At 47.2% G+C, this 144,179-nt stretch overlaps 1 protein-coding gene across 1 annotated transcript; it reads left to right on the forward strand.

Annotated features, from left to right (window-relative positions):
- The first annotated feature begins 38,916 nt into the window (after positions 1–38,916).
- On the forward strand, positions 38,917–101,537 carry NGFR (nerve growth factor receptor). The gene is made up of 7 exons (XM_082194460.1): positions 38,917–39,153; positions 62,600–62,738; positions 80,713–81,072; positions 84,493–84,570; positions 86,519–86,735; positions 91,702–91,862; positions 95,827–101,537. Exons 1-7 carry the CDS (start codon positions 39,094–39,096, stop codon positions 96,126–96,128), a joined length of 1,317 nt encoding a protein of 438 aa, XP_082050586.1. The 5' UTR covers positions 38,917–39,093; the 3' UTR covers positions 96,129–101,537.
- Positions 101,538–144,179: the final 42,642 nt, after the last annotated feature.

Below are 144,179 nucleotides of genomic sequence, written 5' to 3' on the forward strand. Positions count from 1 at the left end.
GAGCATCCTGCAAGAGCATCCTTTTTTCTTCTTCATCTTTCTCTAATTCAGGGCTTTCTGCTCTCCCCCCCCCACCCCCGTTAACGGATCACGTTTCACGGACATTGTTGTGTTTGGTTGCGCCGGTTCCTTGTAAGAAATCAAAGCCGCATTACGTCGCTTTGCCCCCTTTGGCCTGTCATTCTTCAGAGCGAGACGTCCCGTTGAAAGGACACTTTGTACGGAGAGAAAGGAAGATGGGAAACCTTTAACCAAAAGAAGATTAACAAGTGAAATGGGAGGTGGCGGGACGACATTAGGAGAAATTATAGGGTTGAGAATCAAGGGGTGTAATGGAAACCAGAGCAGGGTTCTTTGACAGTAATGGAAATCAGACATAGCGTAGGGCTTGGGCTGTGGGGGGAGGATGGGAAAGTGTTCTACTCCATTTACCCTGTACAAAGTGAAGGGGATCGGGATGCCAACTGCTGGCACATATTAAAAATAATAACAATAACAATCTTGCAATCCACACCACATTGAAAGGTTCTAACGTTGCTAGACGTGGGTGCAAGACAGCATCGCTCGCTCCCTGAAATACTGAATCTAAAAGAATTAATGTTGTTTTTAAAAGTCATCCCACATGGGTGGCCAGGGCCGTCTTTACCTGGGGGTGCAAGGGGTGCGGGGCACCCGGGCGCCGAATTCTGAGGGGCGCTGGGTGCCCATCGCTGAAGCCACCTAAGCTCTTAACTATCTACCTGAAGCGTCTGTAACCCAAGGTACCACTGTAATGTTAAAGGGTAGTAATAGAATGCCCTGATGGTGATGATGATTAGCAGCCTGGATAGCTCAGTTGGTTAGAGCATGGTGCTGATAATGCCAAGGTTGCAGGTTTGATCCCCATGTTATTGTTATTATTATTATTAACATTTATTATTAACATTTAACCTTTATCTTCCAAGGATCTCCAGGTGGTGTACATGGTTCCTCCCCCCCATTTAATCTTCACAACAACCCTGTGAGGTACGTTGGGCCAAGAAATGGTGACTGGCCCAAGGTCACGCAGTGACCTTCATGGCTGAGTGGGGACCAAGGGGATATGGAAGACGAGAGAGGCGTGGGGTGGAGTGCTGTGTTAATTTTCTGCATTCGAGGCCTTATGCTGTTCCTCGATAAATATAAATAAAATGAAAGAGGATCAGAGATAAGAAAGCACATTTCATTTGAACATCTTTGTTTATGCCACAATACAGATAAGGAGAAAAAATTCACACTGGAACATTATTTTATATAGCAATGCCGATCAGATCATCAGAAGACCTTAGTATGGGGGGGGGGCTTTTTATTTTTAAAGAGGTTTTCTGGCCTTTTAGGTGTAAAATTTTGAATCACAGCATGGAAATTAATTGTTCTGGCAATGTTTGATTCAATACTTAGCCTGACCAAATCCACAAAACGTTTCTGAGACATTGTAGACTTTAAATAATACTTAATTAGCTAACTTTTGCTAAATGACCTCTCTCCAGAAGCTATTGTTTCTGGAATTGTTAATAGCATTCTTAAACTAACACAAACATTTGGAAACAAGTCACCAAATCTCTATTAACAAGTTCAATAGATTAATTGCTTTAACTATGCATTTACAAAATTTGTTTTAGGTACTGAGGGTAAATGTCGCATTTCTTTTCCCAAACCAGCAGATACTAGTGTCTTCAGCAGATATCAGTGCAGACTAATAATAATAATAATAATAATAATAATAATAATAATAATAATAATATACCACCCATCTCACTGGGTTGCCCAAGCCACTCTGGGCGGCTCCTAACACAATATTAAAAACACAAAAACATCAAACATTAAAAACTTCCCTATACAGGGCTGCCTCTTCTAAAAGTCAAATGGTTGTTTAATTCCTCAACATCTGATGGGAGGACATTCCACAGGGTGGGTGCCACTACTGAGAAGGCCTCGATAGAAGTGCTAGTCTTGACTGTCTTGTGCCAAAACAATGGGTGTAGGAAGCAACAGAAAACTCTCACACATGGTTCTCCATTAATGCTTTGAAATTTCAATATGCTTTGGGGCAAAACTTGATGGCAGGTTCCTTTGGGGAATGTTTTAGGCAGAGGGATGTGACCTTTTCAATTTCTTTCAAGATGGAACCTCGGTTGTGCTACATCAAGGACTACGTTATGATGACTCCTCTCATCTTACAAGTTCACTTCCACACGCATCTGTATCCCTGTTTCTTTCTGTTTTCCAAGCAAGCTTGTCATCTCACCTTGTGCTATCTTTTGCCAGAACTTCAGCACCGCCTCTCTGGATTGCCTGGGAGAATGTGGGTGGCAGAGGAGGGAAAGAAGGGTTTTATGTAGGCTTACAAGAAATATAAAATGCTAGTCTTCACACAATACAAGCTCCCCTGCTTAGACCCCCAGGTGCCCCCTTTTTGACCCCGGGCAAGAGTATGATGGACCTCCCTCACCCCTTCTGCTGGGCCCTGTCTAGAGTCTAAGCTTAGCTAAGTTTACTTCTGCATTTATCTCCAATCAATGGGATGGTTTGTGGTTCTCAAAGGTTACTCTGGCAACAGTCCTTGGAGAATGGGTAGGGGTAGGGGGTGGCAATCAGGAATGAGGTTTGCAAAAGGTATTTTGTGGGAAATCCAAACGTCAGTTCAAGGCCCATAGAAATGAATGGCTGTTGCACAAGAATGAGGGTCCCGCCATGCAATGAAGTGTTGGTGCTGACCTTTAAAGCCCTAAAAGGCCTCGGCCCAGTATACCCAAAGGAGCGTCTCCACCCCCATCGTTCGGCCCAAACACTGAGGTCCAGCTCTGAGGGCCTGCTAACGGTTCCCTCACTGTGAGAAGAGAAGTTACAAGGAACCAGGCAGAGGGCCTTCTCAGTAGTGGCGCGGCCCTGTGGAACGCCCTCCCACCAGATGTCAAGGAAATAAACAGCTATCTGACTTTTAGAAGGCATCCCTGGTTAAGGAAGTTTTTAATGTTTGAAGTTTTATTCTGTTTGATATAGTGGTACCTCGGGTTAAGTACGTACTTGATTCGTTCTGGAGGTCCTTTCTTAACCTGAAACTGTTCTTAACCTGAAGCACCCACTTTAGCTAATGGGGCCTCCCACTGCCACCCCGCCGCCGGAGCACGATTTCTGTTCTCATCCTGAAGCAAATTCTTAACCCGAGGTACTATTTCTGGGTTAGCGGAGTCTGTAACCTGAAGCGTCTGTAACCTGAAGCGTATGTAACCTGAGGTACCACTGTATTGTGTTGGGAGCCACCCAGGGTGGCTGTGAAACCCCAGCCAGATGGGCGGGGTATAAATAATAAATTATTATTACATTATTATTCTCATCGAGGAGAACTTCCTAGGAGATCGTATTAAATAGGCAAGTTGGTGGTGGTCTTGGTGCAGCAAAAGGTTTCAGCAATCTGTCAGCCCCATTGAAATAAGGAATGGAAGAGCAAGTCATTGATTTGATAGCTTGGGGCTCATCCAATTTGGTGAATTCACTTCCCAGTACCCACACACAGGAGTAGGCTCTATGAGTACTAAAACAGAGAAGTAGCAGGCCCATAAAGATAATTTAATGTGGCTTTTCGGAAATGAACAGGAACTTTATCCAAATGCATTAAAGTTCAAATATGTATTGCACAGGGTGTAAATCATATTGGAATTGGGACTGCTGAACAATTACATTTTTAGTGGATTAAGTGGGCTGCTTTTAACTCATTAACCAGGAAATTAATCAACCAAGTACTAAATTGCTGCAGATAGTCAATGCATCTCTCTCTTTCTCTTTCACTCCCTCTCTTTCATATATATAATAAAATCCACCGACATGTCCTTTCCTGCTTGTGACTAATCTCCACCTCCAATCCATTTACTTTATAATGTTAAACTTTGTTTTACTGGCAAATGAAGCCCAGGGCTCCAATCCTGGGTACACTTAGGAGGCAGAAAGCTTCACTTGAACTGAGTGGGCCTTATGTCCGAGAGAACATGCAGAGGCTCACACAATTGCAGTGTGATCCTAGGTGGGATTAGTTCCCCCTGTGTTCAAAAGGGCTTACTCTATATGATTGTCTAGTGGGAGAGAGGAGGGAGGAGAGGAGGCTGATGGGAAGCTGAGGCAGGGATGGCTGGAGACTCAGAAGGGAAACCAGGGCGGGCTCCTCCCTACCTAACTGAGCTGCCAACTTTCTGCTCTTGACAGGGTGAGCTCCCGTTGCTCGGTCCCTGCTCCTGCCAACCTAGCAGTCTGAAAGCATGTCAAAGTACAAGTAGATAAATACAGTAGGTACCACTCCGGCAGGAAGGTAAACGGCGTTTCCATGTGCTGCTCTGGTTCGCCAGAAGCGGCTTAGTCACGCTGGCCACATGACCCGGAAGCTGTCCGCCGGCTCCCTCGGCCAGTAAAGCGAGATGAGCGCCGCAACCCCAGAGTTGGTCATGGCTGGACCTAATGGTCAGGGGTCCCTTTATCCTTTACTATGCCTGCTACACCTCCATAGCTGTGTGTGTATATATATATATATATATATATATATATATATATATATATTTGCTTTCGTAGATTTTCACGGGTACAGGAGAGGCTTTTATTTTGGATTTGGTGGTTTTTTCCAGATAGGTGGTGGGATCTGTTTTTATAGGTTGGTAGGTAGGGTCTTGGAGTAGATTTGATAGTTTTGCTTGGTAGTCCGATGTGTTCATCACAACAGTGGCGTTGCCTTTGTCTGCTGGGAGAATGATTATGTTGTTGTCTTTCCTCAGGTTGGTGAGTGCTCCTATCAGTGAAGAAATCCAGCTAAGAATCATCCCCAGAGAAAAATCATCCAGATGCCCCAAACTCTACGGTCTCCCCAAGATACACAAAGAAGGAACACCACTCAGACCAATAGTCAGCTCCATAGGCTCACCTCTACAAAATCTCGCTAAATTTCTCGCTAAGCAACTTCAGCCCTATGCAGAATCCATCGCTTCACACGTTACTAACTCCTTCCAGTTCATAGAAACAATAAAGAAACAATACCTACATCCCGATGACCTACTTGTGAGCTTCGATGTTGTATCTCTCTTCACTCAAGTGCCCATTAATGAAGCCTTGACAGCCATTCAAAACAAATACAACCCCCCCAAATACATCCTGGACCTGACCAACCACTGCCTAACCAACACGTACTTCATCCACAATGGACAAAGATACAAACAGATAGAAGGAGCACCTATGGGATCACCCCTCTCACCGGTCATCGCAAATTTATACATGGAACACTTTGAAACCAATGCTTTAGACAAGTCAGAACACAAACCCAAACTTTGGCTCAGATATGTTGACGACACCTTTGTAATTTGGCCACACGGGAAAGAAAAACTAGATAGCTTCCTCACACATCTCAACAGCCTACACCCCAAAATACAATTCACTATGGAAATAGAAGACAACAACCAACTCCCCTTTCTTGACGTCCTAATCTACAAAAAACCTGATGGCTCCCTAGGACACACTATCTACCGGAAAAAAACACACACCAACCGCTACTTACATGCACAATCACACCACCACCCTGCACAAATAAACTCCGTAGCCAAGACTCTCATCTCCAGAACCAAACGCCTGGCTGACAAAGACCACTTGACAACTGAGTTACAGAATCTCTCAAATGTGTTAATCGCCAATGGATACCAGAAAAACAGGGTTACGAAGCTAATCCAAAAAGAAACACCCCCCAAAAACCAAGACACAGAAGAAAACAATGGCATGGCCCTCCTTCCTTATATCAAGGGCACTACAGACAAAATCAGCAAAATCCTCCATAAACACAATATCAAAACAGCCTTCTGCACCAACCAAAAAATAGCCAATATCCTCAGAAACCCAAAAGACAAAATCCAGCTGGAAAACCAAGGGGTCTATGAAATACCCTGCAAAGTCTGCCCAGCCACGTACATTGGACAAACAAACAGACGAATAAATGCACGTATCGCAGAACACAAGAATGCCGTCAAAAAAGAAGAAAAAACTTCCTCTCTTTTCCAACACATGAAAGAAACAGGACACGAAATTAATTTTGCTGATTCCAAATTGCTCTTTAACATGGAACATCACCACAAGAGAATAATCATGGAAGCCATCGAGATAGAGAAACACCCTCACAACATGAACAAGCGTGACGACACGTCCCGCCTGCCAGACATCTGGAAATTAGCCCTCCCCACAAAAACCGACACCAGAACCAGAGGCACACAGAACGCCGTCACCAATCAACCACACCAGACCCAAACCCAGACCCTCTCCACAGACATATTACAGACTCCATCCAGTAGCCAAACTATAGTGGCACCTCCGGATGCTGCACCCCCCTGCAATCCCTACACAGATCTGGCTGGCACAAGGCACAAAACCACAGCTCGCCCCTATACACGAAGCCAAGCCAGAGCACAACTAAATGCAGCACAGCCATCTTCTCAGAAAAACTCTTCACAAGCTCAAGAGGTCAAGACACGAAAGCTTTAGCAACTAATCTACACTTAATGACCCACCCAGTGGTATTCAGAATATCACTCATGAAATCACCCAAGATATCCCTCAAGTAATTAAGGAACAAAAGAAGAAAAGGCACACTAATCTAGGAACTTCCTCTCTGCCCAGAACGTTGGAGGCTATACACCACACCCCTCAACAGTATTTATAGGAACTCAAACACCAGACTCTGCTCTGTTCCAGTAACAAGAAGCCGAAAGCACCAGCCTGAAGATGACGAGTGAGACCTCGTCGAAACGTCGCACAGACACCCCGACTCTTACACGGGAAGACACCCGAAGACACCAAAACCTGCATATATATATATATATATATATATATATATATATATATATATATATATATATATATAATGTTGAGTCCCAAAACTGGGATGCGCGAGTTGCGACTTCCTGTCCATCCTTGTCATGTGACCTACGCAAGCTCACGGAGCCAAAAGGACACACTTTGAGGGAGCTGTGCTCTCATGGCACCCAAAAATGCATGTTTTGGGGCACTGTGTGAGATCGCAGTCCCCGCAAAATGCTTTGTCCCCCAGGGTGAAATTGCACAAGATCTCAGTGCCCAAAATCAGCTGGGAGACCGGCAGCGTCTCCTATGCACCATGAAGCCAACGTAGAGGTGGCGTTGGGGGGAGACTGCCAAGGTGGTAGAAGATGCAGGCTCCAAGGAGCGTGCTGCAGTTGCTGCTGTCACAGCGATGCTTTATTGGAGACTGGCAATGTTTTATTTGGAGACTGGTTCTGCTGCCCCTTTGGATCCTGCAGCCCGAGGCAGTTGCCTCACTTTGCCTCATGTATGGGCCGGCCCTGCCTAGTGGTGCCATTAATGCAAGACTTGGGGGAGCAGGAGTCCAGGATGAGCAGGAGGGATCCCCACCCCAGGCTATAGGGTTGGCTTTTCACATTTTGAAGCAAGTGGAATAATACATAGTGCCATGTAATATACGTAATAGTATCATGGAATACAGTGGTACCTTGGTTCTCAAATTTAATCGGTTCCAGAAGTCCGTTCCTAAACCAAAGCATTCCTAAACCAAGGTTCCAAAACCCATTGAAAGTAATACAAAATGGATTAATCCGTTCCACGCTTTTAAAAAGAACCCCTAAAACAGCAATTTAACATGAATTTTACTATCTAACGAGACCATTGATCCATAAAATGAAAGCAATAATCAATGTACTGTACTATAAAATAAATAAGACAGTATTGTAGATGATAAAAAATTAAAATTAATTATTTTTATTACCTGCACTGATGATAGTTATTGTTTGGATGGGGGGCTTTTATCCATTTTCGCAGTCACACAATCAGTCAGTAGCTGAACAGGGTTCCGCACAGACACAAAAACAAATTAACTGGAAAAGCCTCAAAAACACAAAATAAATAGCAAAAACAAAAGCACCAAACTAAATCTGTTCTGGAAGTCCGTTTGACTTCTGAAATGTTTGAAAACCAAGGCGTAGCTTCTGATTGCTGCAGGTGCCCCGGAAACAATAGCTGACAGTTGCATCAGATGTTTGGCTTCTGAAAAATGTTCAAAAACCGGAACACTTATTTCCAGGTTTTCGGCGTTTGAGTACCAAGGCGTTTGAGAACCAAGGTACCACTGTATAAATCACTGTATCTCCCCCCGCTCCAGAGTCTAACATGACCTAACTGCATCACCGGCTGGGCCTCTCAATGTGGGACCAGAATCCAAGCACAAATTCTCCCCTTGCCTAATATAAGGTAAAAGTCACTGCCTATTAACACAGTTTGCTTTTGCAAGTTCTAAAACTTCCTCTCCAGGGAACTTTGAGCTGGCCTGCTCTTCTTCTTCTTTACAAAAAAACAACAACCTTTAGCTAGAAGATTAGCCAAGCAAACCCCTCCTCTTAAAGAATACCTTTGGTTTGCTAGAATGAAGTTAGGTCATTTGTATTCTTTAAAAGGTTTTATGGACTGGCTGGTCTTAATTGCTAGCTGTGTCTTGTTTAAATGGATTTTATTGTTTTAGTAGTTTTAAATGGTTTCTTTAACTGCTTTCCTTTTTATGGGATGTAAACTATGGCAAGAGCTTTGGCAGAGGACAAGTGTCAGCCAGCACCTGAATGGGAACAGTAAAGCAGAAGTTGGAATGAGGCAGAAATTTGATTTCTGTTTGCCTTTTAATGAGAACATAGCTAGTTTGCACTTTTCAAACCAATACGCAAACTGAAACACAATTATCCATTGAAATTCGCACTTCTTGTGGAATAACCAGCCTCAAATAACCAACACGTTTATATCTAATTAATACATGAAGGGGTTAAAACCATAGAGTAACTGTCCTGCCAGGCTTCTCTGTGTCACTTCCCCTTACCTTGGGAGGAAATAGGTAATCAAGCCTTTGTTTCCTCCCTAGTCTGCCTGAGAGATTCCGCATGTGAAAAGGTCTGAGCTGGCATTTCTTGAGGTGCTAACTAACCTCCCCCATCCCTCTCAGATCTTCCTCCGGGTCATCTAACGCCAACTCCCTGATCTATTCACCCTCCTGCTTGGGATCTGCCCATCCCTTCTATGACATCCTCACGGGGCTCATGACACCCTCAAACCTGGAGCCAGCCCTGGAAATGACTTCAAGCCACAAGTTCTCTTCTTCTCCCCATCTACTAGAGTGGAGCACTCATGCACTGTTTTTTTCCTGCTCTTGTTGTGGTCTAGGATTGAGCTGGAACCTGTTTTTAAAGAAAATCAAGTGGATAGGCCTTTAAGCCATGGATTGCAGAAATGTTGTCAGAAAGTTGACCCCTTCCTGTAAAGCTCATCCTTACTTAACTTGAGGCCGCGGTGGGGCAATTTGTATTGTTTTTTCCCTCTTCGACAACGGAGGACATATTTTTAATCTGATCCTTATCCCAAGGAGGAATGGTTTTTTGTGCATTCCTGTCAAAGTGTGATTTTGCGCTTCTTAATAGACGTTTGGTTGGCAAGGGATCACAACCTGGAACCGTGCTTCTAAAAACTCAACCAGCCCTACTCTTCCGTTTGGGCTTGCCATTGCATCGACTAGAAATAAATGAGTGGTTTTCAAAGGTTCAGTGGGCTGGGAAGCAGTTCTAGATGTCAGGCTGCCAACATGGCAGAAGTTCACAAATATTTGTGCATATGCTTGGCTTTCCAATTTCATGCTCGTGAATGTCGACAACAGATTTGTGGTTTCTGCTTCCATTTGAATCGGTTTCATCGAAAAGATCTCTTCTTCCACCACTCGCCCCGTGGGGGTGGACCTGGGAGACCTGGGGTCAAGCTGTATCTCTGACACAGATTAATTGCATGGTCCTGGCCAAATCGTTTGTCTCTATTGCCTCAACATGACATCTGTAGAATGGGGATAAAAGCACCCACATCACAGGTGTCAACCTGTCACCTTCTACACCGACTTCATTCCCATTTCAAAGCCCTGCAGAGCCAGTTAGGTCCGGTAGCTAGACAGTTGGAAAGATGTGGGAGATTTGGGCTGATGCCCCACCTCTGTTATGAACACTCTCACCCTGAACCATCAAACAGAATTCACATGCTCAGCAGACTGTGCACAGCCTTCTTGTTGGCCCTGCCATTCTCTTTCATGTTGCCTCAGTGAAATGGGAATAAGTGTGGCAAACTAAGATCTATCAACCTTTATCAATGGGTGGAATACAGGCATGGAGAGAACATGAAAGCTCCTGCTAGATGTGAGCTTTGTGGGGACTGGGTGAGTTCAAGCTGTGGTTTTGAAGCTGCAAGGAACAGAGGGATCCTCCAATGAAAAAGATCAGGAATGGAAGACAAGTTGCCTAAATAATAAAATTTATTATTATTATTTAAAATTTATACCCCCTCCCCACCTTGCTGGGTTTCCCCAGCCACTCTGGGTGGCTCCCAACAAAATCTTAAAAACATGATTAAACATCAAACATTTAAAACTTCTCTAAATAGGGCTGCTTTCAGATGTCTTCTAAAAGTCAGATAGTTGTTTATTTTCTTGACATCTGATGGGAGGATGTTCCATAGGGTAGGCACCACCACTGAGAAGGCCCTCTGCCTGGTTCCTTGTAACCTCACTTCTCGCAGTGAGGGAACGGCCAGAAGGCCCTCGGAGCTGGACCTCTGTGTCCGGGCTGAACGATGGGGGTGGAGATGCTCCTTCAGGTATAAAGGACCGAGGCTGTTTATGGCTTTAAAGGTCAGCACCAACACTTTGAATTGTGCTCGGAAATGTACTGGGAGCCAATGTAGGTCTAAAGGATGGTTTATTCTACCTAATTGCTTTTCCTCTGCAGTGTGCAGCTGCCGTGGAGCATTTGTGTGGTGACCCTAGATTCTAACTGTTTTGCCCGTGTGGTCATCATCAGCTTGATGAAGACCGACATCCTGTCTCAGGACGTCACCATCAGCAATGGTGACCACATGCTTGAGGTGATAAGTGATTTTGTCTACCTGGTCTTAACCATAACCAGCATCTTCTCCATTGATGCTGAGCTGGAGAAGCATATTGGTAAGGCAGCTATGGCAATGGCTTGCCTCTCCAAAACGTTATGGGAGAAGGTGATGCTAACAACCAATCCCAAGATGGAGGTCTACAAGGCTTGCATGTTGAGCACACTGCTTGATGGGAGTGAGTCGTGGGCAACTTACACTCACCAGGAGCGATGCCTCAATGCTTTCCATATGCGCTGTGGCAGGAAGGTTTCAGGCATCACATGGCAGGACAGAATCTCCAACAAAGGTGTGCTCTTCCAAGTCTACATTCTCAGCATATTTGCACTTCTATCTCAGCAGTGTCTACACTTGCTTGGTCATGTCCATGGAATGGAAGCTGGCAAGATCCTCAAGGAAAGGATGTGCTTTATGGGGAACTGGCTTCAGGCACCAGGCATGTTGGCAAACCAACTCTGCCTTATAAAGATGTCTGCAAACATGACATGAAGGCTAGCAACATTAACCCTGCCATATTGGAATCCCTTGCAGATGACCGCAGTGCCTAGAGACAGACAGACAGACAGACAGGTTATGTATCCACAGCAATGACCAGAGGAGAAGTGATCACTGAGAAGAGAGCAGAGAGGAGAAACACCACGGCACATCTGTAATAGCAAAACCAGACATCTTCATCTGCCCCAGCTACAACAAAACATGTCTCTCCCGTATTGGTCTCTACATTGGCTCCCAGTACGTTTCCGAGCACAATTCAAAGTGTTGGTGCTGACCTTTAAAGCCCTACATGGCCTCAGCTCAGTATACCTGAAGGAGCGTCTCCACCCTCATCGCTCAGCCCAGACACTGAGGTCCAGCGCCGAGGACCTTCTGGCGATTCCCTCCCTGAGAGAAGTGAGGTTGCAGGGAACCAGGCAGAGGGCCTTCTTGGTAGTGGCACCCGCCCTGTGGAATGCCCTCCCATCAGATGTCAAGGAAATAAACAAGTATCATACTTTCAGAAGACATCTGAAGGCAGCCCTGTTTAGGGAATTTTTTTATGTTTGATGTTTTATCGCTTGATGATGATGATGATGATGATGATGATGTTGGGAGCCACCCAGAGTGGCTGGGGAAACCCAATCGGATGGAAGGGGTATAAATAATAAATGTTGTTGTTACAGTGGTACCTAATTCTGGAGGTCCGTTCTTAAGCTGAAACTGTTCTTAGCCTGAGGGGCACTTTTGCTAATGGGGCCTCCCACTGTACACATGCCTCTGGTGCATAATTTCAGTTCGCATCCTGGGGCAAAGTTCACAACCAGGAGCAGCTACTTCCGGATTAGCGGAGTTTGTAACCTGAAGCATTCGTAACCAGAGGTACCACTGTATTACAGCCACAGCAGCTGCTGTAGCTCTCCAAAGGCTTGACTTTACCCCCAATGGCACAATCTTCCATTGTCTCTCGAGGCAGACGGATGCCAAGTCTCTTGGTTCCCATGGGGTGACCCTAGATTCTAACAGGTCTTGCTATACATGCAACTTTAAAGTAACCCAAAGGAGCTCAATTGCCAGAGGAAAGTTCATTTTCCAGAGCTGAGAGTCAAGCAGAAAACAGGAAGTGGGGTGAGATTTAAAGGAACAGGACACCACAACCTAGTCAGGCCCCACACAAACTGAGACTGTGACCTAAAACAAGTGGGGCTCAAACATTCCCATCCTGAAAGACCACTTGAAAATTTCTGGGAGTCTCTTGGCAAACCACTTTAACAAACTTCTCCTTTTCCTACAAATCAAAACACACACATAACTCATGTTTTAATAACATTTTCACATCACCATCAAAACCCGTGCCATGTTATGTAAATCATATCTTAGGTCCTGGTCAGCCTGCTAGATGATTTGGTCCTGTTCACAATGTCCTCAAACTCCAGGATGAATAAAGTCAAGTGCAAATATTCTCAACTGCTCTGCTATCTCTCCACCGAGTTTGTGGGCTGTGAATTATGGAAATCTGTCCTTAATTTCACAAGTAGATACCTATCTCTTTTATATTGCAACCGAGCGCTGAACTTCCTGTTCTGTGTTCCTCCCCTCTCTTCCCCATCTTCTCATATCCCATATTTTTGTTCTGCACTGCACCAGAAGACTATGAGTAATTCTGGTTTTCAGCCGAGGCCTTATTTATGCATTGTTATTTATAACTTTCCACTAATGGGTGGCCAGCTTTGACAGGGAAGTAATTACCTCTTGCTTTTTAGTAAAATCAATGGAAAGTTTAGCTAGGTGCAAATGAGTGCAGAGTATTTAACTTGATCTACTGCTGGAAGGTGAGGCATGGTACTTGCTCACAATGCCATGCCTTTGGGAAGAAGAGATAACGAAATTCCAAGGAACTCCTGGGGCAGGGATGTGTTTGTGTGTGTGTGTGTGTGTGTGTGTGTGTGTGTGTGAGAGAGAGAGAGAGAGAGAGAGAGAGAGAGAGAGCCAACCTGCAGTTAACTCATTTCAGAAAGGGGTGCGTCTCCCTGCTAATCCTCAGATACGTATCTGAGTGTGTTCAGTTTAGATATGCTATTTAAGCTGCTTATCTTCAACTGGTGGCTTGGAAACCGATACTGGGATAAGACCCAAGCTAATGTGGGTCACGCCAGGCGTGCCACCACTTCTTTCTCCAATGTGTAAGGGTGTTATAAGAATCCCAATGTGTCATAAATGAAATGAATTTTCATAAGTGCAGAAGGTAAACACACACACACCCACTAAATTACTGAGCCTCTTGGGCTTGCCGATCAGAAGGTCCCTGGTGAGCTCCCATTGCTCTGTCCCAGCTCCTGCCAACCTAGTAGTTCGAAAGCACGCCAGTGCAAGTAGATAAATAGGTACCGCTCCAGTGGGAAGGTAAACGGCGTTTCTGTGGGCTCTGGTTTCTGTCACGGTGTCCCCTTGTGCCAGAAGCGGTTTAGTCATGCTGGCCACATGACCCGGAAAGGTGTCTCTGGACAAATGCTGGCTCCCTTGGCCGGAAAGCGAGATGAGCGCCGCAACCGCATAGTCACCTTTGACTGGACTTAATCGTCCAGGGGTTCTTTACCTTTTACCTATTTTCCAGGGACAGTCCCGTATTTACAGAAGCAGTCCCGGTTTCTTACTGGATCCTGGAATGTCCCACTTTTCCTTAGGACATCCCTATTTTCATCAGAGAAATGTTGGTGGGTATGGAATTATCCGACCCCTGAGCCATCTGAATGCAGCCCTCTATAGTGGAGTTTTTGTGTGTTTTTTTTTAAGTTTCATGTTTTATTATGTTTTTATGTATGTTAGAAACTGCCCAGAGTGGCTGGGGCAACCCAGTCAGATGGGTGGGGTATAAATAATAAATAATTGTTATGAGGGAATAGGACGTCCATATTTTTATCAGAGAAATGTTGGTGGGTATGCACACATGCATAAGTACATAAACCACATGACTGAAATAGTACAGGAGAGCAATCCTGAAGCCATCTTGAAGGAGGCCTGCATTTCAGCTTGTGTATTGGTTCAGGAAGTGAAAATTGGGTTCGTTCTCCCGCAAATGAACGCTGAACAAACTTCTCCCTCACCCTTAGGGAAAACTAAGGTTTCACCCAAGACAGAGTTTGTCAGTTTAGCCCCAGAAGCTGTGTCCAATGCTGTAAGAAGGAAGCAGAACAGCTGATTTGCATTCAGAAGAACTCAAGTCTAACCCCTGCCAGCTCTTGCTGAAATGATCACCCAGCAGATTATGGAGGGAAACTATTTGTCTGAGGCCTACGAAAATATGTATATGAGGAGAAATGTGTGTGTGTGTGAAAATGAATATGAATTTTCATGCCAATGTCAACAGCAAGCTGTCACCGATGACATGATGTGGAAAAGGGCAAATGAAGTTAAGAATGGAAAAATGGAAAACTGAAACTGACAGATTGGTCTCTCCTTAGTTTACTTCTAAATAAAGTCTATGCTTGCAGGAGAAAACGGTACAGTTATAAGTGTTTTGCTTTTGCTCCCCTCCAAGGTCCTCTCTTCCCTTCCACCTCTCCCCTAACAGGTGAGACACAACTTGGCCGCCGCCCTTATGGGAGCATCTTGAACCCACGCATTGGCCTGTATCCTTGAGGGTCTGATGCTTTCCAGGTCAGCTGCTTGCTGGAACCTGGTCCAAAATGGATCAAACTGAATTCTTCACTCTTGGCAAAGAAATAATTGGATATCGCATACATATGAACCCCGCTAATAATTCTTCTGGGATATCTTAAAAGAACTTGTGACATCAGGAGATCGAAATTCAGCTGGAGCTTTGTTAACCGCTGCCAAACCACTGATCTCAGCCAAATGGCGTCCTCCGATAGTTCCAAGAGAATTAGGACGGTGTAGTAAAATTTGGTGTCTTGCCACGACGAATGGAAGTAAATGGAAATGGTAGGCGTAAGGAAAGGTAGAGAAAGAAAATTTACAATTTGAGAGCCCAAGGTCCCCCATTATCAAGTGCAAGAACATCAGCTAGAATTATACTTACGGCTTTTTCACTGCTGTGATAATGAATCATGTATATTATAGGAAACAAACTCTAATATAAACTTTTGGAAAACGTATACAGTCATACCTTGGTTCTCAAACTTAATCCATCTTGGAAGTCCGTTAGACTTCTGAAAACGTTCGAAAACCAAGGCACGGCTTCCAATTGGCTGCAGGAGCTTCCTGCACTCAATCGGAAGCTGCGTCGGATGTTCGGGTTCCAAAGAACGTTTGCAAACCAGAACACTCACTTCCGGGTTTGCAGCGTTCAGGAGCCAAAACGTTCGAGTCACAAGGCGTTCGAGAACACAAGGTACGACTGTATTTCTACAGCGTGACATTAAAAAGTTACAGTTTTAATGTATGACGATTTGGAAATAAAAGATAAATTTGGAGAAGATGAAGAACACAATATGTCACTTGTGATGATTTCTGGGATAGCTTGGTTGGTAGAGCATGAGACTTTTAATCTCAAGGTCATGGGTTCGAGCCCCATGATGGGCAAAAAAAATCTGCATGTCAGGGGGTTGGATTAGATGACTCTTGTGGTACCTACACACTCTATTATTCTATTATCTTTGTTGGTTTGCATGTTAACACAAAAAAATGGAATTCTTCCCTGTCACCCACAGGAAACAAGCAGCTTATTTGAGATGACGGATGCTTCTCCTTCAGGAAGGGCCTGGAAGGTTCAGGCGACAGCCCATCTGTCTGTTCTAACACATATCTGAACTGTCCATGTTAGGAGAGCATCTGCCTCCTGGAAGTAAGATATCAAATAGTCTCACAGCATGACAGAAGGACTTAAATCTCCTGAAGAAGAGAGATATGCAGGGGATGAAGTCTGCTGGAAAAGCAATATTTCTGTCCCAGAAACCCTCCCTGTCCATGCAGATGTATGCAAGATGGGAAACAGTTGGGGTTACTCAACGGTGAAGGGCAAGACATGCGCTCAAGTGCTCGTTGTCGTTTATAGCAGGGGTCACCAACCTTTCGGGGCTCGTAGACACATTTGACGTTTTCAAGAAGTGCTGGGGGCGCCAGTCAAGAAACGGATGACATGGGGGGGGGGGGCTTGGCGTGACTCAGAATGCCTCTCTGGCCGAGGACAATATGACTTCTATCTTCTCTTTAGTGTGTAGGACAAATACATTTTAAATGAGGACGATTGAACTATGCTTAGTTTAAGGCAGCGGTTCTCAACCTGTGGGTCCCCAGATGTTGTTCAACTACAACTCCCATCACCCCTAGTTAGCAAGGCCAGAGCTCAGAGATGATGGGAGTTGTAGTGCAATAACATCTGGAGACCCACAGGTTGAGAACCACTGGTTTAAGGGATAATGTAACATTTCTAGGGCATCCACCCTGGGTGTTTACTCTTGGCTCAACGACTTTTTATGGGGCATCTTGAGGATGTTGTCACCAGGTTGTGGTCTTCCTGCCTTTCTCCTGTGGTGCTTCTGTCTCTTTGACTCTTCTGGAAGGGGCTTAATATCGCCAATTGGTCCTTTGGGTGTCACAAACGGGTGACGAGAAAGACGTCGTTTGTTTAAAAAAATCCGAACACCTGACAAGTAGGGGATTCCATCCTGCGTGGCGCTGCTTCAGGGAGAGAGGTGTTGGGTAGGAATGAGAGGCTGAGTGGGAAGGGGAGATTGGGCAGGAAAACCCACACCCCACATCCAAAGGGATTCCCCTTCCCCCAGGAAGAGGTAGCTGGCTAGCTAGGTCCTTCCTGCTCGCCCAGCCCTTTTTGCAGGTTCTCCTTCTTCCGGTCGGACACCTGCCTCTCCTTTCTGCCTGCTGCCTGACAGCATCTGCTTTATCTCTCCGCATGCGCTGAGCAGATGTAGCACCTCCATCCCAACCAGATTTATCACTGTTTGGGGCCCCTCCTGCAAAGACTTACACAGGGAGAGGAGCACTGCTGCTTCCTCCTCGCACACAGTTACAACACTTATACAAATTTTGTTGGTGCGGCTGCTTTTTCTTATTATTTTAAATTGTTTCTAATATGGTGTGTGTGTGTGTGTGTGTGTGTGTGTGGTGTGCTATCTGGGCAATTATTTTGTGGGAAAGTAGCATACAAATAAAGGGTTGGCGATGATATGCAAAATGAATGGCTTTTGTGGCAGTCAAGCCTATCACATTTAGGAATTTGAAGGTGTTGTTTTTTGTTTTAAATTTTTGTTGTTGTTGTTGTTTAGTCATTTAGTCGTGTCCGACTCTTCGTGACCCCATGGACCAGAGCACGCCAGGCACTCCTGTCTTCCACTGCCTCCCGCAGTTTGGTCAAACTCATGCTGGTAGCTTCAAGAACACTGTCCAACCATCTCATCCTCTGTCGCCCCCTTCTCTTTGTGCCCTCCATCTTTCCCAACATCAGGGTCTTTTCCAGGGAGTCTTCTCTTCTCATGAGGTGGCCAAAGTATTGGAGCCTCAGCTTCAGGATCTGTCCTTCCAGTGAACACTCAGGGCTGATTTCCTTAAGAATGTATAGGTTTGATCTTCTTGCAGTCCATGGGACTCTCAAGAGTCTTCTCCAGCATGTTTTAAATTAGATTGCACTAAAATGCTTCTTGGCCTATACAGTGGTACCTCGGGTTACAAATGCTTCAGATTACAAATGCTTCAGATTACGAACTCCGCTAACCCGGAAGTAGTTGCTCTGGGTTGCCAACTTTGCCCCAGGACGTGAATGGAAATTGTGTGGCGGCAGCTGCGTGGCGGCAGTGGGAGGCCCCATTAGCTAAAGTGGTACCTCAGGTTAAGAACGGTTTTGGGTTAAGAACGCACCTCCGGAATGAATTAAGTTCGTAAACTTAGGAACCACTGTATAGGCCAAATGCTATGTAGGTCAAAAAAGCATATTAGTAAAATCTTATATGCAGGTTTGAGCGCCATGTTGGGCAAAAGATTCATGCATTGCAGGGGGTTGGACTAGGTGACCGCCGGGTCCCTTCCAACTCTACAATTCTATGAATGAATGAATATTTGTTTCAGCCATTGGCCATAGCAATAAAACAACAATACGATATACAAAGAACAGAAATAAAAAGTCAATTATATAAAATACATTTTAGGGTTTTGAATCAATAGTCAAATAGTGGATCTTATTCTGATTTATATAATTTTTAAAAATCTGATTTTATTTATTTAAAAAAATAAAATCAAACATACACCCCCAAAGTCCTATATTCTTAAAATAATTGTGCGAAGGCACTTAATTTTTTCAAAAAAGCCACAATATTAATTTTTGCATTGATGTACTGCTGAAAGCATGTGCTAAGATGTCACACACCTAAACCAAGTATACCATTTCCCGCAAATGCTACACTCCCAGAAGTGTGGCAGCTCAGTTTCAAATCCGCATGTAGCACCCCTCGGTGAGCAACTTTCAGGAGGAATTTCATTGCTGGTTCTGTTTCCTGAGCCCCTCAGGCAATGGATTCCTGTGGATTTGTCTGCCTATTAGTTTGTGGTCAAACTCAGGTTCCTTACCTGTCACAAAACCACAGCTTTGGAAACGAGCTCCAGATGGATCCAGCAGCTCTCGCATTGGTTCAGTCTGTCTCTGGAACATGGCAGAGCCCATCAGGAATGTGAGCAAACGCCGGTACAATTTTAAGCTTTTGCTCACTGTGTGTTGTATACGGTGTTTAGTCGCATTCAGAGTAGAACCACTGAAATTAACAAGCGTGACTAACTTAGTTCCATTAATTTCAGTTACATATCGTTGGCTGGAGAATTCACAGCGCAAGCCAACTTCAAGATCCACCAGGATGCAAGAATTCGGATTCAGTGGCTCTTGGGTCTGCCTAGGCTTGCATAAGTTCCTCACCTGTGCTCACTCACAGAACTTAAAGATGGTGTTTAAAATGACATTTGTAAAAAAACCAGAAGCATTTTTGTTAGGGATTGTAGGACAAGACCTGCCAAGAAAAACAAATAATTTATTTATGTATGCTACAACAGCGGCAAGAGTCTTGGTAGCACAAGGATGGAAGAATGAGGAAATCCCAACGAAAGAACAGTGGCAAGAAAAATTGATGAGCTATGCAGAGTTGGCTAAATTGACATACAAACTGCATGATAAGGACAACTGTGACTTTAAGGAAGAATGGGAACTTTTTACAAATTATCTAAAAAAACAACAAAATGAACTGGACTCCTTGGCAGGTTTTGAATAAGCATTCACAAATTTATTGGTTGATTATATGATAGATAGGGATGCGGGTGGCGCTGTGGGTTAAACCACAGAGCCTAGGACTTGCCGATCAGAAGGTCGGCGGTTCAAATCCCCACAACGGGGTGAGCTCCCGTTGCTCGGTCCCAGCTCCTGCCAACCTAGCAGTTCGAAAGCACATCAAAGTGCAAGTAGATAAATAGGTATCGCTCCGGCGGGAAGGTAAACGGCGTTTCCGTGCGCGGCTCTGGTTTGCCAGAAGCGGCTTAGTCAGGTTGGCCACATGAGCCGGAAGCTGTACGCCAGCTCTCTCGGCCAATAAAGCGAGATGAGCGCCGCAACCCCAGAGTCGGCCATGACTGGACCTAATGGTCAAGGGGCCCTTTATATGATAGATAGGTTTAATTTTATAACATGCAGAGAATAATATGTGCAGAGAAATCAGAGAGAGGAGCTGATGGAAGTCCTTGGTGGAGGGGGAGGGAGCGATTGAAGGGGGATAGGGAAAAAGGAGGGGGAATAACATATGTGTTTATATGGTCTGATAATTTGTTATGTTGAAATTGCTTGATAAAAATATTTTTTAAAAGAACTTAAGATGGTATAACTTATGCCAGAGTCAGCGGTGGAGCAAGCCGATCGGGTGCTTGGGGTAGGGCATATGCCCTGCGCCCAGAGGCGGAGGTCAGCTGCCCGCCGGGTGGGGCCAGCCAGGGCAGGGTGCTCAGCTGGCCCCCCAATGAATCTGCCTGCCTCCTCCCACTCAGCCGCCCTACAGCATTTGGGGCAGCGCGAGTCTGCGGGTGCCCAAGCCACCGCATCACTCCCAGGAGAGACACATAGCTCGGGTGTGCTGCAGGCCCCATGGTGAGTGCTGTCCATCATTTTGTCACCCCCAGCAGTGGTGACACCCGGGGCAGTCCGCCCCCGCCTCGCACCCCTTCCTTCTCCCCTGGCCTGAGTAAGTTTCCAAAGAAGGGGATCCCAGGGGTCCTTCTCGGTAGTGGCAGCCACCCTGTGAAACGCCCTCCCACCAGATGTCAAAGAGAACAACAACTACCAGACTTTTAGAAGACATCTGAAGGCAGCCCTGTTTAGGGAAGCTATTAATGTTTGTTGGATTACTGTATTTTAATATTTTGTTGGAAGCCACCAAGAATGGCTGGGGGAGCCCAGCCAGATGGGCGGGGTATAAATAATAAATTATTATTATTATTATTATTATTATTATTATTATTATTATTATTATTATTTCTAGGGGTGTGGCATGCTTTTGAATTCTGGTGCTGGAGGAGACTCTTGAGGGTCCTATGAACTGCAAGAAGATCAAATCTATCCATTCTGAAGGAAATCAGCCCTGAGTGCTCCCTGGAAGGACACATCCTGAAGCTGAGGCTCCAATACTTTGGCCACCTCATGAGAAGAGAAGACTCCCTGGAAAAGACCCTGATGGTGGGAAAGATGGAGGGCACAAGGAGAAGGGGATGACAGAGGACGAGATGGCTGGACAGTGTTCTCGAAGCTACCAACATGAATTTGACCAAACTACGGGAGGCAGTGGAAGACAGACGTGCCTGGCGTGCTATGGTCCATGGGGTAATGAAGACACGGCTAAACAACAACAAAGGGGTGTGGCATGGTGTGGCCAAGATGGGGCCAGGAGAGACTGACAGCTGTCACAAACCCCTTGCTGCTCAGCCATGTGACCTAGCGACCCAGCGGAACTGATTCAGCAAAAAAGCTTGCGTAGGTCAGATTCCTCCCAAACAAGAGTTTGGAATAGGGGTGATTTATGCCAGCTTGAATTTATAGTGACATAACTCATGCTGACTTCCTATAGTCAGGATTGTTCTGTGATTTGCAAAATTCAGAGGAGTGCAAAGTTCAAAGGATTGGCTGTGTTCTGGTTTTGGAAATTGCAAATTAAGTAGGTTTAAATGCAAACTGAATTGGATTGCCCCCCGCCATCCTTTGCTATGGAACTAAACATGCTCATCCAAGAGGGTTGTGTAAAGTTCCTACAGGGAGCAGCAGTTTTCATTTACCTTTTGCTGGCTCCCAGCCCACCCTACAGATGCATCCCATCTGATTGGGTGTCTTGTGTTCCTGCTTTTGTGTTGCCAGTAGTTTGGTGCCTTTGCACAAGACGCACACAGACACACACACATACACACACACACTGGGCAGGTGGTCATGCAACACCATTGGCAAAGCACCGCTTGTATCCCTTGGGGACATCTGCCTCCTTGAAAGCCACAGAGGGAGCACCGTTGTGCACAGCAGAAAAGTGAGGAGCACCTCAGGAGCCAAGCTGGAAAAGAGGCTCCCGCCTTTGATCGGGTCAGAAAGAGAAATTCCACAGCAAAGCGGGAATCAGTCACAGCATTCCTGAGGCAGCGGGTGATCGTCCTCTGAGTCTGGAGCTTTTAACCAACTTGGTGCTACTGGAGGAGGGGCTGGGGAAAGCAGAGCCCAGCCCCAGACTCGGAAACTCATTGGGAACGAAGGCTTCTCCAGGCTGGTTTTCCATGCCCAACAATAAGTACATTCTATTTTATTTGGCTACTCCTTTGAACTTTCCCCCTCGACTGTCCTTCAGCTCCGAGAGCAGCCCAGCTGGCTTTCAGCTATAACACACTACAGCAATTAAGCCCAAAAGCAATAAAAAGACAATATCTCCCCAATTTACAAAGCAAAACAATATATAAAAGAAACCACAATCTTTCCCAGGGCAGGCTCGCTCCTCAAAACTATGCAACCAAGTTGAAAGGCGCTAGTGAGAGTTGAAAGCCGGGCAGAACAGATGTTTCTCCCGGAGAGGCCCGAACTTTGACGGTAAATGCAGATGTTGGGGAGCGCATCATTCCCGGTGGGACCTTTTTTAAAGTGGAAAAGCTGCTTCCAGAGGAGGCCCAATCCAGACAAGAGAAGCAGCAGGAAGGGGGCTTAACCCTTTCGCTGCCTGCCACCTCCCAGCTTCCGTGGCTCCTAAGCACCATCACTCCACAGGGTATGAGATGGAGGAAAGCACGTATGCATAATCACATGTGTGTGTGTGGGGGGGGGGAGCTGCTAAGGGGTGATTTAGAGCCGGGAGGGAAGGGGAGGGAAGGTTCAGCATTCCTGTTAAGGGGAACTTTGAGGCAGAAGAAGAGAAGAGTTTGGATTTGATATCCTGCTTTATCACTACCCGAAGGAGTCTCAAAGCGGCTAACATTCTCCTTTCCCTTCCTCCCCCACAACAAACACTCTGTGAGGTGAGTGGGGCTGAGAGACTTCCGAGAAGTGTGACTGGCCCAAGGTCACCCAGCAGCTGCATGTGGAGGAGTGGAGACTCGAACCCGCTTCACCAGATTACGAGTCCACTGCTCTTAACCACTATACCACACTGGCTTTCACACTGGCAGGAGAAAGGTACAGTCATACTTGGATCCCGAATGCCTTGCGAGTGGAACGTTTTGGCTCCTGAATGCCGCAAACCCAGAAGTGAGTGTTCCGGTCCTCTGGAACTCGAACATCCAACGTGACTTCCGCAGTTTCCAATTGGCTGCAGGACCTTCCTGCAGCCAATCAGAAGCTGTGCCTTGGTTTCCGAACATTTCAGAAGTCGAACGGCAGCCCAACGTATAACACATTGCAGTAATCTAGCCTTGGCAACTCCACTTGCTGAGTGACAACTGCTGGAAGCAATGACTCTCGCTGTGTTCACGTGTAGTTTGGAGAATGAATGATCTCATGTTTTGAGGTATGCAGACATAACTGTATTTTAGCTAGAACGGCAAATATATCTCGCCACCGTGGGCAAGATGGTGAACAGATGAGCTGTGCGCCTGTTCGATCTGCTGTCCAGCTGCTGACTGTTGATGGGCATCCAAGATCCCTTCACTTCCTTCTCATGGTTCTTCATCTTCAAACCAGCCTTGGACTGGACAGTCCTCCCAAGAGAGGATTCATGTCTATGTAAAGATTATGTGGCCACCCTAATTCAGGTGTGCATTAAAAATGTGACCCATGTGATGTGTGCGTGGATATTGCCTACTGAAAGTGAAATAGAGGGTGGCCCTCTATAAAGTAGGACACCTGCCCACTTTAGAAAAAAGAGCAGACGCTGGAAACTCCTGACTCCACACCAGAAGACATCCAAGTTCAGCGCCACCTGGTGGCTTAACTATATAATAGCACTGTCCACCCCACATCACACTGCCGTTTCCCCAAGTAACTCAAAGCTTTGAAGCTGCTATTTGGCTTAGGGATGTTGATGTACAGTTATCATAACTGAATGCTTTCTCCCATGGGGTAAATAGAAGGTTTTGGGGGAGGCGTTAATGAAGAAACTAGCATAATACCCTAGGTTAGGGAGGCCGGCTGCCTGGAGGACTGTCTTGTGATGACCTGCAAGAACCCAAGCAAGGAAGCTTAGTGGCTGAGCACGGGTTCGAGCTGAATCTTAAGCCCGACACTCTAACCACTCCACCACACTGCCTAGCAATGGTCTGCACCGCTGCTGCTACTACCAGTCCTGTTTCAACATGCAAAGCATTTCGTGACGACTGCAGACCTTTCATCCAGGATGTGTTCCTTCCCTTGTTTTTGCAAAACAACAACAAGCAACGTGGGAACAGTTTTAAATTATCGAACTCCGAAGGGACTTCATTCCATACTAAGCTATGCATAAACATGTAGTTTAAACCTTGCGATTGGGGCGGGGTGTGTGTCTTGTGTTTGCATGTTTGTGTGTGTTTGTGTGTGACAGAGAGTGAGAGAAAGAGAAAGAGAGAGATGGAGAGAAAGGATTAAGGTGCTTCACAGTCTCTGCTCTCAATCGACCCTGCAAGCTGCTTTTCGAAAAATAATAACGGATCTGGGGCTCTAATATGTGCTTTTGTGCATAGCGTGCATTTAGCCCCTAAATCTCCCAGGGGTCAAAACAGACATCCACAGAGGTTTGCTGCACATTCCAGGAAATACAGACGCGGCGGGAAAGGGAGGGGGCAGGGGGAGAGGTCTGAGATCAGTTTAGCTTCACCCCGTTCCCTCTGTTCAGGCACTTCCTTGCCCCAGCTGGTCCCCTGAGCACCTCAGTTTGGTGGAACCCCACGTCCTGTAAGCTACAGAATGCCAGAATCTAAGGCATGTCTCTGCTAACTGGAGGCCGGACTCTGAGTTCCCCCTACCCTTCTCTTTCACACCTAAGGAGGGGCTTGATCTAAGCCAGCCAACTCAATTTCCAAAGAGGCATCACCATGTGGGAAGCACATGTATGTGTAGCTCAGGAGCGGCCACAAGACTTGCATTTTAGGTGAGTTTTTCATTCTTTCCAGGACCATAACTAGGATCTTGACGTTGATGGGCAGGTGGGAGGATGAAGTGATACCTGCTTTCAGAAATCGCAGGACTAGGAGATGCCCCAAAGTATTCTGCTGATCCTGGTCTGTGCCATGTGTTAAAGGTGGGCTGAATTTGCTCAGTTGGAAGTCCAATCCCCCAGTCCCAGATTTGTGGGAGCCACTTGTGATTATTCTACATGTATGGTTTTCCCAGTAGTGATGTATGGAAGTGAGAGCTGGACCATAAAGAAGGCTGATCGCCGAAGAATTGATGCTTTTGAATTATGCTGCTGGAGGAGACTCTTGAGAGTCCCATGGACTGCAAGAAGATCAAACCAATCCATTCTGAAGGAATCAGCCCTGAGTGCTCACTGGAAGGACAGATCCTGAAGCTGAGGCTCCAATACTTTGGCCACCTCATGAGAAGAGAAGACTCCCTGGAAAAGACCTTGATGTTGGGAAAGATGGAGGGCACAAGGAGAAGGGGACGACAGAGGATGAGATGGTTGGACAGTGTTCTTGAAGCTACCAGCATGAGTCTGACCAAACTGTGGGAGGCAGTGGAAGACAGGAGTGCCTGGCGCGCTCTGGTCCATGGGGTCACGAAGAGTCGGACACGATTGATAGACTAAACAACAACAACAACAAAGTGAGGGCAGCTGTGCCAATGCTAGGGGGTCTTTGGCCCCCTCTATATTTGTTGGAAGGGGGCAGACGTAGCCCTAGGTATAAACAGAGTTTAGATCAGCAAGTTATAGAACAAACTCATTCATTTAAATACAGTGGTACCTCGGGTTACAAATGCTTCAGGTTACATACGCTTCAGGTTACAGACTCCGCTAACCCGGATGTAGTACCTCAGGTTAAGAACTTTACTTCAGGATGAGAACAGAAATCACATGGCGGTGGTGCGGTGGCAGCAGGAGGCCCCATTAGCTAAAGTGGTACCTCAGGTTAAGAACAGTTTCAGGTTAAGAACGGACCTCCGGAACGGATTAAGTTCTTAACCAGAGGTACCACTGTATTGGGGTGTTCTTTTCAGTGAATCCCTTTTGTGGAAATGGCATGCCGAGGCAGTGAAATCTAAGGCACAGAAAACTATTGGGGCATTGATAAAGTTTTATTCTAATAAGGAAATTCAGCTGATCAAACCCACTGTATTTTCTTTAGAAAATAGAGAATTTTAGAGCTAGTTTAGAGCTAAAGGCATGCTTGTTTCCCCAAGAAATGCTTTTATTGAGCTGCAATTTCAAGTGATGCCAACTGCAATCCAGGGCGGCTGCTATAACAAGATGGCTGATGAAGGAAGATTCTGTGTTTGTGGCCAATATCAGGTGGAAGACATTATTGCCTATCTGTTAATCTGCCCTTTATATAGCAATCCAAGAGAAAGATTTCTGGAACCCTTGTTGACATATGGAAGCAGGAATACCTTGTTAGAAACAGTACAATTTCTTTTGAGTGACACTAATGACTTTGTGACACATAAAGTGGCTCTCTTTGTGCTGTCTGCAAAAAGAAAGAGTTTGATAATATTGCGGTGAATTGTTTTGGAGACTCTGAGACTTCAATCTGATGTTGAGTTAACTGGTGGTACTTCTAGTTTTTCTTCTGTTATGTTATCACTAGGGTTACAGACCACCCCAATCCCCGTGAGTGGTGCGAGATACCATGGGTTGAAGGAACTCTTACCACAGCCTGTGTTCCCTTTTGGACAATGAAACACAGTGCAGCCCTTATGATACAGTGGAACCTCGGTTGTCGAACGCTTCAGAAGTCAATGTTTCAGCTTTCAAACGCCAATGACCCGGAAGTGAATGCGTCCGTTTTTTATCGCATCTCAGACGTCGAACAGCTTCTAGGTGCATTCCTCCATTTTTCCAATGGATTTTGCCGACTGGCAATTGCGCCTTGGTTGTTGAATGTTTCGGAAGTTGAATGGTCTTCCGGAACAGATTACGTTCAACAATCGAGGTTCCACTGTATATGGTTCGTTTGTGGGATATTTACAATGCAGTCAAACCAATAATTCATGCCTTGCTAGATGGGCACATGCTAGGAGCTAAAGCTCACAGAGTTTTCCTGTTAAGTCTGCTAGAGAGAACTTTGTGAGAGAGACTCCCCCTGTGCCACGACAGGGGAAGGCGATAGCCTAATAGTAATAATAATAACATACCCCGCCCATGCGGCTTCTGGATGGCGCCAAACAGAATATTTAAAACACAATAAAACATCATACATTAAAAACTTCCCAAAACATGGCTGCCTTCAGATGTCTTCTAAAAGTCAGATAGTTGTTTATTTCCTTGACATCTGCTGGGAGGGCATTCCACAGGGCGGGTGCCTGGTTCCCTGTAACTTCGCTTCTCACACGGAGGGAACCGCCAGAAGGCCCTTGGAGCTGGACCTCTGTGTCTGGGCTGAATGAAGGGGATGGAGATGCTCCTTCAGGGAGCTGCCTGGGCACATTCTCTTTTGCTTCACTTTCTTCTCTTACTCTTCCACCTTCATCATCAAGCCAGAAATGTGAGAACAACTGAGCTACAGCTCAGACTCCATCTTAAGCTCGACTTAAGCATGTCCTTGTAACTGAATTACCATTTTAAGCCCGGCTGAAAAAGATGCTGTACTGTATCTGTTATTCTGCAACAGAAACTCTGAGTGAGTGGATGCTCCTCTTACCTTTTACAATACTATTCGTGTGATTATAGTTATAAGGAGGAGAAAGGAGTAAATACCAGGAGAATCCAGTCTGCCTTAAAACATCTGGATTACTTAAACTAAAAGGCTAAAACTAGCCTATCTAAGCTTCCCCTTTAAGCTGCAAAAGGATGCACTCTGCTGAACTCACAAACATGAAGAAGGAAGGATAATATCTAACAATTATATCCTCCCCTACAGTCTATACGCATCCCGACTTTATTTACACATACATAAAACCTGAGCCTAGACAGAGAGAGTTCAGAGCATTCACATCCCAAGGGGGTCCTATTCCCTCCACTGCTGCAGCCTCAGATTCCAGGAGACCCCAAACATTGTGTCTGACCCTCTCTGCAGCATAAAACAGGCAAACTGTCTTCTGCCTTGCTCCCCACTCCAGATGGCGAAACGGACAGTTCCTCTGTTTGTTTACATCAGGCAAACTGTTATCCTAAACCAAAACTACTGGTCGTTTGTCCTACTAACTATCCCTCATTTGAAGTGAGCACTGCCTTGGCTTGATGGGTCAAGACTCTGTCTTTGTTTCTTAATGGCTTATATCCAGGTGATTCCCTGGTCAGGAAAAGCAAGTTTATCCTGCATTTTTACACTGTTAAATCCAATATCTGGTACCTTTTCTTAGCACTCCAAGCTTTGGTTAAATTCTAACATTTACTAAATCTTGGAAGTATGGGTGCCTTGCACCCACAAATTCTAGTACTATGTCTGTTAGGTGCATTTTAATGTAATTGTCATGGCCTTTGGCTAGCACAATAAACTTATTGAATGAATGAATGAATGCATGAATGAATGGGAAAGTCTCATAAGCACTCTCAACAAACTACACTTCCCAGGATTCTTTGGGGGAAGCCATGGCTGGTTAAAGTGGTATGACACCCCTTTGAATGTATAGTGCTGAAAGGGTCCTTATCGGGTAGATGGGACCCAAATATGGTTTTTATATTGTTCTTCTTTGGATTTTTGCAACATTTTGCTTTTAACTTTCCTAATACCCTGCCTCGAGGGCAATACCAGCCCAGGATATTTTGCTATCTGAGCCAAAGCAGCAGATCAGCCCCACCGCCAGGCAAGTCGAAGTATGTGTTACCCACAGCCAGCCCAGCTATTTTAGCAACTCGGGTAGGAAATCCCAGAAGCACCTTTCTCCTTCCCTGGCAGTAAGAATACAATAATAATGCAATTAATGGATTAACCAAGAATACTCTTCCTGATGTTAGGACTGCCCAATGCTGGAGAAAACCATTTGGGATATTAAATATTGCAAATAAATGCATTTCATCTGTGGGTGGAAGGACTGCAGTTTCCTGGTCACAAGGGGAGTGAACTCTGCATATTCTCAAGAGCCATATCATTTAACACATGCATAGGCAAACTCTGCCCTCCAGATGTTTTGGGACTACAACTCCCATCATCCCTGACCACCGGCCCTGTTAGCTAGGGATGATGGGAGTTGTAGTCCCAAAACGTCTGAAGGGCCGAGTTTGTCTATGCCTGGTTTAACGTGTTCCAAAACCAAGTCTTGACACTGGAAGCCAGCTTGGGTGCTCAGGTACTCTCGCCTCTAGCCTTTGACGTCTTTGTAATTAACTTTATGCAGCTGGAATAATCGGCACCATTGTTGTAGTCTATCAAATGTTTTTTTAATTTGTTAATATTATAACCAGTTAATTGAGTCAAGCGCTATAGCCGAATTGGAAGCCCTTCTAATACCGCAAAGGGGGAAATTGTGGAATACGCCACAAAGCTCTGCAGAATGAGAGGTAGGCAACACCCTTGGTCTCTCGCACTTCCATTAAAGGCTCTTTGTCGTTGCTAATCAGAGCGGACAGATCTATGAAAAATATATAATAATGACAGCAGAACAACTGCCCGGTCAGACCGATAACCCCACAAGCCTCAGCGGGTCGATCGTTCCTGCTTTTCAGAGAAAACCCCATATGAAGCAATCAATAGGACAAAAGCCCTTATTCCAGAGAAAGATGTCAACTCTGGTGAGAAGGCAAGCAAAAGCTGCCACTTCACAACTGCTGTGCAGCAGTGAGAAAAAGAGATACATACATGGGAACCTCGGGTTACATATGCTTCAGGTTACATACGCTTCAGGTTACAGACTCCGCTAACCCAGAAATAGTGCTTCAGGTTAAGAACTTTGCTTCAGGATGAGAACAGAATTCGTGCTCTGGCGGCAGCGGGAGGCCCAATTAGCTAAAGTGGTGCTTCAGGTTAAGAACAGTTTCAGGTTAAGTACGGACCTCCGGAACTAATTAAGTACTTAACCTGAGGTACCACTGTATTGCACACGGATCGTCACCCCATCTGTGCCCTCTCTGTTTTTTTCCTCTTCCTCCTTTCCTTTTCTCCTCAGAAAACACTGAGAGGCTATATAGCATTTGCTGGCAGCAAGACCCGGACGGTAAGGAGGGTTATAAAAAAGTGTTTTTTTACGATCGGCATCTGAAAAAACACACCAACGCTTCATGCCGCTGCAGTTGGTTTGGGCCACCTCATTACTCGGAAGATATTGGCTAGCTGGAGAGAGTTGAGAGGAAAGATAATCAAAGAAAGGTTGAGGAGGGCACAAGGGGGAGGGTCTGATTTTGTGAAGGGGTTGGGGGGGAAATAAAAAGGACAAAGAACAGAGCTTCTGGGAAGGAGAAGAAGAGTTCAGCCACATATTGTGAAACGCTCAAGTGGGGATTGGAGGGTTGTTTATCTACACCATTGTCTGGTTTTCGAGTCAACCCTTGGCTCTCCTCTTGCCACCTGACTTTCCACTAACTGATCCCTAGTATTGCTGTCAGGTAATGGAATCTCATGCCCCGCATTACAGAGGAGAGTCTTCTATTTGAAGGTGGCCTCTGTTTGAAGGTCTGTGTGGCCTGAGTCTGGTTTAAAGGTAGAGGAAGGGCCGGTCCTAACATTTGGCAGAGTGAGACGGCTGCCTCAGGTGGCAGATGCTTGGGTGTGGTAGTGAAGTGTTGGAAGACAGAGCTGTGTATGCCATGGAGTCTGCCCTGCATCTCCTAAGCTAGCGTGCTGCTGTCAGGTGTGATGGAGGATAGTGTCCCATTGCTGGTGTTGATGGATGTAAATTTGGGTTAAGTATTGCAGTTCCATCACTTCTAAATCCGGATCTGAATATTCTGACAGCCATTCCCAAATATGCTATGCTTCTTCTTACATTACAGGCTTACAGGAGCCAGCACAACATTTTATTGCCTTTATGCAATTGAATTAGATTTTAACCAGGTGCAGCTTTTATTATGATATTAAATGGCACAATGTTTCTAAATAAATAAATAAATGGTCATATATAATGAAAATGTAAGGATGCAATCAAGCTGCAGTTCACATGGCTGTCAACAAGTGGCCACACAAACTGCAGGGCGGTGACAGAACAGCAGGTAAGCAGGTAGTGAATGAGCAGGCCTACATTCTCCATGGACTGGTTACATGGCAACATGTAGCATGCAGCTGCAGACTGCAGTGCAGCACGGTTGAATGTAGGCCAAGCTGTTGTGCCTGTTATCTAATATTAAAGAGTGCTTGTAGACTGATGATCAGGCAGCATAGACTAAGGGTATGAGTCTTATGCCCACTGATTGATTTCATACATTCAACACACACACAAAACAGTAACAATTTGTTGTGGACAAAGGGCAGCCAGACATATGTTGTTGTTGTTGTTTAGTCGTGTCCGACTCTTCGCAACCCCATGGACCAGAGCATGTCAGGCACTCCTGTCTTCCACTGCCTCCCACAGTTTGGTCAAACTCATGCTGGTACCTTCGAGAACACCATCCAACCATCTCGTCCTCTGTTGTCCCCTTCTCCTTGTGCCCTCCATCTTTCCCAACATCAGGGTCTTTTCCAGGGAGTCTTCTCTTCTCATGAGGAGGCCAAAGTATTAGAGCCTCAGCTTCACAATCTGTCCTTCCAGTGAGCACTCAGGGCTGATTTCCTTAAGAATGGATACATTTGATCTTCTTGCAGTCCATGGGACTCTCAAGAGTCCCCTCCAGCACCAGAATTCAAAAGCATCCATTCTTCGACGATCAGCCTTCTTTATGGTCCAGCTCTCACTTCCATACATCACTACAGAGAAAACCATAGCTTATATTATATGAACCTTTGTTGGCAAGGTGATGTCTCTGCTTTTTAAGATGCTGTCTAGGTTTGTCATTACTTTTCTCCCAAGAAGCGGGCGTCTTTTAATTTCGTGGCTGCTGTCACCATCTGCAGTGATCATGGAGCCCAAGAAAGTAAAATCTCTCACTGCCTCCATTTCTTCCCCTTCTGTTTGCCAGGAGGTGATGGGCCCAGTGGCCATGATCTTAGTTTTTTTGACGTTGAGCTTCAAACCATATTTTGCGCTCTCCTCTTTCACCTTCATTAAAAGGTTCTTTAATTCCTCCTCACTTTCTGCCATCAAGATCGTATCATCTGTATATCTGAGGTTGTTGATATTTCTTCCAGCAATCTTAATTCCGGCTATCATATAAAGGGTCCCATTACCTTCAGCAGCCTAGGGCCTCATCAAACCCAAATCTGGCCCTACGAGTAACCCCCAAAAGCCTGGCTGTGCATCCGAGGTAGATCGGTACTCCCAAGTGCTTAGCCGTGGGTCAGATCCACTCGCTGCTGATAGTGCTATATTGATGGAGGTGCTGATGGTGTCTTGCAGAGGGACATAGTGATGGGCAGCTGGTCATTTTTGCCTTCCCCCCCTGACTTTTTTGCGCCTTTTTGCAGTTTAAATCGATTACCGGTAATTTATTTTGCAGTTTAAATCAATTTATTTAATTATTTTCCGGCACCTTGTATTAGGTGCCCACGAATTATAATTATAACTATGGGGCTGGCAACATTAAGTGCTCACCAGCCCCAGCTATTAGTGCTGGTCTCATATGAGCCGGTGAGAAGGGTTAGAGGGGCCCCTTACATGCAAGATCTTGTAAAAAAAAAAAAAAGCGGGGGGGGGGTCAGCCCGGACCCGGACCAAAGGCCTGGCAGAACAGCTCCATTTTGCAGGCCCTGCGGAAAGATGTCAAATCCTGCAGGGCCCTGGTCTCTTGCAACAGAGCATTCTACCGGGCTGAGCATTCCACAAATTGCTCAATAGTTAACATAATTACATAACATAACATAATTAGAAGTACAGTGGTATCTCAGGTTACATACGCTTCAGGTTACATACGCTTCAGGTTACATATGCTTCAGGTTACACACTTCGCTAACCCAGAAATAGTGCTTCAGGTTAAGACCTTTGCTTCAGGATGAGAACAGAAATCGTGCGGCGGCAGCAGGAGGCCCCATTAGCTAAAGTGGTGCTTCAGGTTAAGAACAGTTTCAGGTTAAGTACAGATCTCCGGAACAAATTAAGTACTTAACCTGAAGTACCACTGTACATCACTTCTAAACTGGCTACTGAAGTATTTCATTAAAAGGTTAAGTATCAGACCTGTGGAATATCTTTAAATGATTTTAAATATTTTTGTATTGAAATTTTGTGGGGAGAACGTTTTTCTCCATTGTTTCCATTGGTTACAAATCTGGAAAAAAAACACAAAATAGGATGTATCTGGGGTAAGGCGACCCCACGAGTAAATGTAGAGCTGAAAGCCCCGACGATACAGCTTAGGTTGGAACTCCAGCCTCGTATCTCTCTCTAACAACATTATTCAAACTGTGAGAGGTGCATCCCCGAAGAAGCCATTTTCGGTGGATGTTGTGGAGCATATCAATTTTTAAAAACGGCTCTCTCATTTCCTATCTGCTGAAGCCCAGTTTTGAGGGAGTGTTTTCCAAGAAAGCAGAGTGCCTTCTGAGTTAGCGTTCAAACTGGCATTCATTATTAAAGCCACAAGAAAAGCCATAAAATGCTCTGATGAGCAACCCGAGAGGTTGTTCAAGCCGAGTCATGCTCCAATGTGCTGCTGCTCCCCAGAAATGCTTTGTTGAGAGAGATGGAAGGGTTACGGCGGTCTGAAATGTCTGTCTTTAAACAAGTGGGTAATTTAGCCATTCAAGGCTGAGTGATTGGAGCTCAGAAGGCCGGGCCTTTCATGAATGAAAGAGACAAGGCAGAACAGACAAGATCCAGTTCGAGCCTGCGCACAGAAGAGGGGCGATTTTTGTCGAGTCAGACAATTAGATCCTTGTTTCTGTTATTATTGATCTTACAATGGACTCAGAAAGGAGTTGTCTGAGATTGGGAAAGGGAAAACATATTTCAAGATGGTTTTTTCCCCTTAAGAAACCCAACGACCAGGGCTGGTCTTGCCATGAACCATCATGAAGCGGTTGCTTCAGGCAACATATTAAAGAAGGAGACCCCTTATTTTGCATTTATGTTCAGGGCGCATCGCTTAAATAAAGGAGCACTGCTTCTGAGCACAGTGTGGTTGCAGTTCAACGTTTTCTGATCAAATGCAAAACAACAACAACATAAACACCCCTCTGTTTTCCTGCACGTTTCTTAGATATATTTCACCAGCGTTTATAGCATCTTTCCTGCATGTTGTGGAACATGCTGGAGGCAGAAATCTGAAATGACATTCCCCTTCCACTAATTGACTGGGGTGGGGCACAAAGCGTCTCGTTGAAGCGGGTTTAAACTGCCATTTGAGATGAAAAGGAACTGCACAGAGCTTGGGCAGGAGAAATGGTGCCTTATGGCTTAGAATTCAGGGTTTCCCAAACTTGGGTCAGCAGTTTTTTGTTTGTTTGTTTTGTTTTGTTTTGGACTACAAATCTCATCATCCCCAGCTAGCAGGACCAGTAGTCAGGGATGATGGGAACTGTAGTCCAAAAACTGCTGGAGACCCAAGTTTGGGAAACCCTGTGTCAAGGACTGGGTAGAGGAGGAATGGTGGAGACCACCTTCCCAGCCTGACCCTTCCGGAGAAGAAGGAGACAGTTCAGAATTACAACAGGGTTTTGAGGGAGATCATAGTTCAGAGGCAGATGAGGGGGAAAGCTGGGAAATGATGGGAGAGGAGGAGGAAGAAGACGACGACGACTAGGGGAGAGACAGCTGACAGACTCAGTGTCTTTAGAAAGCATTCCAGACACACACACCCTGAACCTGGTGGGCATTGGAAGTAGGAGAGCAGAGAGCTCAGAGGCAGAAGGCACAGCTCAGCCACCGTAGGGATGACGCATAACAGGAGAGACGGAGGAGGTGGGGTTTCACTCAGAGCAACACCATTACTTCAAGAGGCTGCATCTCTGTGACGATTGAATAAACAACATCGGTGGTGAGAACTTTCCTTGTCTTATTGTTTTGTGGCAACCTACCGTAGGGGGTTGGATCCTCTGACGCCTGACACCTTGGAGCCTTTGATGATCTGACTGTCTTTTTTTTTCAGTTGCAACAGGTTTAATGGAAGCCCAAATTTGCCACCTGAAGCGGCCACTTCATGTCATCTCCTGGGAGGGCTGGCTCCGTTATGAGATGCTCCAGGACTAGGGCATGGTTGGAACAGAAAACAATAGCTCCTGTGAGTGCAGGCAGAATGGCCTCCGAGGTCACGCTTCCAACGCTCTGATTTATTGCCCCCTTGGCGAATGCAATGCTCACCTAGTCAGTTTCTCACCCTGCCTTCCCTCCCCTTCTTCTTTTCTATGAAACAGGGTTGAGGAACTTTTCATATTGGCTTCTGAGCAACCTTCCGCGGTGGGTGGGGCCAGAGGCAGAAGCGGCCAGGGAGCAATATAGGGCAGATCCCAGGGCCTGAACTAACTTTTGCAGGAGGCGAGTCTGAGGATCTGAGGCAGACCCTGGTGACAAGAGATGAAGTTCTAGGTCTAACAGAAAAATAATAAAACACACACACACATTGATTGGGTCTAGTGGGCATCCACCCAAAAGTGCATGGAAAGTTGCCAATGAAACACCATTTTTTTAAAAAGGGATCTAGGGGCAACCCTGGAAATCAACCTCTCTCCCAGGAGAATTGGGGGAAAGTATTGTTAAAATAACCAGGCAGAGCCAGGCAGCATGGCTTCTGCAAAGGCAGGCCCTGTCTCACCAACTGGTTACCGTATATACTCAAGTATAAACCGATTTTTTCAGCACATTTTTTATGTGGAAAAAGCCCCCCATGGCTTATACTTGAGTGAGGCGGGTGGCGGCGGTGGAGGAACAAGCGGCCCGAAAGGAGCCCTTTCTTGCCGCTAGTCCATCTGCCGCCACCCGCCTCTTGCAAGGGCAGGCACAGGAGCTGTGGTTGGGAGAGACACTGCGCTATTGGGCTGTTTGTTCTTCCTCCACCGCTGCCACCACCACCAGGTTTCTGGTGTGGTGAACCGGCTTATACTCAAGTCAATAAGTTTCCCCAGTTTTTGTGCTAAAATTAGGTGCCTCAGCTTATATTCGGGTTGGCTTATACTCGAGTATGTACGGTAGTTATTTGAGAATGTCAACAAGCATGTAGCTAGAGATGATCCAGTTGACATAGTATACTTGGACTTTGACAAGGTAAATAAGCTTAGCAGTCATGGAATAAGAGGAGAGATCCTACCATGGATCAAGAGTTGATTAAGTAGCAGAAAGCAGGAATAAAAAGGCATTTCTCCAAATGGAGAGATGTAGAAAATGAGTCCCTCAAGAGCTGATATTAGGACCTGCACTATTTAACTAGACCGTAAACGATATAGATGCAAAGGGGAGCGGTGGCCAAGTTTGCTGGTGATACTAAATGATTCGGGGTTGATAAAGCAAACAGAGATGATGAAGAACTCTAAAAAACCCTCACCAAACTAAGTGAACGGGTGGTGACATGGAAAAAGCAATTGAATGTAAGCAAGTAGGAAGTGGTGTGTGCTAGCACAAAAAATAATAATATTATTTTCACATACTGTATATGCTTGGGGTGAACTGGTGGTGGCTTACCATGAGATCTCGAGGTCATAGTGGGCAGTGCAGTGAAGATGTCAACCCAGTGTGTGGCTGATGTGAAATGGGCAAATTCCATGCTAGGGATTATTAGGGAAGGAACTGAAAATACAACTGCAGATCTCATTATGCTGTTGTACAAATCTATGTTGTGACTGCATTTGGAATACTGTGTACACTTCTGGCGGGCTCGCCTCAAAAAGGATATTGCAGAGCTGGAAAAGGTTCAGGGACCCCTGACTATTAGGTCCAGCCGCAGACGACTCTGGGGTTGCGGCGCTCATCTCGCTTTATTGGCCAAGGGAGCCGGCGTACAGCTTCTGGGTCATGTGGCCAGCATGACTAAGCCACTTCTGGCGAACCAGAGCAGCGCAAGGAAACGCTGTTTACCTTCCCGCCGGAGCGGTACCTATTTATCTACTTGCACTTTGACGTGCTTTTGAACTGCTAGGTTGGCAGGAGCAGGGACTGAGCAACAGGAGCTCATCCCATAGCGGGGATTTGAACCGCCGAACTTCTGATCAGCAAGCCCTACACTCTGTGGTTTAGACCACAGCGCCACCCATGGCAGTAAATAAGAAGAGATCAAATGAAAGGAACATCTTACCAGTTAGATTCTTTAATAATTACAGTGAGAGACAAAAGAACCCATCTACCTAGAATGGCGGTGCTCCCAATTAAGGGCTACACCCCTCCGTCCCTGTTAATCTATGTCACTCCTACATCTTGTAATATGAGCTTGTACCCTCTACGCTTTCTGTTCTGAGACTTTCTGAGCTCTTCTCGACCTGGGGAGTGTGCTGGAGGAATGCTGTCCAAGGACTGTGAATCTGTAAACTCTTCCACTGTGTCTTCTCCTAGCTGTTCCCCATCCAGTATTTCCCAGCTTCTGCCTTCTGAACTATGTCCCTCTGCAAACCATTGTTCCAAATCTATACTGTCCTCCTGCTCCAGGGAAGATTCAGGGTCAGGGGAGGGTCTCTGGCAGGAGGGGAGAGTGCTCTGGTGCTCAGGTCCCGCTTGCAGGTTCCCGCAAGAATTTGGTTGGCCACTGTGAGAACAGGAAGCTCAACTAGGTACACCACTGACCTGATCCAGCTGGCTTTTCTTGTACACAATAAGCCCGTTTCATGCACACTCACACCCCCCACACTCTATCCTCCATCCAGCAAAGCAGGGGACGTTGGGGGCAGAGTTCAAAGACACATCCCCAAAAACACTTGAGGAGGGTGGGAAGCAGAACTAGCGAGGGGTGTGACCTGGGGAGAGGGGAAGTTGCTAAGGAGTGATTGCAGATGGACAAGAATCTAAGGGCCAGATAATAATCATATTTTAAATAATATTATTATTTATACTCTGCCAATCTGGCAGGGTTGCCAAAGCCACTCGGGGGTGGCTTTGCAACACATATAAAAACATAAAAAAACATCAAACATTAAAAACTTCCTGATACAGGGCTGCCTTCAGATGTCTTTGGAAAGTCAGGTAGTTGTTTATTTCCTTGACATCAGATGGGAGGGCGTTCCACAGGGCAGGCACCACCACCAAGAAGGCCCTTTGTCTGGTTCCCTGTAAGTTCACTTCTCGCAGGGAGGGAACTGTCAGAAGGCCCTCGGAGCTGGGTATCAGGTTCTGGGCTGAACGATGGGGGTGGAGACACTCCTTCAGGTATACTTAGGGCGTTAAAGGTCAGCACCAACACTTTGAATTGTGGTTGGAAACGTACTGGGAGCCAATATAGGTCTTTCAGGATCGGTGTTATATGGTCTTGGCGGCTGCTCCCAGTCACCAGTCTGGCAGCTGCATTCTGGATTAGTTGTAGTTTTCGGATCACCTTCAAAGGTAGCCCCACGTAGAGCGTATTGCAGTAGCGGGGCGGGGGGCACATTCACCCCCCAATTCCCCCTTCTCCACTGTACCAGGTGGCTGCCAATGCAACCCTCTGCCTTCCACTCTTCCAAAGGAACTTTGGGGAAGCTGCCAGGGCGTGCCCGATGCGAATCTCTCCCCACCTTCGGAAGAAATCAAAGCCAGCTCTATAAAATGAAGGAATGGAATCGGGAATGCAATGAAACCAATTCATGTTCTCCCCTGTCAGTTCAGCTCTTGCTGGGAGCCTGAAAGCGGGCGGCGCCCTTGTGCCACCGTCGTGCGTGCGCCTTTTTCCCCCAAAGCCACCCAGCCAGTGGGCTGAGCGCGCCGCTCGTTTTAATAGTAATGAGGGGGAAGCGGGGCGGAGCTTCCCAGTTACAGAAAGCAGGTGCTGCCCGGGCTGCAGCTCAGTCGCTCGCTTCCTACAGGGGCCGCCGCCGCCGCCGCGGTATCTGCATCGCGCTCCTTCTCTCGACCTGAGACGCGCGCGCGCGCGCGATCCGCCCGAGGAGTACCGGGAAGGGGATGTGGAATAAGCCTCCCGCCTGGCTCCCGCTGCGCTCCGCTTTCCTCCAGCTCTGACGGTCATGGAGAAGAAGGCGAAGAGGTTGGCGCTCCTGCTGGGATCGCTGCTGCTGCTTTCCGGGGTGAGTGGGTTCGCCCTGTGGATCAACCCAGGGGTGGGGTGGGGTGTGGAAGAGGCTCGGCGACTCACTCCCATCTTTAGAGGGCAGAGATGGGGAGAAGATCGCAAGTGACGGTGCGCACGGATCGTAGCGAGTATTGAGACGGGGGCGTCGATCGGATCTGCCACCCATGGGTGCTTTGTGTGTGTGTGTGTGTGTCCAGTCTGGGGTGCGGAGATGGGATGGGGCGGGTGGTAGCGGTTCTCCTTCGGGTCCGCTGGACACCAGGGTGCTCTGTCTCCGGCATAGGAGCCAACTCCTTAGGACCAAGGTCCCTTGGCCCCCCCCCCAAAAAAAATTTATTTGATGGGGCCAGGCTCCCCGACAGTTGATGGATACTGCCATCCATATACTAGTACACATGTGTGTGTACTATGTCATGTGATCAATTATCCCCCCCCCCCAATGTTTAATTAAAGTTGGCACCCCTAGCCACTGGGGTTTAAGTTTCTCTTTTTTTTTGGGGGGGGTGGATCTGCTGGGAGGCGCCCACCCATCGGTTCGGTCCCTAGGGGGGTTGCTAATCAGCTGGGAAGGAACTTTTGCGCGCGCCCAAACCGATAGCGGGCTGCTGTCCTCTGCGCACTTCCTCGCGAGTAATGCTTCGATCCCGGGTGTCTGGCGCCCACGAAGTTCCAGGGGAGGCGCGGCGAGGATCGCGCTGTGAAGTCAGGGAGAGTTGCTTTCTCTGCGTAGACGCGTGCAGAGGATCCGGGTGGATACGCAGGGTAGGGCAGCGCCGGGCTCCCTGGCCCCACCCTAACCACACCCCACGTCGGTTTGTTGGAAACCCCCCACACCCCAAGCAGAGATTTGCCTGCTGGAGGAGAACATTTGGGGCGACTATGAGAGTCGCGGGAGTGGGGGGGGGGCGAAGAAGAGGATTTAAAAAGTCCTATTTTGACGTTTCAAAAGGGGGGCGGCGGCGGCGAGGATGCGATCTATCAATTGCAGTGTCCGGAATGATAGATCTTGTTTTATATTGCTCTCTGCGGAACGTGTGAAATGGTTTTGTGCGCGCAGGGGGCGCGGCAGGGAAACGAAAAAGAGCGGCGCCGAGGATGTGCTGAGGAAGAGAGAGAGAGGGAGAGGGAGAGAGAGAGTTTGAGGCACTGCCGCCTTTTATGAGACGTCTAAGGAGCTCTGACTAGATTCCAGTTGGGGTGATAAAACGAGGAAGCACGTCTGCGTGCTCGGAAGTGCTTCCAAGAAATCATAGCGACAAATGTAAGCATCTCGCTGCGCTTTTCCTGCCTCTGGAGACCCCTCTGTAACCTCAAACCTCGGTGATGATGATGATTGTGTGCGATCAAAGATGGGCATCCTTTGTCCGGAAGCACAAAGGTGCTCTGGACCAAAACTGCAAGGGGAATAACAAATCCTTACCCACCCTCCCTCCAAAGAGCTGCCAGGGTCATTTCAGTCCCGCAACAACCTTTTCAGATAGGGAAGGCTGAGAGATAAAGCCTGCGCAAGGATATTCGCCTCTCGTAACACATTAATAATAACCGTAGCCCTGAGGTTGATTTTACACTGGGACCACCGCCGTCCTGTTTCCCTGAATCGCTCTCCTTCAGTTTGGGGTGTAGTTCTGCACAGGCTGGGTGTCTGTCTGTCTGCCAAGCACGATCCCTACATTGGGCTGGGCTCGATGACCTCTGAGGTCCCCAACCCATCTCTAAAAAACAGTGGTACCTCGGGTTAAGTACTTAACTCGTTCCGGAGATCTGTCCTTAACCTGAAGCACCACTTTAGCTAATGGGGCCTCCCGCTGCCGCCGCGCCGCCGGAGCACGATTTCTGTTCTCATCCTGAAGCAAAGTTCTTAACTCGAGGTACTATTTCTGGGTTAGTGGAGTCTGTAACCTGAAGCATATGTAACCTGAAGCGTATGTAACCCGAGGTACCACTGTACTATGATTCTCTCATTCACCCTCCAGCTGCTGTTTGCCCCACGAGGCTCAACACGGTGGGGGTTGCAGGATACCTGCTATTCTTTACACCACGGGGAAAATGACAACTTCCACTCCCAAGCCCATTCACCAACATTCCCTGATATTACTTTTTTTTTAAAAAAAGCTATGGGATAGTGATCCTATTCCCGGATCTCCCGCGTCGCACCAGTGTTAGCCTGTAGGCAAGGCAGCTAAGTTACCGAGGTCCCCTCAAAGCCAAATCACATACATTGATTAGAAAACGCATCGGCTTTTAAGCTTCGAGTGGTCATTTCTGCCGGCAGCCCTTCGCTTAGTGTGGATGTGCCAAACGACAGGGAGCTGGCGTGAGAGAGAGGAGGGAGAGAGATCACAGAAGGAAGAGGGGCGGATTTCAAAATTAGTATTATTTTGCAGAGGGGAGATTCAGGATGGGTAGCCAGACGGAGGGAGAGGCTCGCTGGTTGAGAGGGTTTGGTTGCAATAGGGACTTAGGGAGCTGCCTGCCTTATCCCCAGTTAGACCCATTGGTCCATCTAGGTTAGTACCGTCGACACTGGCTGGCAGCAGCTCCCCAGCGTTTCTGACAGGGGACATTCCCACCCATATCTGGAGATGCCAGGGATCCAATCTTCTGCAAGCAGAGCTGAAGTTCTACCCCTGCGCTCCAACCCTCTCAAATCGTATAGTGTTTAGCTTGCAAAATGGGGTGGAGGGAAGCTGAACAGACGTGGCTTTTGGATCTCAAGGTCCGTGTTTTCCACAAACCTCAAATCTGTGCCCGTAACTCTTTGAGTATGCAAGGTGGAGATCAGGTTCTTCAGTGAAGAAGGAGCCCTGCATACGCTCGGAGGCGAATCTTTGCTTTATTGCCTGGCTCATTTCTGGACAGGAAACAGTTAATAATAATAATGTCTAGGGTTGAATTGCATTAGCCCTTAGCAGAAAAGGAGACAGTGGACGGCTAGTGCAGTAAAACGCTAATATCTTAGGGGGCGTGGGTTTGGCATGTTGAACTTTGGGGGTGATGGACATTTAAGGTTGGTGGCTGACTGGGAGAGGCTGATGGCAGGACTGTAAGACGTAAATTAGGAGGCTTGGCACCACTGCAGAGGCTGAAACAGCGACCATTGGGGCATCCTAGTATAGCATTTTTCTTGACACTGCGCCCACTGAATTAACTTGAAACAGGAACCAGCTCTGCAACCCATTTTTAATCAGTGCTCCCTGACTTCTTTTGCCCTGGAATAGAAATCGATGTGCACCAACCCCCTGACCTTTGCAGTTTGAGTATAAAACACAAACATATACAGACGATTAGAATCCCCAAACTAAACTGAAACGCCAGCAAGGAATATCACCAAAGTAAATCAAAACACCAGCAGTTGCCATTTTTGCACAAAACACAAATGCAAGAAATTATGCCAAGCAGGTGAAATTAGCAAAATGAACAAGACTTTAAGAATGAGGCAGTTGAGGAGATAATACACCCTAGAGTGCCTCTGCGCATGTGAAAAGAAACGGGAGCTTTATACATGCCACCACCTAATCCGGGCATAGGCAAACTCGGCCCTCCAGATGTTTTGGGACTACAACTCCCATCATCCCTAGCTAACAGGACCAGTGGTCAGGGATGATGGGAGTTGTAGTCCCAAAACATCCGGAGGGCCGAATTTGCCAATGCCTGACTTAATCTCATCCTGGCCTAAACAGGAAGAACTTCGAAGGAAGATGATTAGAAGGCAGGCAGGAAGGAATAAGACACTGCTGAGATGTCAATGCACAGGCACTGCACAGCGAAAAGGGGAAAAGAAGTAGATTTCTGCCCCAAAGAGCTTACAGACCTGTGGAGGGAGATCAGAGGGCGGGGAGACATGGAAGAGGCAGGAGTAGACTCATAGAATTGTAAGCTTGGAAGGGACCAGTATGCAGCTGCCCTATACGGGGGTCGAACCTGTAACCTTGGCAGGCTTGTCTAGGAAGGACCATAGATGCAGAAATGCAATCGACACACACTTTTGGGCCTTGGGGTACAGATTTGTTGCATGGGCATTGTGGGAAAGGAGTCTGGATTTATTATCCCTGGAGGAGGGAACTGAGGGAGGAGAGAGAGGTGGCGTTCTGAAGGTATTATGGGTGAGGTCCCAGGCATGACAGTTACAAAGGCAGAGAGTTTGCGAGTTTCCTGTTTTGCTTAAACCCTGGAATCTCTGGGATGTTTTAAAAAAACGAGTTAAGCATCGTCTGCACAGCTTCTCCTCGTCTTTCCCCCAGGCAGCCTCTGGCTGTGGACAGCTGAGTACAATCCGTTTCTTTCAGTGCTGGGTCTCCGAGATGCCGTCCCGTTCCCCTAGAAGTAGGAATAGGCAGAGGGAAGTTCGCTGTGTGCGTTGAGAGACACACCTTCTGCAGCTTAAAAGGCTGCAAGAGCCAGGGAGAACGATCCCAGCGGTTAAAATAAATGCAATTAAAAAAGAAAGGAAGTTGCACAACATGTTTGTTCGCAAGTAAGCTTTGCTTAATTTAGGAGGCGGAGGAAGGGGTGTCGGTGAAGCCTAACATGCCTTTCCAGATCCGCCCTCATGCCAGAGGGGGCTAGGGATGATATGTGAAGAAGAAGAAGAAGAAGAAGAAGAAGAAGAAGAAGAAGAGAAAATCAGAGGGGAAATGAAAGGATGGCTGTTATTGGATCATGTGTTTAGTTTAGGGTTCTCCCCCCCAAAAAAAAAAGATGGTCAAACTTTAGAGCTACACAGAATGCTTCCCCCACAAGGCTGCTCATGAAAAAGTAAAGAAGAGGCTTGCAGAGGATGGTGTCTTATGAGCTCCTCAAGACTACCCTGTTTCACTGAGAATCCATACTGGGGTCTTTGCACAAGGCTTATGCAGAGATTAGGGATGGCGAGACCTCACCATTTCTTCTCTCTCGGTTTCTTACTTTTCCAATCTTAAATTCGCTCCTCTGCATTTTGCAGTAATTTGTGACTATTTATTATTATTATTAAAGAAATCCTGATGAAAAAACACCAACGTTTTATTGTGAATCTCTCCCAATAAACACATTTTTAAAAAGCAGGTTTGACAAATATACACATTTTTGCGTGCAATTCCTCCCAATAAATGCATTTTTTTTTGGTATGTTGTTTTCACTACATCTCCATCCTTATGCACACTTTTATGTCATATATGCATTTTGGGAAATACTGTTTGGTTTCAGAACTGCATTGCAAAATTCAGATGTGTGCGGATTTTGAAGGATGGTGCCACCCCCATTCTCGTATTGTTTCAGAAACTGCAGATTTGATGGATCAACTTGAAACGTGTGCTGCATGGAGTTTCTCCTCCCTCCCTTGTGGAGGTTAGTCTATGTCTGGTCTTACTGAGCATCCATCCTGATCTGCTTGCAGAGTAAACCTTCCTTTGCATCTTTTGTCCCACCCCCACCCCCACTCTTCCCAGAGCCTTCTGGCTTCCTAACCACAAAAAACCCATTTTTCATTTTTTAAAAATGGGTTCGTTGTGCTAGGGTGGCAGACGGCTTTTGTCCACTCCGTGCAAATCTAAATATCCCTGCATGCATGGTGGGTTTGCATCGTAGCAGTCTGGAGGTGCCCTGTGACAGCTTAGCAGGGATTGTGGGAGGAGGGGGAAGGAGAAAGGAATTGCATGCTAATGACAACCTCTCCCCCACACTAATTTGGCAGCTAGGGATATCCCTGAATCTATGGGAGGGGTCACAGTCCAGTGGCAGGCCACATGCAGTTTCCCATAGACAGTCCCAAGGCTGAGTCCCAGCCTAGGCATCTCCAGTGGAAAAGGGTCATCTAGCAGCTCATGGGAAAGACCCTGGAGTGAGACCCTGGAGAGCAGATGAGGAGGAGAAATAGAAATCATAGAATCACAAAATTGTAGACCGGAGGGTCATCAACCGCCTGGAAGGAAGGAATATGCAGCTGTCCCATCCGGGGATCAAACCTGCAACCTTGGCGTTATCAGCGCCACGCTCTAACCAACTGAAATAGTCTGAGCCTGGTTCAAGGCACAGGTCCTGTTTGCAACGGTCACCAAATTAAAGGCGAGACAGCTCAAACGACCCTACTTTTTCTAAGAAAGGAACAAGGATTTGGGGGGTAGGGAAGTACTTCAGACCAGGTTCCATGGAGCAGGCATGGAGAAAAGAAGAAGAAGAAGAGGAGGAGGAGCATGGGTGTTATTATTATTAACAATAATAATAATAATAGCGCCGTCTGTTAATAATTTGGGCGTAATCTTCGACACCTCCCTTTCTATGGAGGCGCAGGTTGTAGCCATAACAAAGGTGGCATTTTTCATCTCCGCCAAGCTAAGTAGTTGGCTTTCTACCTCTCTTGCCCTCACCTAGCCACTGTGATCCATGTGACAGTCACCTCCAGACTTGATTATTGTAACTCACTCTACGTGGGGCTGCCCTTGAGACTGACCCAGAAACTCCAGCAGGTGCAGAATGCCATGGCGAGACTCCTTATGGGGTCCTCACCATGGGATCACATTCGTCCGGTGCTATACCAACTGCACTGGCTCCAGGTGGAGTACAGGATCAGGTTTAAGGTGCTGGTTTTAACCTTTAAAGCCCTATTTGGCCTAGGACCCTCATACCTACAGGACCGCCTCTCCTGGTATGTCCCACGGAGGACCTTATAGTCTTCAAATAAAAACATCTTGGAGATCCTGGGCCGCAGGAAGGTTAGGCTGGCCTCGACCAGAGCCAGGGCTTTTTCAGCCGTGGCCCCGATCTGGTGGAACGCTCTGTCACAAAAGACTAGGGCCCTGAGGGACTTGACATCTTTCTGCAGGGCCTGCAAGATGGAGCTGTTCCACCAGGCCTTTGGCCAAGGCACAGTCTGACCCCCTCTCTCCTTCTGTAATCCTCATAGAACTCTAGCCCAGTGGTTGCCATTAATTTGATTCTGAATTGATTTTAGAATGGATTTTAATTAATTGACTATGTGATTTTATGTACACAGTGCTATTTTTACTTGTTAGCCGCTCTGAGCCCAGCTTTGGCTGGGGAGGGCAGGATATGAATAAATTTATTATTATTATTATTATTATTATTATTATTATTATTATTATTATTAATATTATTTTGCTGAACACAGGCACAAGCTGCCTCTGCCCATATACAAGTATTTGTGTGAAAGTGGGTACACTTGTTTATTAGTACAGCTTAGCTATTGTGTACACAGGTAAGCAGGGTGCCCATTTGCTGTGCGTTACATGCAACTAATTTTGCGAGCGTGCAGATATCAACCCAGGTATACAGGTGTACATGGATTGTACACTTGTTGAATCTAATGTGTGAACACCCCTATTGTTGGTGTTTTAAGAAATGTTGAATGAGAGGTGTGCTCCAGCACCAGATGGGGGAGGTGTAAATTTGGGGGGGGGAGGACGGAGAGTATTTATGGTGCAGTGGGCAAGATTGTTATCCGACCTTATCGGTGAGGGCCAACTTTGACTGGTGCATGGTTCTGCCCACTTGTCCATCACCCAATGTCATTGTGATGCTGGATGATTGAAAGGTGGGTCATCCCGCCCACCTGTCAAAGTCCCTCTCATTGCCAGCTGTGTGCCCAGTGCTTGGTTAGCACCAATCACAGGGCTGGGCAAAGCTGCTTTCTGCAGGGATTGGCTGCTCCACTGCTGACATCACATATGACATCAGGTGTGGGGCAAGTGGGCGTGGTTTGGGGAAATAGCTTTGGGACCCACACCAAGCCGAAGGTGGTGGACTCTCCTTCCTTGGAAGGTGGTGAATAGAGGCTGGATGGCCATCTGTCATGGATGCTTTAGTTGAGGTTCATGCACTGCAGGGGGTTGAAGACCCTCAAGATATCCCTTCCAACTCTACAATTCTAGACTGGTGCCAGTGTGGTGTAGTGGTTAAGAGCGGTAGACTCGTAATCTGGTGAACCGGGTTTGCTTCCCCGCTCCTCCACATGCAGCTGCTGGGTGACCTTGGGCCAGTCACACTTCTCTGAAGTCTCTCAGCCCCATTCACCTCACAGAGTGTTTGTTGTGGGGAAGGAAGGGAAAGGAGAATGTTAGCCGCTTTGAGACTCCTTCGGGTAGTGATAAAACAGGATATCAAATCCAAACTCTTCTCTTCTTCTGCCTCAAAGTTCCCCTTAGCAGGAATGCCTAACGTTTGGAAAGTCTTTTGTTTCCAAATCTTTGGAAAGTCAGTTGTTTATTTCCTTGACATCTGATGGGAGGGTATTCCACAGGGCGAGTGCCACCACCGAGAAGGCCCTCTGCCTGGTTCCCTGTAACCTCACTTCTCACAGTGAGGGAACTGCCAGAAGGCCCTCGGAACTGGACCTCAGTGTCTGGGCTGAACGATGGGGGTGGAGATGCTTCTTCAGGTATACTGGACCGAGGCCGTTTAGGGCTTTAAAGGTCAGCAGCAACACTTTGAATTGTGCTCAGAAACATACTGGGAGCCAATGTAGGTCTTTCAGGACTGGTTATATGGTATCGGCAATTTATGCACTGCCTTTTTAAAAAGGAAAAGCAGTTTAAAAACTCTATCCACTGTACGACAGTGTCCCCGATATGCAAGGTGAGTCTGCCTATCTGCTTGCTAGGCTGTGCTCCATCTTCTCTCAGTTTTGGACCACGAAGGACGAGCTTTGTTTGACAACACCGAGGCCGCAACAGACGCAGCTCCTGGCGCCCCCTGACACCTCTGGTTTAATTTATGGCACCTCCGAGGCTAATTGATGTATTGTGGCCAGAGCTGTCACAGGCAAAAGCTTCCCTTCATATGAAGCACAGGGCTGAGAGGGTGCTGGATGTATAATTCACAGGGCCTGCGGTGCAAGGGAGACGAAGTGATTAGTAGGATGAGACCTAGTGGAGGCAGAGAAAGAGAAGTGTGACTCATTAGCCAGAGTGCTAAAAGCCACAGAAGTATAACTTAAGTATTCCCCTGAGCACGCAAGGGCACAGATTTGCATGAAATTCGCATTTTCATTTTATTTCATTAATACCCCATCTTTCCTCAGGTGAGCTGAAGGCAGCATGCGTAGCTATCCCCCTTCCTTGTTTTTTGTGTGTTTTAATATTTTGTTGGAAGCTGCCCAGTCAGATGGGCAACATATCCTCCTCCTCCTCCTCACCTCCCTACCCTGTGAGGTAGATCAGGCTGAGAGACAGTAACTGGCCCAAGGTCACCCAGTGAGCCTTGTGGTAGAGTGGGGATTTGACCGCTGGTCTACCAGGTCCTTGTCCAACTCTCTAACCCAGGGGTAGGCAACCTAAGGCCCAGGGGCCGGATCCGGCCCAATTGCCTTCTTAATCTGGCCTGTGGATGGTCCGGGAATCAGTGTGTTTTTTCATGAGTATAGGTAAAGGTAAAGGGACCCCTGACCATTAGGTCCAGTTGTGGCCGACTCTGGGGTTGCGGTGCTCATCTCGCTTTATTGGTCGAGGGAGCCGGCGTACAGCTTCCAGGTCATGTGACCAGCATGACTAAGCTGCTTCTGGCGAACCAGAGCAGCGCACGGAAATGCCTTTTACCTTCCCGCCGGAGCGGTACCTATTTATCTACTTGCACTTTGAGGTGCTTTCGAACTGCCAGGTTGGCAAAAGCAGGGACTGAGCAATGGGAGCTCACCCCGTTGCGGGGATTTGAACCGCCGACCTTCTGATCAGCAAGTCCTAGGCTTTAACCCACAGCACCACCCGCGTCCCCCATGAGTAGAATGTGTCCTTTTATTTAAAATGCATCTCTGGGTTAATTGTGGGGCAAAGAAATTCGTTCATTCCCCCCCATATAGTCCGGCCCACCACATGGTCTGAGGGACGGTGGACCGGCCCCTTGCTGAAAAAGGTTGCTGACCCCTGCTCTAACCTCTACACTTCACCAGCTATGCACAGATGGATATTTGGACCATGGTGCTGATAACGCCAAGGTTGCAGGTTCGATCCCCACATGGGACAGCTGCATATTCCTGCATTGAAGGGGGTTGGACTAGATGATTCTTGGGTCCCTTCCAACCCTATGATTCTCTGATACAGTGTCTCTATTACCGTCGTTTAAATAAATGCATCTCAACATAGTGAAGAAAGCCTGAGTGACAGTGGCGTAGCGTGGGGGGTGCCAGGGGTGCCGGCCGCACCGGGCGCAACATCTGGGGGGCGCGAGTCCAGAGGGAAGCGACAAGTTCCTTCCTCCGCCGGGCTCCCCGCCGCCACCGCCAGCCTTGCGCCCTAGCGCGCGCGCGCCCCGTCGCCGCTGCGGCGGCTGCGCTCCACTCACTGCTCGCAGGGGAGCAGCTGCTGCAGCAGAACCGACGGCACCACCGATGCCTGGCCGGGCACAGGCAGCCTCTGCACCCCGACACCACCGCCATCCCCTCGGCCCAGCAACAGGCGGCGGCTGCTTCTGCGGACTGGGAGGGAGGAGAGCTCCGAGGGGCCTCGCCGTGCCCTGCCCTCCCCCAGACCCTCCGAGGGGGTCTCCCGGCAGAAGGGGGCGCCGCTGGCTCCGGCTCTCAGCGCAAGTCTCAGCTACGCGCGGGGGGGGGGGCCGAGGATGGAGCATGGCTGGAAGCCCCCGTACCCGGCCGGGAGGAGGAGAGGGGAGGGGGCTTCGGCTGCCTCGGCCCGCGGGGGCTCCGCAAATAATAAATTTAATAAATTCCTGCTGAGCCTTTGGGGGGGTCCATGTCTCCTTCGCTCGCCCCCAGCCCCAGTGGCGTAGTGTGGGGGGTGCAGGTGGGCCGGGCGCAACATCTGGGGGGGGCACTCACACTCGAGCGCTGAAATCCACGGGTTAGGGAGCGCAAATTACTTGCCTTGCCCCGGGTGCTGACAACCCACGCTACACCACTGCTGAGTGACCTGTCAGCTTGCCTCCTCAGTCTGCTTAAGGACCCCTGTTGTTCTTGACTTTTCTTTTCTTTTTATAAATTTTCAAAATAACCTTTATTATACAGTGGCACCTCAGGTTAAGAACTTAATTTGCTCTGGAGGTCCGTTCTTAACCTGAAACTGTTCTTAACCTGAGGTACCACTAATGGGGCCTCCCGCTGCCACCGCACAATTTCTGTTCTCATCCTGAAGCAAAGTTCTTAACCCGAGGTATTATTTCTGGGTTATCGGAGTCTGTAACCTGAAGCGTCTGTAACCTGAAGCATCTGTTACCCGAGGTACCACTGTACATCAATTAACATTACTTTACATAAAACCTAGACAGTACATACAATGCAAACAACACTCATTCCATCCATTACAACTTAAACACACCTGAGACCAGGGATGTCAAACTCAAATTCATCGGGGGCCGCATCAGCAGTTTGGTCACCCTTAAAGGGCCGGTTGTATCTGTAACAAGTGGAGGTTTCCTGTGTAGAACGGCCAGCGCCGCTAGCGGGTAGACGTTCTCTGGCTTGTAGGCTGCCGCGCATGCGCTGAAAAGGTGGCTTTCTTGTGTCAAAAAAAAAAAGTGAGAATAAAAGGTGAAGGCCGGCGGCCGGCGGCAGCTACACTGGCCACATGAAGAGGTCTGGTGGGCCAGATTCGGCCCGCGGGCCTTGTGTTTGACACCCGTGCCTTAGACACTAACTTCCGATTCTTCTCATTGTACTGTTTTGTTATCCTGTACACAGTTCATTATTGTTTTTTCGTTCCCCCATTTCTTATCAAAACTCTTCTATTGTACACTGTCTTTATGTTTCAAGATTCATTCTAGATCTGCAAGGAGTTACCAATATCACAATAGTTTTAAAGATATTCTTTAAACATTATCCACTCTTTATTAAATTTCTGTATCGACTTTCCTCTTAATCTCCCTGTGATCTTTGCGAGTGGTAAATATTCTATCATTTTTGCTTGCCAGTCAATTTTTGTGGGGATGTTATCGCTTTTCCAATTCTTTGCTATCAAAATCCTAGCTGCTGTGGTTGTGTACATGAATAGAGGTCTATGATTTTTCTTAATTTCCATGGACATTATTCTTAATAGGAAGGCCTCAGGTTTTTGGATGAATGAGAATTTGAATATCTTTTTAAGTTCTTTATATATGGTGTCCCAAAATTCTCTTAGAATCCCCACCACATGTGCATAAATGTACCTACCCCATTTTTACACCTCCAACAAACCTCTGAACTGTTTTTATACATTTTTTGCCAATTTGGCTGGGCTTAGGTACCCAGGTATCTTCATTACATTTTCTCTGAGATTGTAACAAGCAGTGAATCTAATATCCTCCTTCCACAACCTTTCCCGCTCATTCATGTATATATTGTGTCCGATATCATGGGCCCACCGTTGTTCTTGACCTTTCAACTGGACTCTTGCAAAGAGAGGAGTGCCCTTTGTAAAGGAGGGACACATGGCCACAACACAGAAATACAGTAGCAGTGTTTCCCAAATAGGACAAACACCCTAAATCTTTATCCCGAGCCTGAGAAATGCAGTCAAACTGGGGAATGTGCTCCAGCTCTGCAGGCAATCTTTTCCAACCGTCCTTGTGAATTTTTGTTGCTCAAGTAGAACGACCCTAAGGTCAGAAATCGCACGTCCAGGAAAAAACTAAACCTAAGTTATGTACACTTCCCCACCCCCTATTTTAGAGATCTTGAAAGGGGGCAGGAAATCACAGTCGGTTGTCATATCTGACTGAAGTGGCAGGGGAAAGAAAATAAAGAGATGACTCAATTGACAAGGAGTTAGTTAGGGCCTCAGAAACACCCTCAACGACCTATGTAGGGAGATAAAATCAAAGCCCTTCTCCCCACCGGCCACCCCACATTGCAACTGTTACTGGTACTTATTGTTTAGAGAAAACGTTGAATAATTTGCTGTACAAATTATTCATTCCCGCTGCTGCCCAGCGATGGAGGCTGCTACGTCTGCCCATTTTACAGATGGGAAAAGGGAAGCTGGGAGGTGGTGATTTATCCAAGGCCTCATGGCGACTCCATGGAAGAGGTGGGGCTTGATTTCCATGTTAAATAGTTCACATCACAGGCCAAACAGAGGAAGGGAAGGAGGGATTTATTGTGCTGAGGTTTATCGGACCGCAAGAAAATATTTGTGGCTTGTGAACAGGCAACTTTGTGCAACTTTTTAAAAAGTCACTTTGAGTTTCAGTTTTTTTGGGTGGAAATGAAATAAATAAAAATAACATCTGCATGGTGGCCTCCCAAAAGGTGCAACTGTGATGATGGGAATTTGCAGTGACTGTGTATTTAGCCTCCAAGTTGCACATCTCTCTGTGTGTGCACATTCTGGCTACATAGAGTCCTACCAACATGTATGAAATGAACCTCCTGGGTTCTCTAACTCTGGCTTATTTCTTCCTTGCAGCCTAAAGACTGCAGTTCCAACACCTTTTCTGAGCATTCAAAGCCCAACTCCGTGTGCCCCTACAAAGATGGCTTCCTTCCCCCGAAACAGCACTTGCCTGGATATTACAATTGCTGGGTGGGATTGATGTAAGGCGTCCCTATGGAACGGCTTCTTGCAGTATGTTAGTCATCATGAGACACAGCCCTTCCTCCTCTGCTCTCAATTGTTTTGTGATGCCCCTTCATTTATGTTAAAAAATATTTCCAATTGCCTCGAAGCTGCGAGAGCTGGTGTACCGTAGAGCATATTTGTTCAGAAATACAGTCAAACCTCGGCTCCTGAACGGTTCCGGTTTTTTAACGATTCAGCTCCCGAACGCCGAAGACCCGGAAGTAAATGCTCTGATTTTCGAATGTTTTTCAGAAGCCAAACATCCGACGCGGCTTCTGCTTGAGTGCAGGAAGCTCTTGCAACCAATCGGAAGCCACGCCTTGGTTGTCGAACGTTTCAGAAGCTGAACGGGCTTACAGAACGGATTACATTCGACAGCTGAGGTTTGACTGTAAGTCATGTTAAGAGGGAGTTTAGGCTGCAATTCTACATGCTGCGGCAAGTGGATGGAAACCTGTTTTAACCCAAGGACCACACTGCATACTGAGCAACCTCGCAAAGGCCTCCTGTGCCCAGGTGTGGGCGGGGCCAGAGGCAAAAGGTGGGCGGGGCAGCAGATGTGATCCGGAGCCCTGTACAGTAGGCAACAGTTGAGTCAGATGTGTACATATGCACAAACACACACACACATGACTCTGTCTTCCATCTTATTACACTTCCAGCCAGGCAAAAGCAGATGTGGAACAGGGATGAAGAGAGGGGTGCAATGGCAAGAGTCTCAGGCAGGGGTCAGCAACCTTTTTCAGCCGTGGACCGGTCCACCGTCCCTCAGACCATGTGGTGGGCCAGACTATATTTTGAAGAAAATAAATGAACAAATTCCCATGCCCCACAAATAACCCAGAGATGCATTTTAAATAAAAGAACACATTCTAATGTAAAAACACGCTGATTCCCGGACCGTCCGCAGGCCGGATTGAGAAGGCGATTGGACCAGATCCTGCCCCAGGCCTTAGGTTGCCTACCCCCGGTCTCAGGAGCCGGAAAGGGAGGCATTTGCCCCCCCCACACACCCCAGCCTAACCCTGGTTATCCATTCCTCCTCTGGGTGTAGCTCCCACTGAACCTGGCCGGGTTTACTTCTGAGCAGCCATGACTGCAGGCTCCCTGACCTAAGGATAGGGTAGTTTGCTACTTGATTCTTGCCTCTGTCAAAGATTCACCCAGTGGCCTTCATCAATTCCCTCTGAGTTTCAGCTCCCCATCTGCGATATGGCTGTGTGATCAGGCTGGCCCGCACTACAGGGTTGTCGTACCACTGCAGAAAATTATGTAAGTGAGCGTTGAAAGCACATTACATCAGGTAATGTCTGCGAAGTGCTTTTAGCACTCTGTTAAGTATATATACACATGCCAAGTATTATTGCCGTGCGCATTAAAACTCTGGGGGAGGAATGCACTCTGCTGCGGATTACTAAAGTGCTTATACAGGAGTCTTCATGTAGACATTTTTGTTTTAAACTGCAGCCTAGCCTTTCCATTCCCCAACTCCCTTTTATTTTCCGTTCAAAGGAGGTGCACATCCCAGTTCCTTCTACAAATGTCCCTTCCTCTCGCCCTTTCATCTGTCTACCTCTCTGTCCACACATATAATCCCAGACAGGTTGAAAAGGCACCTGTGCCTGCTTCGATCGTCGGGTGGAAAGTGAAATATTTAGCAACATTCACAGGGGAAATTTGCCTATGTGGTATGCAGGCTGAGACCCTACCTGCCTGTGGACTGTCTCACCAGAGTGGTGCACGCTCTAGTTATCTCCCCCTTGGACTACTGCAATGCACTCTACGTGGGGCTACCTTTGAAGGTGACCCGGAAACTACAACTAATCCAGAATGCAGCAGCCAGACTGGTGACTGGGAGCGGCCGCAGAGACCACATAACACCAGTCTTGAAAGACCTACATTGGCTCCCAGTACGTTTCCGAGCACAATTCAAAGTGTTGGTGCTGACCTTTAAAGCCCTAAACGGCCTCAGTCCAGTATACCTGAAGGAGCGTCTCCACCCCCATCGTTCTGCCCGGACACTGAGGTCCAGCTCCAAGGAGGGCCTTCTGGCGGTTCCCTCATTGCGAGAAGCAAAGCTACAGGGAACCAGGCAGAGGGCCTTTTCGGTAGTGGCGCCCGCCCTCTGGGACACCCTCCTATCAGATGTCAAAGAGATAAACAACTACCTGACATTCAGAAGACATCTGAAGGCAGCCCTGTTTAGGGAAGTTTTTTATGTGTGACATCTTAGTGTATTTTTGGTCTTTGTGGAAGCCGCCCAGAGTGGCTGGGGAAACCCAGCCAGATGGGCGGGGTACTACTACTACTACTACTACTACTACTACTAATTGTTGTTGTTGTTATTATTATTATTTTCTCCGACAGATAGCTGGCAGTGCAGTCACAGGAGCAGATTTGGGTTTTGACATTTAAATGTAAATTCCGAACAGGGAGGGTGTGGGTTGCAGCTAAATCTTAGCCCTTCTCAGAGTAGACCCATTGCAGATAATGGAGGGGAATAACTTAGGTCCATTAATTTCATTGAGTCCCCTCTGAGTATAACTTTGCTAGATACAAACCTGTGTGTGCATGAGACGGTGAGTTAAGTATACAGTTTACTTTATTTTTATTTATATGTTAGATTCTTATACCACCCCTTCATCACAAGATCTCCGGGTGGTTCACAAGATAAAAAAAATACCAGGTAAAAGCACAAATCAATAATTAAAACAAAACCAACAAAATAACAATTTCCCGCCCCAACCTCCACATGCTTACTCAGAAGCAAGTCCCACTGAGTTTGTGAGATTCACTCCCACCCAGCAAAGTGTGTTTATCATTGCAACTTTCATTTCTGAAATAAGAAGGACCAAGCTTGAAGTCTAAAACCCAGTGACTGCTCCCTCTTCCCCCATTCATGTCTTGGCCCTGCCTGTGGGTACTTAGGGATGGGCTGAGAAGCATGTTGACATTCACAGCTTTCAAGACGGAGTTCTGGCACTGAAGACAATCAGATCAAGTTCAAGGTGTGGCCATTAGCATCTAAGGCCTGTAGCAGCTTGGGACCATTTAACCTGCAAGATCGCCTTGCCTCAAATATGCCCACTTGACCACTTTAATCCACGGAGCTGGCACTGTTACAGCTGCCACCTAATACTCATCCTGCGTGAGTAAGAAATCAATAATTTAGTGTGGTGGCATCTGCACTTGGGAACTCCTTGCCACTTGACACCAGGCAAGTCCCTTCTCTATACCCTTTTTGGCACCTGCTGAAAACATTTTTGTTTAGGTCAACCAGACATGGAGGGTGTTGACATGTGTTTTAATTGGGTTTTCAGTTTATAGTTATTAATATTTTTAAATCGTTTTAAAGCTGATTTTTTAATTGTTATTCTTAAAATCAGCATTATTAATTATATATTATTTATATAATTATTGATATTAATTAATATATTAATAATATATTAGTAAAATTATTATTTGATTTTCCAAAAGAAAGAAAAGAAACCAAACATACATCAAAAGATCATACAAAATCCACATATCAAGATTGCTCTGAATCTCCTGACTCTCCCCTCCCTCCATCCCATCCATGGGTCCTCTTAATTCTGTTTTCAACTGCATATCAATATTTCTCCAATTTTTCATCTTCCTAAGTTATCTGTACTTTCTGTTACATTACAAGTGTGTTTAGAAACCTGCTAATGTTTTGACCTGTTTGAAATAATTTTGTATATACATTATAAACATTTCCCATTCTTTTTTTAAAAAAAATCTTGTCTTTTTTATTTTAAACCCCCAATCATTTAATTGTTTTATTCATTTTGTAAAGTGTGTTGAGGGTCGTTGTTGTTTTACAATTGAGCCGTATAGAAAATCCAGGAAATTAACTAACTAACTAACTAACTAACTAACTAGTTAGGGAGTGAAAAGATCCTACTCTTAAACATGATTACCTTATTGGAAGTCAATAGCACTTTAAATCAACCAGATTTCTCTTTGAGGAAAGGTTGGGGCTCCTCTGTGTGAGCTCACACTTAGATTATTGTATTTTTTACTGCCCGGGTGGGGAAAGCTGCTTTGTGGGGGTTTTCTGCCTCAGGTGCCACAATAGCTTGACTGGCCTCGGATACATTTTATACCATGATATAGAGGTAGCAGGATGGCAGGGGCACCACCTGCTTTTCTGCCTCAGGCGGCAAAATATTTTGGGCCAGCCCTGTTGGCCTAACCCCCCCTCCATATAACCACCTCGAAGTGTAGAATGAAAGGTTTCTCTTCTCAGTTCATTGTATTTCTTTGCAAAGGAGGAGGAGGAGGAAACCCCACTGGTCCAAACATGAGCCCGACTTAGAAAGCAATTAAAAGCTTGGCGAAGGTGTCTTTCCCCCTCTCTCTCCTCATTTTGTTCCACCTGTCAGAATGCTTTATGGGGTTAATACCTATGGCTTTGTCAACAGGAGTCGTGTTAATAGCAAGCACATTTGGATGGGCCTAATGCAGAACATGTGTCCTCCCCCGAGAGTGATGATCTGTGGGGAAGGGAGGTCCTGGACTCTTAGGGAAAACCCAAAGCTGGAGTGTGGGGCAGGATGCAATCCTGCTCCCCAAAAAAAGCTGGTGGTGAAATGGATGTTACATTTTTTTACACACTGTTGAGAAGTGGATTTTGTGTGTGTGTGTGTGTGTGTGTGTGTGAGAGAGAGAGAGAGAGAGAGAGAGACTGAAGAGGCAATGCTTACTCACTTTTTACCTTCCTTGCTTAAGAAGACCTTCCTTTATTTACACAGCCTGTTGCACTTCCAGGACTTAATTTCTGCCAGCGGGGAGCACTGGAACCTATTTTCAATGTGAGAGTCCAGCCCTGGAAAGCTTTGAGGCAATCCTTTAATTTTTATTATTATTTGACAGGTGGAGATCTCTCTCTCTCTCCCCCTGATCTGAGAGAGAGAGAACCTGGTGCCATCCAATTGTTGTTGTACTCCAGATCCCATCGGCCCCAGCCATTGTGGCCAATGGTCAGGGATGATGGGAGTTGTGCTTAGGGATGGGTGAATCCACCAGTTCTGGTTTCTTGCAGTTTCTCATCTTTACCAGTCATAAATCCAGCTCCCCACATTTCCATGTCAGTTTGTGACCCCCCACCCCCACTTAAGTCCTTGTGAAAATTCTTCAGCATTTTAAGGCAAATTTCTGATAAAATACAAGCTTGTGTGCAATTTTGCCTAATAGACACATGTTTGCACAGCTGTCTTTCCTTAAAACAATAACAACGCTTGTCTGTATGTTATTTTCACTTATATGCCTTTTGATGCACATTTCCTTCCCCTCAATATCTGCATTTTTGTGGCTATTACTGGGTTAGATTGCAAAATTCGGAAAAAAAGTGTGCGTTTTGAAAGATGGATGTGTCTTGGTTTGCCCATTGTTTTGGAGAGTGCAAACCAAGCAGGTTTGCCTTTTAATGTGGACTGAACTAAATTCCTCTCCAGCTCCTAGTTGTAGTCCAACAGGATCTGGAGGACAGTAGCCTACCCACCCTTGATCTCATTGGCCTTTTCTCATAAAGAGATCCAAGATGGCAAACAGGATCATTTCATAGAAGTCAAGATAGAATTAACAAAAGAAGTATCAAAACAAATAAAGGACAGAGAACAGAGTTGGTGCTGAGCATGTGCAGAGTGTTCACTCCCTCATTGCTGAGCAACAGCAGCCTGGTCCAGTCTCGACACCCCACACACCTTGGTGGAGAAGCCTGAAAATCCTGCTTCAGGACCACCCTGGGCACAAAATGACCCTTTACCTCGCTGGTCCTTAGTTGATCAAGCATGGTCAAGTTGACCATCCACCTGTGTTTTGTAGGCTGTATGTTTTGAAGAGAAGTCATGGGTCAGTGGTAGAGCACACACTTTGCCTGCAGAAGTTCTATGGTTCAACGCCTAGTACTTCCAGTTAGAAGGGTTCTTCCTTAAGTAACAGTGCTGGAAGAAACCCCTGCCTGAAACCTTGAGAAAGCTTTTGACAGAGTAGACTAGCCTACCCTTGATGTAGCTGGACTACAACTCCTAGCTCCCCTGACCATTAGCTGTGCTGTCAGGGCCTGATGGCTGTTGTAGTCCAAATATCTAGAGGGCACTGACTTGGGGATGACTGCATTAGACTATACTGTCAGACTCAGGATAAAACACCTTTCTGTATCAACACACCTGAGTTTAGGAGCAGAACTCCAGGGTCAAACGATATGACTTCCAAGCAGGCATAAACTTAGAAAGGAAGCACTGGAGAGCTCCAACAGAGGAGCTGAGCTTGGGCAGGGACTGTAGCCTAGTGCCCCTGCTTTTATTGACCAAAGAGGAACAGGTCTGCCATTACCACTACTCCATGTTTATCTAGTCTCAACAGCATGCTGGCTGCTCCTTTTTCAGGATTACTACTGAATCAGATCAATGTGTATAATGGGGCATACAGTTAGCAAGGAATAATGTAGCTTGAGAAATCAATTGGTTGTCAGGGCTCGTCCAGACTTCCTTTCGTGCACATTTCCAGGTTTTAAAGTTCTGTACTTGAGCGGTTTTGTAAAAGAATCCTGGTGCTTTCCCCAGGAAAACCCACATTTTGCCACTGAATTGGAGCAAATGGCAGTCAGATTTCCCGCAGATTGCCATTCACACTGGTTTAGTGGTAGAGCACAGCTTTTCCCGGGGAAAGAGCCGGAACAAAAAAACAAACCTGTCAGACACATAGCATTAAAGTGCAGATCCATGCCTGCAAAGGACAGGGTAAAAGGAAGCCTGGATGAACACTCAGTTTCAACACAAGGCCAATTATTAGCTAATTCCATCCCACCTGAAATTTCTGTTTCCCAGCTGCCTAGCTGGATACAGTGCTTACTGTAGCCATTTCCCAAATTGTTAGTGTGTGGAGGGACTTTGCTGTGCCGTGAGATTCCTCTTAGCAAGCTGCCGGATAAAGAAATACTTAAGTAACTCTTAGTCCTGTCCTCCCCGAGCCCAAAACACCCATCCTGACTTCTGACTGGATCCTGGGATGTCCTGCTTTTTTGGTCCAGCGCTCCGGCACAAATCAGCTGGTTTGCACCCGAGTACTGAACCCAAGAGGGAAGCGGGTGGCTCTGTGGGTTAAACCACAGAGCCTAGGGCGTGCTGATCAGAAGGTCGGCGGTTCGAATCCTCACAACGGGGTGAGCTCCCGTTGCTCGGTCCCTGCTCCTGCCAACCTGGCAGTTCGAAAGCATGTCAAAGCGCAAGTAGATAAATAGGTACCGCTCCGGTGGGAAGGTAAACGGTGTTTCCGTGCGCTGCTCTGGTTTGCCAGAAGCGACTTAGTCATGCTGGCCACATGACCTGGAAGCTGTACGCCGGCTCCCTCGGCCAATAAAGCAAGATGAGCACCACAACCCCAGAGTCGTCCGCAACTGGACCCAATGGTCAGGGGTCCCTTTACCTTTTATCTTTACTGAACCCAAAGATGCTAGAGGGTTTTTTTTATCTCAAACTTTTATGCCAATCAGCTGGCCCCCACGAGAGTTTGGGACCGGAAAAACGAGCACCCCGATTTTGATCAGTGGCATGTTGGAGGTCATGGAGTTCTAAGAGTGAGACCCTGGCCTGACAAGCCGCTGCGCTCCGAAAAAGGCAGCAAGCCAATATATAACTAAGCTTTAAAGCACCTGCTCATCTCCCGAAAGAATTAACTCAGCTCTGCTGCAGACTTTACCTCTGCTCCACCCTAGAGGTTGCCTGCCTAACCACACAGCTCCTTGGACGTATTACAGTACTGCCTTGCTTGGAAAAGGGTAATATTTATTCGTAAGCTAACTGCTACTCCCGAGAGGCAGAAGATGCATCTAAATCCTCCCAGCACCAGATTATAAAGCACTTTAAAGTATACATTTTCAATTATTGGGCCTCTGGATTCCTGGGAAGATAATGTCCCTTCTGACGTTATGCGCTTCTCCGGAAGAATTGTGGGGAAGCAGGTCTGCAGTCAGTAAATCTATTAGCAGCATCGTCTGGCTTTATGACGAGACAAATTGCTTGGGAGATGGGGCATAAATCTTTCTCTTAGGCTGAAGTCCCCCCCCCCCTCCTCCACTTACCAATTGAATTCAATAGCACTTACTTCAGAGTAGACAGGGCTGCCTTGTCTGTAGACTTGCAAAGCTTACCTTGGCCTATTCAGTTTCAATCCTTTTGACTTTGTGGACCATCCCTTGCAAGTCCAGCTAAAATAATTTTGTTAGGCATCAAGTAGAGAGTTGGACTAGTTGATCCTTGGCTTCCCTTCCAACTCTAGGATTCTATGAAGTATTTAAGGCTTTAAAATGTTCACATGCTTATTTTTTAAAAAGTCTAGATACTTACAAAGCTAAATCCTTAAGTATCACTGACAAATCCAAAGGCAATAAAAGCTTGCTGAATTCTATACTTGTTGGTAAACCTGGCCAAATCTGACGAGTTTAGTTTTCCTGAAAGTGGTTTTCCTGGAGTGGCTGTCAATCGCTCTTGCAAGGGCACTCTGAGAAATGGAGCTCTGTGAGGGGAATGGGCGGGGAGTTTCCTGCCATATAACACCAGTCCTGAAAGACCTACATTGACTCCCAGTACATTTCCGAGCACAATTTAAAGTGTTGGTGCTGATCTTTAAAGCCCTAAATGGCCTCGGCCCAATATACCTGAAGGAGCATCTCCACTCCCATAATTCAGTCTGGACACTGAGGTCCAGCTCCGAGGGCCTTCTGGAGGTTCCCTCACTGCAAGAAGTGAAGCTACAGGGAACCAGGCAGAGGGTGCCTTCTCGGTTGTGGCACCCGGCCTGTAGAATGCCCTCCCATCAGATGTCAAGGAAATAAATAACTACCTGACTTTTAGAAGATATCTGAAGGCAGCCCTGTTTAGAGAAGCTTTTAATGTTTGATGTTTTATCATGTTTTTAATATTCTGTTTGGAGCCTGACACTCTAACAACTGCACCACACTGTCTCTGTGTTCATGCATCCCATTTCTTTTTTTTTTTTAATAAATTTTTTATTGGTTTTGCAAGATTTTTTAAACAATACAAACAAATAAAAAGACATACAAACATGTATAATTTCATAACCTTTTTTTCATAACCCTCACTTCTCGGACTCCCCCATACCTCCCCTTTCTGCATCCCAATGTCCAAAATTATTTCAACAACTTCTAAATAATTTTATCAAACATATGTCTTCCTAATCTTTCCTTCAACTTAATCTTAAATCGCTGTAATCTCCTTTTCTTCTCAAAACCTTGACATTTTAGCATTCATCGACTTTATAATAGTTCTTAAGATAGATTTTAAATTTCTTCCAATCTTCTTCCGCTGTCTCTTTCCCCTGATCGCGGATTCTGCCAGTCATCTCAGCCAGTGTCATGTAGTCCATCACTTTCATCTGCCATTCTTCCAGAGTGGGTAGATCTTGTGTCTTCCAATACTTTGCGATGAGTATTCTTGCTGCTGTAGTGGCGTACATAAAAAAGTTTCTATCTTTCTTTGGCACCAATTGGCCGACAATGCCCAAGAGAAAGGCCTCTGGTTTCTTAGGGAAAGTACATTTAAGTACCATTTTCATTTCATTATATATCATTTCCCAGAAAACCTTAATCTTTGGACACGTCCACCAAAGGTGGTAGAAAGTACCTTCAGTTTCTTTACATTTCCAGCAATTGTTATCGGGCAAATGGTAAATTCTTGCTAGCTTGACTGGGGTCGTGTACCACCTATAGATCATTTTCATAATATTTTCCTTTAAGGCATTACATGCCGTAAATTTTATCCCGGTGTTCCACAACCATTCCCAGTCAGCAAACATAATGTTATGACCAATGTCCTGTGCCCACTTAATCATAGCTGATTTAACTATTTCATCTTGTGTATTCCATTTCACATGCATCCCATTTCAGGAAGCGAGTAACACACACCTTCTGCTTGCCTCTCGCCACAGGGCTCTGCGTGGGCCAAGGAGACCTGCCCCACCGAGAAGTACACCGCCAGTGGAGAATGCTGCAAAGCCTGTAATGTCGGGGAAGGCGTTGCCCAGCCCTGCGGGATGAACCAAACCGTCTGTGAACCATGCCTGGACAGTAAGTAACACACAAGCATCCTTTGCCCATCCCTGAAAAGTGTGCATGACCTCGTTGCTTAAAATCATCGCCCCTAAAGGGCGATCAAGAGGCAGACCCAGGAAATTCCACGAATTATTATTTTCTTTCTTTATTCAATTTATATACCACCCTTTATCAAAAGATCCCAGGGTTGTGTACAACATTAAAAACACATGACAGAACACCAATAATAAAAACATGATAAAAAGGATAAAGGTAAAGGGACCCCTGACCATTAGGTCCAGTCGTGGCTGACTGGGGTTGCGGCGCTCCTCTTGCTTTATTGGCCAAGGGAGCTTCCGGGCCATGTGGCCAGCATGACTAAGCCGCTTCTGATGAACCAGAGCAGCGCACGGAAATGCCGTTTACCTTCCCGCTGGAGCAGTATCTATTTATGTACTTGCACTTTGGCGTGCTTTTGAACTGCTAGGTTGGCAGGAGCAGGGACCGAGCAACGGGAGCTCATCCCATTGAAGAGGAGGGCTGTAACCCCGGGCACAGAAAGTGCCCTCACAACCCAGTTCCCTCACAACAGGTTCCCTCAGCAAGGCTACGTGGCTGTCACCTTCCCGAGCTGTGGGGAGGCAAGCCACACCCGGGCTGGGCCTTCAGAGCTGCAGCAGTGCTTCCTTCTTCTAGTGGCCGGTGAAGGGATGCCTGGCCCTGGGTGGAACTCCCGCCCAGCAGAATTCTCCTCGCCTGCGCCAGTCCTGGTGTGTGACCTTGGGTGAGGTATGCCTTGTTTGGCAGGAGCACAGAGAAGAGAGCCACCCACTCGGCTAGGACCAGCTGGTGCCCACCCACATTGCGCAGCCAAGGAGAGTTGGCCGGGGATGGACGGCAGTTGGAGTCTCTGCCACCCTCCTCCTAGGCCTGCTGCCAAGCCCACCAAGGAGACCAGGGAGCTTGCCGAGCTGAGAGGGCAAACATGGCAGCCTGCAGGCAATCTCCGTGAGGAGCGGCTGCCATGGGGCGCAGCGAAATCTGCCTGTTGCCCCCTGTGCAATGCCCACAAGGAGGTCTGCGGGCACAATCCTTGTCCCGGGCACTGCCAACGCACGCTATGCCACTAACGGGAAGCTTCTCCTGTGCTTGACCTCACTGTGACACATTTCCACACATACAGAGTGGTACCTCTGGTTAAGAACTTAATTTGTTCTGGAGGTCCGTTCTTAACCTGAAACTGTTCTTAACCTGAGGTACCACTTTAGCTAATGGGGCCTCCCGCTGCCGCCACCCGATTTCTGTTCTCATCCTGAAGCAAAGTTCTTAACCCAAGGTACTATTTCTGGGTTAGCGGAGTCTGTAACCTGAAGCGTCTATAACCTGAAGCGTCCGTAACCCAAGGTACCACTGTATATGTCATACACTCCATAGTTTGATAGGTGTTTTTTTGAGAGGGGTGTCCCCTTGCTCTAGGCCTGCGCCCCCCTGGGGGCTGGTTTCATCAACCCCTAGGTACGCCTCAGTGGCGGAGATGTTGGGAATTGGACATGGGCTCGTTTGCATGCAAATCAAATGCTCTGCTATTGAGCTACAGCTGTTCGCCAGTTGACAGCCTTTTGTGGAAGGAACAATATCTTTGATTAGAGCCCTGAACTGCTGTACCACTTGCTCAGATTTCCTTTTTTAAGGTTGAGAGTAAAGGGGACTCGGCAGCAAGCGGCAGCTTTAAGATGCAAATATTTCTACATTAAGATCTCAGATGGCATTTCACAGAATGAGATTTTGCTGCTGGCAGTAGCTTCTCTTTAAACACTGCATGCAGATTGCATACCCTCCAACATTTCTCCAATGAAAATAGGGATGTGCTGTTAATAATAATAATAATAATAATAATAATAATACCCTGCCCATCTGACTGGTCTGCCCCAGCCACTCTGGGTGGCTTCCAACATATATAAAAACATAATAAAACATAAAATATTAAATATCACTTTCCCTATATAGTGCTGCCTTCTAAAGGTTGTATCTTGTTGCCTCGGGAGTCACATAACTCCATACCCTCTGACATTTCTCCAATAAAAATAGGGACGCCCTAAGGAAAAGTGGAACATTCCGGGATCAAATCAGAAACTGGCATGGCTTCTGTAAATCTGGGTCTGTCCCTGGAAAATAGGGGGACACTTGGAGGGTCTGTGATTCCAGGGTGTCTCTGGACAAGAGAGACGGGAGCTCCTAAGCCCTCGAAAGCACCAAGTGCCCCTGGCAGGGGAGCGACACAAAGGTCTGCTCCACACAGCACTGGTTAAAAATAAACTAAAAATAACATTCCCATGCAAAATCAATGACTGCTACTTAACCTCAGCAGAGAATGGCAGCAGAAAGGCTGGGTATCAAATACCAGGCTGATAATCTGACCTTGGAAGACTTGCTGCATTGGCATTTGGCAGGGCAAGAAGGAAGGAAGGAAGGAAGGAAGGAAGGAAGGAAGGAAGGAAGGAAGGAAAGCTACTGTGCTGCTTTTCAGAAAAAGGAAGCAAGCCTGCAAACTTTCATTACTGCCGAAGGTGCTCTCAAGGCTCTGGGCCTTGTGAGGAGTCTTGGTCCAGGGCTGATTGGTTCACCTGCATCTTGCATGCTACCAGATTCATTATCTCTATCTATCTATCTATCTATCTATCTATCTATCTATCTATCTATCATCTGTCTACCTACCTATCTATCTATCTATACGTACATGATTTGCAGGCATGTGCTGGCAGAAGTCCATGCAAAGCCAAGAGGGCAGCAGGTCCCCTGGGGGATTTCAGCTGAAAGCGGACACTCTGGATAGGGCAAATCAATAAAGAAGAATAAGCACACAGCTGTGAGAGACAAAAAAAAGCCTTCTTCCAGATGAGTCAGCCCTCCGAGAACCAAACCAGGCCCTCAGTGGCATCTGAGACGTATTTGGGAGTGTTTAGGCACACCTCCAGCCTGTTTTCCTGTGTTGCAACCACCACTAGGAAAGAGGGAGAAGTTTGTTCATTCGCACCTCCCGATTCAGTACGACAGGCATGGCAGACCCTCCAAGTGTCCCTATTTTCCAGGGACAGTCCCGGGTTTATAGAAGTCGTCCTGGTTTCTGATTTGACCCTGGAATGTCCTGCTTTTCCTTAGAACGTCCCTATTTTCCTCAGAGAAATTTTGGAGGGTATGGTAAAGGTAAAGGTAAAGGGACCCCTGACTATTAGGTCCATTCACAGACGACTCTGGGGTTGCGGCGCTTATCTTGCTTTATTGGCCGACGGAGCCGGTGTACAGCTTCCGGGTCATGTGGCCAGCATGACTAAGCCGCATCTGGCAAACCAGAGCAGCGCACGGAAACGCCATTTACCTTCCCACCGGAGCAGTATCTATTTATCTACTTGTAGTTCGTTCTTTTAAACTGTTAGGTTGGCAGGAGCAGGGACCGAGCAATGGGAGCTCACCCCTTCATAGGGATTCGAACCGCTGACCTTCTGATCGGCAAGCCCTAGGCTCTGTGGTTTAACCCACAGCGCCACCCACGTCCCTGGAGGGTATGGTAGGACACTCCTATTTTCCAATCTTTAGTAAATGTTGGCAATTATTTTTCTCTGATAATAAACATGTCAGTTTCGCCATCACAGCTAAGGGGGTGGGACAGGTAGTAGATCTAATAGGCTTCAAATTACAAGAGGATTGGTTTAGGCGGAACATAAGGAGAAATGCCTTAATGGTAAGAGCAGTTCAAACTTAGAATCAATTATTTGCGGGGTGGCGGGAACCTCTTTGCTGCAGATCCTCCAGCTGAGGCCAGACAGCCACCTCTTGGGCATTCTTTAGCTTTAGCTTTCCTGCCGGGAGTTGGACTTAGTCTCCTGTAAGACCTCTTTCAAGTCAATAGTTTTATACATCACGGTACAGGGTGTCAGCAAAACCAGTATAGAACAAACGACAAGAAAGTCTGAAGTGTAAAAAATGTGCAGCTGCAGGATCCTGGTACAGACAGGGATGTAAAAAGACATTATTTTCCACTGTGCCACAACTAGCGCCGTTTCTGTTCTGCTGCACTTCATCTTCCCCCAAAACAATGCTATTTGGCTCCCTTTTCTCTCTGAACCAGATTTAATAATGTAAATGCTTCGGTTATCGTTACTTCCTTCTACACCATCCATTACAAGGGGCCTTGGGGTAGGGAATATCATTAATAACATATTGTTTGCATCCTGAAAAATATACAGTTGTACCTTGGATCCCGAACGCCTTGCAAGTCGAACGTTTTGGCTCCTGAACGCCACAAACCGGGAAGTGAGTGTTCCGGTTTGCAAATGTTCTTTGGAACCCGAACGTCCGACATGACTTCTGCCGCTTCCGATTGGCTGCAGGAGCTTCCTGCAGCCAATTGGAAGCAGTGCCTTGGTTTCTGATTGTTTTGGAAGTTGAATGGACTTCCGAGGTACCCCTGTAATGACAAAGAAATTGTGGACTGGGGTGAACAACAAAAGGCAGCAGCAGATACGAAACATATTTGCTTGCCTGTTTTCCGTTCCTGTTTGCAGACCAACAAGCAAGAAGTGAAGTTACAGGGAACCAGGCCAAAAGGTTTTTCGGCAGTAGCACCCTCCCTGTGGAAGGCCCTCCTGTCAGATGTCAAGGAGATAAAGAACTACAAAACTTTTAGAAGAAATCTGAAGGCAGCTCTGTATAGGGATGTTTTTAATGTCTGCTGTTTCGCTGTGTTCTGTTAGATTCTGTTAGAAGCTGCCTAGAGAGGCTGGAACAACCCAGTCAAATAGGCGGGGTAATAAATTATTATTACTGTATAAGCAAACTTTCAGTTTATATAAAAACACAAGAAAACATCAAACACTACAAACTTCCCAATACAGGGCTGCATTCAGATGTCTTCTGAAAGTTGTGTAGTTCTTTATCTCCTTGACATCTGATGGGAGGGTGTTCCACAGGGTGGGCGCCACTACCGAGAAGGCCCTCTGCCTTGTTCCCTGTAACCTCGTTTCTCATAGTGAGGGAACCACCAGAAGGCCCTCAGAGCTGGATTTCAGTGCCTGGGCTGAACAATGAGGGTGGAGATGATCCTTCAGGTAGCTACAGTTGTCTCCTTATGCCCTAATCCAGCAAATGAAATGCACACTTAGAAACAAACTCCTGCAGGAGGGGTTTTCCTGGAGTGGGTTTGCAGAAGCCTCTTGCCTTGGGGTGGTGGTGAAATGACTGCATGGAGTCACCCACGTGCGCAGCTTCAGAGGCATTGCTGGGCCTGTCTGGTTTGCATTCTGGGGGACACATTCCTTCCTATCCACCCCCAACCTCATATTCCAGGACGCTGCAGAGTGGAGACATTTCCTCTCTCATCTGGGATCTCCGTTTGGGGAGACGGGAGGGAAGAAGGCTTACAGCAGGCAGATTTACGGTTTGTCTACCTCGTTGAAAACTACCACACTGTGCATATGTGTTTAGCTCCGCTAAGCTGCCTGTGGGTGGTTTGTGGGCATAAACACATGCGCTGCTGTTTTATGTTACCGTGCAGAAGCCTGACCTTGCGACACCCTTGCGCATCTGCGCTGCACCGCCGGTCTGTTTCCGTTGTTGGGTTGCAAGATCAGAGCCTTTGGCTTGGGTCCCAGCTCTGCAGAGTCCCCTTCCCTTAAAAGAAGACAAATAAAAAGGGAATGGTAAACTTCAGGGAAGAAATAATTCTCGGGTTTTCCCTGTGTGAGATCAACATGGTAAAAGAGGGAGCAAAGGGAACTGCATTGGAGGAGGAGGAGGAGGAGGAGGAGGAGAAGAAGAAGAAGAAGAAGAAGAAGAAGAAGAAGAAGAAGAAGAAGAAGAAATAATAATTCATGGTCCGGCAAAATTTTTGTTAGAAGGTCCAGCGCCAAGGGCCTTCTGGCAGTTCCCTCGCTGTGAGAAGCCAAGTTACAGGGAACCAGGCAGAGGGCCTTCTCGGTAGTGGCACCCACCCTGTGGAACACCCTCCCACCAGATGTCAAACAACTATCAGGCTTTTAGAAGGCATATGAAGGCAGCCCTGTACAGGGAAGTTTTAAATGTTTGAGGTTTTATTGTGTTTTTAATATTTTGTTTGGAGTTGCTCAGAGTTGCTGGGGCAACTTATTCAGATGGGTGGGGTATAAATAAAAAGATATTATTATTATTATTATTATTATTATTATTATTATTATTATTATTATTAGAACCAACCAATAAAATGAAATAAAAATCACAAAATTGTGCTGAAGTTCACCACTACTCTGCACATGTTGCAACTCGTCAATGTCCCATTGCTGGCAGCGGTTGGATTTATTAATATGTAGCTGTCTCCTCTTGGCATCCTTCTGCTTTCTGAATGCTTCCCCTCTCGCTCCAGGCCGCCGCTGAGACAGTGCCCATTTGGCTCAGCCACCTCCCTCCCGCAAACCTGCTGTCTTCTCCCCTCCTCTGCACCAGTCTAATGGTTGCCATCAATAATTCAGCCTGATGGAAGGATCCACCTGGGTTAATGGGAGCTGTTTGCTCCAGCCGCTGAGTTGGCGCTGGATGTAAAACCATGGTTCTTCCAGAGACTGGAGCGGGCGGCTTCAAGTTCTCAGGTCACGTTGGCAAGGGGCAGCAGGCAGTGGCCTAAGTGGAGGTTGGCCCATTGGGGCAAATCATAGAAACGTGGAATTGCAGAGTTGGAAGGGACCCTGAGCATCATCTGGTCCAACCCCTTGCCGTGCAGGAATAGGCAGCTGTCCCATAGGGGGATGGAACCTGAAACCTTGGCATTATCGGCACCACGCTCTAACCAACTGAGCTATGGGGCACCGTCAAGGCTCTGTCAAGGCTTCGGCAAAGCTATTCCTCCCCTGGTTGCAGCAAGAGCAGAGAAAACAAGGCAGAGTCCTTTTTAATGAGTTCATTCAATCCTAATAGTGAGAGACAAAAGAACACAACAAGCCTTAATACAGTGGTACCTCGGGTTAAGAACTTAATTCGTTCTGGAGGTCCGTTCTTAACCTGAAACTGTTCTTAACCCGAAGCACCACTTTAGCTAATGGGGCCTCCCGCTGCCACCACGTGATTTCTGTTCTCATCCTGAAGCAAAGTTCTTAATGCGAGGTACTATTTCTGGGTTATTTCTGTGCTGCCTTCCTCTTCTCCTGCAGCGTCAGGAGAAAGGGGTATGTGTGATCTCCACCATTCCTCCTCCATCTTTCCCTCTTGAGTCCAATCCCTGAAAGGTACTGTCCCCTCAAGCGCAGTCGGCCCTCAGTCAGGTATCACCTGCCTGCCTCCTTAAATACAACCAGTCCTGTGGATGGTGTTGGCCATAGGAGCCAACTCCTAGGGGCCGAGGAGTCTTCGGCCCCTCCATAAAATATTTGAGCCTCCCCCCAAGTTGATGGATATTGCCATTCAAATGGTGTGTGTGCACTGCGTCATGTGATTGATTTTGCGGGGGGGGGGCTTACCTGGGTCCCCCCAATATTTTATTTAAGTTGCCACCCTTGGCATTGTCTGTCAGCCTCCTTCTTTTCAGCCTCAGTGTTGCCTTTGTAGAATTCAGCAGGGAGGACGATGACGAAGAAGCCGGAATTAGTTGGCTTGGCCTATTACTGTCTCCGTCTCGGCCTGCCACTGACTTTTACTCCTGTGACTGTTAGCCTCCATGCCATCCATCTTCCAACTGGGCACCAGCCTCCACTGGTAATTTTTGTTGGCATCTGTCTGTCTTGGGAGACAATGGAAGTGTGTGTTTTCAGGGCTGAGGTCAAACCGTTGGAAAGTTACAGCGCCTGCTGTGCATGTAGAGATGGATGCTGATTTCACAGAAATCAGAGAATTGTAGAGCTTGCCAAGTGTCCCCTCCAACACAATAGCACCAGCCATTGACAAACTGACAGCCATTGACAAATCCAACCCACAGACCTCCGCAACTTGCCTGGGCTACCAACCTGCCCATATCTCCATTCTCCAGTTCCCTCTTTGCCTTCCCTGGACTGTTTGCCTAGGCTGTGTGGGAATGTTATGGATAGTAGGAGAGGATATATTGATTAAAAATTATCCTTCCTCACTCACGCTAGTGAGTCAGTAGCAGAGTACATTCCCCTGTATATTGCAGGAAGCTAGTTAGTAGATTCGTTAGAATCTCTTGAGTTAAGCTATGGGTAGGCAAACTAAGGCCCGGGGGCCGGATCCGGCCCAATCGCCTACTAAATCTGGCCCGCGGACAGTCTGGGAATCAGCGTGTTTTTACATGAGTAGAATGTGTGCTTTTATTTAAAATGCATCTCTGGGTTATTTGTGGGGCATAGGAATTCGTTCATTTTTCTTCTTCAAAATATAGTCCAGCCCCCCACGTGGTCTGAGGGACAGTGGACCAGCCCCCTGCTGAAAATGTTTGCTGACCTCTGAGATAAGCAATCCAATCTGGCTTGTCCAGATTTGGATTCCTGGTAAACCCCCTTGGTTCCTTCTAAAAGAGAATAAAGACACAACAGTCTTCTCTTAAATGTAATAAGAAGTTTACTTACATTCAGTTCGCGGTATGATCCTGAAGGTGGGCTTTCACCTATAGTTACAGAAGGGAGTGTGGGTTCATCCTATATGGGGATTGAGCCCATGGGCTGCTGGCTGAGAGCCAGCAGACAGCAAAAGCATCAAGATGGTATAAAGCGAAGAAAGGTCAAGAGAGAAGGGAAGGTGGCTGTGGGACTAGCCCTTTTATGGGGTCTGCCAGGGTCACGCCCATCTACTTGGTCACATGCAGGAAGAGGATGCTCCAGACCAGGTGTGACAGGAAGTCCTCCTGGCTGGAGTAACATCCCCCTGTGTGTCCACTCTGGGCAAAGAGGAAATGTTGTACTTGACTGCTTCAGTGATGTTACATTCCACAGGCTGCTCACCTACCCACATCCCATCCCTCCAAGTTATCACCACCTTATGGTGGTCCCAGGGCAGGTTACAGCAACTAAAACACAAAAGAGCCTCATATAGAGGATCAAGACCTTGGCACCACTAGATCAGTGTTGCTTCTTCTAGTGGGTAGTGGACTCCCAAGAATATCCAACTAATAATAATAATAATAATAATAATAATAATAATAATAATAATAATAATTTATTTATATCCCTCCCATCTGGCTGGGCTTCCCCAGTCACTCTGGGCGGCTTCCAAAAAAAATTTTAAATACTGTAATACATCCACAGGGAGGGCGCCACTACCGAGAAGGCCCTCTGCCTGGTTCCCTGTAACTTGGCTTCTCACAGTGAGGGAACCGCCAGAAGGCCCTTGGTGCTGGACCTCAGTGTCCAGGTAGAACGATGGGGTGGAGACGCTCCTTCAGATATACTGGACCGAGGCCGTTTAGGGCTTTAAAGGTCAGCACCAACACTTTGAATTGTGCTCGGAAATGTACTTTTCCCAGATTGTGCTACTTGATCCTTGGAGATATCAGGATTTGAATCTGGGTCCTTCAGCTCCACCACCAAGGAATCAGTCCTTCCCCGAGAAGACTGAAGGCTCCGATAACATTTCTTTTTTCAGCGCTCAAGTCTCTTAACGTTTCAAAACATCCCTTCTGCTATTTAACCTTAATACTCCTTCCTGCAATTTAGATCTATTACTTTTGCTTCCTTCCCGCCCTGCCCCCCGAGTTAACAAGGGGATTTGGGGAGGCGGGAGTTTGCCCGAGAGTCCGGTGACAAAGGCTACTGCTTCATTGATAGTGACAGCAAAGGGCAAGTTTAAATGAGAGCGTGGTGTGTTTTGATGGAGGCATTCAATCTGAAGAGTGGCTTTTTGCGTCCTGCCATTCAGAAGGAAAATGGCTATTTCCCAAGAATGTCCTCAAGAGATCACACAGCTGATGAAAGATTAATAGGGTGCAATGGGAGGGAGAGGGTGTGTGTGGAGGAGCTGGACTGCTGCAAAAACACGGCGGAAGGAATCAATGAAAAAAAAACCCTTCGGTTTGCATTTATCAGCGAACCCACCAATTTTGCACTTTTTTGAAACAGTATGCCAGACGAAACGAATTTCTGCGAATTTTGCAGTGTAGTTCGCCAGCCACATAATGGGTAGGAAAAATGCGTGTAACGGGGTAAAGCGGGCATAAAAATGCACATATTTGTGAAAAAAGCATAAGAAAATGCAAATATTGGGCAAAATAGCATATTAGGGGTGTAGGGCTGTGTCTAGATGCTAGGAGAGGATATATTTATTAGCTATTATCTTCCCTCCCTCATGTTTGTGAGTTCAGCAGAGTGTATCTCTTTGCAGCTTAAAAGGGAAGCTTAGATAGGCTAGTTTTAGCCTTTTAGTTTAAGTAATCCAGAATGCTTTAAGGCAGACTGGATTCTCCTGGTTTCCCCCCCCCCCTCACCTTGAAACACAAATCACACAAAGAGTCCTGTAAAAGGTAAGAATAACATTTGCTCCCTCAGAGTTCCTGTTGCAGAATAACAGAAACGGCAGGTTTATTCAGGCTGGCTCAAAATGGCAATTCAGTTGCAAAGGCATGCTTAAGTCTAACTTAAGATGGAGTTTGAGCTGCAGTTTTGTTTTTCATTCGCAAACTGATGTGGGAATATGGAGGGCTGGACTTGAGAGTGGGCAAATGAGAAGCCAAGAGGAACTGAAATGTGCAGCTTTGCTTAGCCCTATGCTCAACACCACACCTGAAGGTAAATCAAGAAATGAATTAAGAGCGTTTTTGGGAGGGGGCGATTTAAGCCTGGTGCTGTGGGTTAAACCCCAGAGCCTAGGACTTGCCAATCAGAAGGTCGGTGGTTCGAATCCCCATCACGGGGTGAGCTCCCCTTGCTCGGTCCCTGCTCCTGCCCACCTAGCAGTTCGAAAGCACGTCAAAGTGCAAGTAGATAAATAGGTACCACTCCTGTGGGAAGGTAAACGGCGTTTCCGTGTGCTTCTCTGGTTCGCCAGAAGCAGCTTAGTCATGCTGGTCACATGACCCTGAAGCTGTACGCCGGCTCCCTCGGCCCATAAAGCGAGATGAGTGCCGCAACCCCAGAGTCGGTCACGACTGGACCTAATGGTCAGGGGTCCCTTTACCTTTACCTTTTAGAGTCACTGTGCAACCTGGTTACACGAAGGGTCATTTCTTTAGATAGCCAGCACTTGTGTGTTCCTGCATCAGTCTGAAACAAGTTCTCCTTCTCTAGACGCCTTTGGGCAATGATGGTGAGGGTGATCCCGCGGAGAAAAAACGCAGGCCAGGAAATTTGGGACTTGACTTGAAGCAGGGCACAGAAAGATTGATTTCCACACACTATTTAATTCCCTACAGAGTGCAGCTGAAACCAGAGAAGCAGGAACGAAGAGCAGGGTCAGTGGAAAGTCAGCAATTTTGGCATCGTTATTCAATGTTTACATTGGACACCAGAATCCTAATCCTTTCCCATAGCTAATTGACGGGAAAACAGATGCTTGATCAAACATTGCTCCCCGCATCCCCACTGTGGAACAGAGATGGCAGCAATGTATGGCTGCCAAATCAACATTTATTTACTCGCTTGCCGTATTTATAGGTTGCCCTGTAGCAAGGTTTTCGGGGTGGCTCACAATGGGAAATAAAGTCATGTAAAACTTAATAATAATTGAGACAGCGATAAACATACATTTATGTATGTATTGGCTATATATTTTGGAAAGTGGTTGACCTGTTTGCTATGCATTTGGACACCTTTTAAGACATCATAACCAAATCTTGCATGGTGATTTCCTGAGATCAAGGAGCAGGTTGTCTTTGTTGGGATACAATTAGACACCATTTGGAATCAAGATGGTGGGCTGCACTGATTTTAACCACCGGTTTCAAAACTGTACTCACATTTTGGGTTTCTTGGAATTCCCAAGCAATGCTAGATACACATGTACACACACACACACACTTTTATGCACATACATGCATATAAACAGGGCTGGATTAACCATTAAGCAAAATAAGCACTTGCGTAGGGCATCAAGGGAAGGGGAGCACCACAGAAATTTTCCATTGTTGGATTTACCATGAACCATAAGGTGCAGCTGAACCAAGTTCCACAAAAAGGCTCTCCTAATATGAGTGTATAATAATAATTTTATCATTTATACACCAACCCATCTGCATAAGTTGCCCCAGCAACTCTGAGCAACTCCAAACAAAATATTAAAAACACAATAAAACCTCAAACATTAAAAACTTCCCTGTACTTCATATGCCTTCTAAAAGCCTGATAGTTGTTGTTCCACTGGGCAGGTGCCACTACCAAGAAGGCCCTCTGCCTGGTTCCCTGTAACTTCATGTCTTGCAGTGAGGAAATCGTCAGAACCGGCCCTTGGAGCTGGACCTCAGTGTCTGGGCTGAATGATGGGAGTCAAGATTCTCCTTCAGGTATACAGGGCCAAGGCTGTTTAGGAATAATAATTTTATTATTTCGTAAATTCAGTGCAACAACACCACAAAGAGTAAAAACTGTTGGGATACTTTATCTCCCTGGCATTATCCCAACAAAAACAAGATTCAGTCAGACTGAACGTTATAATATAATTTGAGAATACCATATTTTATGGTTTGTTATTATTTATATTTTGAATTAGATACAGTACATACGGGGGCACCAAAATCTTTTAATTGCTAAAGGCTTCTAAAGTCTTAATCCGGCCCAGAATATAAATACCTGAACACACAAATCATAGAAAGTAAAACAGCTTAAAACCAAAATGCATTCAAAGGTCTGGGGAAATAAAAAAGGAAATTAAAGTAGATGTTAGGTGATTTTTCCAGGGGTGGGGGCATTCCACAGCTGGGGTGCCCCTCCCCACAGGATAGACCCTCTCCTCCAAGGCCTCCCTTCTCTTCAGCACATCTCAGTCAGTAGTGGCAGTTGGAGAAAGGCCTCCGAGGAAAATCTCAGAGTCCAAGCAGGTATATGGGGAAAGAGGTGATCCTTCAGGTATGGAGCAGTTCCCACAACTCCAGCCTCACAGACCAGCTCTTCCCTATTGGCTGAGATTGAGCCAATCCCTTCATTTCTTCCTCCATCCTGTGGAAGAGGAAGTTGTCAACAAGGCGTGCCTGAAATTGCTTGGAGATCCCATGCTTAGTGGAGTTTGTTTCCAAGCAAACATCGTGGTTGTGACAGTTGCCCATTAACCGAGGATTCCTGCTTCCCTGAAAACATCTGTAATTTGTTTCAGGGAAGCATCATCCACATGTCTTGAAGAAATTTTGTTTTGGTTTGCATCTTAATGGGAAATTACCCAATGCCAGAAACAATACACAAAAGGAACGGGCATCTAGCCTTCGAAAGTTATCCCTCTCTGAATTTTGTAATGCGGTTCTTCAACCAAATAAGGTGTAGCAAATATGTGTACATTAGAGGAAAGTGTGTATAGAAACGACCATTGGTTATGTTGGCTGAGGCTGACGGGAGTTGCAGTTGGGTCCTGGTGAGTCTAGGGCCTAAAATGACTTATCAGCACTGCTGGGATTCAGACTGAGAGAAGCCTTCTCAGGTCTAGTGATACAGTCCCCGGATACAGGATGCATCAGGAAGTTTTTAACATTTGACGTTTTATTATGTTTTTATATTCTTCTGGAAGCTGCCCAGAGTGGCTGGAGAAACCCTGACAGATGGGTGGGGTATAAAGATGATGATGATGATAATGATGATGATGATGAACATAAATCTCCAGTTAAAGCAAAAGACAAGGCAGCCCATGCTTCATTCCCAGTGTAGGTCCTAAAATCATCTGTCACCTGCTGTGCAAAGAACCTGGGACTTGTATGGCATAGCAATTGAACTAGGAGGAAGACAATAGCACTAGAAAGGGTGTGTGTGTATGTCTCTCTGTGTGTGTCTGTGTTGGTCTTGAGGAAGGGCAAATCTGTCCATTTCAGTTTCTCTGCTTTTCTCGTTTCCACAGTTCTCATAAACATTAATTCACATTTTTGTGCTGCTTCATTTGCACATTTTCATATGCATTTTTTGCCTAATGCACACTTTATTGCAAAGGAATTTCCCTTAATACAGTGCACTCCCTCCCCCCCCCCCGCTTTACACACACTTTTGTATACATTACGTGGCTGGAGAAGCGACTTGCAAAATTCAGAGAATTTTCCAAGATGGCTATGTTTCGGTTTGTGAATTTTTTTCAAAAGAATGAATCAAATCACTCCCCCATTCCTAGTGGATGATTCACAGAATGGAGAATTCTGCCAGGCATGGATTTCCTTGCAATTGCAGGTTTGCGATGGGGAAAGTGCCACCCCTGGAAATGCCATACCTTCTGTACAGGGGCTACTTCAGGGCATGAACTTGGCAATGTTGCCATCTGGGTACTGATCCTTTGCCAGCACCCCTTCCCTGCCTTGGGTGAAACTGGATATCTTCAGCGCTGGCTCCTCAGCTGGGAAGGCCCACTGGAGCCAGAGCTAAATTGAAATAAACTATTTTAACTCGAAGTCAGCGTGTTTGTATAGCTCCTTCTGCTGGTTTAACTCCCCCATTAAATCATAATATATTGCCTCTTTAGGCATCATGGCACACTTTATAATGCTCACTGGTGTGTGATTCATCCTATGCGATCTTTGTAACAGAGTTGGGTCAATTTTATTGTTACGAGCCAATTATAACTACGCAGCAATGAACGGCGAGCGAAATTTGCCTTCAGGCACAGTTATGCAAACTCTAAACAGGCTTCCCCCACCCCATCATCCTTCAGGAGCCATATTGGGATCGCTTAATTTGGAGAGGAAATGAGGGTGGGGAGCAAGGACCATAATTAGGAGGGTTCGTATATTGCTACGATTGCTTCACCCAAAGGCCCTGCAGCCAGAGTTGGCAGGGGGCTTGAATCTGGGGTTGCAACTGAGCTTGTTTTATCAATCTGCACACCCACCCACACTGTTAATCCCTATATTCGAAGTCAGGGGTTGGGAACTTGTGGCCCTCTGGATGTGGTGGGACTCCAATTTCCATCAGTGCTGATCAATAGTCAGGGATGGTGGGAGTCAGGGCCGGCCACCTATGAGACAAGCTGAGGCAGTTGCCTCAGGTGGCAGATCTGGCTTCCAAGGAATGTGATGCTTGCCACCGCTGCTGCTGCTGCTGCCTCCTCTACCACCTGCCACTGCTTGCTCCTTACTCCCCTGCTGCCTTATTCCTTAATGTATAAGGGTTTATGCACGCAGAGAAGAAGAAGAAGAGTTTGGATTTGATATCCCGCTTTATCACTACCCGAAGGAGTCTCAAAGCGGCTAACATTCTCCTTTGCCTTCCTCCCCCACAACAAACACTCTGTGAGGTGAGTGGGGCTGAGAGACTTCAGAGAAGTGTGACTGGCCCAAGGTCACCCAGCAGCTGCATGTAGAGGAGCGGAGACACGAACCCGGTTCCCCAGATTACGAATCTACCACTCTTAACCACTACACCACACTGGCTGGGGACCTGCATTTGGCCTCTAGGCCTATGAGCCCTGGGACTCTTCCCAGGTCACATTGGCTCTCATGGGACGCAGGTGGCACTGTGGTCTAAACCACTGAGCCTCTTGGGTTTGCCGTTCAGAAGGTCGGCAGTTCAAATCCCCGTGATGGAGTGAGCTCCCGTTGCTCTGTCCCAGCTCCTGCCAACCTAGCACTTCGAAAGCACGCCAGTGCAAGTAGATGAATAGGTACCACTGCAGCGGGGGGGGGGGGGTTTAAACGGCGTTTCTGTGCACTCTGGTTTCTGTGCGCTCTGGTTTCTGCCAGAAGCTGTTTAGTCACGGTGGCCACATGACCTGGAAAGCTGTCTGTGGACAAACACCGGCTCCCTTGGCCTGAAAGCAAGATGAGCGCCATACCTCATAGTCACCTTTGACTGGACTTAACCATCCAGGAGTCCTTTACGTTGGCCTTGATCCATACTCTCCCAATTCTTTTGGCTGGTGAAATGTATCTCTGCTCGCCTGCATGGAGAGATGTACATGAAGAAAACTCTGACTTCTATGTGGCCGGGCTATAGCCTTCTGTATAAAGGCAAGAGTAACATCTGTGGCCCCGCTCACCTCTGGCATGTGGCTATCAGAAGGCTACATATTAGGGGATGCAGCCCTCACACTGCAGAGGTTTGCCTGCCCTGGTTGGAGAACACCTAAAAGGCCTGGGAGAAACGAATGTTTTTGCCTGGTGCCTTAAGGGTAGCGGAGAAGGTGTCCGGCAAGCCTTTCTGGGAGAGGAGATGCACCCACATGAATTGAACAAAATCGCAGTGGGGAGTGTCAACACGATTTTTTAAAAGTCTAACAGTCACAAGGCAAGCGAAACACAAAGAACGAGGACCGAGCTATTTCCAAAAGTAACTGTATAAAATTTCTGCAAAGCATCTGGACTTATTCAAATCAGTTTTGCAGCCCTGTTTACGAAAATTAATAAAAGGCAACCGGTCTAATCCAAAATTCTGCTTTGTTTTTCTTCCTTCCTTTTATCGCACATGTTTGGTAAATTAATTCTGACATCTCAGTTTTCCCCCTGTACTCGACACACCCATTCTTCAGTTGAAAGAACTGTAGGCATCCAGCATTTAAGTGTTCCAAAATCAAAGCCCCGGTTCTCAGTTGTTATCCTGGAAGTGACCTGGAAGGAACCTTGTTTCCAGCCACCAGGGACGTCAAGAGACTTTAAAGGACTGGCAATTCAGAGGTATACGACCTCTGAACATGTAGGTTCTATTCATTTTCATGGCTAAGAGCCACTGATTGACCTGTTCTCTAGGGATGAGTCTAAAACCCTCTTGAAACCATTTGAGCAAGTAGCTCCCGCTACATCCTGAGGCAGTGAGTTCCATAGGTTAATTTTAGTCAATGGAACTAGAGAAATGTGAACTATGGAACTCACTCCCCCCCGGAGGCAGTGATGGCCACCAACTTGGAAGGTTTTCAAAGAAGATGGGGCAAATTCATGGAGGCTGAGGCTATCAGTGGCTACTAGCCACGCCGGATATGTCCTCCAAATACCAGTTGTTGGGAAACGCAGATGGGTAGAGTGTGGTTACTCTCAGGTTCTGCTTGCAAGTGTTCCATCAGCATCTCATTGACCAGGATGCTAGGCTAGATGGGCTGTCTTAAGTCGCTCCCCAGTCCCTTTTGACACCCGTCAATGGGCTCTTTATTCGTTGAGAGACTGTTGGGCTTTTTAAAATCTTGGTTATTATTTTTTCACAAGGGAAAAAAAACTTTACACATAAATTTTAACATAAACCATAAATTACATTATCAATCGATTTCCTGTCCTCCACTTATATGGTTTCCATATTTACCCTTAAATGCTGCATATTTCACCTATACTATTCAATACATTCAATTTCACCTTTTTTAAAAATAATTCACATTGTTGCTTGTATTTCAAGTCCTGCTCATATTTTCATCTCCCTATAATAGTTCTTTAAATACTCAATAAAAAAAGTTTCCAGCCCTCAATGAATTTACCGTCGTTTTGGTGTCTAATCTTTGGTGTTAATCTTGACAGTTCTGCGTACTCCATCATTTTCAAAAGCCAATCTTCCTTTGTTGGGAACTCTCCTTTCTATCTTTGGACAAACAATATTCATGCTGCTGTCGTCGTGTACCTAAATAAGCTAACCAGCTCTTTTGGAACATCATTATCTATAATTCCTAAAAGAAAAGCTTTGGGTTTCTTGGGAATCATAAACTGAAACATATTTTAAATCTCATTATATATCATTTCCCAATAGCCCTTAGCTTTTTTTTGCAACTCCACCACATATGGAAGAATGTTCCTTCTGTCATTTTGCACTTCCAACACATACTTGGCTTAGCTTTATACATTTGGCTAGCTTACTTGGTGTTGAATACAATCCATAAATCATCTTCATATAATTTTATTTTAAAGTATAGCAAGCAGTACATCTTAGATTGCTTCTCCCATGAAGACAGTTCTATATGATGTTTCACATTTCTCGCCCAATGGATGACTGTTGCTTCCTCTCGTTCTTTCCAGGTGTCACCTATTCTGACGCAGTGAGTGCCACGGAGCCCTGCAAGCCTTGCAAGGAATGTGTGGGCCTGGAAGGCATGTTAGCACCCTGCGTGGAGTCGGACAACACCGTCTGCAAATGTATCTACGGCTACTACCGGGACGAGAGGAGCGACACTTGCAGGAAGTGCCGGATCTGCGAAGTGGGCTATGGCCTCGTGTACCCCTGTGGGGAAAATCAGAACACGTGGTGTGAGAAGTGCCCCCTGGGGACATACTCTGACGAAGCGAACCACGTGGACCCCTGCTTTCCTTGTACCGTGTGCGAAGAGGACGAGATCACCGTCAAGGAGTGCACCGCCACGTCAGATGCGAGGTGCAGAGGTAAGGGTCATTGGGACAGGCTAAAAATGTGCATTGAACAGGAAGGGTAGAACATGCTTACAATGCGTAAACATTCCTTTCCAGACCTTCAGTGCTGTTTGTGGAGGTAATGAAGTGGGGTGAGTGGGATGCAATGGCATTGGGGTCAGGGTCAGTGGGGTGATGTCAGGCTTCGGGGAATCAGATCCCTTCCCCAATAGCAGTAAATGAGCAGATCAAACAAAAGGAGTGTTCTTACCAGACAAGTTCTTTAATGATCACAGCAAGAGACAAGGAATGCAGATCTCTAAGAAAAATGGCGTTGCTCACCCCTCCGTGCCCATTAATCTACGTCACTCCTCCATTGGGTGATCTGAGCTTGTTGCTGTTGCGCTTCCTGTTCTAACACCCTCTAATCTTGGGTGAAGGTGGAGGGCCAGGAATGCTGTCCAAGGACACTGAATCTGACAGCTGTCCCTCTCTTGGGGTTTCCTCTTCTAGCTGTTCCTCACTCAGTACTTCCCAGCTTTCCCCCTCCAGAATATGCCCTTCTGCAAACCACTGTTCTAAATCAATACTGTCCTCCTGCCCTTGGGAAGGTTCAGAAAAAGGGAGTAGCAGCTCCCACCATTCCTCCTCAGTCCAGCCCCTGACACCTGATCCCGCTTCTCTCTTCTCTCTCACTCTACATGTGGCCTGAAAACTAGGCCACGTGCATTTCCGCAGAGCTTTGAACTCCCCTTAGGTAAAGGGACCCCTGACCATTAGGTCCAGTCGTGGCCGACTCTGGGGTTGCGGTGCTCATCTTGCGTTATTGACCGAGGGAGCCGGCGTACAGCTTCCAGGTCATGTGGCCAGCATGACTAAGCCGCTTCTGTGGAACTAGAGCAGTGCACGGAAACGTTGTTTACCTTCCCGCCGGAGCGGTACCTATTTATCCACTTGCACTTTGACGTGCTTTCAAACTGCTAGGTGGGCAGGAGTTGGGACTGAACAATGGGAGCTTACTCCGTCGCGGGGATTCGAACCACAGCTTTCTGACTGGCAAGTCCTAGGCTCTGTGGCTTAACCCACAGCGACACCCACTTACAACCCAGCTACTACTTATTCAGCCTTTGAACGGATAAACAGATCAGGGGAAGAAGCAAACTGTGAAGTTGTATAACTGTTCTCTGAGGTGTGTGGCGCATGCCATGCCCAGCCCAACACTCTACAGCTGGTGGGTGGCAGGAGGCTATGATTACAGACCTTCTGTCTACAGATGTTCCTTCTTCAACTTGCACGTGGAGACAGAGCAGCAGAGAACCGCCCACACTGCAATGCACTCCATTCCCCAGTGGTCTCATCTTCCCCTTCTTTCAACCACCAAAGATGAGAAAACAGAAACTCTGAGTGTGTGCCTATTTCTCTTCCTGGCGTCTTCCATTCTCTTGTCCATCCCTAACCCAGACCAGGCCAACGTACACAATACCCTCCATTTAGCTCAGAAAAAGGTGCTACATAAACACACCTTTTATTAATTAAATTTTTTAAAAAAACTGATAAAAGGTGTATGAGAAAGAGTGGGAACTGTAGATCTGAGACATGCAGGATTCTTGTTCTATTCAGTGTCCAAGCTCTAGGGAGCAGTGAAACATCTGGATCAAAGAGAGCCAGAAGATGTTCCTTTGGAACCCAATAAAATCTCTCCCCCCCCCCCCCCCGCAAAAATATTGGTTTTTCCTTATAATACACAAACATAAACACAGAAAAGAACATTACATTTAACACAACATAAAAACTTAACAACAATAAAAACACAAAAGATAAAAGAAGAATTTTTTTCCTTCTTATTCCCTGATATATTTACATTGCTAGAAGACTTCCTTGACACCTTCCAATCTGAATTTCACCATAACACATATTTAGCAGTTCCCAATTTCATATTTGTAGCATCAATATCCTCTTTTGTTACAAACTTCTTATCCTTACTTCCAATTGTAATCCATAATCATCATCATTATTAATCTTTTTCTATCCCTTAGCCTAATCTGTTACTTCTAGGAGTTTCTTAATTTAGCTTACATTACAATATCTCATTAAATATTCTTTAAATTTCTTCCAATCTTCTTGTGTTTCCTCCTCTTTCTGGTCGCGGATTCTTCCAGTCAGGTCAGCCATCTCTGAAAAGTCCATCATCGGAACCCAATAAAATCTTAATAAAAACAATTAACTATAAAAGAGGCTTCCCAGCAAAGGCAGGACCAAATTTAGCACTCAGTGCCCCTGGAAACAGGAACAAATCAAGTCATGGCAAACAGCTGTTCCTTTTCACTGTGTATATTTGAAGATGGGAAATGGTTGGGACTGAAACCGATGTGTGGACACTCCATGAACCTTTGCCAGGAATTCCCTTGACAATGGGGTGGAGTTAATGCGATCAACAAATTGGCATTCCCCTGACGATGAGTAAGCAACTGTTGTGATGTAACAGGGCTTCAGGTGTGTGTGGGGGGGGGAGTCAAGGCTGCAGAGCAGAAAGAACAGCTGTTCCCTTAGGCACTGCCAAATTCCGTAAAGCTAAGCAGGGATGATTCAGGTCCAAGGCTGGATGGGAAGCCCTAAATGAGTGGGAAGAGGTGTAGGGGAAAGAGTATCGCCTGCTTATATGGGGTAGCTTCACTCAGTGTCTTGAACTAATGCAAATCCAAAGGGCTGGAGTGCCGAGGTTGTCAATAATGCTATGTGGGCAAAATGTGTCAGAACTCAGATGGCAGTAAATATTCATTTTTTTGGGGGGGGGACCACAGGTTGTTGTTGTTGTTGTTTTTGCAGACCTGTGAATGACCTGCACCATGCACTGATATTTGATATTGGTGACATCATTTGATAGATAACCTGAAATGGTACCTGTGAGCTTGACGGATCAACGGGTTACTTTCTCCAGGCCTGCCAAAAAATCGAAGCAACCAAGAGATGTCCACAAGCCGAAATAATTTAAATGTTGAAGAGGAAAACCTGTTCGAAATGCAAATCTGAACTTTACATTTGAAATGTCCCAAATTGACAGTTCCCCGTGACTTCATTTCACCTTTAAAAAATGAAACATCAGCGGCTCAGATCCCTGATCTCCTGGCACGAGTGTCAGTTTGGTCCTGGGAGACAGTGACTTGTCGAATGCCGCAAAGTAATCTTTGTGGCAGGGCAGTGGTTTTAATCAGGTCTCCCTCACCCAGACTAAACCCTTCAGGGGCCCAGTCACTACTTCTGCCTCTCCTGTGAAATGGCTCCACGGGCCTGCCTACCGCCACCTCCCCACAGACCTTCTCTTGTTGGAATCAGTGAGCTTAAGCAAATGGGGGGAAAAAACAAAAACAAAAAAACCGAGACTTTTGATGATGGTGACACTTTCTTGAAGATTTCTTTACTCCCCTGATAAGTTCTTCTCTGTTTTATTGGCAGCGATTAACCCACGGTTTACCACAGCTGCACCAACACCGGAGTCCAACACCACGGGTGCAACCACAGCTCCTCAACATGGTACCTTCGATGTTTGTTTGTTACATTTTATTTATTTATTTAGATTAGATTTAGATACCGCCCTAGATCATAAGATCTCAAGGCAGTTCACAAAATAAAATACAGGATAAAAACAAGTAAATAAGTAAAACAAAACAGCAAAACAATACCCCCCCCCAATTCCCACAGACACATTAAAAAGGTTGTAGAATATTAATCAGCAAAAAGCCTGGTTGAAGAGGAATGCTTTTGCCTGGAGCTTAAAAATATATAATGAAGGCACCAGGTGAACCTCCCTGGGGGGAGCATTCCACAAATGGGGAGCCACTACAGAAAAGGCCCATTCTCGTGTTGCCACCTTCTGGACCTCACATGCAGGAGGAACACAAGGAAGGACCTCAGATGATGAATGTAGAGTCCAGGATGGTTTATATGGGCAGGGGTAGTCCTTGAGGTACAGTGGTACCTCGGGTTAAGAACTTAATTCCTTCTGGAGGTCTGTTCTTAACCTGAAACTGTTCTTAACCTGAGGTACTACTTTAGCTAATGGGGCCTCCCGCTGCCACTGCGCGATTTCTGTTCTCATCCTGAAGCAAAGTTCTTGACCTGAGGTACTATTTCTGGGTTAGCAGAGTCTGTAACCTGAAGCGTCTGTAATCCGAGGTTCCACTGTATTTATATACAGTGGTACCTCGCAAGACGAATGCCTCGCAAGACAAAAAACTCGCTAGACGAAAGGTTTTTCCGTTTTCGATTTGCCTCGCAAGACGAATTTCACCTATGGGCTTGCTTCGCAAGACGAAAACATCTCGCGACTTTGTTTCCTTTGTCTAAAAACAAAGACATGTTTTGTTTATAAAGTTAATTTATTTTCCCTTCAATTTTTGAACAGCTCTTTACAGTATGTGTGACTTTAAAGAGCAGTTAATAAACTGTTGTTGTACCAAATTTGGCTTTGTTTGGACTTTTTTGACCATAGGAACGCATTAATTGATTTTCAATGCATTCCTATGGGATTTTGTGATTCGCAAGACGAAAAATTCGCAGGACGACAAAACTTGCGGAACGAATTAATTTCGTCTTGCGGGGCACCACTGTACCACCTTTCTTCCAAGGAGCCTTCCATGGTTCCCCTTCTCATTTCACCATTGCAACAATCCTGCAAGGTAAGCTAGGCTGAGGGAGAGTGACTGGCCCAACATCATCCACGGAACTTCACAGCCAAATGGAGATTTGAACCTTGATCTCCCAGGGCGTAGTCTAAGTTTCTGACCATCACACAACAATGGCTCTTTGTACCTTTCTTCTGACCTGGTTGAACTAGTTCCTCATTTACTTGCTTGGTATAACTCCAAACATGGAAGGACTCCATTGGAAAGATGAACTGTGTGAAATAGTTCAGGTCACTAAAGCAGAATTTTTGACACACTCTGAAAGCTACAATTCCTGAGGTTTTCTGAGGGGAGGTAGAACACCATAGAGGTCAAAGAAGCTAAAAGTCAAGACTATGAGTTCAGGTTTTTATACTTTCAGTAGAATGTGCTTGCAAGTACCAACAGAACCACTTATGCCAGTAGCAGCCAGCAAGATAACTCTGTCCTTGATCCCACTCTCAATCTCCCCTCTCTGTTAGCAAAGTCACTTAAATAACACAGATGGAGTCCAGAGAGAAAAGAAACCCTGACAACACTTTACTGAGGAATCTGAACAAAACCGTGTATGATCTGAGGAGAAATCTGCTTATAACAGTTGCATTTCAGAAAGCATGCCTGGTGTGCTTTGACTTCCAAAGCCTTCTTCAGTGGCATATAGTTAAAAGGGGGCATTGCCTTGTGCAAGGGCTCATAGAGCAAATTTATATAGTATATTATGCTATGGAAAAAGGAGCACATTTTGAAAGCTGTGATTCTGAAATGCAGCCTCCCATTTCCCACACTAGTGACTCATTTGCTATTTTGCTTCCTTGCAGATTTTCCGCCTGGGAGTCCTGAAGGCCCCTTTCAGGTCACAGATGGCCCAGATAGCATTGATGTTTCTGGCAGCACCGTGGCTGGTACAGCAACCACAGTCATGGGTAGCTCCCAGCCTGTGGTCCGAAGCGGCACAGCGGACAACCTCATTCCTGTGTACTGCTCCATTTTGGCAGCCGTGGTGGTGGGGCTGGTGGCCTACATTGCTTTCAAGAGGTAAGCATGCTCCCAAGGTTCAGAAATGAGAGGATTATTGTGCAGAAGGAGGACATCATCAACGTTCATTAGGGTCACTCACAAAGGCCAGTCTTACTCACACCCTAAGCCTACCCCATTCTTACAAGCTGCTCCCATCATTGCCGCTTCATCCTTCCTCTGCCCCATGACCATCCTCGTTTTGTGAAATTTACTTTGGGTCAAGCAAAGGGTTTGCTCTCCGGTCTTGGCAGAGCTGTTCGAAACTTGGGTGCAGTTGCAACCCAGTAAGAAGATGAGGATCTGTGTTAGATTCCCATTTTCCCAGCCAGAAATGTGTGCAGAGTAGGGATGGTCAAATCTGTCAATTTCAATCCATTCCATTTCTCTCTTTTTTTCAGTCTTAAATTCAGTTCTCCACTTTACCGTAGAAATTTGCAGATTTTCGTGAAGATAATCCCATGGAAATTCACCAGCATTTCTGTACAAAATTTTCCCCAATGTGCACATTTTAAATGTGTTTTTGACTAACACAATGCATTTTTGTATTTTATTCTTGGAATGTATGCATTTATATGTGCAGTTTACACTAGCACGTGCATTTTTGTGCATGTTTCTTGGCTGGAGAACTGCGCTGTGAAATTCAGAAAAGGGCAGATTTTGACGGATAGCTGTGCTTCAGTTTGCAGATTGTTTCAGAAAGTGTGAATTTGGTAAGTTCGCCTTTAAATGCGAACTGGATCACATTTCTCCCACATCCCTAGTGTAGAGAGTGTCACTTTCCCACTGGGCACCATCAGTCCCACTCCTGTCCTCTGCAGGGAAAGGTGCTCCATCACATACTAAGTCACCTCCGGCTTTCCCATGCCCCGAAGTAGGTTTTGTGGTGGAGATGGGGGTAACGTAGGGCAGGGAGGAGGAGGCGGCAGCAGCAGCAGAGGCAAGGTGTTTTGATGAGCATCTGCTTGGAGTTTTCACAATGCCTTGATCCCTTTGGGGGCAAGCAAGGTGGTCTTCGAGCATCCTTGATGCTCAGCAGCAGAATACACACCCATTTTCTCCTTCCTCTTCAAGCTGCTTGTGTGGGTTGGTGTGGGTTTTGGCACCCTCCTCCATTTGCCCCATAGGGCAGGGAAACAGTCTCTGAGCCTGCCAACATACCATTATTGTCAAGCCTATGTCTTTTCCAGACAGCTTCTATTGCCTAGATCTGGGGGTCTTCTTCTATGTTGTTGGGTTCCCAGAAACCAGCCCTTGAAAGCTGGTGCATGATTCCTCATCGGAATGTGCAAGGAGGTGCCTCCAGACATGGAAATTTGGCAATCGTTGCCAATCTGCTTTATGCTGCAGGCGGAATAGCAGCGCTTGGTGTAGGCTGTTGCCTGTAGGGAGTGGTTGGGTGGCAGGGAGGGAGGCCAACAGTAGGGGGAGCCAGAGGAAGTAAGTGGCAGACTTTTGCTGAGTTCTACACTGAGACTAAGGAGGAAGAGTCAGAGATCCAGTACCATCCACATCTGGGGAAGGGCTGTAGCTCAATGGCAGAGCCTCTGCTTTGCCTGTAAAAGGTCTCAGGTTCGATCCCTGGTATCTCCAGGTAGGATTGGGAGTGCTCCCTGTTTGAAAATCCCGAAAAGCAACTGCCAGTCAGTGTAGACAATGCTGAAGTTGATAGCCGCAACACCTTATGCTCCTGTGTTTCTATCCCCTTTACTCTAGTGAGCCAGTGTGGTGTAGTGGTTAAGAGCGGTAGACTCGTAATCTGGTGAACCAGGTTCGATTCCCCGCTCCTCCACATGCAGCTGCTGCATGACCTTGGGCTAGTCACACTTCTGTGAAGTCTCTCAGCCCCACTCACCTCACAGTGTTTGTTGTGGGGGAGGAAGGGAAAGGAGAATGTAAGCCGCTTTGAGACTCCTTCGGGTAGTGATAAAGCGGGATATCAAATCCAAACTCCTCCTCCTCCTCCTCCTCCTCCTCCTCCTCTTCTTCTTCTAGTTGCAAGTAGGGAGACAGGCAGTTGGGAGCTGGATGAGGGCATTATGAAGTGGGTGGGGCTGTGCCCCACTTGCCCTAATGGGATGGTCTCCACTGGCAACTCTGCTTCTGGAATCCAATAACAATTTACAGTTTGGCTGGCAATCCCCCCTTTCCTCAGCTCTAAATGTTGGGTGTGTTGGTGGGGAGGGGGATGATTTTCATTTGAACCATGGTCTGGAGGGAAACTGTTAATTATTAACTCTACCCTCATTACACTCTTGATCATGATTATTCCCCTAAACACACTGCAATTTGGGGAATTGGAGAGGAACTGATACAAAGGCAATGACATACCTGCCAACATTTCTCTGATGAAAACAGAGACGTCCTATTCAACAACAGCAGCAGCAACTTTATTATTTCTACCCTGCCCATCTGACTGGGTTGCCCCAGCCATATATAAAAACATAATTAAGCATTAAACATTAAACAATTTCCCTGTACAGGGCTGCCTTCAGAGGTGTTCTAGAGGTTATATAGTAACTTATCTCCTTGGCTTGGGGGTCACATAACTCCATAGCTTCCAACATTTTTCTGATAAAATAAGGACACCCTACCATACCCTCCAACCTTTCTCTGATGAAAATAAAGATGTCCTAAGGGAAAGTGGGACATTCTGGGATCAAATCAGAAACCGGGATGGCTTCTGTAAATCTGGGACTGTCCCCTGATAATGGTTACACTTGGAGGGTCTGCAATGAGATTTGAAAAGGCAAGGGTTAAAGCAATAGAGTTGAATGGTAGACAGGCGAGACAGACCATAGAGAAGGAAATGTCTTGAGTAATCTATACAGGCTATAACCAGCCAATCTATGTACTGAACAGCTGCACAACGTATCACCTACATCTGGGGATACTGCACAGCTGTTCCATTGTGTGTGTTAAAAAAACAAAAAACAAAAGCTTGGCTTTTCTCTGCTCCGAGGGTTGGGGAGGGGAAGAAATGCTGAACAGGGAAACATTGGAGAAGGATGTCTTGTTGAAAACGCCGTTGAAATGCCTTGTTAAAAAGCGAGTAAACAAGGCTTGGCTATTCCGTAGTAAGTGCATAGTTAAGATAACAGAATTCGCTACCACAAGATGTGGGGAACGCAAAGGAGTCGGACAGCTTCAGAAGGGAGTTAGCTACATGCCTGGGGGATAACGCCAGCCATGACGGCTTTATTATGTCCAGTATCAGAGGACGTATGCCTCTTAATGCCGGTTGTGTGGGATTATGTGTGGGAAAGAACTGTGGAACTCCGGTCCTGCTTCGCTGGTTTCCCACAGGCAACTGTTTGGCTGCTGTGAGAACAGGATATTGGACTAGACTGGCTTATGCGCGCTGCTCTGAGATGCACACGGGAGTCAGGAACATAACCTCTGCACAAACCGGCCATTGCCTGTGTATATAGTATCCACCAGCGTATTTATGGGCTTCGTTTCCATTTGATTGCTGTTTCAGGAAATGCACATTAACAACAACAACAACAACAACAACAACAACAACAACAATTTATTTATACCCCGCCCATCTGGCTGAGTCTCCCCAGCCACTCTGGGCGCCTCCCAATAAAGTGTTAAAAACAGTACAGCATTAAATATTAAAAACTTCCCTGAACAGGGCTGCCTTCAGATGTTTTTTAAAGATAGGAAAGCTGCTTATTTCCTTCACATCTGAAGGGAGGGCATTCCACAGGGCGGGCGCCACTACCGAGAAGGCCCTCTGTCTGGTTCCCTGTAACCTCACTTCTCACAATGAGGGGACCGCCAGAAGGCCCTCTACATTAGGTAGAGTCAGGTTTAAACACACACTTTCTCCCCGCATCTTTTAGGCCCACCAAAATCTAGAGCTGGCTAGTGATGAGCTACATCAGCACTAAAGTTCAGATTTGTAGGCAGCCCTGGAATAATGATAATAATAATTTATTATTTATACCCTACCCATCTGGTTGGGTTTCCCGAACCACTCTGGGTGGCTCCCAACAGAATATTAAAAACACAATAAAACATCAAACATTAAAAACTTCCCTGAACAGGGCTGCCTTCAGATGTCTTTGGAAAGTCAGATAGTTGTTTATTTCCTTGAAAACTGATGGGAGGGCGTTCCACAGGGTGGGCACCACTACTGAGAAGGCCCTGTGCCTGGTTCCCTGTAACCTCACTTCTCGCTAGGAGGGAACCACCAGAAGGCCCTCGGAGTTCAACCTCAGTGTCTGGGCTGAGCAATGAGGGTGGAGATGCTCCTTCAGGTATACTGGGCCAAGGCTGTTTAGGGCTTTAAAGGTCAGCACCAACACTTTGAATTGTGCTCGGAAACGTACTGGGAGCCAATGTAGGTCTTTCAGGACTGGTGTTATATGATATTGGTGGCCATTCCCAGTCACCAGTCTAGCTGCCGAATGGCTGGGGTGGGGTTGCAACCAGCCTGCTGGGCTACTTGATAGCTGAACCCCATCCTTAGAAGGTTCACCCCTAGCAAGTGTAGGAGACCTTTGGCCCTGCAGATGTTGCTGAACTCTAACCCCCAGCATGCATGGCCAGTGACCAGCGATGGTGGGAGTTGTAGTTCAGTGATAATTGGAGGGCCAAAGGTGTCCCTTTCCACCTGATCCAGAGGGCGGCTTCATGGTCTTCTGGTTCAGCATGGGAAGTGTCCTAGGGAGATAAATGCAGGCTCTGTTTCTTCCATATGAGCCTTTGTGGACTTCCATGAAAACTTTGGTTGCTGAGAATCAAGGAGCCAGTGCAGACGAATGCAACCTCATGCCTGGACTGGAGAAACAGTCCCTGCCGCGAGGTTTGCCTGAGCAAGCCCCGAGAAGATTGGGCTCACCACACCCAAAGCATTGCGATCCGCAGGGAGCAATCTACCGTGTTGGCAACGGCGCCAAGTTTGTGGTCTACCTTGATCTGGGAAAGGAGGCATGAGCATCTGAGGCTCAGCTGTTCCCTGCTTTTTCACCTCTAGGTGGAACAGCTGCAAGCAGAACAAGCAAGGAGCCAACAACCGCCCCGTCAACCAAACGCCTTCGCCGGAAGGGGAGAAGCTCCACAGCGATAGCGGCATCTCGGTCGACAGCCAAAGCCTCCACGACCAACAGCCGCAAACACAGACGGCATCCATGCAAGGCAAGGGGGATGGCCTGCTGGGTGAACAGGGAGCAGTGGCGTAGCGTGGGGGGTGCCAGGGGTGCCGGCCGCACTGGGCGCAACATTTTGGGGGCGCGCGCGTTTGGCCGGCCCCCCTCGAGGAAGCGGGAACCTCTCCCTTCGCAAGACGAAAGCCCATAGGGAAATCTCTGGGACAGCGGGGAAGCGCAGCGCTTCTTCCCCACTGTCCTCGGACCTCCTCCGAAGGCTGGCGGTGGGGCGGAGAGACCTCCTCCCGCCGCCAGGCTTCGGAAGGATGCTCCGAAGGCTGGCAGCAGGAGGAGGGCTCTCCGCCCCACCGCCAGCCTCCTGAAGGCTCCTCTGAAGCCTGGCGGTGGGGCGGAGAGACCAGCCTTCGGAAGGCTGCTCCGAAGCCTGGCGGTGGGGCGGAGAGACCTCCTCCCACCGCCAGCCTTCGGAAGGCTGCTCCGAAGCCTGGCGGTGGGGCGGAGAGACCTCCTCCCACCGCCAGCCTTCGGAAGGCTGCTCCAAAGCCTGGCGGTGGGGCGGAGAGACCTCCTCCCGCCGCCAGCCTTCGGAAGGCTGCTCCGAAGCCTGGCGGTGGGGCGGAGAGACCTTCTCCCCGTGCCAGCCTTCGGATGGCTGTCCTGAAGACTTGTGGTGGGAGCAGTGGCGTAGCGTGGGGGGTGCAGGGGGGGCCTTCCGCACCTGGTGCAACATCTGGGGGGGCGCGGAAGAGACTCGAGTGCTAAAATCCACGGGTTAGGGGGCGCAAATTACTTGCCTTGCCCTGGGTGCTGAGAACCCACGCTACGCCACTGACAGGGAGGAAGGCCTAGGGGACGCCAGCCAGCTTCAGGGACAAGGGGGCAGCAGCTGCCAAGCGTGTTCAGGCTGTCACCTGCAAATCATCCAGTCCAACCCTCTGCAATGCGGGAACCTTTCGCCCAATGTGGCACTCAAACTCACAACCCTGAGATTAAGAGCTTCATGCTCTACCGACTGAATTGTAGGAGCCAACTCCTAGGGCCGAGTTCCCTTTGGCCCCCCAATAAAATATTTAAGGGGGCATTGCCATTCAAATGGGGTGTGTGATCAATTACCTGCCCCCCTCCATATTTTATTTAACTTGGCAACCTTGGACTGAGCTACTCTAGTTGTAACTGGCAGAAGCTGGTGAACTAAGCAAAACACAACGGGAGAAAAAGCAAGGGAAGACGGTCAGTCCTCTTTTTCCATCGCCCCACGGACTCAGTAGTGGCCCATCCAAATGACGGGGAATTCCATCTTGATTTCCAAACTGAAAGGGAGCATTGTAGGACAGGGCCATTTGAGCAATCAGACTTCCGATGCAGAAAGCAAAATGCATAACAAGCACAGTGGTACCTTGGAACTGGAATGGCTTGGCTCCCAAACGCCGCAAATCCGGAAATAAGTGTTCCGATTTGCAAACGTTTTTCGGAAGCTGGATGTCCGACGCAGCTTTGGTGGCTTCTGCAGCTTCCGCTTGAGTGCAGGAAGCTCCTGCAGCCAATTGGAAGCCACGCCTTGGTTTTTGAACGGTTTTGGGAGTCGAACGGAATCCCGGAACAGATAAGTTTGAGAACCAAGGTACCACTGTATTCACCAAGCAAATATGCATCTATCCATCCATACATCTCTCTGTGTGTATATTGCACAGAGCCCCAAAATCTTAAGTGTAGGGTTGTTTTTTAAAACCAAGGTGTTTTGGGTTACAGAACTGAAATGATAGGCTCCCTAAATCTATTCCCCTACCCCCCCCCATTGTTCTTTATTTAGAACTGGTGATTTTAAACGCCTTTCTTGTTTGCAAAGCTTTAAATTGCAGGGCTTGGACCAGAAGACCCTCGGGGTCCCTTCTGACTCACCAATTCTATGAAAACAAATAAGCAAAAGGATGTATCTTTCTCACTTCTTCCTTTGGAAATTAAGATCACCTTTCACTCAAGATCTATGGATTAATTCAGGGATGGACAGCAGGACCTGTCTACCATTAGGCAAATATGTATCATCACTGGAATGATGCTGGTGGGAGGCAGAGACTTTTATTCAAATATCAAGAAGAGTTGAAACAAAACCTCCAATGATTTCTTTACCAAATTCGTTAGGTCCACTAGAACATTTTTTTTTGTTAAAAAAAATAGTACAGAACAGAACTAATCCTGTATACTTGCCTCTTGCACGGCCACTTCGTTATAAATAGATTGTGTTGCATACAAATTAATACAGTAATGCAATACAGTCCATGTATGGTGCTGGACACATTTCAGCTTAGGGTTCTTTAGTATTTATGAGTAAATCTGATTATGATTATTATTGAAAATTAGTGGGCGTAGCAGATTTATTTTAAAAATAGATGCTTGCCTCCATCCATCCATCTTCCTATCTATATTTGGAAGAGAAATATCCCCCCACCCGGGTAAGACTGATTTTCACTTTGACTGGGGCACTTGTATTCGATATACGTTGCCTTCCATTCTAATTCTTCCACCATCACTTATGGCCCACTCTCCATTCTACTCCCTACTCCCACATTTCATACCCCAACAGACTCTTTTCTGGCCAGTATTGAGAGCCAGTGTGGTGTAGTGGTTAAGAGCGGTAGACTCGTAATCTGGTGAACCGGCTTCGTGTCTCCGCTCCTCCACATGCAGCTGCTGGGTGACCTTGGGCTAGTCACACTTCTTTGAAGTCTCTCAGCCTCACTCACCTCACAGAGTGTTTGTTGTGGGGGAGGAAGGGAAAGGAGAATGTTAGCCGCTTTGAGACTCCTGAAGGGGAGTGATAAAGTGGGATATCAAATCCAAACTCTTCTTCTTCTTCTCTGTTGGCATTTTGTTTGCTCAAATGGGAGGCTGTCAAAGCAGTTTGCTAAAGCGGTCTCTGAAACAGCCCCCTCTCAAAGTTTACAGATGGGGGGACCCCACTTCAGAGAGCAGCTTGGCTTAGGGCTTTCCTACACCATTACTGCCACTGTGGCCAGAGAAACAGAGAGAGAGAGAGAGAGAAAGCCTGCACTTCAAAATTCAGAAAGCCTTCAAACTTCAAAATGAGGGGGGTGGGGACATAGACATCTCACTCCCACCGGCTGTTGGGCACTAGGACACCCCCGGCTCAAGGTTTTCAAATGCTTCCCCTCCGCATTTCTGCTTCAACCCTCCGTGGAAGTTTAAAGGAGAAGTGCGGGAGGGTGGGGGGGGTGTTGAAAAGTCATTTGTAAACATCCCCCTGTGAAGATGCTTACAAAGGGCTGTTTGAAAAACCATGACAATCAGAGCAGCACCAGATTTAGGGTGGTGCAGATGGCCCCCCTGCACTGGGTGCTGAGCTGAGAGGATGCAAAATAACAAGAAGAAGAAGAAGAAGAAGAGCAATAGTATCTGACTGGGTTTCCCCCAGCCACTATGGGCAGCTTCCAACATATATAAAAACATAATAAAATATTAGACATTAAAAAGGTTTCCCTATACAGGGCTGCCTTCAGATATCTTCTAAAGTTAATAATAATAATAATAATAATAATAATAATAATAATAATAATAATAATAATAATAATACCTATTCAAAGTTGGGGGCACCAATTCTTGCCCTTGCCCAGGGTGCCATATTACAAAAATCCATCCCTGATTGGAGAAGTAAAACCGATGTCACTCTGACATCAGGTGATTGACAAGTGGCTGACTCCAACCACCAGGCAGCTTTGGCCTGCAATGGGTTGGGGAGATAAAGATCTGTCTTCTGGCTCGAAAATGTTCCCTGCCCTTGGTGTAGATAACTCTGAGCTGGGTGGGACAATGGCCTGACAGCTTCCTCAGTCCCTAGTGGGGCAATGATGGTCAGGTGCAGGCCTGCTTTCCCATGGACAGATCCAGGCCTTCTTGGCTTCTGAGGTGGGCTGGATGTTGACTTCGTACCTACGTAACCCCTTTTGTGCTCCCCACCCCTGTTTCCCCCACTCCAGGCCTTAAAGGAGATGGGAACCTTTACACCAACCTGCCTGTCAACAAGCGGGAAGAGGTTGAGAAGCTGCTGAATGGTTCCACCGAGGAGACCTGGCGCCACTTGGCTGGGGAGCTGGGCTACAAGGAGGACCACATAGACTCCTTCACTCAGGAGGAGTACCCCGTCCGCGCCCTCCTCTCCGACTGGTCCAGCAAAGACAGCGCCACGATGGACGCCCTTTATACCGCCTTGCGCAAAATCCAACGGGGGGACATTGTGGAAAGCCTCTACAGCGAGTCCACTGCCAGTTCGCCAGTCTGAAGCAGGGGAGGCGGGGCAGAGGTCCTACGGGCCAGCCCCTCTGTGATTCCCCACCCTGCTTTTTCCCTCACCGATGCCTCTCGGGGTGAAGACACATGAAGGAAAACAAAATGGAGCTTAGTCTCCCCATGGCCACCATCATTTCTGGGGAGCACCGAAGCAACCCTGTAATGCACTGCGTCGGTTGTGGGTTGTTTTCTTCCTCCTCCCCAGTATTTTCACCCAATACCTCTTACCTGTAGCAGACAGTAAGATGCTAAAAAAAGGAGAAAGAAACAGAGGAAGGTAACTGGAACGAATGTTATTGCTTGTGTGTGTGTGTTTCAAGAAAAAATGGATTGACAGCATTTTGCTGGTTCTGCAGAACTTGCACCCAGTCAATGCTGCTAGTTTGGTCTCACTCTTCCAGGTGCCTCTGAACGGCCATCTTATGTGCCTCTCCATCCTTGTCTCTGTGGATCCTCTTTCCTCACTCGTACCTGTCAATCTTCAGCCACTGACTCTTCCTTTTTAGGCACTGTGCTCCCCTAAGCCAAGAAATACAATAGGCAGCCTGGCTTGAATGTGTTGCACGGCCGACGGACTTCAAGGAGGCTGACAGAGGATGAATATTTGGATCTGGAGCATGAGGATGTTAAGAGGACACGATGGAGACTTTATCTTCAGGGAGCATCTCTGGGAGGGGAAGAAGGATGTGATTTCTGGCTTGTCAAAACTGACACTGTGAAGATCAAACCTCGAAGTATATGGACGGAGGCTTAGGAGGAGACCCCCATCCATGTTTCCATCCATGCGTTGGTGGCAACATCAAGAATGTCTTTGGTCCCTGATCTCTCTTTTTCTTGCTCAAGATGCATTCCTCGTAGTTCAGTGAAGCTGTGTTGAACCTCGTCCCATAGCTCCCTTGCTGGGTTTGATCAAAGCTAGCCAGTCCCCAAATGGGACAGCGCTAGTTTAAAAAGGGGTTATAAGCCATACTTGAGAGAGCAGAGCTGGCCAAGGCAAACAAACTAACAGTGCAAACATTGTTGTTAATGAGTGGGAATTGTATTAATCACTGTGATCCTATAAACCTGGCCTCCGACGTTATCCCAGATGTTGTGTTCGTGAGACATAATTAAAAGCGATGCTCTGCATTCTTCCTCAGACTAGTGAACCAATCACTGTGGGTTATTAAAGCCATTACCTCTGTTGCATTAAAATGGGGGTGAGCAAAAGTCCCCTGGGTGGCCTTAAGACATAAGGTGGAGAGAGGAGGCCTGTTGGTTCTACGCTAAAGACTCAGAGCTAGATTTGGGTCGGGGGTTAAACCTCTATGGTTTGCCGGTGTTCCCCTATCCCCACCCATTTTCATAAATATTAGAGGGTCCTGAAAAGTAACATAAAGGGTTAGGGGGGGACGAGGACGGTCTCCATAAGTTAAGAGGATCCACCTGAAGTCATTGGGCCAACTAAAGTGAACTGGGATCATCGCTTCCCCCTTGATATATATTACAAGATATGTGTAGGCCTGGTGGAGAACTTGTGATGTTTGAAAGTTTGCAGCATTTTGAACCACTGCGGAGCCCATCAGAGGAGTGCTCCTGTTGTCTTTCTGGACTGGAATTATGCAGAAAAGGGATCCTCTTCACCTACCCACATAAGTACATATAAGGGCTTTAGAAAGAGATGGAAATCAATACATAAGAAAGCTGGGATGGAATGCAAGAGAATTTTCCAGCCCCACACTTGGGTGTGATGAGGAGTATATGGCAGCCCTCCGAGAAAGGTTGCTTTTCTGGTTAAAACACATTTTGCTTCCGTCAATAATTTCTCCAGTGTTTTGCCTAAACCGGAACATCTCAATTTGCCTTGAAAATTTGCTCTAGGCAAAACTGAGTGGCAGTTCTAGATAGGATGGGATTATTAATTTTTATTTTTTTAAACCTCTCTCTTGTCAGACAACTGGGACTACCACTTCCCTTACAAGCCGTTGGCATCAGATGGCCAGAATCTCTAAGTAAGAGGTGGACAAAAATCCAGAAGATGTGGCGAACCAGTATGCAAGTCCTGAGTGGTAGAATGTATTGGGAAATCAACACCACGGATGGTGTGTTATTCCCTTCGAAGTGCCACTCGGGTGATTAATTTTCCTCCTGAGCCACCAGTGCGACAGGTAAACACCTGCACGCAGTATCAGCAGATATCAGCAGACAGCGAAAGTGAGGCTTGAGGCATGGATACAAAGCACTACGTTTATTATTTACAGGACAAAGGAAAGCATGGCTCCTCTTACTTTCTTCATCGGCAAGAGAAGAGAAAAGCAATATCACGGAAACAGCATATCTGAACTTCTGTTCCCATGACATCCAACACTGTGGAATGTAAACGCAGACGCGTGACAACAACAATCACACATCTGCAGCACGGAGGAATGGAATTCCCAACAGAATGGACTACACAAGAAAAGCATGAAACTGCCATATCCTTAGACAATCCATTGGCCTATCCATCTCAGTATTGTCCACTCTGGCAGGTTGCAGCCCCCCAATGGTTCAGATAGAGGTCTACCAGATTTTCTTTTTTATGGGTAGAGTCATCAGGAATTGGGGTGTTCTACATGCAAGGCTCTACCACTGAGCTGTAGCCCACCCCCATCTTAACCTTGGTCAGAAGGTCTCTAGGGTGGTCCTTCAACCATCAACCACCATGAAACTCCCCCTCACACCGTTTCTTCTTCTGGTGGAGAAATGTGCCCTATATTTCAGGGGCTACCCAAGAGAAGCAAGAAGATAATGCAAAACGATCTGACTCTTCTTGACCAGCCATGACTGCTGAGCCATTCTGTCCCCTTGAGGCACACTGCAGCCAAGCATGCCCCTTATTTTTTATTTTTTTTGTGGGGGCACCTATCTTCATGCTTAGAGAAGAGGCAAGATAAAAGCACCAGTGAAATTTGGGTCATTGCGGACAATCATGTGTAGATTTACCCCCCATTTTGGTGGGTCTATTTCTGCATGCAATAATAATAATAATAATTAATAATAATTTCAATCTCATTTCCCCCCGCCAACTTTGATCATAGTTCTAACACTGGTGGGACAAAACTGGTGGTGGTAACTCCTAGCCAGAGTGTGTGCACAGCTCTGTAGTAGCTACTATCTATGAACAGAACAACAGAGAAAGTTTGACCACTGTTGGTGAGAGCATAGTGCCATGTATTCAAACTAAACTAACAGCTTTGATGTCAAACTCTTTAAAATAGAGATGGCAGAACCAATTCTAGAAAGCTTCGTTAGAAACATTTTTCCCTTGAAAGGTGGTGGACTCTTCTTCCTTGGAGGTTTTTAAGCAGGGGTTGGGTGGCCATCTGTCACGGATGCTTTAAGCTGAGATCCCTGCATTGCAGGGGGTTGGATGATACCTTGGGGGTATTTTCCAATTCTACTGCCCTGTGAGTCTATGGTTCTGTCCCTTCTGGTCCCCATTCTAGATTGCAATCATGGAATTCCAGACCTGCAGAATGACCACCATGTGCATGTGCAGAACGCCACATGCCTGATGAAATCAGTGATTGTGTAGCACACCGAAGACCTCTGCAGATGAGCATAGAGGCCTGGAGGATGTTTCTGGGCCACCTTAGGCCTCCCTGCACATCCACAGAATTCCTGATATTGCCAGTGAGATAGTGGACTATGCACAGGAGCCTGGAAAGGTTTCAAGGACTCGCCAGAACTTAACAAAAGCTGCTGCATTAGCTGAGAGATTCTAGGAAGTCCTGTTTTCCTTCTTGGACCCATCCCACCCTGGCCGGAAGAACAGTACACTCCACCGTAGGCTGTGCTTGTAGCAAAATCAGGCAGTGTTCTTATCTGATAGGACAGAGGCCACGGATATCATCTCTAATTAATAAATGAGCATAGAACAGGTCCAGCTGCAACACCCCAGTTTACTACCTCTGGAAGATCACAGAGTTGCAGAACAGAAAGAGGAATCTCACGGTTACCAAAGCTGTCGCTATTTTGAGCGAGGGATTCCATCTCATACTGGAACTTTAGTTCTGCACAGCTAAGCTAGATGAGCAGATAAGTGCTATGGTAACGTGGCACAGCAAATCCACCTTTAAAAACACACACCTTGTGCTGTTAGGAAAGCGATGGGAATAAATGGAATAAAAATGCGTAGGGTAAATGACCAGTGGATGGGGAGGAGCATAACCTCTCGGCAAATAAATCGGAACGATTGCCTCATGAAGAGTAGGCATCGTTTAGAAGTTCCGTGAAACCTTTGTGTGAGCAGCTCAGGATGACTGCTCAGCTGAACGTGGCAGAAAGATACTGAGCATCCTTTTTGTTGTTGTTGATAGAAATCACAAGAGGCAGTGATGGCCACCAATTCGGATGGCTTTAAAAGAGGATTAGACCAATGCCTGCTGGTTAAGGCTATTGATGGCTACTCGCCCAGTCATGTTCTGTCTCCAGTATCAGAGGCAGTATACCAGGAATTCTGTATATTGCTGGAAACCACAGGAGAGGAGAGTGCTGTTTTCATGCTTGGAGGATTCCCATGGACATTTGGTTGGCCACTGTGAGAGCAGGAGGCTGGACTAGATGGGTCCATGGCCTCTTCTTGTGAATATTCAGGCCCTCCTCAATCTTAAATTCATGAGAACATGTGTGCCTTTGGAGAAGAAAGCCAAATGTGTGTGTTTCCCCCCCCACCCGATAAGTCAACAGATGGTAAATTCTTAAGCTGATAACCAACTATGAGACAGGGGAAGATGAGGAGTCATGCGTTATACAGAACATGGTTGCAAAATGGACACTGATGCTGAATAAGCTGATTTCACATGGAGAAGAGTCTTCTGTATCAGATCCATACTTACATTTCTAAAGGTATTTTGCATGAAAGAAAGAAGAAAAAACCATTGGAAAGCTACATTTCCCCACAAAACTTGGTTGGCATATTTCTAAATCTGGTTCAGAATTTCACAGCTAGAAAGAAAGAGAGAGAGAGAGAGAGAGAGAGAAAAGTATTATAAAAGAAAAAGGAAATAGCCAAAGTTAGTACCTTAAAAAATAAATCGCTGCCTATATTTTACATTTCTTTATTGCGATGCGTGGGGTTTCTATTTTGTTAATACTCTTGTTCCCCTGTCCCGTGGTTTGCTTGTAATACAAATGCCAGTTTATTAAAACAGTCTTTACCAATAATAAACATTTCTGTAATAGAAGCGATTGGATTGGTCAGTAGGTTTCACGGTGATTGTCCGAAAGGCCCATTTCCCCCTGGCTTTTCAGTTTGCATGGGTGGATGACTCCAAGGGGACGGCGGGGGAGGGGGTGAAAGGTGACTTTAGATGATGTTGTAGTGGCTGCGTGGGCAACTGTGTGTACTGTTCAGATGTGAATAAATATGTGTACCTGTGTCCGTCTGTGTCTCACGTGTCTTCCAGCAATCCAGCAGAGGAAGAGGCAGGTTTTATTTTCAGCTCGGACAGGTCTCAGCCTGTTGTTCTCCTTTTCCCTGCCTTCATCTGTGGCTCTCCAAACAGCTTACGATTTCACATTCCTCCCCCTTGTTGTACAAAACTGACAACCCACCTACCCCCTTCCCCCCCCCCAATATGCCTTCTAAATTCTGCAGCCCCCTCCAAGTTTACTTTGCAATCAAAATAAACAAACTGAGCAGATTTAGGTAAACATAGTCAATGTGCATAAATCTCTTCTAGATGGTCCAGTTCAGACACAGATGTTTGCTCTTAGGGATAGATGATCTGGACTCCCTTTTGCTTGCGTTGACTAATAGACATGTTCAAGCACATAATTGATGAACCGGTGTTATGAATTTCCCCGGGACTGGCGTATGGCTGGCTGGAGGTCAGTCTCTCCAAGGGCAAGCCCCTTTGCAGTTTCATAAAGGTAAAGGGACCCCTGACCATTAGGTCCAGTCGTGGCCGACTCTGGGGTCGCTGCGCTCATCTCACTTTATTGGCCGAGGGAGCTGGCGTACAGCTTCCGGGTCATGTGGCCAGCATGACTAAGCCGCTTCTGGCGAACCAGAGCAGCACATGGAAACGCCAATTACCTTCCTGCTGGAATGGTACCTATTTATCTACTTGCACTTTGACATGCTTTTGAACTGCTAGGTTGGCAGGAGCAGGGACTGAACAATGGGAGTTCACCCCGTCGCAGGGATTCGAACCGCCAACCTTCTGATCGGCAAGTCCTAGGCTCTGTGGTTTAACCCACAGCGCCACCCGCATCCCTGCAGTTTCATACAATAACACAATAGTCATTTTATTCTTTGCATCTGTCTCCTTCTCTTTGTCCAAAGAGCTCAGCATAATGTGGGCAGAGCTTGCACTCCTTGGGTGGTCTGGTCGTGTATCAGGTCCAAATTTATTCGGCAGCAGGTGCTTTGGGGACTTTTATCCAGGCCCGGTGCTGGAAATAGTTCCTCCCTGAACAAGGAGCATGCAACAGGGCATGGCATAAATTCCCCTTGTCTGCAGGCATACCCGCATCACCTGTGCGCTTGCCTGTTGTGTCACTGGGGATGCCATGGGGCTGGCTGGAGGGTGAGCATCACTGGGGCCACCTGTAAATTCCTTGAGCAATACTCAAAGCCAAACTCTGAGTAGAGTCCCATCCACTCCAAACATTTAAAGCACATTGCTTACCCCAAGGAATCCTGGGAATTGTAGTTTAAGGGTGATGGGAATAATTGTGACCTTTGTGACTTCCTTCTAGGCCTAAAGACGAGGGACACTGGCTGTGGAAACTTGCTAACTGAGAAGCGCTCTGTAAATGTTCAGAGGGGTTCGTGTCCATTGCAAGGCCCTGAACTCTGAGCCCCTGATTTTAAAACGAGCTCCAGGGCTGAGTGTGTGTGCGTATATACATTTGGGGCGCTCTTCTCCTGCTACCCAGAAACCACAAAAATTAATAATGTTTAAAGTAACTTACACAAAGAGCTGATGGAGAGGGCAACCAAACCACTGGCCGCAGCCTGAATTGTAACTGATGTTAGGCAAGTACTTATTTTCACCTACTTCCTCTTAAACTCCAAGCATAAATGGCAAGAGCTGGCAGTGGCAGCAGGAGGGGGTGGAGAAGCAGCTCGCCAGATGTTCTGTGTTTGAAAGGAGAGTTTCGTTTTACGTCTTGTTTACATGTCGAGAGATAGCCAAGGTTGTTTAATTCGGTGTCACGATCCCGACTCAACAATTTACAAGCTCAGGTCTGAAACCGGGAGTCTTTCATTCTCCCAGATGTGGAGAAGGGCTTGTTGCGCTTTTGCTTGGGGCGCCCTCTGCACAGGCTCAGAGGTGCTTTCAGCCTCAGTTATTTCCAGGGTTGTTGTTTTTTCCCCGCTGGAACTTGCCGGAACTCAGTTCCAGCCCCTCTGGGGTGGACACCATTGCCATTCTAAGAGAACAAGGGAGGCGTTCATGGTGAGTTCTGGCACATATTTTTCTAGAAAAATAGCACTGTATCCCGGACTCAGCTTATGGCAGGTGAAAATGTCCACCGTTACCTTTGACAGCTAGCATGGAGCAGTGGTCAGAGCAGTGGTGTAGCGTGGGGGCCCCCAAATTGTTAGAGGGCGCAAAATTTCAACACCTGGTGCTGCCTCAGTACCGCTGCGCTCTTCCGTCACTGGACTCCGTTGAAAACAGCTTCTCCATGCGAACCAGGAAGTGACCTCTGCAGACGACTCTACAGACACTTCTTTTCTCATCTCTGCAGCTGCGATCTCCTGAGGGACGTAGGTGCCACTAGGCAGTTGAAAGCGCATGCATACCCCATCCGTTTTCCTCCCTCTGCACGGCCCTGGGCGCCAGCAACCCACGCTATGTCACTGGTTCAGAGTGCCAGGTTGGTCCAGGCTCCAATCCCCATTAAGCCGTGAAGCTCTTATGGAGGGGTCTTGGCCTGGGCAGGTCCCTACCTCTCAGCCTGACCTCCCTCACAGGGCTGCTGTGAGTTTAAAATGGGGAAGGGCAGAGAGATCCATGCCCTTCCTTGGAGTGGGCGAAAAGCAGGATATAAACAGAGATATAAATAAAGGTAATAAAACTTTCTGCAGGCAGAGACTTATCCATGCAACATCTGACACACTGGTGACAATGCCAAAATCTGGTGTTTACACACCCTCAGAAATTCCAGAAGTGCTCACGGGCAAGCATGTGTTCTCTCTCTCTCTCTCTCTCTCTCTCTCTCTCTCTCTCTCTCTCTCTCTCTCTCTCTTTCAGTCCCTGTCTCTCTGTCTCTCTCTTGCCCCCTCTCTCTCGTATCTCAAACTACATGCCATGACAGAGACGTTGTCCTCCCTATGACCCTACAGATTTCATTTGACTACAAACTCCATCATCCCTGACCAGGGTTGATGGGAGTTGTAGTCCAACAACATCTGGAGCACAACTGCTTCCCCATCCCTTTGTTAAGATAAATACCCGCCTTTTTAAAGCATAACCTGACTACTTTTATTCCAGAGAAAACAAACAGCTCTGGTTCTATAACGTACTATTGTCCCAGATCAGCACCCCGCACTGATCTCCTGCCAAATATCTATGCCACCACCTCCACCCTGGTTCCTCTTTTCTCCTGAAGGTGACACTCTCCCTTTCCTCAGTGAATCCCCACAACAACCCTATGGTGTAGGTTGGGCTCAGAGGCAGCAAATGGCCCTAGGTCTCCGATCGGGCATCAAACCTGCAACTTCGGCGTTATCAGCACCCTGCTCTAATCAACTGAGCTATCCAGGTAGACAAAGAAACACCTTTCAGCTGTCCTGGAGCATATATTATTATTATTTATACCCCACCCATCTAGCTCCCAACAGAATATTAAAAACACAATAAAACATCAAATATTAAAAACTTCCCTAAACAGAGCTGCCTTCAGATGTCTTCTAAAAGTCAGATAGTTGCTTATTTCCTTGACATCTGATGGGAGGGCGTTCCACAGGGCAGGCGCCACCACCGAGGAGGCTCTCTGCCTGGTTCCCTGCAAGCTTGCTTCTCACAGTGAGGGAACCGCCAGAATGCCCTCAGCGCTGGACCTTGGTGTCTGGGCTGAACAATGGGGGTGGAGACGCTCCTTCAGGTATACTGGGCCAAGGCCATTTAGGGCTTTAAAGGTCAGCACCAACACTTTGAATTGTGCCCAGAAATGTACTGGGAGCCAATGTAGCTCTTTCGGGACCGGTGTTATGTGGTCTCAGCGGCTGCTGCCAGTCACCAGTCCAGCTGCCGCATCACATCCTCCCATGGGGAAATGCAAAGGGAGAAACAGAGGTTTGGAGAAAGCGACAACAGCAGAAAGCCATGGGTTGCTGTCCGGAGTAAGCTCCTGTTATCCGAGACAAGTTCCTGGCAATTGAAGAACAAAGATTCACCTCCTGATGCCCCCCTCCCACTCGGAGTGGGGAGGGGGAGGAAAAGGCGGGGAGGGAAGGGATGCAAGCTCCACGTATCAGAAGCTGGAGCAGAGCAGCCTGCTCACCACCCCATGCCCCCAGGCGCAATCTGTCCGCCACATGTGGAAGGCAGCATACATTCCCCAATAATGCAAAGCAGGACATTTGCACATTCCGGCTGGGTGCCAGACCGGAGTCAAACCCTGCTCCCCAAAGGCCTGTCTTGGTGTCTTTATAAACATGGGGGCAAGGGAAGCTTGATGTGGTGGGGAAATGTCGGCGCAGGATACGGTGGTCCCTTGTCGCTCTTGGCCTAAGCTGCGGTGAAGACTCAGGTCAGATTAAGCAATAGAGACCGGCGCTTGAAGTTTGGCAGTGACTTGGTCTGAAACCTGCTTTTAATACCAAGGTTTTGCCCTCAGATCAGGAAGGAAAGAGGGCCTCTGGGCATATGCAGAGTAGTGGCGAAAAACAGAGGAGAGCAACCAAGGGGCTGGAAACCAAGCCTTATGAGGAACAGTTGACTGAGCTGGGTATATTTAACCTGGAAAAGAAGGAGACTGAGAGAAGATATGATAGCCGTCTTCAAATATCTGAAGGGCTTCCACATGGAAGTTGGAACAAGCTTGCTTTCTCCTGCTCTCAGCTGGACCTCAGTGTTCGGGTGGAATGGTGCATGTCTGAGCTCTGCAGCTTAGGAACCATTTTGAACTTAGATTTTGTACTTTTGTAACTTAGATAGTAGTCACAAACCTGCCTTCATTTTGCTACAGTAACTACTGTTTCAAGACCTAGGTTATGTATGTAAATACTACATTAGGGTTGCCATATTTCAAAAAGTGAGCTTTTGGGGGGCAAAGTTGTTGAGCTCGTTTTGGCCAAAGTTGTTGAGCTTTTATTGCAAAATATTTTTTAAAAAAGTTTTTGAGCTATTTTTAAAGGAAATTCGCCAAAAAATTCAACACTTCCGATATGGACTGCCCTATGCCCAGATTTCCCCAGACATTTTAACTGAATACTGAAAATTCTGCCTGGACGCTATTTTCAGTGGACAAATCCTGGATATGTCTGGGAAATTCCAGACGTATCACAGCTCTATATTAAGAGGATGAGACTACTATATTACTTTTGCTTCTTCACAAAATGTGTGTGTGATTGTTATTTTTAAGATGGAGATGATATGTTATACCATTGTTTCTAGAAGGTTAAATCAACCTTCTCCTAGTTTCCAAGTTTAAAGCTGCATAGAATGGTGCTCTGTTCATCTCACTCACACAAGCAAGGAAATCTATATAACTAAATAACTGATCAGCTCCTACAGCCTAAATCCATTCCTACACAGGAGAGTGTTGTTTCTTACATGCACTGCTTGAGAGCTCCCTGGACACCGAACAGTAGTTATGGGTGTAAGTGTATGGCTGGACTGAGGAGGAATGGTGGGAACTGCCCCCCCCTTCCCGCACCTTCCCGAGAACAGGAGGACAGTATAGATTTAGAACAGTGGTTTGCAGAAGGGCATAGTTCAGAGGCTGCAGAGGGGAGAAGCTGGGAAATATTGGAAGAGGAACAGCAGGAAGAAGAAGCAGCACCAGGGGAGAGACAGCCGACAGACTCAGTGTCCTTGGAGCGCATTCCTGACCCCCCCCCCCAAGTGTTGGCATGCAACCAAGGAAACAGGCAATTGGCAGGCCCCAGCTGGCTCCAGCCCACCGGCTGGTGTGCTGGGCAAACTCCAGTCCTTGGTGCAGCATGAATCTGCGACCCGAGCTTCAGAAGCTGGGGCATGCTACTCAGCAGAGTAAACACTGCAGAGTAAACCGAAGTGGCAGGAGAGGCTGTGTGAGCATATTTAAAATCAATTGATTCAGCATACAGCAGGACAAAAGGAAACATGTCTGATCTGCTTTGTGTCCAAAGCAAAATGGCTAAAGCAAAAGCTATACACAAAAGGAAGTTCCCAGCAAGCTGTGCTGGAGTGTAAACAGACATGTGGCACACAACAACCATGCCTGTTCCTTAAGGTGGAGCGGAATATCCCAACACCAAGGACCAGGCGGGCATTGAGGGTGGTAGAACAGAGAGCTCAGAGGCAGAAAGTTCAGATTGGCCGGCACAGGGATGACATATACTAGGGACGACGTAGGGGGGTGGGTCTTTACTTGGAGCATTGCCATCATGGCATCGAGACTACATTCCTTTCTCTCTCTCTGTGAATATTAATAAATTTCATGGTAAGGACTCTATGTGTTATCTGCCTTTTTGGCTGCCACAGGGGGAGAGATAGGATTCCCTGAGCCCTGACAGTAGGGGCACAAAATGACCTTCATGTGGGCTTCCTATCTGGTTGGCTACAATGGAAAGTGGAGCATTGGAATCGATGGGCCTTTAACCCCTTCCACCCCAGGCATGCCCTTTCACGCTCTATGCTTTCAGTACAGGAATCCTATGCAACTGGAGAATGTATTATTATGGCCGTAAGTGGGCATGCAGCCTTAGTTAGGTGGGGTCCAAGCTTGTTAGAGTAACGCTAAGTATTGGGGTTACTTTTGGGCGGAGAGGTGCGGCTGTCCCCGTGTGATTTGCTGTTTTGCACACACATGCAAAGGAAATTAAACCTCAAGGAGTAGGTGGTGTTCTTCAGAAACACAGCACATGGGTGTGACACCTCCTGTGCCTTTGCTGCTTGCATGATTAGCATAGCATATTGTCAGCTCTTTTTCTTACCTGCAGGGCATGTAATTTAAGCTCCGTTGGAAGAGCTTAAATTTCAATGACTCACGCAAGGCGGGGCTCTTGGGAAGCATACCGGTGCGTTGCCCTTGATGTGTTGTGATGCGACGGACTGCGCTGTCTTGACGTTTAACTGAGGCAGACAGATGCGGAGGAAGACACCGTAGAATTGGGAAGGGAGGGACAATGAGAGTCATCTCTAGCCCAGCCCCCTGCAATGCAGGAATCTTTTGCCCAGCGTGGGGCTCAAACCCACAACCCAAATTAAGAGTCTCGTGCTTTACCGACTGAGCCATCCTCCCAAATGTGTGGTTCCTTCTATAAAAGCAAGAGATTGCAAGGCTCATCTGAAAGCCACCCTTTCTGGCTTTTATGCATTGCCCTGTAATGGAACTGAAATGGTTAGGAGTGAGGTGGGGAATCTGATTAAAATGGATTTATACACAGCCTTTTGGCAGTTCCAACTCAGCTGTGCTTTACTCATATCACAGCACTACTTTCGTCAAATGCCTGATTAGGTCTGGGCTGCTTGTGCATATATTTTTTTTAAAAAGCCTAATTATATGCTAAACGATATGCAAAAAAAAGTACCTGCCATTTTTTTGTGTATCATATATCTAATGCAACTTTAATTTCATTGTTGCATTACATTGTATTACTTGGTGCAGGTTTTTATTATTGTTTTTAATGTCGTAGCCCACCCTGGTTTCCTTAGGGGAAATGGAGGGCAATCAATCAATCAACAATTGAGTCCCCGTGCTGCACTACGTAAGTTTTGCTTAAATTTAAAAATTGCTGCAGAACTTAACTTCAACACACAAAGCGGAACGGAAACACCCTTCGAAATTCACTGTTTCCTGAAATCTGCAGTTTGGCTCTGCAGCCAATTATGTGTACAGAACTGCATACGCTGGGTAAAGCGTGCATAGACATGCGTATATTATTCAAAGCAGCTTACAAAAGAGCAACAGGTTAGGGAACATTGCTTGGCAAAAAAAAAAAAAGTGCCTATCTGGCAAAATAGTAATCCCACAATATCAGGAGGACTGCAGGTTCTTCATCCCTGCATTAGGGCCTGGGAACTATGGGGTTGAGCCAAGAGCTTCATGGAAAACACTGGATTTGTGGAGGGATTTTACATCAATGTTACAACATAAGGGAAGCACCAGTATGAAGTAGGGAGTCTTTATCCCTTGTCTGCATTCCAAACCACACAATACATTTCCAGAGCATTCAATACACATTTAAGGCACTTTGTTTCCCCTCAAAGAACCCTGGGAACTATAATTTGTTTAAGGGTGCTGAGAATTGTGGCTCTGTGCTGGGTAAACTACAGCTCCCAAGATTCTTTGGGGAAAGTCATGTGCTTGGAATATATCTTGAATGTGCCTTAAATGTACGGCGTTGAGTCCCTTCCAACTATACAATTCTATGATTCTAACAGGCTTCATTATGTGGGGTACAGCAAACCCATACGAAAGCACTGGTCTTCCGATGGTAAATTGCATTTTGGGCACAAGGGACGGTACGAGCCAGTAATGTTTGGATATCACGGAAACTTTGCTTCAGAGTGAGCTCTTTCTCTCTCCACAAGGAGCCAGAGTTGAAAAGGAACAGCTATGGGCAACAGGAACCAAGCATCGGATATGTTCTCACCTCCTTCTCAGTCCACTTTTTAAAATTTGGGTTGGGAATAAAACTCCCACACTGCACCAGCGTAAGGCACTTTCTCATTGTAAAAAAGCCAGAAATAAAATCCTCCGTTTCCGGGTTTTCACCTCCCGCCAAGCCGATGGGATTCTGTAGGTCCCTGATGCCATTTGGAAAGAAACCAAGTTGGACTCCATATATATATATAATACACACACACATACACTTATGCACACAGACATATATCCTCTGGACTAAATAAATAATCCCTTTCCTTTTTCCCACAACTGAAGCAGAGGAAAGAATTAAAGGTCATGAAAGAGAGGATTGATTGCCAATTTCACTTGCTGGACAATATCGCTCCACATTAAAGCTTTTCCTCCGAGCTGTGGAGAATGGTAGAAAGGGGACTCCTGTTTCTGCCGCAGAGGATGGCAGCGGGTAGAGCAAAAAGGGAGACACATCTGAAAGTCCCCCGTTAGATTTGCAATGGAGGCTCTTCGATCCGTTTGATTTCCAAGCCAGCATCGTGTTCTCAAATTAACGGCTGGCATTCTTAAGCTGCTTTCTTGCTTATTGAATGTGACGCTTAAATCGGTTTTCATTCCTGCCCGTCCCCAGCACCTGTCATTCATATGTAAAGCTTCCATTTGGCCAGATTTTGACTCGAAAACGGGTTTCTATCTTGCCTTTGCCACATTTGCAGATGACACGTCCCAGAGATGGAAGCGTGCAGCTGTATCTCGGCAGATCTGGGTGTCGAAATGTTGCACCCCTAACAATTTTGTGCCGGGGCAACCGCCCCCCCCCCGTGACCCCCCTGCTGCACCACTGTATCGAGCCAGCCACCACCACTCAGCCTAAGCTACCTCTCAGGGCTGTTGTGCGGATGAAATGAGGAGAGAGGAACCATGTATGCTGACTTGAACTCCTTAGACAAAATGGTGGCATATAAATTAGCGTTGCCATATGTCCGGAATTTCCCTGACATTGCCGGGAAAACAATGTCCAGGTGGAAATCGCTGAAATGTCTGGGGAAATCCGGACCTATGGCAACCGATAAAAATGGCTCAGCGACTTTGGGCAAAACTAAAAAAAAGCCCAACAACTTTGGCCAGAAAAGTCTGGATGTTCGCTTTTTGAAAAATGGCATCCCTAATATAAATGCAATACTGTAAACAAATAAATAGAGACATTTTAAGTGACAAGCACCATTGCCCAGTCTCAGCCCACTTCTGCCTATGTGCCACAACAGACTAGGAAGCCAGCCAAAAACGAAAAGGCAGATAATTTGGCAAATATAAAATTTAAGGACCAACCTTCCTCCCCACCCCCTTATGCTCTCTGCTCACCCCCGAAGACTGCGGAGGCCAAGCGAAAAAGGGAGTGTGGAAAGGACGCCTTCCCGAAAGGGAAAGCGCTCTGCATTTTTCCGGAGAAAGCAAAGCCTTGCCTGGCATCCCTCGTAAATGCCAGCGTGCGAAACCACTCCTTGCAGAGTCTGTGCCAGATGCCCGGAGGGGCTTGACAGAAGCAGAGCATGACTCAGTAAGACATGATGGGCAAAAGGAATTGGGGGGAGCAGGGATGTGAACAGGGAGAGATAAGAACAAGGGGAGAGCTGTGGGGGGGTATATGAAGGCTACTTGGAATCACCTCATGGAGTGGAGGGAAGGAGAGAGGGAGGGAGATCTGGCTAGAAAACATGTACACCTACGCTTGTTGGTGCTGGGTGTGACCTCTCTGTGTTGGAGAAAGCTGCCTTTCAGGCTGCTTGTGTCCTGAAGCAATGTATGCAGAATCTAAGACTAGAGAGGTTTGGGGCTTCGGGGATGCGGGTGGCGCGGTGGGTTAAACCACAGAGCCTAGGACTTGCCGATCAGAAAGTCGGCAGTTTGAATCCCCGCAACGGGGTGAGCTCCCATTGCTCAGTCCCTGCTCCTGCCAACCTAGCAGTTCGAAAGCATGTCAAAGTGCAAGTGGATAAATAGGGACCGCTCCGGCGGGAAGGTAAACTCCGTTTCCATGTGCTGCTCTGGTTCACCAGAAGTGGCTTAGTCATGCTGGCCACATGACCTGGAAGCTGTACGCCGGCTCCCTCGGCCAATAAAGCGAGATGAGCGCCACAACCCCAGAGTCGGTCACAACTGGACCTAATGGTCAGGGGTCCCTTTACCTTTACCTTTACCTTATGCAGAGTCTAAGACTAGAGAGGTTTGGGGCTTCGGAGGGTGAGAGATGGACTGCCAGTCCTGGAGCTTTGGATATTTCACTGGACGTGTGTCAAAATGGCCGACCGCACACACATGTACTTGGGACTGCCGGGGGATACTTTTCATGACCCGGGGTCATGTTTCTTCAAGAGCAACCTTCCGGAGGCCACAGGTTGGTGAGGTCAGAGGCAAAAGTGGATGATGGACATTTACCTTGGTGCCTTAGGGCAGGGGTCCCCGAACTTCATGCAGGTGGTATGAGGCATGTCTGAAAACATGTCTGAAAACATGTCTGAGACCTGAACGAGCGTCTCCACCCCCATTGTTCTGCCTGGACACTGAGGTCCAGTGCCGAGGGCCTTCTGGTGGTCCCTTACTGTGAGAAGCCAAGTTACAGGGAACCAGGCAGAGGGCCTTCTCGGTAGTGGTACCCGCCCTGTGGAACGCCCTCCCACCAGATCTCAAAGAGAAGAACAACTACCAGACTTTTAGAAGACATCTGAAGGCAGCCCTGTTTAGGGAAGCGTTAAATGTTTGATGCATTACTCTATTTTAATATTTTGTTGAAAGCCACCCAGAGTGGCTGGGGAAGCCCAGCCAGATGGGTGGGGTATAAATAATAAATTGTTGTTGTTGTCAGTTTGGAAGCATGAAGAAAGAGAGAGGTGCCCCAGCAGGAAAGAAGTATGTAGTCTGACAGCTTCCTGCCAAGGTAGAAAAAGAAAGTGATCGTACGGAGCGTTCTCTAGCAAATTTTTCAGGAAAGCTGTGAGCCTTGAGCCTTTCATGTGCCTGTTTGGCAAAGCATGGATTTCAGAGGCGCCAACTTCTAGAAAAGGTTGTGGGGGCCCAGCGCCAGTGGCATAGCGTGGGGGGTGCAGGGGGCTGGCCGCACCGGGCGCAACATCTGGGGGTTAGGGTTAGGGGGCGCAAATCCACGGGTTAGGGGGCGCAAATTACTTGCCTTGCCCCGGGTGCTGACAACCCACGCTACGCCACTGCCCAGCGCAATGTCCTGATGTCACACGAACAATGTCATGAGGAGCCAGGGGGTAGATCCAAATATGGTGCCAGCACGGCCCCAGTGGACGGCAGCCCCTGTCCTCTCCTCCCCCTGCTTCGCAAGGGGAAGATGGGGAAGCTGTCCCCAGCCAGTGGGGGGGGGGCTCCACATTCGCCCTCCTTCACCCTCTGAACAATGGAGTCCCCGTCCCCCTTTAAAAAGGACATTGGGGGGATCCAAAGTGCCTCAGTCCTTAGGAGTTGGCGTCTATGGTTGGTTTGACTGCAGCAATCTCTCACACCCCGTCTTGTTTCCCAGTGCCTGGAAACAGGGCAGAGCTTCTGAGCTATCAAAGTGAAGCATCTATTGATTGACTTGCCCACCATAAATATGTTTAGAAGGGAAAGCCATCTTTGATATTTTATTTTCCATGCCCTGTCATGGCAACCCATCAGAGGCAAAATTGCTTCTACAAGTCAACATCTGTACCCTTAAGTCTCAGACTCACTGATTAAAATTACCCCCCACAGCTTAGCCAATTAAAGCTTCAGTTGATTAATCTACCAATTAAACTAATTAAAGTTTGCAGGCCTTAGGTGTTTGTTGTTGTTTTTTTTAAAAAAACTCACATTCGCCGCCTGATTGATTACAGTATCTTGAAGTCAGAAATGAATTTCCTCCCTAGGGCAGATTGGCTAATGATGATGGGAATGGCATAAGCAAGGGACTTAGAAAGAAATGGTTGCAGATGTGTATCGAAAGCAGTAGAGTTGGGCATGTTTACTTTTAGCGAGCCAGTGTAGTGGCTTAGAGACATGAACTAGTGAAACCTAAGATGAAATCCTCACTGTGCCAAAACAACACCGGATCAATGAATTGTTGCATGTTAGCATTGGAAGGGGACCTTTTCATTCAACCTTCTGCAATGGAGGATGTTAATTACACCGTTCCTGATTAAGGATTGGGGGGCACAGAAGGACTCGATTCAGTTCTCATTTAAAGTTTAATTTATCCAATTCACACCTTCCAAACCAATATGAGAACCATAATGCACCCATTTTCCAAAAGTCAGATTTAGCTGAGATTAGCTATGCAGTTCTCCAATCAACATTTACAAAAATGCGTACAGCAGGAGAAATAATAATAATAATAATAATAATAATAATAATAATAATAATAATTTTTATACCCCGCCCATCTGTATAAAACACCAGACATTAAAAACTCCCCTAAACAGGGCTGCCTTCCGATGTCTTCTAAAAGTCAGATACAGAAGTTGTTTATTTCCTTGACATCTGATGGGAGGGCCTTCCACAGGGCGGGTGCCACTACCAAGAAGGCCCTCTGCCTGGTTCCCTGTAACCTCACTTCTCGTAGGGAGGGAACCGCCAGAAGGCCCTCAGCGCGGACTTTGGTGTTCGGACTAGACGATGGGGCTGGAGATGCTCCTTCAGGTGTTTAGGGCTTTAAAGGTCAGCACCAACACCAACAAGGTCAGAAACACACTGGGAGCCAATGTAAGTCTTTCAGGACTGGTGTTGTGTGGTCTCGGCGGCCGCTCCCAGTCACCAGTCTAGTTGCCGCCTTCAGGTACAGGACTGCAGATGTATAGATGATGATAACAACCATGCCTGGTGGCAGAGCAAAGACAGGAAGTAGCTTTGGAGTGTTGCCTGTTGTGCCCAAATCCACTGGCACCTAACCCCCTAGTAGACAAGCCCGAAAAGTGTGAGACGGTCTTCGCCTGTGAACAAACAGACACGCCTGGTCATGCAAATTCACCCGCATGCCTTTTCCCACCGTCCTCTCATGAAACAGCTCAAGGCTTTTTGAATGCAGGCTTTACGCAGGCTTTCCTCCAAAAGAATCTTTAATCTGAAAAAGAAAGAGTGGAAAGCAGCGAGCAAGTTGACTGGGATTAAATTCATTGTTCCCATCAGGTTGATAAAAGCTCCCTGCTCCACCCACCTCAACTAAGAGTTACGTTCACACACACACGGCTGCTTTTAAGCCTCTGGAAACACAAATGTGTAACTGCCTCTCTGTCAGCTCCCCATCACTACCACAAAGCCAACACCTTTTCATGGAGACATTGTTCTTCTTTCTGTGGTTTCCTCCCCGTCTCTGAGTGGCTTCAGAACTTGCTTTCAGATGTGGAAGCCGTAAGATTTTTGTGGAACATGGGAAGCTGCCTTATGCCATTGGTCCACCCATCTCTATATTGTCTACACAGGTTAGCAGTGTCTCTCCAAGGTTTCAGGCAGGAGACATTCCCAGCCCTGACCTAGGGAACCCGGGATTCAAACTCGGCACCTTCTGCATGCAGAGCTCACTGGTTAGGAAGCTCACTGGGTGACCTTGGGCCAGTTATGGCCTCTTAGTTTCACAGACCCTCAAAGTGTCCCCCTATTTTCCAGGTACATTCCCAGATTTACAGAAGCCATCCTGGTTTCTGATCTGATCCCAAAATGTCCTGCTTTTCCTTAAAGGTAAAGGTATCCCAGACTGTTAGGTCCAGTCGCGGACGACTCTAGGGTTGCGGCGCTCATCTCACTCTATAGGCTGAGGGAGCTGGCATTTCTCTGCAGTCAGCTTCCAGGTTATGTGGCCAGCATGACTAAGTTGCTTCTGGCGAACCAGAGCAGCGCATGGAAACACTGTTTACCTTCCCACTGGAGTGGTACCTATTTATCTACTTGCACTTTGATGTGCTTTCGAACTGCTAGGTAGGCAGGAGCAGGGACTGAACAATGGGTGCTCACCCTGCTGTGGGGATTCAAACCGCCGACCTTCTGATCAGCAAGCCCTAGGCTCAGTGGTTTAGACCACAGCGCCGCCCGTGTCCCTCGCTTTCCCTTCGGAAGTCCCTATTTTAATTGGAGAAATCTTGGAGGGTATGGAATAAGATGTCACAATTTTCATTGGAGAAATGTTGGATGCTATGGTTTCACTTACCTCACAGGGTTGTTGTGAGGAGGATAAAATGGGCTGGGGGGGGGACTGTGTATTTAACTCATTGATGGCTAGAAAAGTAACTAAAGTGCTCAGAGATACCAGTTCCCACTTCACACTTTCCGAATTGCTGGAGCAGCTCAGGAAACAGCACCAACCTTCCAAACAGAAGGTTCCCCCCCTGGACTACAACCACCCTCATGAATTGCCTTCCGAAGAGAAAGCTGAGAAAAGGCTTGAAAGATAGAGCAAGGAGGCATTGTTTGAAGGCTGTGTGGTTCCATGGAGCCTCAGGCGTGTGGTACTGCAGCAAGGAGGTAAATAGGCTGGTTGACAACAAACAAGACCGGGCGGGTATTTGATTTGCGGTCTGCGCACCTTGCATGCAAAATTAAGAAAAGAATAACATCGATTTTATTTATTTTTCAAATCAGAATAAGTGTAGACACAGCAGGAGCAAAGCCAACATGTGGACCATTAAAGGATGTTCCTAGAGCTGTGCCAAAATTTCTGGGCTGAGAAGATTTTTGAGATTTCCCTTTTTCTTACCTAACACCCCACCCACCGTTTCATATCTCTCTCTCTCTCTCTCTCTCTCTCTCTCTCTCTCTCTCTCTCTCTCTCACACACACACACACACACACACACACACACAACACCCCAGCATGATGGTGGCTTCAGGGGCACCATGGACAATGCAAAATGGTGGTCAGGCTGCCAACCCAGTTGCTCACTGTTGTCAAAATACAGTGGTACCTCAGGTTACAGACGCTTCAGGTTACAGACACTTCAGGTTACCGACTCCCCTAACCCAGAAATAGTACCTTGGGTTAAGAACTTTGCTTCAGGATGAGAACAGAAATCATGCTCCGGCTACGCAGCAGCAGCAGGAGGCCCCATTAGCTAAAGTGGTGCTTCAGGTTAAGAACAGTTTCAGGTTAATAACAGACCTCCAGAACGAATTAAGTTCTTAACCTGAGGTACCACTGTAATCATTAAAAACTTGGGGGGGGGGAGAGAAAGAACCTGCTACTGCCACTGGTAATAAATTTGGTGGCTGAAATCCAAGTGTCATACTCAGAGCTAGGGAACCTTAGGTAATTTACACTTTCTTAAACAACACACAAACCAAAACACCAGCTGTCCTTTGAAATTCCCACTTCTCTGAATGTTGCGATGCAGTTCTTCAGCCAAGCGATGTGTATAAAAATTTCCTCTACAAGGGTAAAGTCTGCATATATATCCATATATGACTGAAAATAGCATACAAAAAAATGTGAAAGGAAGATTACTTTGGAAAAATGTGTGTATTAGGCAAAATTGCACAGAAGAACAGTATCGTCTCACAATTTTGCACTAAAATGCTGATGAACTTCCATGTGGATTTTAAAAAATATATGTTGATCTATTGATCTATTGATCTATCATCTCTCTGTTCCCTGTGAAGAGAGATTGTTTATTAAGCCACTCTGGGATTCGTAGCTCTCAGAGGGTCAAAGATGCCAACTCTATGGGGCTGAGGACAGCTCAGCCGCCACAAAGTATTCAGGGATGGGGCTGAGCCCCTGCAATCTTGAGTGGTCAGGCCTGGCCTCCTCACAGTAGCAGCCTCCTCCCAACATGAGTGATGTCACATGTGTGATGTCACATGCATGCAACAAGCCCCTCTGATGTCACGTGGAACTCGGCACCTATCTGGAGGGGAATAGGGGTCTCCTAACAACTGCAGATGGTGACAGCAGCCACGAAATTAAAAGACGCCTGCTTCTTGGGAGAAAAACAATGACAAACCTAGACAGCATCTTAAAGAGCAGAGACATCACCTTGCCAACAAAAGTCAGTATAGTTAAAGCCATGGTTTTCCCAGTAGTGATGTATGGAAGTGAGAGCTGGACCATAAAGAAGGCTGATCGCCGAAGAATTGGTGCTTTTGAATTATGGTGCTGGAGGAGACTCTTGAGAGTCCCATGGACTGCAAGAAGATCAAACCTATCCATTCTGAAGGAAATCAGCCCTGAGTGCTCACTGGAAGGACAGATCCTGAAGCTGAGGCTCCAATACTTTGGCCACCTCATGAGAAGAGAAGATTCCCTGGAAAAGACCCTGATGTTGGGAAAGATGGAGCGCACAAGGAGAAGGGGACGACAGAGGACGAGTTGGTTGGACAGTGTTCTTGAAGCTACCAGCATGAGTTTAACCAAACTGCGGGAGGCAATGGAAGACAGGAGTGCCTAGCGTGCTCTGGTCCATGGGGTCACGAAGAGTCGGACACAACTAAATGTCTAAACAACAACAAACAAGAGCCAGTGTGGTGTAGTGGTTAAGAGCGGCAGTCACGTAATCTGGGTAACCGGGTTCGCGTCTCCGCTCCTCCACATGCAGCTGCTGGGTGACCTTGGGCCAGTCACACTTCTGTGAAGTCTCTCAGCCCCACTCACCTCACAGAGTGTTTGTTGTGGGGGAGGAAGGGAAAGGAGATTGTTAGCCGCTTTGAGACTCCTGAAGGGGAGTGAAAGGCGGGATATCAAATCCAAACTCTTCTTCTTCTTCAACCCTCAGCACCCTTAACAGACTACAGCTCCCAGGATTCCTTGGGGGGAAGCCACAACTTTTTGAAGCGGCACCACAGTGCTTTAAATGTATATTCTGAATGTGTCCCATGGATAACATGCCAACTGGGCCGTTGCTGTTCAAATTTGTCAAATGGGGTGGCTAAGAAGGCTCTCTTGGAAATCACAACTGTTCACAGGGAAGAATTTGTGGTTTCTTAATTCCCAAGACCTCTATATGATCCTTCTGTTAATGGAGGGAGGGGGGAGGTATAACTGTGCTTCGAAAATGTGCTAGTACTTTAACCTTGAACTTCGCTCCTGAGAAGTTTACACAAATCACTTGCTCCGGTTTCACAAACACTCCCGCCGGAGACCATAATCTGGGAAAGGACCCCACTTGTCCTGTACTTCAGATCTGGGGCATATGAAAGCACAAGCAAAGTTAGGAGGTTATGGTGTAACTCAAACCCTATTAATGCTTGCCAGAACTCATTTCTCGCCTTCTGTGCTCCAGACCTCCACCACCACTCTGCCCTGCTAATGCACCCATCAACCTCACCTTCCCTTTCATTTCTCGTTCTCTGAACGAGGGCAGGGGCAAGAGGGGTGCAGGGCTGGGGAGACAAGCCAGGCTCTTTCAGCCAGCAGGTGCGGTCGGTGTAGAGGAGAAAGGGGCAAACATCTGGAGAGGTCCATTAGCCAAGTCTCCAAGGATTTGCTGCACGGGGACAGGGAGAGGATGGCAAAGCTGCTCATTCTTCCCATCCAAGGAAAAGGAGCACAGTTCCCTCAAAATCAAACGACAGCTTTTAATTTGAGACAGAGCTGAGGCCCAGGGTTTTGTTCCTACCTCCTCTGCAATGTCTCAACCCATTCTGGGATCTTATGAAGCAGAATAGAGTTGCCTTTGGGCATGCACAGAATGACTTTAGGGCACCATGGGGGGGGGAGGAATACCAACTTTGTTCTGCACCTTTATTTTATACTTTTATTTGTCTCTCTCTATAGCAGGTGTGGAGAGGTGTTGTAGCTCAAGTCTCACCTGTAGAGGAAATTCATTTACATCACCAGCTTGATTTCATCCCTAATTCCTCACCCCTAGGCTAGAGGATTTGACTGAAGCCACACACCCATACCATATATTCAAAGCACTATTACAGGATTATGAGGGTGAGACCAATAGTTGGGTCCAAAAGCCAAGAACTTCTGCACAACTTGTAGGAGGAAGTGAGGGACGGATGGAGCTCATCAACCCAGGAAGGTAGTATCTGCGGGGTATCTTCGGGAGAAGAAATCCACTCCACCTCACCGTGGGGAGAAGTGGCGGTGGACCGCGTGGCCACCCACTCCCCTCCAGGGGGCAGGGACGAAGTCCCGCGTTGCCTGGGGGATCCCGGACGCGTCATCCTCCAGCCAGCCAATCCACTAGCTGGTGGGGGCGTGGCCAGGACAATTTAAGCCAAGGCAGGAGCCAAAAGGCTTCCTCTTGGCTCGCCTCTTCGATCTCCCTCCCTCCCTAGTTTTGCAGGTCTTTCTTCTTGGCCTTGCTATGGACCTTGGTTGGTCGCCGTTAAGGGGCCTGGTAGGAATTTTTCCACTTGGCTGAATTGGCTTGGGGCCATTTGGCTTTTGCCTACCTCGTAGCAATCGTCCCAACTTTGTAAGGTTTTGCGGTTAGGCCTTGTTTGACCTTTTGATGGGGGAGGGGAGGTGTGGCCATCACCTGCCCCTCCAAGCTTAAGGGTATCCCATTAAAGGAATCCAGGGGTGTGGATCTTGTCTGAAGCCCGGGGCCATGACACGACCCTGACGGGAACACCTGGGGGAGCTCGAGTTGGTCTGCACAACGGGCAGCAGTCAGATATAGTCGGGTCCATTCAATGCCTAAGCCAATACCGCTCACATTCTGTAATCAATAAAGTTGTGGCCAAAATTTGCCCAATAACATTAACCTTATATATTGGTGTCCTGTGTGTTTCATTTCAATGAGGGGGTGGTTATGGGGTCTTGACACACAAAAGGCTAAGCAGTAAATCTGCCACAAATCTGGAGTGGAACCTCTGAGACAGTTGGATGGCACCTTGTACACCTCCTTCCAGCAACTCTTGCAACCAAGCCAGTGGCAACCGTATTGCTCTGCTTTCCTTTGGACCCCGCCCCCTTTTGCCTCTGTCACCTGGCCATGCTGGCATGTGCCCCCACAAAAAGGTTGTCATCCAGAGGATACGACCCTTGGGCTGAAAAATATTGCACCCCCCTTGACTGGAAGGGAAATGGATTTTTGGAAACAGGCAAGGGATTTGAATGAAGAGAAGTGAGTTGTGATCAGACAACTGAAATTCCTCAGGAAGGGGTGTTGGTGGTTTGGCCATCTGCTATCAACAAGCGTAGCCGGATATTATGACTGCCACATATGGAAGCTGTGGAAGCCACTTTCAGTCGCTCTCAATGAGAAGGCGGTTCATGTGCAAATGCTTTTCGCCCAAATCAAGCACCTCTCTCCCTCTTTCTGTCTCGCTGCAGATGGAAGAAGGGAGAGGGGGCGAAATGAAAGCAAACCTTCCTAATTTGCACTTCTTGCTACGAAATGTGTCCACAGAAATTTGGAGTGTGCAAAACAACTTGGAATCTCTGAAAAGGAAGAGAAGATGCTACGTTGGGCACCAGCCATGGCTGACCAGAGGCTTGAAGGACTTCTCATTCCCATATCCGGATGACGCCCACAGGACCAGCCAGCGCCACTGAGAAATAGGGAGACATTCAATTCAGTTTGCATTTGAAAGTGAATTTCCCTCATTTGCACTTTCTACAGCCCTTCCCCGCTCATTATCTGAAAACACTGAAGACTCTTGATTTGGACCACTCAAGAGAGTTTCCTGCTAGACATCTGAACATAGCTCTCCCATGCCCTCCAAGTGCCCTGGTCAGGGCAACACCAGCTCAACTTCCATGCCCAGGAAGCCATCACCCTCCTGCTTTGATGTAAACCCCATGCTGCGGCCATTGAACCCATCCAAAGCCCCCTCCCCCCAAAAATCTGGCCCTCCCCCTCCCCTCCACTGCTATCATACAGGTTTGTAGTAGAAGCGTGCTGATGACTGCAAGCATCTGGGACGACATGCTTCTCTGCTTGCCAGTTTTATAAACCTGATGGACCTGTGCCAGGACATAATCAAAACGCAGGAACTCGCTCCGCAGAACAAAGTACCCGGCTGCCTTTTGATCAGCCCAGCACCTGGCCTCCACGGGTCAGGAACAAAACCTGCCGTTTATGTATTTTGCAGGAAAAAGAAAGAAAAGGATGAGGATTGTTCCGTTTAGTATCTCACTGCAGCCCACAAGAAAGGTTGAACCCGAGAAGAGGCAGGCTTTGAAAAGATCTGGCTAGGTACACAGCCTGCCAAAAGAGGTAGGATGTTCTCCTCTGTGTTTGTAGGACCGAAAGACCTTTTAAGCGGTTGATGGGCATGATTATGGAAACCTTGAATGGCTAAAGGGTTTGAAGGTCACTTCATCAAATCCGTTCGAATGGGAAGGGAGGGACGAAGAGGGTTTTGGTGTAGAGAGGTATGCAGAGATTTTGGCCCAACCACGAGGCCAAGACATTAGAGAGCCCGATCTGGGAGTCCAGAGTTCAAATCCCCATGTGCCACAAAGTTCACTGGGCGGCTTGGGGCCAGTCGTGATCTCTCAGCCCAGTTGTTGTGAGGATAAAATGAAGGGGGAGACCTGTGAGTGCCACCTTGAGCTTTTTGGAGGAAACATGGGATATGTTGGGTGGTAACAGGGCTGTCTTAAGCATATGCAGCGCCGGGGTGCAAAGATCTGCCCGGCACCCCTCCCCCCAGGTTGCCCAGACCCAGGTGTGTAGGAGGGCAGAGCCAGCCAGCCGCCTCAGCATCTCGCTGGCTCGGTCACCCCCAAATTCACAATGCAGAGCTGCCTGCAGCAAAAGAGCCCACCACGGTGCTCCGACCGACCGACGGGCTCTTCCCCGGACTCAACTCTTGGGCCCCGGACTCTTGGCCTGGCACCCCTGAGAGCCCAGAGCCCAGGTGCCCCTCACCCCTAGCACCTATGGGTAAGACGGCCCTGGGTGGTAAATAAATGAATAGGCTCAGGCAGTGACCTCTGGACAGATGTGGCCCCAAAGAGAGGAATTCACTGGGAAGTTCTTTCCCATAAGCACCATCAAAATCAACAACCGCCAAGACCAACTGAAGACAATTTTGTTGCCTGAGGGACAGCAGCACACACACACATACCCGTCAATTGTCCTGGAAAAACCGGGACATCCCATTTTTCCTGAGAGAGCACGGCGGCCATTTTTCCAATGAGAGCAAGTGCTCTCATGCAATTTCGGACTGAGATCTCACACCCCTAGAAACGCCTTTTCTGTTGATATTTTCATCCCTCCCATTGACAGAATCTCCTGATCTGATGTTTTGAGACACGAGAGGGCGGAAACTGCTCTTCTACTCTTCTGCTCCCGACTAAATGCCTGACTCTGTGTGTGGAGAGAGTCTTATCTACTGTATGTAGTGACCAGATGGCTGAGTGGGAGATGTAACACACATGCAAGCCAGTAGTTCGTTAGTTTGTAGTAGCTATTAGAAATAAAAGGAGTTATATTTCACAGCTAGCTTCTGCATGAGTCTGGTGATCACAATGCACAGTTGTGGGTCCAGTGCACTGGGACCTCTTTTCCAGGATTGGAAGGTCTCTGAAAGTGCTCCAGTCACCTAGGCCCGTCGGGGCAGAACCAGTTATTGAGCCCAGTCGCTGACATTGGTTGAAAGGCGTACGGACATTTTCTGTGTCTGCAGTCTTGTGCAGGTCACGTGACTTGGACCTGGAAGTTGGCATCCCGGTTTGGGGTAATGTTGCATTGGAGGATATGCAGAAACAAGGCCACAAGACAGAGTGACTTGGCTGCTTCAAGCAGCTGAATGGGGTGGGGAGGGTCATGGAAGGACAGTTATGGGTTGCATTTTTTACAGCCCTCATGGGGTTGTTGCAGGAGGAGAAGGTGTGGAGGAGGTAAGAACCACATCCACGACCGTGAGCTCCTTGGAGGGAAGGTGGGGGGGGGGTGAGTGTAATGATACACCCCCTGCCCCAATATTCCCACATTGACATTACACAGCAAACATTGATTTGGGACGATGCCAGGCCCTGCATCCATCTGCCCTGCAGAAAAACAGGCCAGACTTTTTGCAGCTGGCGGCAAGGAGCAGCTCGAACGGCATGCTGTGACTTTCATGGGAAATCTGCTTTAAAGCACTTTAGAGGACTTTGAAGATCAGCCTGCCTGCTTCCCTTGGCTGAGTGCGTCTATTTCAGTAAATAAACATATATTTCAAAAAAGAGAGGGACAAAAGAGCCCCACCATATGTCTTTGGTGGTCTACAAACTTCTATATAAACCATGCCTTAGTCTGGGGCTTTCTTGCTCGTGGGGAGCAGGAAGAGAACATTCAGCAAGGCAGTATTTTGTGTCTGTCTAGATTTTGTCTGATCTGACCAGCAGCTGCTCTTGGATAAAGTTCTTTCCTGCCACCCACTAACTGGAGATGTTGGGGGTTAAATCTGGGATCTGGGGCTTACAAAGCAGATGCTTTGCCAGTGAGCAATGGCCCCTCATTTAATCACACCTGAAGACCTCTTCTCTCATACTACATCACACAACTGGATACTGATCACAGTGCAAGACGACTAAGAACTTCCCTTCTCATTGTCCAAACTGGGTGCCACATTACAACAGCTAGGCTACTGTCAGCGGCTCCTGGCTGGTTGCCCAGGGAAGTATAAAGACAAGGAAGTTTCTTGCCATCCTTTTTTATTTCAGTCTTTACAGAGAGAGGCTATAGAACCCAGCCTCTTAGATAATGGCATTGTCCTGAGTGAATCTCCACCTCCCTTCTCTTCCACTTCCACTTCCTCATCCGTCATCCTCATCGTCTCCACGATGGGTGCTGCTATGTGCCCTCTGTCTTTGAGCTCTTTGGTCTCCTACTTTTAAGGCTCGCCGGGTTCTGGGAGTTTGGAATGCTTTTTAATGACAACATATCATCTGGGTGTTGTTCCAGCTCTCCCATGATTTCCCAGCTTTCCCCCTCATCTGCCTCTGAGGTGCTACCTCCCTCAAATCCCTGTAGCAAATCTATACTGTCTTCCTCTTCCTCCTCCCTGGAAGGGTCAGGATGGGGAGGCGGTCTCCACCATTCCTCCTCTGCCCAGTCCCTGACAGCTACATAGTAAGGCATTCTTTGTGGCTACTTTGGGGGCCTAGTCAGCTCCCTGATCCCAAGGCAGACCATGAGTCCATCTAGGGCAGTATTGGCCACACTGGTTGCCAGAAGCTCTCCAAGGTTTCAAGAGGGGAATCTTTCCCATTCCTATGTGGAGACAGTGGCATGGCGTGGGGCAGGCACAGGGGCGGTCGCCCCAGGTGCAAAATTGTTAGGTAAAGGGACCCCTGACCATTAGGTCCAGTCGTGGCTGACTCTGGGGTTGCGGCGCGCATCTCGCTTTATTGGCTGAGGGAGCCGGCTGTCAGGGAACTGACATCGGAGGAAAGGGAAGTGGTAAGGCTCCCAGAGACTGGGAGAGAGTCAACAGCCAAAGCAGGGACCAGCAGGGGGAGCGCGGGGTCTCTGGAGGAGGATCTCAGTAATGCTGAGAGAGACGCAGCAGCCCAGGCAGGAAGCAGCAGGGGAGAGAAAGGGGTGAGAGACACTTCGAGCGAAAATAGCGGGGAGGTGTCAGAAGCAACTGCAGGGAGACCCATGCTTCGCCGGAAGCTGCCACGTCGTGAGTCCAGGAGACGCGTTTCCGTTAAGGAACTTCTTTGCTGGAAGCGCTTCCGCAGACAGCCACTGTCAGACTCTACTAGTGACTAGAGCAGACATGTCTGAGGAGCTCTGTCACACACAGAGGTTTGTGGGGTCGCACAAACTCTGAAGGGGCACAATTTTAAGCACAAGCAGCTAACCATCCCCTGACAGCAGTCTGACAGTCTCTGTACGCTGCCTGTGCAGGAGAAAGCATCATGAGCAACCCAGTCGGAACCGGAGACGCAGGGGTTGGAGCTGGTCCAAGCTTGGAAGAAAGGTATCAAGCTCTGGAGGTCCAACTTGCGCTGCAGACGGCGAGGCTCGAGGAGAGAAGGGCTCAGGATGCTGACAAAAAGGGGAGAACCACTCAGTTCCCCAGAAAGGTACCAGGATTGGTGCAGAAGTTTGGGGGGGACCCCAAGGATTACCATGCCTTTAGGACTGAGATGCAATATGCTCTGAATGTGCAGTTTGATGAGTTCCCTGATGAGGAATCGCGAGTTGCGTTCGTAATTGGGCATCTTGAGAAGGGGGCGCGGGACTGGGTTCGACCCCTGATGGCAACGCACAACGATATCCTAAAGGACACTATGAAATTCTTTCGTGCAATGGATATCATGTTTTCCAGCGATATTGAGGAAGGGGTGGTGCGCAGACAGCTAATGGCTTGCAAGCAGGGAAGCAGATCTGTCCGTGAGTACTGGACTGAATTTACCATGCTGATTCACAGATTGGGGTGGGATTTATCGGCAGCACCCATTCAGATGCTATTTGAAGAAGGTCTTTCTTCAGCTGTGAAAGACGAGCTGGCCAGGAGCCCCAGGGCGGTGTCTATGGATCAGCTGACCAAATCTGCGCTGACCATTGGAGCGCGCCAGGAGGCAAGAGCCATGGAGAGGCGGGAAGGGAGAGGGGAACGTTGGAAGGAGTTACGCATTCCAGACATTCCTGAGCCAGCTTTCCCGCCGGCAGAGCCGATGGAAATCGGAACAGCCCGCGCGCGCGCAGTTTCAAAGCCCAGTGAGGGGGCGAAGAAGGAGGGAAAGGGAGCCCGGAAATGCTATCTATGCCAACAGCCAGGTCACTTTGCCAGAGTCTGCCCCCAGAGGAAGGAATGGCAAGGGATGGTGGGAGCTGTTGAGGGGGAAGAGCAGGGAGAAACGGAGCAGGTAAAAGCCAACGCCTGGTTGCCAGCAGGGCACTGCAGCCAGGCCAAAGAGCAGTGAAAGTGCCCCTTCCCCAAGTGCCAGTGCCAGAAGCTCCTCGACCTGCTCTAGTGATTGAAGTGTCGCTAGAGCTGCAAAATGGACACCCCCTAAAAATAAAGGCGCTGTTGGACTCAGGCAGCTCCTGCAATTTCATGAGCAAGGAGTTTGCTGCTGAGCACCAGATACAGACTATCCCTTTAAGCAACCCCCTGCAGGTGACCACGATCGATGGCAGGGAACTGTTGGGAGGAGGCGTCAGCTTGCAGACCGTCCCAATGATAATGAGGGTGGCAAGGCACACAGAACTGATAGCGTTTAATGTGGCCACCTTGGGAGGCGCTCCCATTATTTTGGGAATGAGCTGGCTAGCCCTACATGATCCGCTGGTGGGCTGGCATCAAAGAGTGGTTTCCTTCGGTTCAGCACATTGCTTAGAACACTGCAGGGCGGAAAAGGGGTCAGCAGGGGCCCAAGCCACCCTAGCAGGGACGGAAGTAATGGAGAAGGGGAAGGTGCCACCACAGTATGCTGATCTCAGCGACGTGTTCAGCGAGAAGGAAGCGGACCAACTACCCCCGCATAGGCCCTTTGATTGCCAGATCAATTTACTCCCTGGAGCACAGCTTCCTGTAGGCAAGTTGTATGCCATGTCAGACAGGGAGATGCAGGAGTTGCGAGCGTTCATTGACAAGAACCTGAAGAGAGGCTTCATCAGAGAGTCCAAGGCAGCGGGGGGTAGCCCAGTGTTTTTTGTGGATAAAAAAAACACGGACAAGCCGAGGCTGGTATGTGACTTTCGGGCCCTAAATGCAGTGACAGAGCCGGCGGCTTTTCCTATGCCCAGGATTGATGATATTTTGACCAGGGTGCGAAAAGGAAAGATTTTTACAAAGCTGGACCTAAGGGGGGCGTACAACCTGATACGTATAAGGAAAGGGGATGAATGGAAGACCACCATGTTCACCCCTTTGGGGGCATTTGAATACCTCGTTATGCCTTTTGGATTACAAACAGGCTCCGCGTGTTTTCAAGCCTTTATGAACCATGTACTGGGGCCTTTGCTCTACAAGAATTGCGTGGCCTTCTTAGATGACGTGTTGGTGTATTCGGAGAATGAGGAGCAACATGTGAGAGACGTCAGAGAAGTGTTGAGCAGGCTGCAAGCCAACAGACTGTGGGTGAAACTGGAGAAGTGTCAGTTTCATACCAAGGAGGTGGAATTCCTGGGGTACCGCTTGTCAGACAAGGGGTTGGCCATGGACCCCGGCAAGGTTCAAGCGGTGCTGGAATGGAAAACACCCAAGACCAAGAAGGATGTGCAGAGGTTCCTAGGGTTTGGAAACTTTTATCGTAAGTTCATCCGAAACTTCGCCCACCTGACGGCGCCCATCACGGACTGTCTCAGCAGCAAAAAGAAGTTTGTTTGGACGGGGGAGGCGGAGCGAGCGTTTGAGGAACTGAAAAGGGCCTTCGCCTCTGACGAACAACTTCTACATGTGGATTTACAAAAAAAGCTGAGGGTCGAAACAGACGCTTCTGACAGAGCCATAGGGGCGGTGCTGCTTCTGCAGCCGGGGAAGGAGGGGTCAGAGTGGCGACCGTGTGCCTTCTTTTCGCGAAAGCTGAACAAATCTGAGAGAAACTACACGGTGTACGACCGGGAACTTCTTGCGATTTATGAGGCCTTCCGGAGATGGAGGCACCTACTAATTGGTGCACAACAGAAGGTGCAAGTGTGCACGGACCATAAGAATCTAGAGTATTGGAGAACGGCGCGAGTGCTCAACCAAAGGCAGTTGAGATGGGCCCAGGAGTTCTCCAAATTTAACTTTGAGATTTGTTACGTACCAGGCCCGGAGAACGTTAGGGCGGACGCTCTCTCACGCAAACCTGAATATTTGGAGGGAGAGGGTGCACCCGAAGAGACCCATGTCATTCCCGAGGACCGCTGGGTGTGTGGGGCGGCTTTGGTGGGGCAAAGGGAACTGGTAGAGGGAACGGTGCAGGATGAATACGCCCAGGACAAACTCAGGGGTCTCAGGAGGGAGGGAGACAAACCCGGGGGTTTTGAGGAGAGAAACGGGGCGTTGTACTACAAGGGAGCGTTATACATACCTGAAGGGGAATTGAGGGAAAAGGTACTCAAGCAACTGCACGATAGCCCCACAGCAGGGCATTTTGGGCAACACAAAACCATGTGGCTGGTAACCAGGGAATTCTGGTGGCCCAAGGTCAGGGAAGATGTGCGTGAATATGTGAGAGGGTGTGACCGATGTCAACGAGCCAAGGGGGAGAGGCGGGCACCGGCAGGTTTATTAGAACCACTACCCACGCCGGAAAGACCATGGGAGGCAGTGGCAATAGATTTCATGACTGATCTGCCCAGGTCCAAAGGGAAGACAGCCATTATGGTTGTGGTAGACCTGTTAACCAAGATGGCCCACTTTATAGCCTGCTCACATGCGGTCACAGCAGAAGAAACCGCTAAATTGTTTGTGGAAAATGTGTTTAGGTTGCATGGTGCCCCCTTGAGGGTGGTTTCGGACCGAGGGAAACAATTTACTTCCAGGTTCTGGAGGAAGCTCATGAGCTTATTGCATGTAGAGGTGAATTTTTCCACTGCCCGTCATCCAGAAACCAATGGGCAGGCGGAAAGAGCTAATGGTGTCCTCCAGCAATATTTGAGGTGTTATGTGAATGACAGAGAGAATGATTGGGTGGAGAAGCTGGCGTTGGCAGAATTTGCCTATAACAATGCAGAGAACGTGTCCACGGGGATGAGCCCTTTTTTGGCCAATCACGGGTGTCATCCCCGAGCCTTCCCAGGGGGGGAGGGGGAGAACTGGAGCGTTCCTGCCGCAGAACAGTTCGTTGAAGAAATGGAAGCGATCCATCGCCAGCTCCAACTTAATTTAAACAGGGCGAAGGAGGAATATAAGAGGCAGGCAGACAAAACCAGAAGGGAAGGGGAAAGTATTAGGGTGGGGGACCAGGTGTGGCTGTCCACCCAAGGGTTACCATTTAAAGGAGGTTGTAAGAAGTTAAGACCCAAAAGACTGGGCCCATTTGAAGTCACGCAACAGGTCAACCCAGTGGCTTTCAGACTCCGGTTACCGAACCACATGAAGTTGCACCCAGTGTTCCACAGATCATTGCTGTCACCGTATATAGGGGACAGAGAGGGGAGGGTCAATAGGGGACCAGCTATGGAGGAAAAAGAACACAGCTACCATGTAGCGGAGATTCTCGATTCCAGGTGGAGGGGAGATCAAGTAGAGTATTTGGTAATGTGGGAAGGGGAGCCGGAGTCGGAAAACACCTGGGTCAGGGCAGAGGATGTAGATGACGAGGTTTTGATTGAAACTTTTCATCAGAGATTCCCTAGAAAACCCCAGCCAGTGGCGAGGTTCCGGAGGGAATACTTCGCCACCACCGACGACGAAGAAGAGTTGGAGGGGTTCGCTGATTCCGAGGTGGAGGAGGATTCAGCGAGTCGGAACGAAGACCGATGGAGGGAATTGTTCGAGACGTCTGAAGATGAAGAGGATTCTTTTAGGGGTTTCAGCTCCTCACCGCCCAGAGGAGAGAGTAGGGGCGGGGGAGAGGGGGGCCCTGGAGGGGAGGTGGATGTCAGGGAACTGACATCGGAGGAAAGGGAAGTGGTAAGGCTCCCAGAGACTGGGAGAGAGTCAACAGCCAAAGCAGGGACCAGCAGGGGGAGCGCGGGGTCTCTGGAGGAGGATCTCAGTAATGCTGAGAGAGACGCAGCAGCCCAGGCAGGAAGCAGCAGGGGAGAGAAAGGGGTGAGAGACACTTCGAGCGAAAATAGCGGGGAGGTGTCAGAAGCAACTGCAGGGAGACCCATGCTTCGCCGGAAGCTGCCACGTCGTGAGTCCAGGAGACGCGTTTCCGTTAAGGAACTTCTTTGCTGGAAGCGCTTCCGCAGACAGCCACTGTCAGACTCTACTAGTGACTAGAGCAGACATGTCTGAGGAGCTCTGTCACACACAGAGGTTTGTGGGGTCGCACAAACTCTGAAGGGGCACAATTTTAAGCACAAGCAGCTAACCATCCCCTGACACCGGCGTACAGCTTCCGGGTCCTGTGGCCAGCATGACTAAGCCGCTTCTGGAGAACCAGAGCACTGCACGGAAACGCCGTTTACCTTCCTGCCAGAGTGGTACCTATTTATCTACTTGCACTTTTTGGTGCGCTTTCGAACTGCTAGGTTGGCGACAGCAGGGACCGAGCAACGGGAGCTCACCCCATCGTGGGGATTCGAACTGCCAACCTTCTGATCGGCAAGTCCTAGGCTCTGTGGTTTAACCCACAGCGCCACCCACGTCTCTTCTATGCTGGTCTCTAATAGCATGAGGTCAAACCAGTGCTTTTTTTCTGGGCGGACGCAGGGGTTACCCCTAAACATTTAGGCATACCCTTAAACATTTTGTGAATTTTTGTACTTTTGTCCATTTACTGTATTTATTTTTCCTGATTTGAACTATAAAATGGTGGTTTTCTTTTTTTAAAATAGTTTTTTATTGATGTTTACATTTTTATCTTCATCACAATAACATCATCTCATATATAAACCCAAACCCAAATACACACACACACACCCCACAACTTCCCTCAGCTTCCTCTTCTGGTTTGTTGTGTAATAATTCCCCTCTTTTTGGTTATACAGTGGTACCTCAGGTTACGAACTTAATCTGTTCCGGAGGCCCGTTCTTAACCTGAAACTGTTCTTAATCTGAGGTACCACTTTAGCTAATGGGGCCTCCCACTTCCGCCATGCGATTTCTGTTCTCATCCTAGGGCAAAGTTATTAACCCGAGGTACTGTTTCTGGGTTAGCGGAGTTTGTAACCCGAAGTGTTTGTAACCTGAGGTGTTTGTAACCCGAGATATCACTGTACCTTAATACTGTATTCTCTAAATTAGGCCCTTTCTTTATTCTGTTTGGTAATTGTAGGTGTTTAGTCAAATCCTGCTAGTGAGTTCATTTCTTTACAATATTTCTGCAAGTACATCATAAATGGTTCCCACTCCTTTTTAAAATCTCTATTGTCTATCTCTTAATCTCTCAGTCAGTTTGGCCATTTTGGCATAGTCCATAAGTTTATCTTGCCATTCTTCTTTAGTTGGTATCTCGTCACTTTTCCACTTTTGGGCTAGGAGTATCCTCGCCACCATAGTAGCATACATGAAGATTTTCTTTTTAAAATGGTGATTTTCTTGAGCCAAAATGAGAGGACACCTAAACATTTTCTAGGGGGGAAAAAGCACTGGGTCAAACCATTATGGAATAAGGGCTCCTCCAGCCCAGACAGCCTGTTTTATTGAGGATTTGCTTGCAACAAGGCTAACGTGAAGGTTAATGTCACATCCTCACCAGACATTTGAAGAAAACATCATGATACCATTATGACTAACCACAAAAGTTCATCTTTTTTAACAAGTGGATTTGTTGCACTAGGGCGACAGAGCAGTTTAATCCACCTCAATTGTTCAAACCTCAAGTTCCTGCATGCGCTTGAACTCCAAAAGGTGTGGTAACCTAATTTTATGTTCACATGTAGCATATTTGTGGGGAAATTTATTTTGCTGGTCTTACCAGGTGATTTTAAGCCCTGTTCATCACCTTGAGCCCCTGAGGAAGGTCAGGTTCGAGCTCTAATATAATCACTCACTGTGTTTCTTGGGAATATCATTTTTTTTAATTAAAAACAACTGTTTTCTCACATTTCAGGCCACATCAAGCCACATTCTTGTTTGGAAAAGAATGTGACACGTGAGAAGACCAAATAGCAGGGATCCAGAGAATTACATTTGGCCCACATTTGCAAGTGAACCGATCCAATTCAAAATTATTCATGGATTGGAAGATCATTGTCGTTTTGGATTTCACACTTCTTGAGGTTTTGCAAAGACCACCCGCCTGCTTTTAAAAAAGCACCACGATGCATTTTAAAAACGCGTAATTTCAGATAAAGTCTACACAGAGATGCAGACGCTGAGATAAAACCAGCATTAACATGTGGACTCTCGTATGGATTTTAAAAGGGAAATAATTCACAAGTGAATGCGGAAATGGGGCGGAAAGGATTTTTGAATGAGCACATGCAAAAATAATATAGCCCATGCTTAATTGAGAGCGCTACGCTAGGGCCACAATCTGTGTCCATTGACTGAACATAGCAGGCTCAACCCATATATATATATATATATATGCGCATGCACTTGATGCGAAAAGGTTGAGACATTTATGATTGAGCCAGGGCTAAAGTTCCTGGGAAATGCTGTTCGAAACCATATGTACTTTGCTTTGGGGGCAGAAGAGAAGGCTCTAATTGCTTCATGGGCAGCAGGGATCGGAGTGCTGAGAAGCAGGAGAGGGGGAGAAGAAAGACGCTGTGTGTGTGTGTGTGTGTGTGTGTGTGTGTGTCTGCTCCATGTGTGTGGAGCTGGCGAGCTTCTGGTTCCAATTATCTCCGTGATTAACTTTCTTCATTTTTTATGGGGCAGTTCCTGATCTTTTCTTCTCTCCTGTTTTATATTGGAATCGGCAACGGCATTGCGATACGGGGGGGGGGAGAGAGGTGTGGGAGAGGGGCATGCGGAGCGGTGAGGGAGATAGGAAAATCAAATACAGTGGTACCTCAAATTACAGACGCTTCAGGTTACAGACTCCACTAACCCAGAACTAGTACCTCGGGTTAAGAACTTTGCTTTAGGATGAGAACAGAAGGAGGCCCCATTAGCTAAAGTGGTGCTTCAGGTTAAGAGCAGTTTCAGGTTAAGAACGGACCTCCGGAACGGATTAGGTTTTTAACCCGAGGTACCACTGTATGTCTTCAGATGTCTTCTAAAGGTTGTATAAGTTACTTATCTCTTTGGCGCAGGGGTCGCATAACTTCATGCCCTCCAACTTCTCCAATGAAACTAGGGACATCCTAAGGAAAAGTGGGACATTCCAGCATCAAATCAGAAACAGGGACAACTTCTGTAATTCTGGGACTCTCCCTGGAAAACGGGAACACTTGGAGGGTCTGCTACTGTGGCTTCAGGATGACAACAGAAATTGTGTGGTGGTGGCAGTGGGAGGCCCCATTAGCTAAAGTGGTACCTCAGGTTAAGAACAGTTTCAGGTTGAGAACGGACGTCCAGAATGAATTAGGTTCTTAACCTGAGGTACCACTGTAAAGCAGCTGAGGGAGGCCAATGGATTTGCTTGCCCCCAGCGGTGGAGGAAGACAATTGGGTGCCTGGGGTGGCGCGCCCAGGGGCAGGGAAGCCGCCCATAGGGGCTGGGTGCACCACTGGGCCTCTGGAGTCTGCCTGCCTCCTCCTACTCAGACGCCCTACAGCTGAGGGGGAGGCAGCGGGCAGACCGTTTGGGCAGCGCGGAGCCTGCACGGGCCAAGCCACCACGTCACTCCCAAGAGAGACATGTGGCTTGGGCGCACTGCAGGCCCCGCGGTGAGTGCCGCCTGGCATTTTGTCCCCCTCCCCAAGTGGTGACACCCGGGGCTGGTGTGTAGCACTCTTTGCAACTGCTGCTAGGAAAATTAGAGCAAATTATACAGCCAAGATAGCCACCAACTGTAAAGGAGATGAATTTATTTGACCCTATCTACATCAAGCTGGGACGCGGGTGGCGCTGTGGGCTAAAGCCTCAACGCCTAGGGCTTGCCGATCGATAGGTCGGCGGTTCGAATCCCCGCGGCGGGGTGCGCTCCCGCTGCTCGGTCCCAGCGCCTGCCCACCTAGCAGTTCGAAAGCACCCCCGGGGGCAAGTAGATAAATAGGTACCGCTTACCAGCGGGAAGGTAAACGGCGTTCCGTGTGCGGCTCTGGCTCGCCAGAGCAGCGTTGTCACGCTGGTCACGTGACCCGGAAGTGTCCCCGGACAGCGCTGGCCCCCGGCCAATAGATGTGAGATGGGCGCACAAACCCCAGAGTCTGTCAAGACTGGCCCGTTCGGGCAGGGGTACCTTTACCTTTACCTTTACATCAAGCTGGGACGCGGGTGGCACTGTGGGTTAAACCACAGAGCCTAGGACTTGCCGATCAGAAGGTCAGCAGTTCAAATCCCTGCGACGGGGTGAGCTCCCGTTGCTCGGTCCCTGCTCCTGCCAACCTAGCAGTTCGAAAGCACGTCAAAGTGCAAGTAGATAAATAGGTACCATTTCAGCAGGAAGGTAAACGGCGTTTCCATGCGCTGCTCTGGTTCGCCAGAAGCGGCTTAGTCATGCTAGCCACATGACCTGGAAGCTGTACGCCGGCTCCCTCAGCCAATAAAGTGAGATGAGCGCCCAAACCCCAGAGTCGGCGATTACTGGACCTAATGGTCAGGGGTCCCTTTACCTTTACATCAAGCTATATTCTATCTTTATCACCAAATTCTGAATATAATTGCACTTTGTATTAATTAACATTATTTTTTAATATATTAGTGGCCATTGGATTATTTTAGTTTATAAATTTTATTGTTTAATGTCTTAACCTGTATATTAAGGTACCGTATTTTTCGCTCTATAACACGCACCCGACCATAACACGCACGTAGTTTTTAGAGGAGGAAAATCCGTAGGCATGCCATCCGTAGGCATTCGCTCCATAACACGCACAGACATTTCCCCTTACTTTCTAGGAGGAAAAAAGTGAGTGTTATGGTGCAAAAAATACAGTACTTTTATAGCTCTGTTTAGAGTAGGTAATGTCTTGATAATATAAATGTCTTAAGTTTTTTGTATTAATCCAGCATGTTTTCTTTTAAGTGTCAAATGATTCTGTGTACATTGCGGCAGCCTTTGGCTATGTGCAATAAAACTGACTGACTGACACCCGGGGCCGCCCGCACCCACTGCACCCGCCTTCCTCCGCCCCTGCTCGCCCCACTTCTCCAAGTGGAGAGACATTCCAGAGACACAGCTTCCTCCCGGATTTGGTTTCCTCTGGAAGGGGAGGTCACTCGACGCTTGGTTTGTGTTCCATAATATTTGCATTTATCTGCAGATGTCCAGGTTGAGCAGCTTAGGAGCTCCAACAGGGAGCCAAGGTCCACCCTTCTCACATCAGCTCTTCAAGGAGAGAACTTGCACCCAAAGATGCTTACAGAGCCCAAACTCAACTTTCTGTGTCTTTCTCTGCCTCGGTCTATAGGTTTTTTCCCTTACACACACTTTTCAGCCATATCATCCTTTAAAAAAAATTAATTATTTATACTTTTCAGATTTATACATTTCACTGATTTTACAATCATTTTGACATTTCAAAACTTGACTTCCTTCCCCCTCTTTCTGCAGTTCCTTAAATTAATTTTAATATCTTCTGTATATCCTAATAAACTTAATTTGCTCATTTATTCATCTTCTTTTTTGCATCCATTCTTCCTTTGCCTGGAATTCTTCTTCTTTCCATTTTTGGGCAAATAACATTCTTGCCACTGTAGTTGCATACATGAATAAATTTCCATACAGTTTAGGTAGTTCTGTCCCTATAATTCCCAAGAGAAAAGATTTTGCGTTTTTTAAAAATGAACATTAATTTAAACATCCTTTTCATCTCATTATATATAATTTCCCAGTAAGCCATATCATCCTTATCTGAGGTGTGGCAAAGAGACTGTCCCCTCTCCAGAATTTCTTATTGAGAGCAACCAGCCACTCTCCCTAACAAAGAGAAAGTATTTGTCGATAATCAAGGCACCAGGTAAGCAATACTCCTGGCTCCATTAATCCTCTCCTGTCCAATATTCCAGTGTTACATCAAAAGCATTGCTCTGGAAGTTGCCTTGGTTCATTTCCACACCCCAGAGATATCCAGTGGAGCAGAATTCTAACCAGAAAGTGCATCTTCTCACTTGGAAGTCCTTTCTCCAATAACATATACAGTGATACTTTGGTTCTCAAACTCCGAAAACCCGGAAGTAAAACACCATCAGTGGTGTAGCCAACCCCAACGACACGATCTCAAGATGGAAGGGGAGGGAACAGCTGCAGTCGCCTGCGATTCCTGCGCAATGTTTGCCATCTTGCCAAAGGTTGCAGGCAGCTTTACCTGCAGCAATTGCATGTTGATTGCCCTCTTAAAAGACAAAGTCCAGCAACTGGAGGAACGTGTAGCTACGCTCCAAAGAATTAGAGAGCTGGAGCTCTTCTTGGAAGCAACAGAGCACACCGTCTCCACCAAGGAGGAGACAGGGGACTCCCCTGAGAAGGAGTCTAGTTCACCAACACAGGAGCCAGATATATGGAGAAACGTGACTCAAAGAAGTAGGAGGCCCAGGGTTCACTCTGATTGCTTAGAAATACACAATCGCTTTGAGGTCCTCTCCCCTAGCATGGAAGACGAAGAGCAGACTCCATTTGAGGATCTCTCCCTCATTACAGTAGATCGGGTATATGAAGACGAGCAGCAAAGTCAGTCCTCAGGGAATGTGCAGGCGACCTTGGAACGGACAGCTCACGGAAGAACCCCGACCAAACCCAAGAGGAGGCGTGTAGTGGTGATAGGGGATTCCCTACTGAGGGGAACAGAAGCAGTGATCTGTGGGCCTGACAAGATGTCTCGGGAAGTGTGCTGTCTCCCCGGGGCTAAGATCCAAGATGTAACTGAACGACTGCAAGGAATCATAAAACCCACTGACAAATACCCCTTCCTCTTGGTTCATGTGGGAACCAATGACACTGCAAGCAATAGCCTCCAGAAGATCAAAAGAGACTACGAGGCTCTCGGCAGGAAATTGAAGCAACTAAATGCACAAATTGTCATCTCATCTGTCCTCCCAGTTGAACGACGTGGCCCAGGGAGAGAGGGGAAAATAGTGGAAGTGAACAGCTGGCTTCGCAAATGGTGTAAACAGGAACGGTTTGGATTCTTAGATCACGGACTGCAGTTTCTTGAAAATGGACTTCTGGCAAGTGATGGGCTGCACCTCACAACGGTTGGGAGAAATGTTTTTGCCAAAAATCTCAGAAACCTCATCAGGAGGGCTTTAAACTGACTAATGTGGGGGAGGGAGACAGTGCTCCTGAAGGTAGGAGTCTATCAATTAATGAAGATGATCATCCAAATGTCATAGACCAAATGGAGCAAACAGCACGTGGACCTAGTGGTGGGAGGAAAAAATCCTTAAATAAGAGACACGGGGGAATGATTAATGGACTTCAATGTCTGTACACTAATGCGCAAAGCATGGGAAATAAACAAGATGAGCTTGAGCTCTTGGTACAGCAAACTAAATATGACATAATAGGCATCACTGAAACCTGGTGGGATAAGTCCCACGATTGGAATGTAATAATGGGGGGATACAATCTATTTCAGAGAAACAGACCAGACAAGAAAGGAGGAGGAGTGGCGTTATATGTCAGGGATGTGTATACCTGTGAAGAGATCCAAGATTTAGATCCTCAAAGCCAAAGTGAGAGCATTTGGGTCAAAATTAAGGGAGAGAAGAATAACAGAGACCTCATTGTGGGAGTTTACTATAGATCCCCAAGCCAAACAGAGGACATAGATGATGCCTTCCTGGAACAGATGGCCAAGCATGCAAAAGGAAGGGAGATAGTAGTAATGGGGGACTTCAATTACCCGGATATTTGTTGGACGTCAAACTCAGCCAAGAGCATAAGGTCAAACAGATTCCTCACTGGCCTTGCAGACAACTTCATTGTCCAGAAAGTGGGAGAAGCAACAAGAGGAACAGCCATTTTAGATCTGGTCCTAACCAATGTTGATGACCTGGTTAGTGGGGTAGAAGTGGAAGGATCATTAGGCGCGAGTGATCATGCTCTTCTGAAGTTTACTATACAGCAGAAAGGAGCAGCCAAGCATACTAGGACTCAATTTCTTGACTTTAAGAAAGCCGACTTCATAAAACTTAGGGAAGTGCTGGGTGAGATCCCATGGACAACAATACTAAAAGGAAAGGGAGTTCATGATGGCTGGGAGTTTGTTAAGAGGGAGATACTAAAAGCACAACGTCAGGCAATACCAATGAGACGGAAAAAAGGAAGGTGCCTAAAGAAGCCAGGGTGGCTATCTAAAGAACTTTTAACTGAATTAAGATTAAAAAAGGATGTGTACAAAAAATGGAAAAGGGGGGAAACCACCAAAGAGGAATTCAAACAAATAGCCAGCACGTGTAGACACAAAGTCATAAAAGCTAAAGCACAGAATGAACTCAGGCTTGCTAGAGAGGTTAAAAGCAACAAAAAAGGCTTTTATGGGTATGTTCGTAGCAAAAGGAAGAACAAAGAAACAATGGGGTCACTCAGAGGAGAAGATGGTGAAATGCAAACAGGGGACACAGAAAGGGCTGAACTACTCAATGCCTTCTTTGCCTCAGTCTTCCCCGATAAAGAAAACAATGCCCGACCTGAAGAATTTGGAGCAAATGATTCAGCAAAGGAAACACAGCCCAGAATAACTAAGGAGATAGTACAAGAATATTTGGCTAGTTTAGATGTATTCAAGTCTCCAGGGCCAGATGAACTGCATCCAAGAGTATTAAAAGAACTGGCAGATGTGATCTCAGAACCACTGGCAGTCATCTTTGAGAATTCCTGGAGAACAGGCGAAGTCCCGGCAGACTGGAGGAGGGCAAATGTTGTTCCTATTTTCAAAAAGGGGAAAAGAGAGGACCCAAATAATTACCGCCCAGTCAGTCTGACATCAATAGCAGGGAAGATTCTGGAGCAGATCATTAAGCAAACAGTCTGTGAGCACCTAGAAAGGAATGCTGTGATCACCAATAGTCAGCATGGATTTCTGAAAAATAGGTCATGTCAGACTAACCTGATCTCGTTTTTTGACAGAATTACAAGCCTGGTAGATGAAGGGAACGCAGTGGATGTAGCCTACCTTGATTTCAGCAAGGCATTTGACAAGGTGCCCCATGATATTCTTGTAAAGAAGCTGGTAAAATGCGGTCTTGACTATGCTACCACTCAGTGGATTTATAACTGGCTGACTGACCGAACCCAAAGGGTGCTCATCAATGGTTCCTCTTCATCCTGGAGAAGAGTGACTAGTGGGGTGCCACAGGGTTCTGTCTTGGGCCCGGTCTTATTCAACATCTTTATCAACGACTTGGATGATGGACTCAAGGGCATCCTGATCAAATTTGCAGATGACACCAAACTGGGAGGGGTGGCTAACACCCCAGAGGACAGGATCACACTTCAAAACGACCTTGACAGATTAGAGAACTGGGCAAAAACAAACAAGATGAATTTTAACAGGGAGAAATGTAAAGTATTGCACTTGGGCAAAAAAAATGAGAGGCACAAATACAAGATGGGGGACACCTGGCTTGAGAGCAGTACATGTGAAAAGGATCTAGGAGTCTTGGTTGACCACAAACTTGACATGAGCCAACAGTGTGACGCGGCAGCTAAAAAAGCCAATGCAATTCTGGGCTGCATCAATAGGAGTATAGCATCTAGATCAAGGGAAGTAATAGTGCCACTGTATTCTGCTCTGGTCAGACCTCACCTGGAGTACTGTGTCCAGTTCTGGGCACCACAATTCAAGAAGGACACTGACAAACTGGAACGTGTCCAGAGGAGGGCAACCAAAATGGTCAAGGGCCTGGAAACGATGCCTTATGAGGAACGGCTAAGGGAGCTGGGCATGTTTAGCCTGGAGAAGAGGAGGTTAAGGGGTGATATGATAGCCATGTTCAAATATATAAAAGGATGTCACATAGAGGAGGGAGAAAGGTTGTTTTCTGCTGCTCCAGAGAAGCGGACACGGAGCAATGGATCCAAACTACAAGAAAGAAGATTCCACCTAAACATTCGGAAGAACTTCCTGACAGTAAGAGCTGTTCGACAGTGGAATTTGCTGCCAAGGAGTGTGGTGGAGTCTCCTACTTTGGAGGTCTTTAAGCAGAGGCTTGACAACCATATGTCAGGAGTGCTCTGATGGTGTTTCCTGCTTGGCAGGGGGTTGGACTCGATGGCCCTTGTGGTCTCTTCCAACTCTATGATTCTATGATTCTATGATTCTATAAGGTGGAGGCAGCCCGGAAGCTGCATCTTTGAGCCCCTGCACCACTATCACATGGGGGCTTACGAGCAGCTCCTGAAGCCAGCCAGAGACTGCTGCTGCTGTGTTTCCTGGGGACATTAGATAAAATCCGGGGACATTCCAGGGATGGAATTTGTCCAGGGCTTATTCACAAATCCGGGGACTGTCCCCGGGAAACGGGGACGTCTGGTAACCCTAGCATATAGCGAAGTTCTCACTCTTTCTGGGTTTTGTCTATTGCAAGGATGTGGAACCTGTGGCCCTCCAGATGTTTGGGAGTTAGAATCCAACATCTGGCAGGCCTCAGGTTCCCACCCCACTTGCTACGCTTGCTGAGAAGTCATGTTCTCTGCTGCCAGATCTAAAACGGAAAAGGGAAGATTTTGCATGCTAGCGGTTGGTTGTTTCATATATGTGTTCACACTTATCTTGCCAAACATCAGGGAGAGTCTGGTTTGCATTGGATGATTTAATGGTCTTGCCTTCGGGCTTAGGGACTGCACTTTTTGTGATCCTTCCAACAATAGGAACAATAAAGCTGAATCAAAAAGCGAGATAAACTGAAAGGGGAAACAGTTCGTACCTCATCACTCTGGTAACAAATTGTCTTTCTGCTGATAGGGCCAGCAGTGCGACCGCTGAAGAAAGCCAGGCACAGCCCTACCATTAGGCATGGGGCTGTGTTCAAAATATTGAGAATCTCCTTTTCCACCATTTACTGGGTGGGCGTGAAACAAAATCATGGGGAGGGGGAATTATATGCAATTCTCAGATAGTTCAGTTGCATACCCTCCAACTGCCCCTATTTGCCTGGGGCATTCCCAGAATTACAGAAGCCATCCTGGCTTCTGATTTGATCCCAGAATGTCTCAGGGATAAACCAGCACTGGGGCTTTCAGTGGCGCCATGTTCTCATGCAAGCCGGCTGACTCACACGAGAGCGTAGCACCAAAAGACCAGTGAGTCCAACTCTTCATGTTGTCTCTTCATATATATTGTAAATGGTTCCCATTCTCTTCTGAAGCCTTTGTTGTCCCTTTCATGTAATTTATCTGTTAATTTTGCTAATTCTGCATATTCCGTAAGTTTCTCTTGTAGCTTCTGGTTTCTTAACAAAAGCTATTTTAAGCATCCCCCCCCCCATTTCATTGTATATACTCTCCCAGAAAGCTTGCAGAACTTGGGAGAAATTCAGCCCAGTTTGCGTTGAATGGTGAACTTACCTGATTTTTCACTTTTCGAAACAAGATGCAAACCCGGCACACAGCATCCTTCGAAATATTCACTTCTCTGAATTTTGCAGGGCACTTCTCCAGCTGAGTAATGCATGCAAAAATGCATATAACCGCACATATTAGTGGAAATAACAATCAATTACATTACTGGAATGCTCTGTCACAAGAGACTAGGGCCCTGTGGGACATGACATCTTTCCGCAGGGCCTGCAAGACAGAGCTGTTCCGCCTGGCCTTTGGTTTGGACTCAGTCTGAACCCTTATATTTCCCCCCCCCCCCATGGTTTAGATCTATGGGCTACTATTAAAATGAGGCTGCATTTTAAATTGTATTTTTAACTTGTGTTTTAAATTGGTCCCCCCCCCATTATGTTTTTATTTGAATTTTACTGGTGTTAGCCGCCCTGAGCCCGGCTCTGGCTGGGGAGGGCGGGGTATAAATAAATAAAAATTATTATTATTATTATTATTATTATTATTATTATTATTATTATTACTTTAGGGGAAACTGCTTTGCAAAAAAAGCATGTATATTAGGAGGAGGATGTTGCCTACAAGCATGTGTTTATCAGGAGAAATTTGCTGGTGTGTTTTCATGGGAACTCTTTAAAAAATGTAAAGTTGCGTGGAGAACTGAGCTGGGAAGATGAGAAATTGAAGTGGACAGTTTCACTCATCCCTAGCAGTGACCCCCACCCCCTTCTCAAAAAATTGAGAGGAGTTCCCACCTACAAGAAAGCAGCAGGAAATCGGTTTTTGCAAGGGGAGAATATTTTTTAGGAGACGGGGGTGGGGAGTTTCAGCCCAAGCTCTCAGCTCCATGGCCTCAGGCAATGGATGAGGGGAAGAGGGTTAAGATGAGGGACAGTCCTCCAGAGCCCTCCTCGCAGCTACTTCCTTCTCCATTATTGGATCTCTGGCTCTTCCCATCATTCTAACAGAGCATAAATAACAAAACAAAAAAAACACCCCACAAAACCCCCCAAATATGAACAAGTTGCAATATATGTCAGAAGATGGAGCCCTGGTTGAAAGTCCATTTTGACTCATCTGTCTTTTTCAATCCCATCCGATTAATTTGGCATCCTTGCAGAGAGCGATAACACAAGACTTCGGAGGAAACGTATCCAGACTCTTCACGTGTGTTTTTTGGAGCATTGCCTGCTATTAAGACAGCCAGGCCGAAGGAGAGGCCAACACACTCCCTGGAAGATGCATTTGATAGTAAGTGCTTCATCATATGAAATATGTTCTTAGGGTAACATACTATCACTTTGTATTTGGGGGTCTTTTTTGCTATGTGTGCAATGTTGTCTAGGGACCCTCACTGTTGAGCATTCGTCGTCCTTCCCAGACAAAGGTGCAATGGCAGGATTGCTTCCTAGCTTCTGGCCTGGCTTGGTTGGTTGTGTTATGTATTCAGTAGGGTCTGTGTTTGCCTGAGCTTGAGTCTGGACCAAGGATTCTGAGCCCCTGTGCTCTGATTTGATACATGACATCCAACCACAGAACATTTCAGGATTTGGGCCTCTGCCATTGGCTCTTAAACTCTGAGTTGTGATTCGCAGCTTGGAAGTTTAGACAGCCAATCACGTTGGAAGTGGGAGTGGACCAGGCCTTCAGAAATGTATATAAGCAGTTGCTTGGTCCCTGTTGTCCAGTTCTGTTAATTCAATAAAGGTTCTTGCTGTTAACACTGTGTCTTGCCTCGTGTGAACCCATTTACACTTCAGGTTGTCTCCTCTAGCTGCCTTCTTCCACCATTTGTGGAAGGCCCCTGGCCAAGTGAGGGTGTGGTGAGGGTGCCAGCTCAAACCACACACGCTATGAGTACTGCATTTGCTCTGTCCCCGTTATGCAACCTAGCACCACTGTTCCATTGTGGCAGTACGTTTCCGAGCACAGTTCAAAGTGTTGCTGCTGACCTTTAAAGCCCTAAATGGCCTCGGTCCAGTATACCTGAAGGAGCGTCTCCACCCCCATCGTTCAGCCCGGACACTGAGGTCCAGCTCTGAGGGCCTTCTGGCGGTTCCCTCGCTGCAAGAAGCCAAGTTACAGGGAACCAGGCAGAGGGCCTTCTCAGTAGCGGCGCCCGCCCTGTAGAATGCCCTCCCATCAGATGTAAAAGAAATAAACAACTACCAGACTTTTAGGAGACATCTGAAGGCAGCCCTGTTTAGGGTAGCTTTTAATGTTTAATAGGTTATTGTATTTTAGTGTCTTGTTGGA

The sequence above is a fragment of the Podarcis vaucheri genome, assembly GCF_965113315.1.
Source record: "Podarcis vaucheri genome assembly, chromosome: 13".
Classification (NCBI taxonomy): Eukaryota; Metazoa; Chordata; class Lepidosauria; order Squamata; family Lacertidae; genus Podarcis; species Podarcis vaucheri.

Excerpts from the sequence above, each read along its gene's own strand:
- NGFR (XM_082194460.1), top strand. The coding sequence starts at position 39,094 with ATGGAGAAGAAGGCGAAGAGGTTGGCGCTCCTGCTGGGATCGCTGCTG. Across the intron at positions 81,073-84,492 it reads GTCAGATGCGAGGTGCAGAG|CGATTAACCCACGGTTTACC; the intron begins GTAAGGGTCATT and ends TTTTATTGGCAG. Across the intron at positions 84,571-86,518 it reads AACCACAGCTCCTCAACATG|ATTTTCCGCCTGGGAGTCCT; the intron begins GTACCTTCGATG and ends GCTTCCTTGCAG.